A 121,896-nucleotide genomic window follows, 5' to 3' on the forward strand; every position below is an offset into this window, starting at 1 on the left:
CAGGGGCCAGGCAGGTAAGATCAGCAAGTGAAACCAGAGAATAAAGATGGGTGGAGACTATGGCAAACTGGAGAGCCCACCTGTTGCCTGAAAACATTGAAATTTAACTGTTTAAAACGCACGAGCAGGTACAATAAATCATGACTTCAGGCTGGGTTTGGCTGGTGGACTGCCAATAACAGCCTGATAACAGGTATGTGTGTGGTCATGAGTGTGTGTGCTTGTGTGCGTGTGCATGCAGAAAACGGGCTTGGAATGGAGACAATGTGAGGGATTATGATAGAAAGGGAGGCAAAATTACAAGGGCTATATGAGGTTGAGATCTGAGTTACAGAAGTGAGGATATGAAATCTATAGATTCCAGGCTTCCCTTCCCATGTGTTATTCAAACCAAAATTAATGAAAGCCGGGCCAGGGTCAAAGAGCCTTTGGAGTTTCTGGAAGAGATTGAGAGGGCTGTAAAGTTGGAGAAGAGAGTAGATTCTACACCTGAATAATCAGTTAATGCCTTTTTAATGATTGTGAAGGAGATATGTACAAGTTCCAAGTCAATCTCAAGGATTAATTAACCAAGGCAACAGGGCCTGTGTCTCAGCAGATAAGCCAGCAGAGAGTGGCTTGCAGACAAGCCCATTTTACCGTCAAACAGGAAGACACAGATTCACGTCTTACCTCCTCTCACGTGGCATCTGCGGAAAGGACTCAGCATTTTCCTGTCAAAGTGTATGAGTTTGAGGAGCAGGGAGAGGAGAAATGATATGCAAGAACACTGAAAAGAAAGGAAGGTTTGTTCCTCATCCAATGAGCCAAATCTAATAAAGAAAGCTCCAGGGAGAAGAAAATCAAGATTCAGGCAGCTGAGAAAACCTGGTTAGCGGAATCTTTTCTAAGCGCTATTGAAGATTTCCTGAAATTTGTAGTTCCACTACCACAGTTTTTTGTTTCTCAGAAGCCACTAATATTTTTTCCATTGTTTATGAAAATGTCCAGGTACCCTAGCAATAAATTTTGTACATCACAGCCTCGGCTGACATGTCCCTGTTGGGAAGACAAGCTGAAGAGCATGAGACAGTTAAATGGCATTTCGAGGCTTGAAATAGTACATTATAATTTTGCCCTTGTCTCTACCCCTGCGCTCCAGGAGGTATAGAGGCCGGGCCACATTCTTTATATTCCCCGTGCCTGTTCAAGGGCCAGGAACCTGGCAGGTGTTTGATCAATGCTTGTTGAATAAATAAATTTATTAAATAAGAAATTCACGGTAAAAGCCCAAGTGTGTTTGGAGAGGTCGCAAACAAAGAGACCAGATCTTAGATTGGAGCTATTGTTAAAACGTGCAGTTCAGCAGAGTGGTCGGGGGCAAGGTCATCGAGAGCCAACTGCCCAGTTCCTATTCCTAGTTTTACCACTTAAAAGCTGTGTGAATTTGGGCAATTCACTTAAGACACTTGCCTCAGTTTCCTCATCTATCAAAATGGTGAAGAGAACGTTATCTCCCTCAGGAGGTTGTTGTGAGCATCACATACATTAGTTGATATTAAATCTATGGGAAGCACACAATAGAATCCAATCAGTATTATTCCTGGGGTGTTTTCTGGTAACATTCGACACACATTTATGCAGATTCACCTAAAAGATCCTTGAATTTTCATTTAAGTGCCAGGTATTGAGTTCATTAATTTTGTAGGCTTAATTTTCTTTAATCCTTGATGACTGTGTTTTTCTGTACTTCAAATATGCCAAACTTGTTCCTACCTCAGGACCTTTGCACAAATGATTCTCCTCAGGTGTTCTCGAAGGGCTCTGTTGAAAAGAACACCCACTCCTATTGTCACTTTCTCTTCCCTTACCTGCTTCATTTCCTTGGTGGCGCTTTTCATCATCTGAAGTTGTTCATTTGTGGTCCATCTCTCCTACTGGAATGTGAACTCCCTGAGGGCAGGGACCTCGTGTTGTTCGCTGCTGTACCCTGGGGGCCAGTTCAGTGCCTGGCACATGGTGGGCACTCCCTGAATACTTAGTGAATGGACGAATGAAAGTTCTGTCATCACCATTTTACACATGAGGACAGCATGTCTCAAAAAGGTCAAGTCACTTGCCCACTATATATAAGCAAAGGGACAGAATTAGGATTTATAGTCATGATTCCGAGGTCCAGGCTATTTCCACCACACCTATGTGACTTAATGTGTTGGAAACTACTCCTGGCTGTTACAGTGAGCTAAAGCTCTGGAACACAGCCCTTCCCCCAAAGGAGCTATGCTGAGCCACCAGAGAAAAGATTTTTAAGACAAAATTAATAAAATTGATGGTTAAAAATAGATGACCCTATTACACCTGTACTTGGAGTTAGCCAAACGGGAGGTTAAGGATATAGTCTTCTAGATGCCCAGTCTGCCCAAGATTTCTGACTCCAGCCACAAGTTCAGGGATCCTCAGGGCCACTCTCACTTCAGACCAGCTGGTTACAAATTTTGGGGTTCCCACAACTACCCTCGGGTGCAATATTTCAGTAGAATGACTCTCAGAGCTCAGGAAAGTGCTATACTTATGATTGTGCTTTATTAAAGCAAAAAGATACACATCAGAACCAGCCAAAGGAAGAGGCGTATAGGGCAGAATCAGGCAGGCAGTTCCAAATGCAGAGCTTCTGTCTTCCTCAGAGATGCCTCATCCTCCGGACATCAAGTGTGGCCATTCGCATGTGGTATTGCCAAGGCAGGACGTTCCTCCAAGCTTTGTTGTCCAGAGTTTTCATTGAGGCTCCATGACTTCGGCATGACTGATTGAGTGATTGCCCATGTGGTTGAGCTCCATCTCCAGCCCTCCTCCCCTCCACCCACGTCAGGCTGCTGCTGTGAAGCTCAAAGCCTCTGAGCACAGGGTTGGTCTTTGTGGTCCGGGCAGGGCCAGCCCCCTCTCAGGCAGTTGGGTAACAGTTTATAAACTATCTCTGGGCCCCCTTTGAGGAACTTCATTAGCATAAACTATTCGGGTGCGGCCCCTCATGAATAACAGAGACATTCCAGTCACTCAGGAAATTCTCCCAAGAGCGAGGACAAAGGTCAGACCTCTCTCTAGAGGCCAAATTCCTTACTCCTCAAGCTGCCTCTCCAATTTTTTGGATTTAAGTTAAACCAACATTTCTCAGCTAAGAGTTCTTGGAATCCCACCCAGGGACATTGCCAGGTAGGAGAGACATTTTTGGTTGTCACAACTGTGGTGGGAGGTGGTGCGACTGTTACCAAAATATGAGCAGACCGATTTTGCCCTCTCACATGCTGTCTTGCTCCTGCAAACACAGCAACTCTGATGAGGCTGTCCTTATAGGTAAGGATATAGGAATCTGCCTACAAATGTGGCGGTCAGACCAGGCCCCAAATATCTGATTCTGTTCACCCAGACATGCTTTAGGTCAGAGTAGCTCACAGGTGTGAGTACGGCTGGTATATACTACATCATTCTAGAAGCTACGTGGACAGGGCGTTAAATAACACCGAGTCACATAATTAGGACGTTACTCACATTTTACTTCTCTTTCTGTCTGATTTTGCCAAGGAGAGTGTCTGAGTTTGGGGCTAGTGTATCTTTAACACCTCTCTATCGTTAGCTTCCCTCCTTGTTTTTTATAAAGAAAGAGTGGTTTTCGACTTGGACCCTTTATCGACAATATCTACGTAAAATTGTAAAGTGTACTTCGTTTCTGTTTCTGATATATTTGTGCTTACCATCTATTTTTGGCAAATGATACCAGTTATGTTAAGTTTCCTTATACATATAATTTCTCTCAAGAAGTACAAGTTCTAATTTAAATGAGAGCTTTTTATGTAAAAGTCATTCAATTGAAAGACAATATTAAGTAAATGTGGTAGAAACTTGTGGTGCTCACTCATATCTGGTCCTCCCTTTGGGCATCCAAGGGGACTCTGTCCCGTTTTCCTGCAGGTAGACAGGGCCAGGACATTAGTCCTGGCTCAGAGGCAGGCTGAGGCAGGGAGTAGCCCGCATGATCTCCCCACTGTCACTCAGCCACCATCCACCCAGAAGCCATGTGCTGAGAGGACCGTAAGCACTTTCTGGTGGAGCCTCCCTGAGGTGGGGGCAGAGCACATCTCCTGCCAGCCAACACTGGGCACGTGGCATGAGCAAGAAGTAGGCATTGTCTGCATTAGACAATTGACACCTCAGGATTCGTTTGTTATTACAACATAGCCTAGCTCTGTTTGCAACACAGAAATTAGTACCAGGAGTGGGGTGATTTTATAACAACAACTGAAAATATGCAGCATTAGCTTAGCAGTTGGAAGATGAGGCGCCTGGAAACTGCTGTCAGAGGCCACTAGCATGGTTCTCCCTAGTGGGCAGCAGCAAACATTTGGTCACACTGTCCCTTGTGATAACTTGGGAGGCAGACCATGTATGTGATTGACTGATGGCTCTAAGAAAGAATTGGAAAATAAGATACTAGGAGTGTGTGTTGGCTGCATGTGGCAGTATATTGTGTGAAAGCAATGAGCTGGGAAAAAATTGGTCAGTTTGTAGTCAGAAATAAAAAATAAATGAATAAAGAGATTCCAGCAATTGTTTGCATAATCATAGTCATAGAACAGGAGATATGTAGTTCTGGCAAAAACGGAAACCCTTTATGGCAGCGCTGTCCGGAGCTGACTCTTTCTGTTGAGGAGTTACTGTTTAAATGAAGTCCCCTGTGTCAGGAGGGCACGTCTCCAGGATCAGTCATCAGCAGAATCATGGAGTTCATGTGAAATCAGAACTAGGGTTCTTCAAGTTGGAAAGAGTCTTCAAGGAACTCCCTTGATGAATAAGGCTAAGATATAGGTTTAGGATATTTAATGCTGAAGGGCTGAGGGGGGCAAGAGCCTTGAGAAGAAAACACAATTTGGAAGGAAAGGCAGGCTCCATGGATGGTACCCGAGGGAGATTGGGACAGCCAGGATTATGCTGAGAAGAACTGTCAGGAGGGAGCAGAGAGGGACTTCTGACATGAATTTTCAGAAGTCAGGGAGCAGCACCAGGATTCTCGAATGTGTTTTCTAAGGTAGGATTATGGGTGAGTTAGACAGCTGAGTCAAAAAGATATGCCAAAATGGCTCCTTGCACACATCTCCACTAGAGAGTTGATCACATGGCATTCCTCTTCCAGGCTCACCTATTATTCGATCTCTCTAGTTTGGGTGCTGCTTGAGAGCAGAGCTAAGGTCGTTGTCTCTATGCCCAGTGCCCAGCACGGGACCTAACCTAGGAGAGTGGGACTACGTTAAGATTTCATAGATGAATGACTAAATGAGTGAAAGTGGATAAAGGGAAATATAAATTGAGCAAGCAGCAGAGTTGGGGACCAGGGTTTATGTCTTGGTCAACAGGACGAGGAGTTGCAGAGAGAAGACTGGTCAGAACTGACAGTAAGGAACCAGAAGACTGGATGTTAGGACCCTCACTCATTCTTTCATTTATTCAGTCATTCAACAAACATTTTCTGTGCACTAGCTATGCTCCCGGCATGTTGCTGTGCTCTGGGGGGATCATGGTGAGCAAAAGAGACATAATAATTGCCCTCAAAGTGCTTACAGCCTAGAAGACTCTATTTTACAAATGAGGAAACTGAGTCCTAGAGAGGGAAGGGTAATACAGCCAGCTGTTGACAAGGTCAGGAAAGGACACAATATCCTGACCTCTGCTTTTAAGTATTAGAAACTACACCAAAGACCACAACTAGTGCATCAGGAGCCATATCTGGTCCTCAAAAACATTGTATTTGGCTCACATAGTGTTTGGAAAATTGGGAAATTCAGACAAACATCAAGTTTTCAAGTTTCTCTTGAAAATCAGAAGATCTGGCAACGCTGGGCCCATGCTTCCTCGTGGCAAAAAACTGACAGGAGCTGAATAGCAAGCAGGTGTTTACTTTCAACACAGTCACCCCATCTCCATTCCCTTTGTGGCACCACCTGTCTCCCGTAGTCATGTGACTTTGCAACCCCTAGCAAAGGATGGCAAACATCACATTCTTATCCTGCAAGTGGAAGCTGCCAGCTACTCAACTTTTCTTTCTCATCCGATCTCCCCTCCATCTTGCCTCTCAAGCCTGACTTCTACTCGAGCATAGGAGCAAAACGGCAGGGTGAGCTGACCCGGGATTCTCTCCCCTCCAAAATACAACAAAAGATCGGAAGAACTGAATTTCAGAGAATAAACATAATGCCAGCTTGTTAGAGACCTACAATACCAAGAAGGCGGAGATCATAACCTTGCTTACACCTTCGGAGGCGCTGGAACGGTAGAGAGAACATCGCTCCCTCCCCTAGAGTCTGCGATCGCTGCGGCGCGGGTCGGGAAGAAGCAGGGGAGGGGTTGCGCGACCGGGGGACCATCCAGGACTCCTGCCGCTGATTCAGTGGAGACCCGCTGACGGGGGGAAAGCTTCCGTCCACGGGGACCCCATAAATCAAGGGCATTGGGAGACCAGAGAACAGAACTGATCTGAACCCAGACTGGTGCGTGTGAGTAACAGCACCCCCCCCCCCCCCCCGCCCCGGCAAAACCACTGGGCGCAGCCATCTTGTCCCAAGGTGGAGAGCTCATAACACGCGGCTCTTGACCCCCATCTAGTGGCGACAGGCTGTAACTGCAACTGAATTCTACTACCATGCGAAAAAAACGCTGCTCTACCATCCAGCAATTTATAAAAGCCCCAGACCAGAAGGAAAACAATAAAAACACAGAATTAAGTCCTGAGGACTTGGAATTAGGTAAACTAAGTGATAATGAATTCAGAGCAGCTATAATCAAAAAACTCAATGAGGTAGAGAGAAAGATAGAGAAACAAGCTGAGTTCTGGAGTTACTTTACAAAAGAGAATGAAATCATAAAGAAGAAGCAAACAGAATTACTTGAGATGAAAAACACAATGGACCAGATAAAACAGAATACGGATGCCCTGAATTCCTGTGTAGGCAACATAGAGGAGCAAATTAGCATAATCGAGGACAGACAGGCTGAATGGCGCCAGACAGAGGAAGAAAGAGAGCTAAGAATTATAAAAATGAGGAAAATATCCGAGAAATAATGGATTCAATGAGGAGTAAGAACATAAGGATCATAGGAATTCCCGAGAATATGGAAAAGGAAAATGGAACAGAAAGTGTGCTTAACGAAATTATTAAAGAGAACTTCCCAAATCTAGGGATCAATGGAGAAATGTGTGTAGAGGAGGGTTTTAGATCTCCTAGATTTGTCAATGTAAAAAGACCTACTGCAAGGCACATAGTAGTAAAGTTGGCAAATAGGAAAGATAAGGAGAGAATACTCAGGGAAGTAAGGGAAAAAAAGAGAATAACCTATAAAGGAGCCCCTATCAGACTGTCAGCAGATTTCTCTACAGAAACCCTACAAGCTAGGAGAGAATGGAGTGATATATTCAAAGCTTTAAAGGATAAAAATCTTCAGCCAAGAATACTCTATCCAGCAAGAATTTCCTTCAGATATGAGGGAGAAATTAAATCTTTTCCAGACAAACAAAAGTTAAGGGAATTTGTAACTAAAAGCCCTCCATTATAAGAAATCCTCAAGAAGGCGCTCATACCTGAAAAAAGAAAAAAGGGAGAAAGGGGACACAATCCACAGACTAGGGAGACCGATGGATAGGACCAGAACAGGATAGCAAATATTCAATTATAGCATTAGGGTAAAGGTAAGGAAACTACCAAAGCAAGGACGATCTTAGCACTCTAACTACAAATTAGTAAGACGAGTTGGAATAAAAAATGAAAATAATTATTTAGGAGGGGAAGAGCAAAGGGTCTAAATCAGTATTGGTCAAGTAAGTAAGAGACCACCAGAGAATAGACTATATTATACACGAGATTCTAAATACAAACTTCAAGGTAGACACTAAAATAAAGGACAGGACAGAGTCACAAATCATAAATAAGGAAAAATCTAAGAAACCCAGCATAAGAAATTGCAGTATTAAATGGGTAGTCTAAAGCAAACAGGAAAAGAAACACAGGAAAACAAGATAATGAGCGACAGATTAACAGCATTAAGTTCACATGCATCAATAATCACTCTCAATGTAAACGGATTGAACTCTCCAATAAAAAGACACAGAGTGGCAAAATGGATTAAAGAACACGATCCAACAATTTGTTGCCTCCAGGAAACACACCTCAGCCCCAAGGACAAACACAGACTCAGGGTGAAGGGGTGGAGGACGATACTTCAAGCAAATAGCAAGGAAAAAAAGGCAGGTGTTGCAATTCTCATATCAGACCAAGTGGATTTCAAAATAAGACAGGTAAAGAGAGACACAGAGGGACAATATATAATGATCAAAGGGACACTTCATCAAGAAGAAATAATGCTTATAAATATCTATGCACCCAAGACAGGAGCACCAAGATTCATAAAGCAACTATTAACAGACCTAAAGGAAGATGTTAAAAGCAACGCAATAATAGTAGGGGACCTCAATACCCCACTCACATCAATGGACAGATCATCCAGACAGAAAATCAACAAGGAAATAGTGGAGCTAAATGAAAAACTAAAACAATTGGACTTAATAGACATATATAGATCACTCCACCCTGAAAGAGCTGAATACACATTCTTCTCAAGTGCACATGGAACATTCTCTAGGATAGACCATACGTTGGGAAACAAGGCAAGCCTCTACAGATTTAAAAAAATTGAAATAATAACAAGCATCTTCTCAGATCATAGTGCTATAAGGCTAGAAATTAATTACAAGAAAAAAGCTGAGAAAGGCACAAAGATTTGGAGACTAAACAACACACTACTGAACAAGCAATGGATCATTGAAGAAAAATTAAAGAAGAAATAAAAAAATACCTGGAAACAAGTGAAAATGATAGCATGCCATACCAACTCATATGGGATACAGGAAAAGCTGTGTTAAGAGGAAAATTCATCACAATACAGGCACATCTTAACAAACAAGAAAAATCCCAAATAAGCAACCTTAAAGCACACCTAAGTGAACTAGAGAAAAAAGAACAAATGAAGCCCAAAGTCAGCAGAAGGAGAGAAATAATAAAAATCAGAACAGAAATAAACACTATTGAAACGACAAAGGCAGTAGGAAGGATCAATGAGACAAAGAGCTGGTTTTTTGAGAAGATAAATAAAATTGACAAACCACTAGCCAGACTTACAAAGAAAAAAAGGGAGAAAGCTCAAATAAACAAAATCAGAAATGAGCGAGGAGAAATAACAACAGACTCTGCAGAAATACAACAGATTATAAGAGAATACTACAGAAAACTCTATGCCAACAGAATGGATAACCTAGAGGAAATGGATAAATTCTTGGACTCCTACAATCTCCCAAAGCTCACTCAAGAAGAGGCAGACAATTTGAACAGACCAATCACAAGGAAAGAGATTGAAACAGCAATCAAAAACATCCCAAAGAATAAAACCCCAGGACCAGATGGCTTTCCTGGGGAATTCTACCAAACTTTCAGAGAGGATTTAATACCTATCCTTTTCAAGCTATTCCAAAAAATTAGGGAAGATGGAACACTTCCTAACACATTCTATGAGGCCAACATCACGCTGATACCAAAACCTGACAAGGACGCCACGACAAAAGAGAACTACAGGCCAATATCACTGATGAACATAGATGCAAAAATTCTAAACAAAATTTTGGCAACCAGAATTCAGCAATTCATCAAAAGGATCATACATCAGGATCAGGTGGGATTCATACCAGGGACACAGGGATGGTTCAACATCCGCAAATCAATCAACGTGATAAACCACACCAACAAACTGAGGAATAAAAACCACATGATCATCTCAATAGATGCAGAGAAGGCATTTGACAAGATCCAACAGCCATTTATGATAAAAACTCTGAACAAAATGGGCATAGAAGGAAACTACCTCAACATAATAAAGGCCATATACGACAAACCCATAGCCAACATCATACTCAATGGGCAAAAACTGAACCCCATCCCTCTGAAAACAGGAACAAGACAAGGATGCCCTCTATCACCACTCTTATTTAACATAGTACTGGAGGTCCTGGCCAGAGCAGTCAGGCAAGAAAAAGGAATAAAAGGAATCCAAATAGGGAGCGAAGAAGTGAAACTCTCGCTGTTTGCAGACGACATGATCTTATATATAGAAAATCCCAAAGAATCCATTGGAAAACTGTTAGAAGTAATCAACAACTACAGCAAAGTTGCAGGGTATAAAATCAATTTGCATAAATCAGTAGCATTTCTATACTCCAGTAATGAACCAACAGAAAAAGAACTCAAGAATACAATACCATTCACAATCGCAACAAAAAGAATAAAAATAGATTGGGGTAAATTTAACTACGGAAGTGAAGGACCTATATAATGAAAATTACAAGGCCTTTCCAGGACCAATTCTTTGATTTCAAAAGCCGCTATATTAGAGCTTCATCAGAAAGCGTGCTTTTAGCCACACGTAACAAAGAGCTTTGATTCTTTCAGGTTACACAATAAGAATAGTTCGTTACTGCACATAAGGAGAAGTTTGGAAGGTAGGGTGGCGCCAAGGTTGGATAATTCAGCAGCTCAATGATGTCACTGGTGATCTGGTTATTCTTGGCTTTCTCCTCTCCTGTTGTGATAGGTCAGTTTTCTGTACAAGCTAGCTTTTCTTCATGGTCGTGAAGTAGATTCAGCAATATTAGGCATCACACCCAGAATCAACACCATCCAAAAGAACAAGAACGTGAAAAACAAGATATGACACCACATTTCTGGTGCCGTTTTTTTTTTTTTTTTTTTATCAGAGAGGAAACCTTTCTCGGAAGCCGCCCAGCTGATTTCTGCTCAAGTCTGTTCTCCAGAATTGGGTCACATAGCTCCCCTGCATGAATCACTGGCAAGAGAAATGGGATCATCATAATTGTTTTGGATTAATCAGATGTGTCCTCTAAGGCAGATGGGGAAATGGACACTGGTGCTCAAGCCATCAAAGAAGGAGCCACGAGAACCTGCTGCCACAGGGCAAAGGGGAGAGTGGATGTCGTTATGGGTCACTTAAATGATAAATGACAAACCTTTTTATGTGCATACATCTGTGGGCTAAGCGTTTAGAAAATATCCTGCGACACATGATAGAATCCTTAGTCCTAAGTCATTGTCTTCCCTCCTCGTTCAAAGGGCCCCTGTTCATAAATTTCTACTGCCCGAGTCCCAACTATACACCTTTGGAATATGAAAAAATACTCTTTTTAATTTCAGAAGTAAAATCTGTTTTACCTTTTCAAAAGTGAAAGTCAAACTCTGAGCTGGAGAATATCTGCATGCAGCCATGCCATCGGGGAACTATAGAGAGGTCCATTCTTAAGAGGTAGTGTGGCTTTCGTTGGCCGGTAATTGAAACACTACCTACTGAGTTCTTACTGTTCAGTCTAACAGCCCAGCTTAATATTTCCTCTTCCAAGAAGACTTCCTTAGTTCACCCAGTCTGAGGTCCTGTTTCCAGTTCTCCATGAACATTGTCTTCTCTGTAGTCTAGTTATTTAGGTCCACATTTACCTCCTCCTTGCTGACTAGTCTGTGAGCTCCTCTGGATCTGGGCCTCAATCTCATTCTGTTTCTCCAAACTGTGGTGCAGAGCTGGACATAGGAAGTATGCAGCAATATTTCTATATGTTGATAAATGAATGAATACGTGACTGAACCAGCAGAGGAGTTAGCTGAGAACAACTTAATAACATTACTGCCAATCACGCCGCTACTAATGGTTAACACCCATGAAGCACGTTACCAATGTGCTGGGCGCTTAAGAGTCGCAACCTTATGAACTGGGCATTCCTTTATTACACAATGAAGAAACTGAGGAGAGGTTTGATACTTGCTCAAGTTGACACATCTGGTACCACGAGGGGCTGGGCCTAAACTCAGTTATGCCCGACTCCAGGGTCTTAAGCACTTTGCACATCTCAGGATGTGGTTGGATTATGTTCCATCACACGGGAAAGAAACAACCTGGATAACAGAGTCTTCTTAATTTTGGTCTAAATGGACTAAATAGGGTAAAAGAGTGAGTGGGTGTGAACTTGGGGTTCTGTTTTTAAACCTCCTTAAAATTTGTGATAATTGAATAGAAAACTCTGTTGCCTTGAATGGATGTGTTTGGTTATCAAGGAGAGAAGCTTCTCGATCTGCTTGTTGAGTGCAGCGTGGAGGCCTGGTCCCTGGGATAGCCCAGGGATGAGGTGGCCTCGGCAGCAACAACAGTTTGTTAAGAAGTTCAGGCTACCCGGCGTCTCCACTTGGATTTCCTCTCTAGGCTTTGGGAAGATGTTCATGGCACTGGATGGTTGTTGACATGTGTTGATTCCATCTCTTGGCAAAGCCTAACTGGTCCAGGCCCTTTTTACAATCCAGGCACAAAACCGTCTGAAGTCAGGATTAGACACAGAAGCCCTGAGCTGTGGGCAGGAGGCATAGTAGCAGACTGTGTTAGAACATGGGCTTTGGCGTCAGAGGATTTCAGCTTTGAGCCCCGGGACTCCACAAATGTTATGCATTAGTTGTCATTTCATTATTATTCTGATCTTGACATGGTTACTAATTCCGAGAACTTGATCAAGTCATTCTTGGCCTTACAGATTTAGTTTCCTCAGCTGGAACTTGGGCGTGACAATACTCAGTTCCCAGAATTGTCATGAAGAAAAAATGAGATAAGGGAGGTGACATTGTAGCTCAGGGAGACCAGGGGCAGGCCTGGCTTTGTGGGCATGTGGCCTGTGCAGTTGCACAGGGCCCTGTGCTTAGGAGAGCTCCACGCTTGGTTTAATGATCTACTGTCGCCATCTTGAAATTCTTAATAATTTCTGAACAGGGGTCCTCACGTTTTCATTTTGCACTGGGCCCCACAAAGTCTGTAGCTGCTCTGCCTGGAGATCCCCTGGACATGTTACAGCACCAGTCCCAGGAGGAGAAAGATGCTCCCCGGAAGGAGCTGGCCAGGGAGGGGCTCTTCCTGGTTGGGAGAGCACCGTTTCCACATCTGGTGTCAAAAGGAGTGAGTGATCATCTGGACCATTTTTTGGGGAACCAGGATGTGCTCTTCCTTACCCCTGGACCTTTGCACAGCCTTTCCTCTTGCCAGTAACACTTTTCCCCTGCATGCCTGTCAAGACTGAACTCCTAGTCCTCCACATCTTTTGCTCTTTATGAGAAAAGACCTTTCAAACTTGCGAGCAAGTGGCATGATAGTATAGCCCTGGAGACGTTTGGGAATCTAGGCTTCCTTTAATGCAAGATCAATTTGTATCTCATCTTTGAGGAGTGAGTAGACATAGTGGGGAGGAATTGGACCCGGCACCAGCCAGCCTGGGTTCACATCCCAGCTCTGCCCCTTCCTAGCTCCATGACTTTGGGGGAGTTTCATAAACACTCAATCCTTTAGTCTCCTCATCTGTAAGAAGGAAATAATACTAAAATTACCTACATTCACAGGTCAGCTAGGAGGAGCAGATGAACCCATGCAGACACAGCAGCTGGAGCCATGCCTTTGCAGAGTGGGTACTCTTGTCCATAAGCTAGAATTATGATGCTTTTCCACGCTCTGTGACCTGATTAACTGAAAGACCTTTAGAATCAGTAAGGACCAGTTTGCAACTGCCCCCGGGAACTTGCTAGCTGTGCGAACCCAGGCACAAGCTGTTATATCTTGATCTTAGCCCTTCAATCCTAAGAATTCTGGGAGTAAGACCTGCGATCAGCTGCAAGAGGTAGGATGTAAGGGAAGGAGCATAGGTTCGGGTCTTAGAAGCCAGCGCTTACATTTCATCTCTTCTCTTTACCAGCTGTGTGAAATTCCAAGTTATGAAAACTCCCAGAACCTTATTTTTCTCTTTAAAAATGGGGGTAGCAGTATCATTTAGAGAGGTGCTCCTCCACAAAAGAACATAAGTTCCACAAGGAGAGGGGTTTGCTTGCTTTGGTTCTTTGCTGCATCCCTCGGACAGTGCCTAGCACTCAGGAAGTGCAAAATAAATATTTGAAGGAAGGGATTGTTGAGAGAATTAAATAGCATGATTTATGTAAAGTACCTAGCATGGAGACAGGCCCCTACATAGCAGACGCTCAGGAAAGCAACGGCTGTGGATATTTTCAAGTCAGGTGGGTGGGAACACTGTGGGTCTAGCCAAGGGCTCCATTGGGAGCGGGACTGCCTGTCCCTGCTCCTGCCCAGGCGTGCTGCTGGGATTGAGAAGAGGGATCTGCCACAGCAAGGATGAGCAGAGTTGCTGAAGTGAAAACCAGGTGCGTGGATCTCTCCAGCAGAACGAGGGGAAGGAGATGGCTGTAGGTCACGTGGCAGTTTCCACTTACGCAGCAGCAGGAAGAATGCCCCCCGACTCCCTCAGGCAGAGATGAGGCTCTCATCTCACTCTTTTCTATCAGAGTAAGCTTAGAATCGTGGTAGAGCTTAGCTTACCTGAGGAAGGTGTTTGTATTCCAGCCAGGGAGGGGCTGGGGAAGGCTGGCACCCACTGCAACACGCTGCACAAAAGCAAGCTCTGATTATCACTCCATTTGTTTTGACTAGGCAAGTGTTAGATCCTTATCAAGCAGAGAGGAGCAAATTGGTTCCAAATTTAAAAAATGAAAGAGAAGAATGATCATTTAGACAGCGTGTCAACAAGGGGCGCTGGCCTGATTCACCGGCAGCATGGCCCAGCGGAGAGTAAGGTGTGGTTTGAGTTCTGATTTCTACTCTAAGCCAGAGTATCCTCATAATACATTAGGAGAAAGTGGCTCTAGCTCAGGTGTTCTCTTTACACTCACTGAAGAGTGTGTATGAGGTGAGACCCCCTCATCAAGACCTTGAAGAGAGGCTGTGAAGTTGAGTGGAATGAACACAGTCTGTGGAATTGGGCTGGTCTCGATTTGATGCATGCTCCACTGCTTGCAGGCTGGACAATCTCAGCCTCTCTGAGCCTCAGTTCCCTAAGCAAAAGTAATAAGAACGCCAGTGTGCAGTGAGAATTAAGTGGACATTACATATAGTCTTGCTTAATAAATGTTCCCTGGGTCCATACCCCCGCAATCCAGAATCCAAGGTTCCACAATCAGATTTCAGCTCTGGCTGATTCTAGGAAAGCCAATGAGAGCTGCAATAAATGATTGAGAGAGTCTCACCCCTGATCACCTCTTCTCTAGGACCTTCCTGGAGTCTCTGGCGTCTGACTGAATTCCACAGGTTCTTGGGCGGAGGGTAGGGTGAGGGAGGGACGGCGGGAGGCAGGCCCATGGATATCTTGATATCAGGGGCAAGACTCTGCTGGGTTCTAAGTGCAGATGCCCAACCACCGAGGCAGCACTTAAGGGTAATATATGCCAGGATGTCTGAATGACATCTTCAGCATCCTCAGCCAGGCCTCATCACTGCTCCGTATATTCATCATCTGCAGAGTTATTAACACACATTTATTGAAGCCCGCTTTGTAACAGGCCTGTCCTGGCCCAAGAACACAAGAGGCGTAAGTCATGGATCCTGCCCTTATTCTTGGGACCACATGGAATAAGTCAGATAATATCCCCAAGTTACCTTGCTCCCCATCCTGCATGGCTTCCAGCCTGCTCTCTGTGCTGGACCCTTGTCCACAGGACATAAACTAGTTCATCCATTCCTGTCCTAATGTATAATCTCCCAAACTGGAGATGCTTCATGAAGTATGGAATAGGAGGTCTGGATGCATAGAGTACAGGGTTTCAGATTCCAGATGCCTGGTGTCTCCATTTCAAGAACCAATAAAAGACAAAGTAGAATTAGCCTCATCGTTTGCCCACATCTCTTTTGCCATCTCTGTGCAAGGCATTGCTATGATTCTGCCATGAAAAATATTTAACAAAGTCAAAATACCATCTGCAGAAATTAGCAGGGGGGGATATTGGGTTTAAGTAGGAACAAGTCATGTGTGCGTGCATTTTGAGAGGTAGAAAAACCAAGAGCATAAATGTAAGATGGAAAGAGAGTGTTGTCGGAGGGAACACAGAGGGGGCAGTTATGAGGTTGGTCTCTGGCTCGCTCTTCTCCTCTCACTGATATAATGCACGTCTTTGGCTTTCTACGTGGACTGGCAAGTTAATATCTCCAACTCAGATACATCCTCAGTGTTCCATATTTGTATATCCAATTGCCTCTTAACACTTTCTCTTAGGTGTTTCAAAATACTCCGAACTGAAGCCATGCTCTTCATGACTCCCTTCCTCAAGTCTGCTTCTCTTTCTGATTTCCCTCTATCGGTGAAGTCACCGTGATCCATTCACTTGCACAAAGCGCAAACTTAGGAATCATTTGTGACATCTCTTTCTCCCTCCATCCCCCATCTCCAATTCATCACCAGCCTGTTGACTTTAATTCCTAAAAGTCACTCGAGTCGATCTACTTCTCTTCCACCTCCTGCCAATATGCTAGTCCAAACTGCCATTTCTTTCCTCAAAACTCCCCACAGTCTTCCAGCTGGTCTTCTTGCATGCAGTTTCTTCCTCACCCTGCACCCAGAGGGATTCTCCCCAGATGCGTCTCTGATCACACCATCCTGCCATTGACTCTGTCCTCATAGGGACATACTAAAACTCTTCAGTGGCGGCTCCTTGCTCATATGATAAAGATATGCTCTAGAGCTGGAGACAAAGTGAGCTCCCCCGAGCTGAGCACGGAAGTGGGAGTGGAGGAAGGATCCTTTATCAAGGCCAGGTACGAAGCTGTTACAGCACAAGGAGAAGTGGATGCTGGTCATGGAGAGACAGCAGACATCCACTACAAGGACAGTCTCTCAAGGGAGAGTTTTGTCAAGGAAGAACTTTGCAAGAGATTAACAGGATTTCAAGACCCTGTACAGGTGGGCTGAGATAATGGTTTCAGCAAGAGACTAAGAGACCTTAGAGGCTTAGGGAAAAGCTGACTGAGTGGAATCAGGGCACGTATATCAAGTTTAGGGCAGCGTTAGTAAGACCACACTAGTGGTGAGGCCAAGGCACCTAATATGCATCTGACTGCTGAAGACTTCCAGTTCATGGAGCTATACAGGAGCAGGCTGGGGCTGACAGGAGTCTGGCATGACTTGGTCATACTGAACCTCCGTTGGCTTCTCCCTGCTCAGAAACCATCTGTTCTATAATGTCTTCTAGAATTGAACTGGGATATGATGTTGTACTACCCGATCTCTAATTCCTGGGAGTCAGCCTTGAATCTTTGTTCTTGCCTGAAAATGAGCTCAATTGCTCATCGCCAGTCTCCTGGTGTCTCTCTCACCTACCTACCCTGAAGATTTCTTCTTTCTTTCTTGAAGTTGAACTTATATTTCATAATAGGTGCCTCTGTTTAATCCACCGTTTGAAGTGCTGGAGGAGCAAGGAAGGCCAGATGAGTTTCTTCCCTCTCAGCCCATCTTCTGTGTCTCTCTAGAGACATTAAAAAAAAAAAAAGCCAGCTCTCTGTTTAAAAGCCTCCAATTTTCTGCAGACTAAAGTTCAGCCGCTCTAATGTGGCACATGGAATTCTTTGTAACACAGCCTGCATCTTGTAGGGTTTCTTGGTTACAGGCACAGTAACTATCTCTGAATGGTGCAAGCCTTAGAAAGCTCATGGAATGGAAGGCATAGCTGATCAAAGAAGCCTAAGAAAGGACTGGAACCAGCAGACCTCCAATAATCCAGAGAATAGGACTTAAGCGACACTCTCTTCAAGACGCTGTGGCTGGTACAAACCAGCTCCAAGACATTTCCCTCAGCCCCTCCGTTCATGATTTAAATTCCTAAGAACCACCTCCCACCACCATTGTGTGGCTTCTTAGAGGAAATCCCAACCAAGGTGTCCCACGTCCCTTGGGTAAGGAGCAGTGACCTAAGCTCAGCCGGCTTGATTGCGGAGGGCAGCGCCATTCTTAAGCCCATGCAGAAAACATCCCTGCACTGAGTCATCCGCCCTAGAAGTCTCCACTCTAGTCCTTCTCCCATCACGTCTTCCCAGGGGATAAGGAGGCCACAGGCCAAGGGCACTTGCCCACCTCAACCTGCACCCTCTCTTCTGGACCATTCTCTTGGTCACAGAGACCCTGGACTTCCCTGCCCAAGTTGGCTCTTCCCTGGATCTGTCCTCCCGAGGGCACATGGCACATGAAAGCCAGAGGGGATGTAAAGACTGCTGTCCACCCATTTTCACTGTGCAGGTTATGATGTACTCACACACGTACAAAAAGCCACTACAGTGATGGGCAGAGCTGGGAGTAGGAAGAGAAGTGGGGAACAGGCTGAGGGTAGGGATCCGGGAGCCATAAGCCAGGAGCCAGCTCTCCCCATGCTGCTATATTCTGGCAAGAAAATCTGAGAAGCCAGAGGATTCCAAATTTGAACTTGGCCTTCCAGGTCATTATGAAGATAGGAGGATAGTACATATTTTAAATGACACTTTAATAGATTGCTTTATCACTTTCAAATCCCTGGGCATGTGGTATATGGCCCTTCATTTGTACGCTTCCTCTGGGTCCTGCAAGGGTATAGGCAGGTCGGTCAAAGAGCATCAGGATGCTGCTACCCGAGGAAGAGGCCAGTGATGTCCACGTGCTGTTGAGATCCCATGTTCCCACCCCTGTGTCTAGTGACCCAGCGCCCCGTGACTCAGCTGCCCAGGCCCTGAGCAGACCCTGCAAATGCCGGAGGCTCCCAACTGTCTCCCTGCCTCCACGTTAGCCCCCTGGAGTCCTCTCAGTCAAGCATCCAGAGGTATCTTTAAACATATAATGAATCAAGCCACTTCCCAGTTTAAAAGCCTACGGTGACCGCTCCCCACCCCCACCTACCCCGCCCAGAGGAAAAGTCAAAATCCTTTCCACATTTCGCAAAGCTTTGCACGACACCTCCCAGCCTCCATCCACCGTCTCTCTGTCCTCTTGCTGACCCACTCCAGCCATGCTGTCCTTCTGGTGGTCGCTGAGACACGTCAAGCTCAGCCCTGCATGGGGTCCTCTGCACCTGCTGTCCTTGTGGCTGGAACATTCTTCCCTTGGTTGTCCCCATGGCTAGCTCTTTCAGCTCCTTCAGCTCTCTGTTTATGCTACTTCCTAGCACAATCTTCTCTGGTGACCCCAACTAAAATAGGGGGCCCCGTTCCCACCGCAGCATCTCCCACCTCCTTTCCCTGCATTATTCTCCGCACAGCACTCCCCGTCACACTATGCGTCTTGATTGTTTCTTGCACGTTATCTATCTAGACAGACTAGAAGAGAAGCAACGTGCGGGCAGGGACCTTTGTCTGTCTGTTCCCTGCTGTCTCTCCAGCACCTGGAACACTCCTGAGCTCAGAGGTGACACTCCACAAATGTTTGTTGAGTGAATAATGGGATGAATGAATGAAAGCATACATGCCATGCCCCTGAGCCCCTGCATATGGTCCCCTCTCTGTCTGGGATGCCACCATCATCATCTCCTTCAAGGCCTAGCTCAGCATTACCCTATCTCTGCGGCACCTCCTCCTCTCCATCCCACCCCAGCAGCATTGTTTTTGGTTCCCCCATCATGCTTTACACATACTTCTCTGATAATACTCACTACATTCAATTATTGTCTGGTGTTTTTTTTTCTTTTAAAAGATGTACATAAGCAGTACATGAATACATTCACTTTATTAAATATTCAAACAATATAGTAAGCGAAAGATCTCCTCTAGGCTACTCTCAAAATCTACCTTTCCTTTCCAGAAGTAATCTTGTCTGGGAATTTACATACACATACATGGATAAAAAAGTAAAGTTTTGTTTTGAGTGTGCATGTGTGTGCTTTATTATACCTATGTTCTGGCATTTTCTATGATTTGCATCTTTGACACAGAGTACTTTGTGTGATTGTCTGTTTTGTACCTGTATGCATTTAAATCACTTTAAAAAATAATTTAGCATTGAATTAGATAGAATGAAGGCATGAAGATTTAGTTGGCCATTCCCCATCTTATGGGTATTTAGATGGTTCACATTGCTGCAGCCATGCCACAGTGAAAGTTCCTACACAGGTCTGTTAGAGCATATGTGTTTCTCCAGACTACATACCTAGAAGGGAAATAGAGGATTTGAAAAGTGTGCAGATTTTAACCTGTCAATTCACCCTTTAAAAAGCCTGTAAAAATTATGCTTCTGTGAAGGTGGGATATTTTTAATATTTGCCTATTTGCTGGGAGAAAATGTCTCATTCGAGTTTTGTTTTTCATTTCCCTGATTATTGCTGAAGTTTACATGTTTGTCTATATTTATTAGAATTTAGTTTCTCTTGTGACTCGTTTTTCCATCTTCTTGGCCCGTTTTTCTTTTCTCTTGCTGTCACTATCTTACGTGCCTGTTTGTTTTACTTGACTGTGAGCTCCTTCAGGTGGTCATCACATCTTATTTATCAAGGTTTCCCCTTCCAGAGCACACAGACAGTGCTTAATGAATGTATATCCAATTGCATTATTGAAGCCATAGGCATTACCCTTTATCATGGTTATCATCATTATCATCCTCCTCATCACCGCCAGTACCATTTATTTAGTCTCACAGGATGCTAAGCCCTGTCTCGGGAGGTGTGCGTATATAGTCTCTCATCTTCCTAATACCTCGCCCAACAAAGTGACTATTGGTAGCTCTGTTTTACAGATAAAGCAGTTGAGACTCATGCAAGTTACACGGGCTGCCCAAGGACACTCAGCCGGATTATGAAGGGAGGGGTTATGGAGCAGAGTCTTTTCAGCCTGGTTCCAAAGTATGTGCAGTCTCCCTTAGAGCAATTGGCCTCTTCCTGGCCACGCATTAGAATCACCTGAACAGGCTTTTAAATGATAGCTATATCCAGTCCTACCCCAGGCCAATTGATTCAGAAACTCTGGGACTAGGTCTGGGGAAGTGGTGTTATAAAAATCCCTACATGATTTTGATGTGCAGAAATGGTTGAAAACCTTTGGTCTACATTGGGAGTGAACCAGCTTTTTTTGTAAAGTGCCAGATAGTAAATATTTTAGACTTTGCCTGCCATACAGTCTCTGTGGCAACTATCCACCTTTGCTGTTGTAGGGTCAAAACAGCCAAAGACAAAAATGAACGAACATGACTGTGTTCCAATTGAAACCCATTTACAAAAACAAACGGCAGCCAAATTTGGTCCATGGGCTGTAGTTTGTGGACCCCTAGTCTATATCATAATACTTCGAAGATCTTGGAATTTCGGATTGTCCCAGTCAAACCAGGACATCTGGTCACATTAATTACCTTGCTAAGTCTCAAGGACAGTGGCATGAGAATCTTTGCCCCACCTCAACAGATTCTGCTTCAGTAGGTTGGGGCCTGGGCATCTGCATTTCAACAAGGGATGCAGCTGATTCTGATGTAAGCAGACTTCGTGGGTCCTTACTGCAAGAATCACTGGGCTACCAAAGCATAATGTTCTTGGCAAGTAGCGAAAGCTTGGCTGGAGAAGCAGAACTGGTTCTTATCCAACAATTCTTTAAGCTCATGGATAGACATTTTGTGCGTCCCTGCCTGCCTTATGTTCCAGCATCCTGCCTCCAAGGTTCTGGAACCTTGGGTGCCCCAGCATCACATCTTCCCAGTCTGCACGTTGGCAGAGAAGGAAGCCGTCCTGCCTCTTCATCTCTGAAATTAGTAGAAGACCAAAGTCCTTGTATATTTCAAAATATTGAAGAAGAAAGTGACTGTTTAACCACCTACGTGATAAAACTGATACTGGCATTTATCAGTCTGTGTGTGTGTGTGTGTGTGTGTGTGTGTTTTAATAGTTCAGTAGTTAGAAAATGGAGCCTCCATTTTCCCGTCATCCGCTTTGAAGCTATGTAGTGGGTGAATGCCATCATTTCTGTTTCCGACCTCTTTAGCATCCATTATTTCTCTGTTGTCCACATCTAATAGTCTGGATCCTTTTAGTTGTTGATGGCGCAGCGATTACTGGGGCTGCTGCTTTAGGATGACTTCCAAATGCATCTGAACAGTTGAATTTACTTACTGCTTCCCTCCTGAAAGCTTTTTAGCATGATCCAGCTGGGGTGGTTTCATCGGGAAAACCATTATTTGCGGCTCTCTTTTTTTGAGGGGTAGAAATAAATTTCCCAAAAGGTGAAAGTGGACGCTGTTCATTGTGGATCTGCAATCTTACTTTTTCTTCTCTCTCCTTCTTACATTCCATTTGCACAGTTTTTCTCAGGAATGACTTCTTTCTGGGGAAATGGAATGTTCTAAATGGCACGATTGAGTCAAATCAATGTTTAGAGTGGTTTGGACTTTTAAGCCTTTTGCTGGATTTTGGCAGTATCATTTTATACTGTAAAACCCCTTTTTCCCAGGTAACCTATAATATTCATATTGAACATTATTCACAGCTTTCTAACACCCCCTCATTTCACTTAGCTATCAGCTAAGCAAATAGTGCTCAAGAGTTAAAAATATGCTATTCTTCCTCTACAGCACATGCACTTTTATGTGAAAGGGGAACCGCTCTGTGTTCCTAATCTCTATATACATATCTATCTGTGCATGTAGTAGCTTTCAACACTGTAATTAGACACAGAAACCACACCGTGCCAACACAGTGCACACATGCAGGTTTATAGAGCAGCTGTGACAAGTATATAATATGGTAAGACACCTTTTCACCAGCTGGGACAAATTCTAGAGTATACAAGGAGAGTTTCAAATGAAAATTAGGTAGAAGAATCTGAACTATTTCATGCAGGAGGACTGCACAGATGAAAATATCTAGGACGCCTCTCTGGAAGAGTGTATTTGAGAGGCAATGTGCAATACTGGAAGGCTGATAGCTCAAGGAGTCCAATCCTCTTGGATTTAAATCCCAGCCAAGGTGCTGTGTGATCTTGGGCAGGTTGCTTTACCTCTCTGAGACTCAAGTACCCTGTTACGTCACAGAGATAATAGCAGCACGTTTACCTCATGGGGCTCGTGTGAGGATTAAGTGAGGTAACAAATGTCAGGCTGCAGACACACTTTCATCATCTGAGGATCGGAACCACAGTGTGGTGATGAAAATGAAAGGAGATACGTCATCATTACAACAGAACTCTCTGGAATATGCCCCTCCCTGCCACACACACAGCAAATATGAGTCTCTTTTGTGAACTGTCAATGTTAATAGCATCCACATTTACTCAGCTACCCTCATAAAAAAATTAGAAGCTACACTTAAATGGTTTCTCTCTCCTCCTACCTGTCCCCTTCTTCTGGTGCCTGATCCCCCATGGTCACTTGGTACCAAATTGTGCCATTCAGCCTCCGAAATAACTTTCTAATTCGGTCTCCTCAGCTTCATCCTCCCTGTCACTGCCTCAGTTCAGACCCTTATTGTCTTTTGTCTGGATTAATGCAAGAACCTCTTAACCAATTTCAGTATCTTCGGCTTGGATCCTCCATGATCCATTAGTAGCCCCATTTTACAGATTAGAAAATTGAGACAGAGAGAGGTTCAATCAAGAGCCCCAAATCACACAGCTGGTAAGTGGTATTATAGGGATTCCAACCTCAGCAGCCTGGCTCTAGGATCTCTGCCCTTTCCTGCCTTGGAGCTTGGTGCAGTGCATTATTTGGTTGTGGAAATCGGCAGTACCTCCTACGTCTGGTAATTGCCTGGAGTGAGTCCTGTTTCCCCCTCACCAGATGTTTCCTTAGAGCTGCTCTAAGTGATACATCGATCCTGCATGAGCTCCAAGGAGCAGCCAAGCCATTCTGCAGGAAGAGAGCGGGTGAAGGAGGAACAGGCAGAAATGTACAAATGAGTTCTGGTGGGAGACCATCAGTGCATCGTGGATGCTGTCCAGAGGCTGACGTGGGCCACGTATAAAAAGAAGAGGCTGAACTAGGGATGGAGAAAGTAGGGATTCAGGTCCATTTCAGCATTTCAGGAGTCTGGTCCAGTGGGTGGGGCCTGGCACGAAGAACTGCCAGCGGGGATGATGCTGGGATTCTGGCAGTATCAGAGGCTGCTGGTTTAGAGCAGGATCGCAGGCAGACGTGATGCTGTGGTACCACAGGGACAGATCATCCATGTTCCCGTGAAGCCACAGCCACTCTGAAGCCGGGGCCAGGGCTTTCCCACGCCCTGTGGTCGTAGGCACTAGAGTGGCAGGAAAAGTAAACTGAGAAACTACAAGTTTCTCCTTGTAGAAACCTTACTCATTCTTTAAAGCTCACTTAAAAATTAATATTTATCTAAGGAATCCATACTTGTGCCTTTAAAATCAAATAGTACTGAAGGCTTTATAAAGGACCGTGACAGGCCCTCCCCAACCTCACAACCCCAGTCCTTTCTATCCCCCCAGTTCCATTCCCCATGGAAACCACTTGAGCCATTTCTATCCTAGCTGTTCTTGTGTTTACCTCCATTTATATAACTAGTACGAATACTTGTATTTAAAAGTAATTTTAAAATATTAGACACTAACTTCTTGCCGTGGTAGATAAAATTTGAGTAGGTAAAATTGCAGGTGGATGAAATTTGGTCGACACCCCATTCCCCTCTTCACTCTTCTCAGTCTGTCCTCACTTAAATCTTTATTCATGCAAAGTTCATCTTGGCATGGAAGGTGACCCCTTTCCTGGAACGTGTTCAGAGACTGCTCCTCCCCTGCTCCCACAGAGCTGTGTATCTCTCTTAGTGCACTGTTCCCCTTGCCCTTCCACGTTGGGGTTATCTATAGAACAGGTCACACAGCTGTGGTCTTTACTGCTGTGTGCCCGATATTGGTAAACCCTGCTCTTCTTCCCTGTCCCTAGCCATCTCTATATCTCTCTGCTTTGCCAGTCTCTGGGTGGGGGGAAACCAAAGTGGGTACTTCCTGTGTGCCCTGAAAGGCTGGGACGCCGGTCGTTCACTCTGCTCTCTCTTTCCCTGAAAGGAGAGCTCTTTCTAGCTGAGGAGTTCCCTCTTAGCACTGAGTAATGCCAGCTTAAAGGACGGGGTGATGCAGGCAAAATGAAGCTGTTCTTCTTTCTCTTTATGTGTGGTTATTCTCACATTTTTTGTTCCGCTATGTTGCTAAAGTTTCTTAAGAGGGCTTTAGAGCTCTCCCAGAACTCTTTTTGATCATGGGTAGGTAGCAGTCTAATTGTTGATCTTTCTGGGAGGACAGAGGCTAACATCTCCTACTCCCCCATCTTGGTGACATCACTCACTAACACATCGTTAAGGATTTTTCATTTATATTCATGAGGGATAGTGGTCTTGTCTTTGCATGTGATGTCTTCACTTGCCATTGAAATTAAGGTGACTCTGGCCTAATAGAATGATGTGAGACCAGCTCTCTCCTTCTAATATTTTCTGAAATAGATGGTGGGAGATTGGGATTATTTTCTCCATTAATAGTCAATGGAATTCACCAGTTGAGTCATCTGAATCTGGGCTTTTCTTCCCTGAAAGGGTTTTAATTAGTAATTTAACTTTCTTGTTTGTTACAGATCTATGGAGATTTTCTATTTCTCTTTGAGTCAGTTTTGGAAATTTGGATCTAAGAATTTGCCAATATCTTATAAATTGTCTAATTTGTGGCATAAAGTTGTTCATAATATTCTCTTATAATCCTTTAATTTCTCTGTGGGTGTCCCTTTCTAATTTCTGATTTTGGTAAATTCTATCTTCTCTCTTCCTTGGGGATGCTAGCTAAGGGATTGTCAACTTTATGTGGTAAACAGCCAATTTCTGGTTTTATTGATGTTGGTGTTTTGTATTTCACAGACGTGTTCTAATCTTTTGTATTTCCTTTCTTTTGCTTGTTTTCAGTTTGGTTTATTTTCCTTTCTTTCCTTTCTTAGGGTAGGAACTTAAATTATTGATTTGAGACTTTCCTCTCTTCCACTATAGGTGTTTAATACTCTAAATTTCTCTCTAAGTACTGCTTTAGGCACATCCCATAGACTTTGATATTCTATTTTTTAAATTTTCATTCACTTCAAAGTACTTTCAAATTTTGTTCCCAATTTATTCTTTGACTCATATGTTATTCAGATGGGTGTCATTTAAGTTCCAAATGTTTGTGGATATCCCAGATATATTCCATTCTTGATAGCTCACATTCCATTGTGGTTGGAGAACATATTTTATATAATTTCATTCTTGCTAAATCTGTTGAATTTATTTTATGGCTGAGTACACGGTCTATCCTGGAGCATGTTCCATGTGGTATTGAAAAGAATGTGTGTTTTGTAGTCATTGAGTGCAGTGATCTATACACGTCACTTAATTTAATTTGGTTGATAGTGCTGTTCAAGTCTTGTATAACCTTGCTGATTGTCTTTCCTCTTTTTAATCCATTATGGACAGGAGGCAGTTGAAATTTCCAAGTATTGTTGAATTGTCTCTTTCTCCTTTCGTTTCCGTCAAATTTTACTTCACGTATCTTGAAGCTCTGTTGTTACATTTGTAAGCATTGATAATTTTTATATCTTTCTGATTTAATGACATTTTGTCATTTGGATATGTCCCTCTTTGCTTCTAATAATATTTCTTGTTTTAAAATCTACATTGTCCAGTATTAACACAACCCTCCAGCAATCTTTTGGTAACTATTTGTGTGATGTGTCTTTTCCATCCTTCTAGTTTCAACTTCTGTTTGTCTTTGAATCTAAGATGTGTCTTTTGTAGATCACGTATAGTTGGATCTTGCTTTATTATTCATTTTCCCAATCTCTGTCTTCTAATTGTTTTTTTTAGACCATTCACATTTAGTGCAGTTATTGATAGGATCAGAGTTACATTTGCCATTTTGCTATTTGTTTTCTTTGTCTTCAGGCTTTTTTCTTCTCTGTCCTTCCTTTATTAACTTCTTTTGTGCTAAATAAATCTTTCAGTATATCATTTTAATTCCTCTATTGAATATTTTTTACTGTTTTTGAGCTATTTTCCTAGTGTCTGTGGTAGGGATTCCAATATGCATTTTAACTGACTATGGTCTATTTCAAACGAATATTAACTTAATTCCTATGAAATATAGAATGTTTCCTCCAATGTAACTCTGTTACTTTCCCCTCTTGTGCTCTTGTTTTTATATATATTATATCTATATATGTTACAAAACCAATACTAGAATGTTACAGTTATTTCTTTGTACAATCTCATGTCTTTTAAAGAATTTAACAGAAGAAATGAGAAAATATATTTATAGATTCTTTTTTTTAAAACCCAGAAATTTATTACTTCTGGCTCTCTTAATTTCTTCCAGCTGATTCGAGGTACTGTCTGATGTCATTTTCTTCCAGCCCAAAGAATTTCCTTTAGTATTTCTCACAATTCAGTTCTGATATCAAGAAATTCTTCCAGTCCTTTTAAATTTAAGAATGTCCTTATTTCACCTTTATAATTAGTGGATAGTCTTGCTGGATAAAAAAATTCTTCGTTACCATTTTTTCTTTCAGTATTTTGAATATGCCATTTCACTGCCTTCTAGGGTCTATTTTCTCTGATGAGCAGTTAGATATTATTTATGTTGATGCTCTCCTGTACATGTTCAGTTGTTTTTCTCTTTCTTAAGATTTTCTCTTTGTGTGTGGCTTACAACAGTTTGACTATGATGTGTCTAGGTAAAACTATATCTTTGTATTTATCCTACTTGGAGTTCAGTAAGCTTCTTGGATGTGTAAATTAACATTGTTTCATCAACTTTGGGAAGTTTTGGACATTATTTCTTCAAACAATTACAATAACTATTAGATCCACAATTTGAGGAGGTGTATTACATGAGATTTGGGACATTTACTGGGAAAGTCTAGGAACCTGGAAATTGGAATGATTACATGTATTTGGATTCACATATAGCTGAACTCATTGGGCACAATGAGTCTCCCTTGATTTCATAAGCAGTTGTTTCTCCCTGTGTGAGGCTGTTCCTTCATTGCTGGTATTCAACTATAGGATGAATCTCAAAATCATTATCCTGAGTGAAAAAAAAGCCACACAAAAATACACTGTATGATTCCTTTTGCATGAAACCCTAAAAAGATAAAACTAATCTAATATTGACAGGTGTAGAGAGAAACAGTTCCCAGATGGAGGTGTCTGAACAGTTTGAAAAGTGATCCAATATACTGGGGCTCTCAATAGATTGCCTCAATTACTCACTCAGATAAGGTTTGAATACAAGAATATCTTCAAGAGGGACATTATGTTCCTCAATATTTTATAAAATGATCACTAGCCATATGAGGGTGAATGCCAGGTAAGTACACCTCCCCCAATTACTGCGAGGATGGATCAGTGTGAGGTCAAGATTAAGGTGAAGAAATTGTATTCCTTCACTTACATGGATTTACCGAGCATCTAGGAAGCCCAAAGTTATTATCAGAGGAGAAGGATATGGTCAAACATATACTACTACTTGGTCAGAACAGATGTTCTAAACTCTGTGCACTTTGCCTGGCAGGTGTACACTTGCCTCTGCACAGCTTTGAGGCTTATTAGACAGTTCAAGTTTGTTGTACCTGCCACACACTCTGCAATTTTAAGGCCTTTAAGGTATACTAAAAGTCACTGCTTTGAGGAGCTTAGAAAAAGAAGTGAAGAGTAACTGAATTCTGACAGTGTCTGTCTCACTTCTCTCTCTCTCTCCAAATCCTAAGGGGTGATCCTAGTATAAGTTACCCCTGAAGGAGATACACACTATCCTCAGGCCCTGTCCGAACTTCCTTACTGGCTCCAGGCCCATGATAGGAATAAAAAACCAGCTATGTTCAGAGTAAAATTGCAAGAAATCCAGAAATTAAAAAACCAAAAACACAAAAGGAACTCAAGATCTTGCCCAATAAAGCAGAAACTAGGTAGCACATAAGGGGGTGGATCCTTACCATATTAGATTAGGAAGGATGAATTATGTTTGGATAGGCTCAAATTAATCAATATGAGTATACTCCCTGTGGACTCAGGAGCAGCCCATGTTGCATTTCAAAGCAATGAAATATGTATTTTCTCTAATGGGATACTGACAAATGTTTTTTGAAACTCTTAGAGTGTTTCTCATGTGCAGCCATCTTTTGTGGTGATATGAAGGGATCAGTGGTGGTGGCTCTTTGATCATGAAGTTCATTGAAATGAAATAGATGGGTATTCTACTAAGATGCTTCTTGAGATATATATCTATATACATGTGAAATTCTGGATCTTGTGGGCAGAAAACGAACACAAATCACCACAACAGGGATTTAGATTCTCTTTCTAAATCCTTGATATATCCTACTTTATAGACAGGAGGCTTTGACTAAAGGGAAGGCTGGGTCCCTTTGACAAAATTCCTCATAACTTGGTCACAAGAATATACAATTAAACATTCCCCAAAAGTCCCCAAGGGAGACCTGTGGCCACATACCCATCAACTCTCCTTCAAACTGGGTTTACAGTGTATGGTGGCATCATTGGAAATTATGGCTGCTACGATTACAGTCTCACTTAGGGGTGGTTCTGAAATGTGTGGTGAAAAAAAAATCTTCCCAGTGGGTAGAGTTTAAGGAGGTATATTTAGTTCACTTTGTGAAGAACTGACATGTACTTGAGTTTCGATTTATACTGATTTATGTCCAGTAGCTCAGTGAGTTGACAGGTAGTAGGGGGCTAAACAAGAATAAGACTGGAAAATTGGTGACCAAAAGGTCTAGAAGAGACACATGCGGATGGAATTCTAAGAATAGGTATTGAATGGGGTTTATAAATGCTTAACGGAGGATAGGATATCAGAGGGAAGAGAACAAGTGAGGTGTTGGGTATTTATTCCTTTGGCTCTCCGTGCTGAGCCATGTAATGGGCATTCACAATGTTTCTCTTCCTAAGACCACAGCTCTCATAAGGGTGGCCTTTTGTGCTAAGTTCTGATAATGTCACCTACTCTCACTACAGCCCTGGGGGCGATAATAACTCTCTACCAACACTAGTTACAGGATGCTTCACTAACCCTACCCACATTTTTAGAGCCCTATTTATTAGACTCTCCTCAAGTGTCCCATGGTTTCTTGACAACTGACACCTGTTTCTTCAGGGGACCCTGACTAATAGGCCCCACAACAAGCCTGATCATAAACTCCATGGGGGTAGGGAATTTACTCTCTTTTATTTGATGTTGCTATCCCAGCACCTAGAATGATGTCGATTGTACAGTCAGTTTTCAATAAATGTTTGTTAAACGACATATGTGTGACCACTTTCTCTCCTTCGTGATCTTTATGTTAAAGTCTATTATGATTGATTTAATATAGTTTAACCAGCATTCTTGTGCTTTTGTCTGTAATTTGGTAAAGAATGACAAAGAATTATAAACGTCAGCAAAAAGCAAGCAAACTTGTCGTTATGTGCATGGAAATCCAAGATATTTAACATAAAAATTTCTGAAACAATAAGAGAATTCAGCAAGAATCAATGTTAATGTAGAAGACCCAACAGATTTCCTATAAACATCCACCCCTGGAGCACCTGTGCAGACCCTCAGTAGAATCTGCACACTGGGCCCCAGGCGCGCCAGGATGGGGCTCAGGGGTTGGTGGGTCCGGCGGCTGTAAAGGAACAGGGTGGAGGTCCCAGGTTGAAAAATTGTAAAATTATAATTTTACAGCTATATAATTTAACTACTTCAGTCGGCATGTCTTTTTCTTTTTACAAAGTCAATTTTCCTACCTAACTCCAAATTTTTTTCACACCATCTAAGTAATATTTTAATATTTTCCATATCCAATCCGTATTCAAATTTCCCCAATTACCTCCAAATGACTTATGAAAAAAATGCTATTTTAATCGGGAGCCAATAGCGGACTACCCTTTGCATTTGACAGCAGAGTTCAGGCTTAACCCTTAACCTCTTCGGGCTCGGAGGACCCTGGGCAGGAGAGATTTAAGAACACCGTCCTCCCGCTTTCGCGGAAAGGCCAAAAGTGACTTGAAATGTAGACGCGGAGGCCTATGGGAAATGTAGTTTTAAATAGGTGAGGTTCACCGCCTGGACTCCGGGAACGGGACGCCACGCTCCTTCTGCGCATGTGCAGCCGTAGCCTCCTCGTTTGTCTTCTCAGGACTCCAGAGAACCGTTGGGGAACTTTGGGGTGTGCTCGGAAAATGCAGGGTGCGCACCGAGGGCGAGGGACTAGCTGGGAAGGGTGTGCCTGTGCTTGGGGATGGGAGCAGGAAGTGTCTGGGACCTCGTCGCCCCCCGCGGCGGTGTATAAACCCGGGCGGGCCGTCAGAGCGGGTAAGGCCGATGGGGGAGACCCCGGCCCTCGGGCTGCCGGGGGGCGCAGGTGTTCGGGGCGGTCCGGGATGCCCGAGGATCGTGTGACCAGCCCGCCTGCAGCCCGACCGGAGAGAAGCCCATGTCGGCGGCGGTGGGTGCGGGAGGGAGGAGTGCGTTTATCAGGCGGACGGTGACCGTGGGTCTGCGGTGGAGCCCGAGCTCTGGAGCACTACAGGCCCGGTCAGTGCCAGCTCTGTCACCTGTTAGCAGGGGCGACAGAAGGAACCTGGGCGAGAGTCAGGGTTCTCATCTATAAATATTAATAATGATTGTTTCACGGCGACGTTTGGAAACATAGATCACTGTTTTAGACAAGTGCCAGGTAGGAAGCCTTAAGTAAGTGACAACTGCTGTTATAGTTAGAGGACGCTTTGTTTTTTTACTGGATAGTTTAATGTACCCTGACAACCACTTCACCAGAAACCGAGGCTCGGGTCGGTGGCCCGATGTGCTCGAGTCAGGAGCTCCCAGCCAGGGAATTTGGATTCGAGGGCAGGTGTGCTTGGCTTCAGTCTCAGGCTTTGTCTGATGTCACACCTGCCCAAGACTGGCATTACAGCCTTCACAGCACTTAGGAACATGGCCTGTCCCTGCGTCCCCAGGGATGTAAAGGAAAGGATGTGGATGGAATCCCACCATGTGTCACATGTATCCTGGGATTTCTAGTGTCTCTTCAGGTCCCTTGGGTCAGACAGAGGTGCCTGGCCCCCTCTGCATTGTCAGGCTTTCTGTCCTTGAAGTCTGACGTTATAATGAATTCTAAGAGTCAGCCTTTTTGCCCCTAAGATGAATTTATTTCTCAGATCCATGTCCCAGTTGCCTTGAAACAAACCAGCCCTTGTGAGGCAGGAAGCAGGGGGCCTCTGTGAGGGAGTCTTACCTGGAAGAGAGCGCCCCTCTGACCTTAGACCTCTCTCCAGAGCTTCAGAGCAGAGACAAGAGCCCAGAAAGGAGCAGATGCTAGATTTGCAAGATCAGAAGCAGGTCTTGATCCTCCTGCCCAGAATGAACCAGACTTGATGATGCCACCTTCAGGAGCCACCACACTGTGTGACAGTGGGGCATTTGGGCCGTCCCTGGGAAGTACAGGTGAGCTGGGGTGGCCCAGGGGCAGGCTGCTCAGGAAAGCCTGCTTTGTTGGAGAGCCGTGAGGGCAAGGTCTGGGGGTAAGGGACAACCAGGCAGAGGGAGGAAGTTCTGTCTCCGGTCCCCTTAAATGGCCCCCGCTATTTACAGATGCGCTGCTGTCACACATGTCCACCACCACATGTGACATTAGTGACGTTATCCTGATGTCACAGGATCCAAGAATGATGATCTGTGAAGAGTTTTCCAAGGTCACCTACTTCTAACTCTTTTGAAAGATTTAAAGACATTGGGCCTGAAAATTTCAGTGACTTGTCCAGGGAAACGCAGTTTGTGACAGTTCACTCTCTCACAGGTAAGTTACCAAAAGCATCTATCGAAAGGGCCTTTTGAGAAATACTTCCCAGCTGAAATGAACAATTACAAATTCCTGCCTTAAATCCTCCCATCTCTTTTACTAGGCTTTCCGTGGATTGTGTATACCAGGGGTTGAATAATATTACTGAGAAAAATAGATAAATGATGCATACTGAGCATTTTTCTGCTAAGTTAACTTTAATGAAGGAATAGTGTCTTGTCGTTTGGCGTCCTTTAATTCAACTGATCGGTTGTTTTTATTTCTTTCTGTTATCCAGAAGGACGCATGCGTTATTGTTAAATCAATCGAGTAAAGTTTATGTTCACTCAGTAAAAAACTGCAGATTTCAGCTCCATGGTCATTTCAGAATCACACAAAGACAGGTGTTGCTGCCTGTCCATGATCCTTCTTGTGCCTTTTCAAGGCCCAGAGGGCCCTGTGCCTATGGGGAGGATGATCCCCAACTGGGGTGCTGAGATTTGAGGAGGTGAATCTAAGAGCTGTAAGACAGCTAAATCTCAGGACCCCTGTCTTCTTTCTGTCCCCTCAGCTGAACCACAGTCCTCTGTACTCGCCCAGGAGCCACAGAGAGTGAACATCCCTCAGGTGAGCTCTTTATTCATTCCCCACTTTATATTGTAATGGATTTATAAGGTTTAGCAGGATCCATGCATTAAAGGAAAAGGAGAAGTTGAAATAGTAGAAATCAAGTCAGTCTTGAGGAAAAATATAGCGTGTTTTACTATTAATTGTGATGTTGGCTGTTAGCTTTGAGTGGGTAACCTTGTCAGGGTAAGTAGTTTCCCACTAAGCTACCTGTTTCAATCTCTTTACTTGTGATTGGGCTATTCAGATTCTCTGTTTCTTCTTGATTCAGTTTTGGGAAGTTGTATGAGTCTTAGAATTTATCTGTTTCTTCTGGATTGTCCAGTTTGTTGCTATATAGTTTTTCATAGTATTCTCTTATAATCCTTTATATTTCTGTGGTATCTGTTGTAATTTCTCCTCTTTCGTTTCTAATTTTATTTATTTGAGCCTTCTCTCTTTTTTTCTTAGAGAGTCAGGCTAAGGGTTTGTCAATTTTGCATATCTTCTCAAAGAACCAGCGCTTTGTTTCACTGATCTTTTCTACTGTTCTTTTTTCTTTTTTGGTTTCAATTTCATTTATTTCTGCTCTGATTTTTATTATTTCCCTCCTTCGGCTGACTTTGGGCTTTGTTGGTTCTCCATTTTCTAACTGTATTTTAAGATTGCTTATTTTAGATCTTTCTTGTTTTTTTAAGCTGGGCCTGTATTGCTATGAATTTCCCTCATAGGACAACTTTTTCTGCATCCCATATGAGTTGGTATGGTGTATTTTCATTTTCATTTGTCTCCAGATATTTTTTGATTTCTCTTTTAATTTCTTCAATGATCCATTGGTTGTTCAGTAGCATGTTGTTTAGTGTCCACATATTTGTCACTTTCCCAGCTTTTTTCCTGTAGCTGATTTCTAGTCTCATAGCATTTTGGTCAGAAAAGATGCTTGATGTGATTTCAATCTTCTTAAATTTATTGAGGCCTATCTTGTTTCGAAACATATGGTCTGTCCTTAGAATGCTCCATGTGCACTTGAGAAGAATGTGTATTCTGCTATTTTTGGACAGAATGTTCCATATATATCTATTATATAGTCCATCTCGTCTAGTTTTCCATTTAATTCCACTATTTCCTTGTTAACTTTCTGTCTGGATGATCTATCCATCGATGTAAGTAGACTGTTGGGGCCCCCTGCTATTATTATGTTGTTGTTAATATCTCTTTTTAGGTCTGTTAATAGTTGCTTTATGTACTTTGGTACTCCTTTGTTGGGTACACGTATATTTATAAGTGTTATGTCTTCTTGTTGGAGTGTCCCTTTTACCATTATATACTGCCCCTCTTTGTCTCTCATTGCCTTTTTTATCTTGAGGTCTACTGTGTCTGATATAAGTATTGCAATAACTGCTTTCTTTTGTTTGCCATTAGCTTAGAGTATCATCTTCCGTCCCTTCACTCTGAGCCTGTGTTTGTCTTTAGAGCTAAGAGTGTTTCCTGGAGGCAGCATATTGATGAGTCTTGTTTTTCAGTCCATCCCACCACTCTGTCTTTTGATTGGATAATTCAATCCATTTACATTTAGAGTGATTATTTATATATAAGGGCTTAACGCTGCCATTTTATCACTTGTTTTGCAGCTCTGTATTTCCCTTGTTTCTTGTCTTGTGTATTTTGGACTGCCAGTTCAGTTTGGTAGTTCTCTATGATGGTTTTCTCAGTTTTCTCTTTTTTGTGTGTGAGGAAGACTGGCCCTGAGCTAACACCTGTAAGCAATCTTCCTCTTTTTTAGCTTGAGGAAGATTGTTGCTGAGCTAACATCTGTGGCAATCTTCCTCTGTTTTTTGTATGTGGGATGCCAGCACAGCAGGGCTTGATGAGAGATGCATAGGTCTGTGCCTGGGACCTGAAGCTGCAAACCCTGGGTGGCTGAAGCAGAGCATGTGAACTTAACCATTATGCCACTGGGACAGCCCCTCAGTTTTCTTTTTTTCTGTATCATTTGTGTCTCTGTTCTGATTATTTGTTTAGTGGTTACCATCAGGTTTGTATAAAAAATCTCGTAGATGAGATATACCATTTTCTGATAGCCTCTTATTTCCTTGGTCTAAGCCAGTTCCATCCCTTTCCTCTTCCTCTGATTTGTTGGTCATAACACATTCTGTTTTGTGTTGTGATTTTGTGGTTAAAATCACAAGATTATAGTTATTTTTGATGTTTTCCTTCCCTTTATCTTTCATGTCATAATTAAGTTTTTGCTAACCTCTTCTGGTAGAGAGCTGCAATTTTCTGACTTTGGCTGCCTATTTATCTCCTTGCTCAAGGCTTTGTGAACTCTTTTTTTTCTTTTTCAGGTATGAAGGTCTTCTTGAGCATTTCCTGTTTGGGGTGTCTTGTGGCGATGAACTACCTCAGCTTTTGTTTATGTGGGAAAGTTTGTATTTCTCCACCATATCTGTAGGATATTTTTCCCTGGATAGAGTATTCTCAGCTGAAGGTTTTTGTCTTTCAGAATTTTGAATATCTCATTCTACCTTCTCGTAGCCTGTAAAGATTCTGCTGAGAAATCTCCTGAAAGTTTGATATGGTCTTTGTAAGTTATTTTCTTCTGCCTTGCTGCCTTTAAAAATATTTCTTCTTTGTCACTGACTTTTGCCAGTTTTACTACTCTATGCCTTGGAGTAGGTCTTTTTACATTGATGTAATCAGAAGTTCTGTTAGCGTCTTTTACTTGTAATTCCAGCTCCTTTCCCAGGTTTGAACAGACTTTCTGCTCCTTTCTCCCTCCCTTCTCCCTCTATAATACCCGTAGTTTTTATGTTGCATTTCCTAATTGAATCAGATATTTCTCAGAGAATTTCTTCGGTTCTTTTTAGTCTTAATTCTCTCTCCTCCTCCATCTGAAGCCTTTCTATATTTCGGTCCTCCAGATTGCTAATTCCGTCTTCCATAACGTCAGCTCTGTAATTCAGGGTATCCAGATTTTTCTTTATCTCATTGTGTTTTTCATCTCCAACATTTCTGATTGGTTTCTCTTTGTAGGGTCAATCTCTTTTGTGAAGTATTCCCTCTGTTTATTAATTTTATTCCTGATTTAATTGAACTATCTGAATTTTCTTGTAACTCGTTGAGTTTTTTAATGTTAGCTATTTTGAATTCTCTGTCGTTTACATTGTAAATTTGTGTGCCTTCAGGATTGATTTCTAGGTGCTTTTCATTTTCCTTCTGGTCTGGACTATTAATATATTTCTTCATACTATTTGATGGGGTTGGTTTGTGCCTTCACATAGATAGTATCTGGTTGCAGATTCCACCTGCCACCACTGGAGGAGGTTCAGGAGCTGTGTATTCTGAGCCTGCTGTGATCCCTGGTGTCTGTGCTTGTCCTTTGGAATCTATGCTGACAGGACCCATCTGCGATTGCCTGCTTGTAGCTGCTGCTTTGCTAATGTACGCACGGGCACTCTAGACGGGGTCCCTTGCCCTGGCTGACTGGCTGAGCTTGTGAGCCCAGCAGGGGGAGGGGCACTTCTTTTGCATGTGCCATCCCGTGGGTGTTCTCTGTTTGCCCTCGCTGTCTGTCCTCCTGGCGTGCTGGCTTCATGAAGACAACCCCACAATAGCTTAGCCTCCTCTGTGGAGCTTTCCTATGGGATGTGAGGGAACTTGGAGAGCGAAGGCATTCCTACAGAGTCTCCCCCCAGGCCCCTCTTTTCTCAGAGCTGTGCATGGTCCTGTGCCCTAGGTCATTGCTGGGGAGGGAGAGGAGATCCCCTTACTTCCTCCTCCTTCCTCCTGGGGGGTCCAGCACCTCCACCTTCAGGCATTTGGCTGCATGGGTCTCTCAGATGTCTTTTGTGTTGTGTGCCTGTCCTCTGTTGGTTTATGAATGTCCTTTTCATTCTTTCTTAGGGAGGAGAGTCTAAGGGAAGAGCTCACTCCGCCGTGATGCTGATGTCATGCCTGGTCATTCTATTTTTAAGTTTTTGAGGAATCTCTGTACTATTTTCCACAGTGGCTGCACCAATTTACATTCCCACCAGCAGTGTATGAGGGCTCCCTTTTCTCCACATCCTCTCCAACACTTCTGTTTTCTTTGTAAAGATTGGCACCTGAGCTAACATCTCTTGTCTATCTTTTTTTCCTTCTTGTTCTCCCAAAACCCTCCCAGTACATAGTTGTATATTCTAGTTGTATATCCTGGCTGTGCTGTGTGGGATGCCACCTCAGCATGGCTTGATGAGCGGTGCCGTGTCCAGGCCCAGGATCCAAACCGGCAAGACCCTGGGCTGCTGAAGTGAGTAGCGCACACGAACTTAACCACTCGGCCATGGCACTGGCCCCTCTCCAACACTTCTTATTTCTTGTCTTTTTAGTAATAGCCATTCTGATGGGCATGAGGTGATATCTCATTGTGGTTTTGATTTGTATTTATCTAATAATTAGTGACGTTGAACATCTTTTCATGTGCCTGTTGGCCATCTGTATATCTTTGGGAAAATGTCTGTTCAAATCCTCTGCCCGTTTCTTGACTAAGTTTGTTCTTTTGTTGTTGAGTTCTTTATATATTTTGGATAGCAACCCCTTATTGGATAAATGATTCGCAGATATCTTCTTCCAATTGCTAGGTTGTCTTTTCATTGTATTGATGTTTCCTTAGCCATACAGACGCTTTTTAGTTTGATGTAGTCCCATTAGCTTATTTTTTCTTTTGTTTCCCTTTCCTGAGGAGACATATTCAAAAGACACTGCTAAGAATGATAGCAAAGAGCTTACTGCCTATGTTTTCTTCTTTGGAGTTTTATGGTTTCAGGTATTACATTCAAGTCTTTAATCCATTTTGAGTTAATTTTTGTGCATGGTGTAAGATAATGGTCTACTTTCATTCTTTTGTGTGCGGCTGTCCGTTTTCCCAACAGTGTTTATTGAAGAGACTTTCCCTTCTCCATTGTATGTTCTTAGCTCCTTTGTTGAAAATTGGCTGTTCCTAAATGTATGGGTTTATTTCTTGGCTATCAATTCTGTTCCATTGATCTGTGTCTGCTTTTCTGCCAGTATCGTGCTGTTTTGATTAATACAGCTTTGTAGTATACTTTGAAATTAGGGAATGTGATGCCTCCACCTTTGTTCTTTTTTCTCTGGAGTGCTGTGGCTCTTTGGGGACTTTTGTTGTTTCCAGTAAATTTTAGAATTCTTCTTTCTATTTCTGTGAAAAATGTCATTGGGGTTTTGATAGGGATTACATTGAATCTGCAGATTGCTTTAAGTAACATGGACTTTTTCACTATGTTGATTCTTCTAATCCATGAGCACAGAATATCCTTCTATTTCTTTATGTCTTCTTTAATTTCTTTCAACAATGTCTTATAGTCTTCAGTGTATAGGTCTTTCACCTCATTGGTTAAACTTATTCCTACCCACTTAATTCTTTTTGTGATTGTAAATAGGATTGTATTCTTGATTTTTTATTTCTGCTCGTTTGTTTTTAGTTTTTTGATGGATTCTTTAGCGTTTTCTATATGTAAAATCTCATCATCCACAAGTAGTGACAGTTTTACTTCTTCCTTTCCAGTTTGAATATGTTTTATTTATTTTTCTTACTTGATTGCTCTGGCTAGGACTAAGAAGGCTGAGCGTGGGCATCCTTGTCTTGTTCCTGCTCTTAGAGGGATAGCTATCAGTTTACACCATTGAGTATAATGTTAGCTGTTGGTTTGTCATATATGGCCTTTATTATGTTGAGGTACTTTCCTTCTATAATTATTTTATTGAGAGTTATTATCATAAATATGTGGTGAATCTTGTCAAATTCTTTCTCTGCGTCTGTTGAGATGATCATGTGATTTTTATTCTTCATTTTGTTAATGTAGTTTATAACATTGATAAAGAATACTGTTGTAATCCTTTGTATTTCTGTTATATTGCTTGTGATTTCTTCTCTGATTTTATTTATTTGAGGCTTCTCTCTTTTTGTCTTATTCTACCTAAAGGTTTGTCAATTTTGTTTATATTTTCAAAGAACTAGCTCTTAGTTTCGCTGATCTTTTCTATTTTCTTTTTACTCTCCATGTCATTTATTTCAGCTCTGATTTCTAGTAGTTCCTTTGTTCTCCTGACTTTGGGCTCTTCATTTTTCTTCTTTTCTGATTCTGTTGGATGTATTGTTAGATTGTTTCTTTGAGATTTTTCCTGTCTCACAAGGTAGGCCTGTGTTGCTAGGAACTTCCCTCTTAGTACTGCTTTTGCTGTATCCAATAGATTTTGGTACACTGTATTTTCCTTTTCATTTGCCTCCAGATATTTTTCCATTTCTCCTTTAATTTTGTTGTTGTTCCAATAGTTAATGAATAGCACGTTGTTTAGGCTCCACATATTTGTGACTTTTCCAGCTTTCTCCTTGTGGTTGATTTCTAGTTTCATACCATTGTGGTTGGAAAAGATGCTTGATATCTTTTCAGTCTTCTTAAGTTTATTGGGAGTTGTTTTGTTTCCCAACAAACAGTGGATCTTTGAGAATGTTTCATGTGTACTTGAGAGAAAATGTATATCCTGCTGCTTTTGGGTTGAATATTATATATGTATCTGTTCAATTCATCTGGTCTAGTGTTTCATTGAAGATCAACGTTTCTTTGTTGATTTTTCTCTCTAGAAGACCTATCCATTGATGTAAGTGGGCTATTAAAGTTCCCTACTCTTATGGTGTTGCTGTCAGTTTCTCCCTTTAGATCTGTTAATAGTTGTTTTATAGACTTTGGTGCTTCTACGTTAGGTGCATATATATTAATAAATGTTATGTCTTCTTGATGGATTATCCCCTTTATCATTATATAATGCCCATCTTTGTCTCTTGTCTTTTTTGGCTTGCAGTCTATTTCGTCTGATAGAATTATGGCTACACTCACTTTCTTTTGGTTGTCATTTGGTCGGAGTATCATCTTCCACCCCTTCACTCTGAGCCTATGTTTTTCTTTAGAGCTGAGATGGGTCTCCTGGAGGCAGCACATTTTTGGGTCTTTTTCTTAACCTGTCCAGCCTCTCTGTCTTTTCATTGGTGCATTCAATCCATTTACATTTAGGATGATTATGGATATATAGGGACTTACTATTGCCATTTTATCTTTTGTTTTATGGTTGCTCTATATTTCCTTTGTTTCTTTTTCCTTGTGTTTCTCACTACAATTTCAGCTTGACGGTTTTTGGTGATGTGTTTTTCAGTTTCCTCTTTTTTTATGTTTCGTGACTCTGCCTTAATTTTTGTTTTGTGGTTACCATGAGGTTTGTATAAAAGGTCTCACAGATGAGATAGTTCTTTTTCTGCTGATAGCATTTTTGCTTCATTTGACTAGGCAAGTTCTGTCCTTTTCTTCTTCCCTTGCTATTTTTGTTGTCAAAATTCTTTCTTTCTGTATTGTGAATTTGTTACCAAATTGGAACGGTTAATGTTATTTTTAATGCTTTCTTTCCCTTTAACCTTTGCATCATAATTGTTTACTAACATGTTCTGATACAGAGTTGCAGTTTTCTGATTTTATCTATTTATCAACTTGTTTAATGCTTTGTATCCTTTGCCTTTTCATTTCAGACAGGAGAGCTCTTTTTGACATTTCTTATAAGGCAGGTCTAGTGGCGATGGACTCCCTCAGTTTTTGTTTCTTCCTCACACTTTATTTGTCAGCTGCAGCAGTGGACCCCCAGCTGTCGCAGCACCCAAGGACACAGAGCTGATTATTACAGTGTTGATTAATACAGTCCCTAACTAGCTCTCAAATACTTGTACTTTTCTGCATCCTTTCTGAAACCACCCTAGTCGAAGTAAGCAACTAAGTAACTGGATGACTTTAATGACCTCATGTCTCTGATCCTCAATTTCTTGGTTTGTGAAATGAGGCAGTTAGAAGGAACACCAAGTTTCTTCCTTCTCTATATTCTGTGATTATCAGAATCTACAACTATGGAGAGACTCAGGGAAAAATCAATTCCAATGTTTTGGGAAACCATCTCACTTTCTCCATTTAAATTAACTCTTGGGGTGACTGAGATTGTGCCTCGTATCCTCTCATAGCACTGCTCGTAAGGACAGTCTCAGAATCTTCAAGACAACTTAAAAGAAGGCCCTTTCTCTTAAATAGGAATCTGCCTTATGCCATGTTTTGAGCTGTAGAAAATATTTTAGAATGAGATTCTAGTGTTGGTAACAAATTTATCTACATTGCTAATTCATCTGAAAGCTCCTATTCTTGAAAATGTCCCATGTGGGGGTAAAGAAGTTCCATGTAAAGGTTTAGTCCATTTTTGTTGACAATCTCTTGAGTGGATGTTAAAAACCTGGATAACAGGATAATGTTCATGGAGATTGGGGGGAGGGACAGTGATGAATGAGTTTGGTTGACTTTCAGCAGTAGTAAGGTCAAAATGAAAGCATTATAAAAGAAGAGTAGAGATTTAGGTCAGGGCTTTCTATGAAAAACAAGTAAAAACCATAAGCAGATGGAAAAAGTTTAAGTGACACAGTATGGCAGATTCCACTGATGAGTTTAATAGGCAGCCATTTTAGTGGCACAGAGAGTAGACTGATTCAAGGGACAAGAACCAAAAAGCAAGGGGTCCCATCCTGCCCTGAGGATTATTTTGTTCTGAAGTGTGTTAGCCCAGCTGAGTGAAGACCTGGGGAGGATGTCGTAGATCCTCTAAAAGGGGCATCCATCAGCTGCAGGAAGATGTGCCATCTCTCCCCAAAGCTCATTAGCAGATTGGAAGTGGCATGCTGCATTACTCTGATTAGCATTAATTTTATAATTCTAGGCATAGAACTTTCCTCCACATGAGTCAGCCTTCACACAAAAACACAGACGCACATGGTGTGGATAAAACACAAGTAACCTTACTGCTGCTTCCCATCTTCCAAGGACCCAGTGGGAAGGAAAACGTGGTTCCCTAGCAAAGAGGGGAGTTAAGGGCTGGAGTTTTCCAGCTCTCCAAGCTGGGTGCAGGTCCCACAAATCGGGGAGAAGTGCAATGCCATCTTTCTGGCAGACCAAGACTTTGGGAAAACTGGGTCCTTCTGATCTGGTTAGGGAAGACGCAGTACTTCCAACAGCCACTGCAGCAAGGCAACAGCAGCATTACAAGTGAGATGAGGAACGTTACCTCAGAGCCTCCCAGGGAGAGAGCATTGAGGCCCCTACCGTTTATTGGGATAACTGGTTCCTGGCCCTTTGGAAAATACCCAGTCATCCCAGGGCTAGACTTCTCAGGAAAAGTAACTTGCCAATCCCTTTAAAATTTGCAGCTAAAACCTATCTACGCTTTTATTTGTTACATGTATTGTTGGGGCTTCATTTCAAACTGCTATATTACAAAACTGTGTTTCAGATAACTTTAAATCCATGGCAGTGACTTTCAAATTCTTTTGATGGCAACTCACAAAATAAATCTATAAATTATTTTTTATTGTAAATCAGTATATACGCACACACACCAAAGGAATATAAAAATTTTATGAAACTGTTCTTACCTTTTTACGTGTAATACACTCTAATATTATCTATTCCATTTTGTTTCATTGTTTTTTAAGTGCTTGTCACACTCTCTAGAATTATTTCATAATCCACTAGTTGGTCAGGACCTGCAGTTTGAAAAGCACTATTTTAAAATTATTGCTTCCAGGTACCCTAGCCGGTAGTCTGGTATCCAGATTTTTAAAAGGCTTATTAAAATGCATCATCAAAAAGCAATATTTGCTAAAGGACCCTCAGTCTCTATAAAGAGCACTCTCTTGGGGATTCCAACCACAAGTTACCAGATAAATAACCAGCTTTCCTTTGCAGAACTGAGATGTGAGCTCAACACCAAGTAAAAATGACATAAAATCAGAACAAAGTTGGAAAAGGAGGACCACCTCCAAATGCAATATGTGGTCCTTCTGGGAAACATGACGCAGCCTAGAGTGAGGTGAGGGGGACAAAACAGAAAAAAAACATTAATGGAGAAAAAATCAAGCTTGTAACTTCTGTCTCCAGGCTTCACAAGGTGCACTTGTACTTCCAACCCTAAGAGACAGAGTGATGTTCAGCATGACTCCATAATCCTGTGGCCTTGAGAACCTCAGCAGACATCAGTTAAGTCATTTAAGGATAACTGCAAATTAAATTAGTTCATCCTAACTCTATATGACTCCACTCATAGTTGGAAGTTAGTATATTGATAAGGAGATCTGATCGGTGGTTACCAGGGAAAACGGGGGGTGGGGGGAGGGCACAGAGGGGGAAGTGGTGTACCCACAACGTGACTAACAAAAATGTACAACTGAAATCTCACAAGGTTGTAATCTATCATAACATTAATAAAAAAAAATTAGTTCATCCTAATTACGCAAAAATGATAAATTCAAATAAGCAAGGTAATTCAATTCTGAATTAAAAATTTTTTCAATCACTTGACATCTCAAATCAAAGCAAATGGGTAATGTTACCAATTATATCAATTCGACTCTATATTTCAATACATAAACATATGATGAACAATTAAAATTCTTATGTGATATGCATTTAACTTGTTAACATTTATGCTACAGTAGGGAACCACACTCGAGAAACAGGGTCATGTCCTTGAAAACCAAAGAAGGTTATCACAAAAGAGTCTTTGTAAGAATCCAGCAACAGGATGAGTCCCCAAAATCTATTAAATAAACTATCCCACAGGAAAAGTGAGGCAGATCACACTAGTAAAGGCAACACTATGGAAGCTTATGCAATAGTTATCAAGGGAAACATTTGATACATAATAAAAATATTTAGTTTTAGGAAGCAGTATGATAGGCTCTGATATGGTTGCACTTATGAGTACAGGACTTTCATAGGAAGGAAAGAAATGGAAATTCACTGAATGTTTGTGTTTTGTCATGCATCACTAAATACCTTCGATTACATTATAGCATTGGAAACTAGGAAGCAGAAATGTGAAATAACTTGTTGTAGGCCACACAGTAATAAATGACAGAACTAGGACTTAAACTCCATCTTCTAATTACACATCCATTATTCTTGTCACATCAATACCACTTTATCCTGAACTAGTACTCAAAATATGATAGTGCTTAAAATATTTGCTTAAGCATTTCTAAGGATTTCTGATCAAGGTCAATTCAAATTCCAATTTCAAGGCTAATGAATAAGAAAGTGACCTTTAAAAGGAAAAAAATACGTAAAAAATATACATGCATTCCGGGTGGCATCATGAATCTTCAAACTTTCGATATTCTTTGTGTCTCGTGTAAGGATGAAAAAAGTTATCTATTGCTGTATAACAAACCACAACAAAGTAGAGTAGCTTGAAACAGTAACTTATTCTTGTCTCTTATTGTTCTGTGGATTGGCTGGGATTCGCTGGGCAGTTCTTGCTTGGGGTCTCCTAGGAAGTACAGTCAGATGTCAGCTTGGGCTGAAATCCTCTTTGCCTCTATTGTGCTGGATGTCAAGATGGTTCATTTCTGTGTTTGCTGAGGATGCTGGCTGTTATCTTATTCGGGGCTGCCAACTGGAGGGCCTGCATGTGGCCTCTTCGTGTGACTTGGGCATCTCTCAAAGTGGTGGCTGGGTTCCAAAAGAAAGCATCCCAAGAGGATATATTCCAAAAGACCAGGCTTCTTACAGCCTAGCCTCAGAAGTCCCAGAAAGTCACCTCCACAGCATCCTATTGGTTGAGCCAGTCACTGAGGCCTAGGGGGAGGGATGTAGACTCCATCTTTTGATATGAGAAGCAGCAGGCAATAAGGGAGGGAGGGAGACTGCCCATCTCACCTTAGTCTTTAGCCTCCCATCTGGCATCTCTACTTTACCCAACTGAGTTAGAAGGGGAAATAGATGATACAACTACAATAACACAAATTATTGTGTGGTGTTTTCTCTATCTCTTTGGCACTCTCTCTTTCTCTGGAAACACAGCACTTCTTGAATGAATGGATAAATGAGTCTCTCCCTTTTCCTCTCTACTCCTTTTTTGCCTCCTCACCTTTCTTTTCTTCTTTTTAACTGCAGATGAAAGGTTAAAAAAAAATGTGTTAAGCAGCAACATACTCTAATTAGTAAATCTTATAGTTAGTTTCTACTCAGATCTCCCATTTCGTGTCTACCTGCCCGATTCAGTCATCGTCCTATCAGGGAAGGTGATAAGAATGCAAGCAAAGGAGAGAAGAGAGGGAAAAATGGGAAAGCAAAAGTAGATTATCGAGGGAAGAAGGAAAATATAAATGGGAAGGGAAATAAATCAGGAGCACTGAACACCGTTAAGCCCAAATGGCTGAAAAGACAAAGGGAAAGAAGCAAATTTTTCCCTTATGATGCTGCATCCATCCTTCCTTCCTTTCCAATCCATGGCCGCCATCGCCAGCCTAGTCTAACCTTATTTCTTAATGCCTGAATTTCTGCTATATCATCTTACCTAATCTCCCTGCCTAGTTTTTACCCCTTAGAAATCATCAAAAATGGGGCCAGCCCGGTGGTGTAGTGGTTAAGTTTGTGTGCTCCTCTTTGGCGGCCTGGGGTTTGTAGGTTCCCATTCTGGCACAGACCTATACACTGCTGATCAGGCCATGCTGTGGCAGGCGAGCCACGGATGAAATGGAGGAAGATGGGCACGGATGTTAGCTCAGGGCCAATCTTCCTCCAAGAAAAGAGAAAGAAATAAAATAAAATAGATCATCAAAAACACTCCTTTCCTCATGGTGCTCTCAGTTACAAAAAAAGAAAAGAGAACACTAAATGACTTCTGAAGGATTAAGTCCAATAGAAACATTTTAAGAATTTTCATAATCTGACCTAACTTTCCTTGCCACTCTTGTTTCTCAAGTCTCCCATATGTGAAACTCTTTACTCAGCCAGAGCACTCTACTCAATGTATCCAAATACACAGAAAAATGAGACTAGATCTCACTATTACATCATGAAAAATACAAAACCTGAATCAAGGAAAATAACAGACAACAAAAATATTACATTACAGAAAGCAGTGTGGTGACATTATAAGCTTCTAATTATAGCGCTTATGGTCCAGCTCACTTCTCATGAATACAGCCTTCTCCTTTTGTCTTCTGTCCTTTGCTCTAAGGATCCTATCACCAGGAGCATTCCCCGCCGCTCTCTGCCTTCCTAAATCCTGTCTCATCAGGACCCACAACATTAACTGACTAATTTGGAAGACGTGTGATTAACAGAAGCATTCTGGACCTGAAGTCCCTTGTTAACACTACAGCATCAGATTTGATTCTCGATGGACACCAAGTCACTCAAATTCCATCTCAGTTTTTACTCTGTAGATTTGTTCAGTATACAGTTGATTAAAAGACCATTCACCCCAGTTTGGTAGATAATTCAACCAGCCTCCAATCCAAAGTTTGTACAACTTTGATTTGTAGTAATTACAAACGGTAATTACAGAAACAGTTAAAACATTCATTGCTAATATTGTAACTCTTTGGGAACCTGATATAAATGCAGTTTTAAAAAAACAGGATACTTGAAGATAGTAACGTACACCGTGATTAACAAGATTTTGTGGTGAGAGTAGTTTATTGTCAGGTATAATTAAAGCTGTAGATGCTATTCTGAAAGTACAGACTTTAGGGGGCAAGGGAAGAGAGTTTTTGAAGCAAAGTACAAATTAGGAATAATTACAGTGATGGTTATGGAATGTCAACATCCATTTCATCATGATGAGCTCAGTCTCCTTCAAAATTCACTTGAGTCCGGGAAAGCATTAGTGTAAGACAAAAGGCAGCTTTGGGAAAAATACCTTTGAAGTATTAAGGAGTAGAGTGATTGGCAGTCAGCAAACATAAAAATGGACGAAAGAGTAAATGTCTTGATCACCTACGGAAAGTGTACACTTGAAGTATCTTATTAAAAAACCAGTTTTCTTTTTCATGTCCAATGTTGAATGCACCTGCAATTGTTGTTTTTTAATCTATTTTGATCCCCAAACTGGATATAACTAAATGTTTTATGGGAGTCTATAAAGGTGATGAAATTATAAAGAAAAGTAAGTGAAAGATTATCAGACAGGAGAGTGGAGGCTTCTGGGGTGATATCAACATTGTATGATTTGACATGAGTGGTGGGTCTGTGGGTGCTCACTTCATTCTCCTTGTTTATGGTTTATGCGTGTTGCTGTTTACAAAGCAGTTATGTAGAAAATCCGCTGACACTACTACCTTCGACAGTTCATTAGCCCAAGGGTGTCTGTTATGCTTTAACCAGGGCTTTGCTCATGTTCCCTTTTGCCCACATGAAGCCAGTTGTGCATTAAGAGATGACACAAACATCTCTTGAAACAAGAGATTTCTTCTTGTTTTCTAGAAGAAGTAGCGAAGCTGGTCTAGCGCTTGGTGATGTTTCCAAACAGTCCTTTTGTGAATGGCCGTGAGAAGATGTCCTTCTTCAGCCAAGGATGAAGTCTTATACTTTGTATTATTTAAAGTACCTGATGCCATGCTACACAACTAGTGAGTGTGCATCCATCCATCTGACAGATATTTATTGACTCACCTACCAGCTGACTGCCTGGGAAGCCAGAGCAGTTTGCCAACTAATATGGTTAATTGGGATTTGATAAGTGCTATAAAGACACCAGAGATTCAGCAGTTTCTCCCAGCTATGGAACTTATTTTGGCTAATGGATATCACTCCCACTCCCATTTCAATCTTACAAAGGGATGCTAGAAGAGGATTGAGCAGTCAGAAGGTGGAAACTTAATAAAAATTGAAAGTCAGAGACGGGAGGGAATGAAAGCAGCAGAGGAAGAAGGAGGCAGAGACTGGACGGCCAGCAAGGCCTCAGTGCCCTGCACAGTTTAAGCTGAGCCAGGTATTCTTCCTGTTTCCTTGCTTGATCTTTGCTTGATCCTCCCTCTTGCCGACGCCCTCACCTGGAGGAGTCAAGCCCAGCACAGATGCCACTGAGACAGGTCAAAGCCAGGGAAAGGTCCTGGGATCAAAACTTGGCTAAGTATGATCCAAACTTCCAAGCAGTCAGAAGTAGAAAGAGCCAGAAGATAAACCTAACCCATTTTTGAAGGGGTGCCAAAGGTGAAAAGCAGGAAAACCAAAATTACTCATCAAGTCTAAAGGGGGAGCACAGAGCCAGAAGCTGAGAGGAGAAGAGGAGTCAAGCGAGTCAGTGCCAGGTAAAAACAGAAATAGAGAGTTGAAAAAAAAAAAAAAAAACAAAGCAAAGCGAAATGAAGGGTCCAAGACAATAATTGGGAGCATTCCTTGGGGTTTGATAATGGATTTTATGGGTTAGCTTAAGTTAAAAGCAAAAGATGTGAGCAGATACCTTCCTTCCTTCTGACATTATCTCCCACCTTATCAACAGTCCATTGTTACCAAGGCATTAACAACACTTACCAAACAAAGTCTAGAAGCCCTTTGGGCAGTCTTGCTAAGAACCATCTTAGTCTAGACTGATTTGGCCTTGAGGATGACCACATCTCCTCAGGACAGTTCTCCCTGGAGTCCTCCATTGGCTATTTTGGGAAATGACGCACTTGGACAAATGGTCTACCTAAATGAATGGTTCAGGTCTGAGCAGCATGAGACACTGGCAGATAGGAATGCCTCCCTTAGCAGCAGGAAATTCAGCACTTACCACGTCCCATGCGGCATGCTCTCCCAGAATACTTTTAATATGATATCCCAGTGTATTTAACATTTTAAAATTACTCCATTTGGTTAAAATCAATTAGATTTTTTTGAGGATCTTGGTCTTTCTCCAGCCCAGTTTAAACCATAATTTCCTGAAGACTAGGATTATCTCGCCATGTTCTTTTTCACGTCCCCGTCGTTTCTAGTCAAGCCTCAAAACGTGAAGTCTGCACTGTGGGTTCATAGCACCTCAGAGATCATCTCGATTCTCCCCATCCCACAGTGGGAAATTGACCTCAGTGAACGTGGAGTAGAGTGTTTAGTATCAGCCTTAAAATAAGTGTTTTCTTTTTTATTGTCTTTTCTTCCTGTCTGCTTTTCAGAGTAGAAGCAACAGTAATTTAAACTTTTCTACTATGTGACCTACACTCCACAGGTACCTTATAATAGCTGAGCCAGGGCTTAACAAAGGAATTGGGTGTGTGTGGTATTTGTGTGAGCATGTGCTTGTGTGTGTGTGTGTGTGTCACAATCTGATTGCCGATGTGGGATGGGAGATGGGAAAGAATGTTTAGGCACTTGTGTATTTATATCAAAGAGATGGTAGGACCCACAAAAAAGCATTTTTTGTGATGTTAATGTTATATTTTGGGGGGAGGTTTTGGGGGAGGAAGATTTGCTTCTAAGGGGTGGACTCATATCTCTGTGTGGGGAGGCTCAGTTATAACGACAACTGAAGTCTCTCCTGGCGTTGGGATATTTCATTCTCGTAGGGAGAAATGCAATGCTCATCCCTCCTCCCTCACACCCCCCACCACTTCCTTGGTGCCCTTCCAAGGTAGGGCCCTTGGTGCTGGCTGCTCATTCCTCCCCCAGGGGTGGCTTTCCAAGGCCAAGAGGGCCAGAGAGGGCTGCTGCCAGAGATGCTTCTGTTCTGGCTCCTTCTCACTCCCCTTCCTGTCTGCTGGGCCTTTTGGTGGCAGCACCTAGTCCTGACGGGGTTAGAGTACCACCCTGGAGCGGATGGTGTGTGCACCAGCAAGCATCCAGTCAATTCATGAGTTATCCTCTGCGTGAGCTGGGCTGTGATGTGCCGTTATCTTCCTGCTCCCATTGTACACTTCACACACCAGCTTTCTCTCCAGACAGTTGTTTGATCACTAACTACTTCGAATATCATGACCATAGGCTCATTTATTTTTTTCTGTTTTAAAGGATGGTGCTGGTGTGCACAGGGAGCAGCCACGTCAATTTACACATTTGCCAAGGTATCCGATTGTGAGCTGCCTATCAAGGTGCTGACTTTAATAAAAGCTTATTACCATGAGCATTATTTAGCATTTATGTGGCTCCTCACAATTGTTTACCCATTATTTCTCAGCGCTCCCCTGTCCAGGTGATCAGTGTTAGCAACCCGCATTGTAGAGGCAATAAATCCGGGGTCCTGGAGAGGTTTTAGTAATATCCCCAAAAGGACACAAAGTGAATAACCACAGAACAGTGACTTTCCTGGAACCCCTTGAAACTGGCCTGGACCCCTCTCCCTCTAGCATACTTGGCGAGTTCACTCATTCCATCATCTGGTTTGCAGACCTGCACAGGGTGGGCTCTTCTCACAGATTGCAGCTCCGATACCCTGAGGCCTTCCCTGGCAACCTTATCTACAACAGCATCCCCTCCCCAAGGCTCTATCACATTCCTGTGTTTATGGACTCCACAGAGCTTAGTGCCACCTGAAGTTATCTCGTTTATGTGAAGTTGTGTGTCTTTGTGTTTGTTGTCTGTCTGCACCATTCAGGAAGGTCATCACTATGAAAATAGCAGTCTTGCCTGGGTTGTTCATGCTGTGTCCATCCTCTTTGTTGAAAGCACCTGTCATTACAGTAGGCACTCAGTAATGCTTGTTGAGAGAATGACAAAGACAGACCCTGTAAATACTGTTACTCACACGTCATTTTCTTTGCCTTTTTATCTCTTTCTGGATTTTCTGGCCATAGTCACACATACAGTCAGTTATTCTCAATTACGCTGGAGCTAATGATCCAGGCTGTGGATGGCCCAGGTCCTTGGCTTCCTTCCCTCTCTGGCTTCCTCTCCTCTGGAGATTCCTCCAGATCTTTCGGTCTTTTCTGGCCTTAGTTGAGAGGGGTCGAGAGGAGAGTAGGGCAATGAAAGTCCTATTAGACAATTTTGCAAGTTCTAATAGCTTTTGACAGGTACAAAGTTGAAATTATTGATCTGAAGATTTATTTTTTACCTTATTTGTGGATTTAAAAAAATGCATCTGTTTTATATATGCAGTACAGTGAAAAGTGCTTTGAAGAAGTTAAAAACACTGGATAAATGTAAGAGAGAATTATGTATGTATGTAGTCCCATTAACCTTGGTAATTGAGACTTGGTTGTAGATTTAAAATATAATTAGTTTTGATAGAACAGTAGCTCACACTTTTCTAATGGGTAGAGCCAGACGAGGCTTAGAAAACGTACCTTTGGTAGATTTTATTTTTGAGCCATCAAATCAAGACAAAGCTTACAATTCCTTCAGAGGCTAAAAGGGTGGCAGTAGTCGTGATTTCTCATCAACAAGTAAGAATAGGCAAATGGTCTTAAACGATTGAGTTTTCTTGCTTCAAATTTCAGGACAATGAGAATACAGTTTCCTCCGAAAAAATCTTAGGCTGATCTTGGAAGAAAGACCCCCTGGATCATCTAAAAATAAAGTTTTCTATTTAAAGGTTGGTTTTAATGTTCATTATAGCCCTATGTGCTACCAGAAAATGGTTTGCCTTTTTGTTTTAAACATAAGGAATCAATGTAACGCCTTATACCTGATAACCTGTGCTGTTGTATTTGGTCCTCCCTACAACTCTGTCCATAGATATTATTGTTGCCACTTTATAGATGAAAAAACGGAAGCAAAACCATTAAGTGCCTTCCCCAAGGTCTTAAAAGAAGTCACCAAGAAGGTGGTGTGGCTCAAGTCTCCTGACTCCAGTTTACTATTTCCCACAATAATGTTGGAAAACCACATTGGAACGGGAAGACTCATTCCAAGTACTGCTGTCACACCAGCAAGCTTCAAAGGTCAGGCAGATATTTTACTTTACGGTTAAATTGGCCACGTTTGCTCAGTGTGTGCTATATCCCAGGCCCTGTGCTTTGCCCTGGGAGGATTCTGGGAAAGTAAAAGACGGATTAGACTTTTCTGGCTCTTACAAGCTGGTGGGAATGGGAGACACATACATACAAACGTGGAAGGGCAAGGGGGACAGTGCACTAAGAGAGATACACAGCTCTGTGGGAGCAGGGGAGGAGCAGTCTCTGAACACGTTCCAGGAAAGGAGTCACCTTCCATGCCAAGATGAACTTTGCATGAATAAAGATTTAAGTGAGGAAAGATTGAGAAGAGTGAAGAGGGGAATGGGGTGTCGACCAAATTTCATCCACCTGCAATTTTACTTACTCAAATTTTATCTACCACGGCAAGAAGTTAGTGTCTAATATTTTAAAATTACTTTTAAATACAAGTATTTGTGTATTAGTTATATAAATAGAGGTAAACACCAGAACAACTATGATAGAAACAGCTCAAGTGGTTTCCATGGGGAATGGAACTGGGGGGATAGGAAGGATTGGGGTTGTGAGGTGGGGGAGGGCCTGCCGTGGTTCTTTATAAAGCCTTCAGTACTATTTGGTTTTAAAGGCACAGGTATGGATTCCTTAGATAAATATTAATTTTTAAGTGAGCCTTAAAGAATGAGTAAGGTTTCTCCAAGGAGAGGGAGGAGGTGGGTATTTATAGCAGAGGACCCAACATTAACAGAGAGAGGCGGCAGGAGAGCAGAGGGAAGAGCAGGTGACCCATTAGGATGACTGTGGAACACACCTCCCTGCGTGGGGACACCTGAGCTGGTGCTTGATTGCAGAAGGCCTTGGATAGAAGGGCGCGCACAGAGACACACACACACACACACACACACACACACACACACTCTCATGTGGTTGTCGGCAGGAAAGCAATAAAGGGTATTGGGCAAAGGGGTGATATGCTCAGAACTGAGCTTTACGTACAGCAGTGGTTCTCACCTTGGAGATTACCTTGCTTGTTAAAATTGCTGGGCCCCACATCAAAGTTTCTTCTTGAGTAGGTCCAGAGTGAGGCCCGAGAATCTGCATTTCTAATAAGTTCCCAGGCAATGCTAATGCTGCTGGTCTGGGAACCACAATTTGAGAAGCAATAATAGAGTAATCTGGCAACAAGGAGAAGTCGAGACTAGAGTAGTGGGAGAATGAAGGTCAAGGGACTGTTCCACTAGGACAGAGCAGAAGGAATGGGGCCCTGATGGTTAGTGACGGTGAGAAAGTCCAGAACAGCAATCAAGAAAACAGACTGACGGCTTCAAAGGATAGAGGACCATTGGGCCATGTTCTGGGTCACACCAAATCACAAATCACTGTTAAATCTCCAGTGCTTGGGCCAAGTATGCCAAGAAGCACCTGAAATTCATTTTTAAAGCAGCAATCCTGTCTAGAAATTAAGCTGTGAGTTTTGCCTTACTTTCCCTTTCTTCCCCATCTCTAACCTCATTCTAGTGCAATTTAGGTTACAAAAGCATCTTCCAGGGAGAGCATTCATATCTGCACGTGGTCAGAAAGTGTATCTGTCTGTATATATAAAATCGTATTAAAGCTGGTTTCCTTATTATTTCATTTTAGAACATCCCTGTAGCTAAATGGTGTTCAAAGTAAACATGGAGAACAGAAAGCATCCATCTCTACCTAGTGGGGCAAAAAATGACTGAATTCCCATACCATATAAATACCCCATGAAAAGACAGAGGAATCCTTGATCCGCCCAACATTCACTGAGTATCTGCCTTGTGGCAAGCACTGCGGATGTGCTTGGATACAAAGATAAATAAAACGTGGGCTCCACTCCCAGCAGTTCAACATCTAGCCGTCTTTGTCCCATGCTCTTAAATCTTGCTAAGGCTTGGGTTTTGTTTGTAATAGAAATTCTAAAGCAGGGACAGAAGAAGTTATCTTTTCTAAATTGCCCACCTCTGTTGTCTAATTATTCCACTGAGGAAAACACTTGGTCCTGGATTACTTCGCTGAGCTCAGATATGTTTTGCTGACACACAGAGTCTGGGCAGCATCCAGCCCCCCGTTTACTCCCTGGTCTTTAAGTCTAGTAAGTATTTTATCATTTACACCTTTCGATGTCCAAAGAGAGTGCCGCTCGGGGTTTAACACATGTAATTTCCTTTACTACCTCCCCAAATAACAGGGTCATTTCAGGACCAGGACAGTTTGGCACTGGGACGTGTTTCCCAGAAGTACTAATAGTTCGAGAGAGGAGCAAGTGTCTTCACATCTGCAGGTCTGGGTGCCGAACTTTCTACTGTCGGTGAGAATCATGTCCCAGTGAAAATGTAGAAGTGAACCAACCCTCAAAGGGATAAGGTGACAGGGAGTGGTGTTTACTTGAGTCAGAGAGTAACTGAAAATGACTTCTGCAGCTGGAATAAAACAAAGGGTTGAAGGTCAACTTCCTCTTTGATTTTGGCTAGTCAGCAGTTCAAGCAGCCTTTTCAAATGTTTCGTGTCTGCTGACTTGTCCAACTCTATAAAAGACCCCACATCTTGCACCAACCTGTACCTCTTGGGCACTGGAGCGAAACAAAAGGAAAAATGTTCCGTCTTATTAGAATTAATGAAGTCATGCCACTCACATCCGTCCACGTTACTCCACTTTGGTCACCACCATTGTGGTCCATGCTGACATCATTTCTCTCGTAGATTACTGCAGTGGCCTTCTCACTGGTCTCTCACATCCTGTTTACCCCATCCAAAGCATTCTTCACATTAAATCACTGTAATTCATTAATTCACAGTATTAATTCACAGTAATCTTTTGGAAACTCAAATAATACAACTAAAATCTGAATACCCTACACATATAAAGAAATCCTAACTTAAAAATTTCCCCTGGCTCCCCATTGCTCCAAAGACTTAACTAGTTGATTTGGCCCAGAGAACTCTGCTTAATCGGTGCCTCCCACGCTTTTCCCTCTTCTTGCTGCATCACGTTCCTCCCTCCTCACTCTCCCTGCTCTCATCACCCAGATTCCTCTGCCTGGAACACTTCTCCCTCCCTGCTTTGCCAAGTTGTCTCCTACTCACCTTTTACCTCTTAAGCCTTATCAGCTCCTGAGGGGTGGGTGAGGAAGACCCTCTTCTCCTTGGTTAGGCCAAATCCCCATGTTTTAAACTCCCTTGGCACCGACAACCAGCTCATGAACCCTTCATAGAATGTAACATGGGACATTTACACAATCTCGTATGATTAATTTCTGCCTGATCTCCCCTCTAGACTGTAAGATCCATGAAGGCAGAGACTCTACCTTTTTGCTTACCATTGTATTCTAGACCCTGGCATAGTGTCTGGCACATGTTAGGTACTAAATAAATTCATTCTGAAGGAAGGAAGAATGAATGAGTGGTAAATTGATACTTCTAAAATAATAAAGAGGAGGCCTAGCATTTTAAATGAGTGATAATAATGGGGTAGCACATATTAAACTTCTAGTGTTAGGTAAACACTGTTCAAAACTCTTTACTCATTCATTCCAGTTCCGAGGACCAACCCTATGAGTACACATCAGTATCTGCACATAATAGATGAGATCTGAGACTCAGGCTACTTGTGCAAGGCCAGGCAGCCAGTGTAAGGTGAAGCCTTAACAGTTGTCAATATTGTTACTCTATTTATTACTATTCTCACCTTGGTGGAGTTCCTAAGAGTGCCATCGTCAAAGGGGGTGGTGTTGGGCAGGCACAGCCCGCCCCCAGGCCTCTGAGCGCCTTCTCAGGCTGGGCCTGGAGTGAGAGTTTGGGGGCCCAGGGGCTGTGAGGGCCTGCCCACCGTAATGGAAATGGCAGATGGAGGAAAGGATCCTTCAGGCTGGGCAGTGGGGAAGGTCACTCAGGCATCCAGAAACCTTCCTCAGAACCTGTCTTTGAATTAAATCTCAACTCATATCTTCCAGAAGCCTGAGGTGAGATGTCTGGCCGTGTTGCTAGTGCCGTCGCCCTCAAGAAGCCAAACAGGCTCTCGGAGTCTCTCAGGCCCTGCCCCCGGACGTGGCCCCGCCCCAGAGCATGCTGGGCAGGACCTCCCCATAGATCCCTCCCATTGCCAATGTATTCCTCCAGAGGATTCTGAGCTCTGCTTGGTGTTTCCAGCTGTGATGAGGTAAATGTAGTCTTGGTCCTCTGGAAAAGTAGATAATTAAGGCAGATAGTCCACACATGTGAAAGTGTTGTGACTTGGAAAGGGTGGGCAGATCCCAGGTTGGGAGGATTAAGGAAAGCATTGAGGGAAACCTTTCAGTATGGTGGGAAGGAAGGAGGAAAGAAGAGATGGAGGATCTCATTTTGGTTTTGGTTTTGTTTTGTTTTGAAGTTTTTATGAAGAAAAGTTCCCATCTGATGACTTCTCTGTTTCCCTCTGGTGGTCCAGCACATGTGATCAATGAGCGAGGAGTGTGGACAAGGTGTAGGAAAGTGGAATTGTTTTGAGAACTTAGGCAAGCGAGTTGACTGAGAAAACAATCACAGAAGCTCCCCCGAGACAGGGCCTCTGTTTGTTGCCTCCACTGGGTGTCCCAAGTGCTTGGAAGAGCGTCTGGCACATGGTAACACAGGAGGAATGACTGGATTCTGAGGCAGTGGTGGAGCTGAGCAACAGATGTAGAACAGAAGTTTATGGGGCACAAACACACTTGTGTGATTTTATCCAAGAGGAAGCAGGCCCTTATTTGAAGGCAGTTCTAAAACAGGCAGAGTTGGATTTTGCTAGACAGGACGAATGAAAGAAGGGGGTAGGCTGTTTAGAGCAGAGCAGTATATTTAGGTTTAGGATTAAGTGATGCCCCATGAAGTTTTCCTTGGAGAGGGAGGAAATGAAGACAAAGGTTGTCAGGTAAGCAGGGGAAAGTACGGAGTGGCTTGTAGTTCCTGAATAGGTTGAGGCATTAGCATGCTGAGGGCAGAAGCTGAGAGGATAAAGGGAGGAATGTCAGACTGTATTTTTTCAGAACACACAAGTGTTGCTGGTGATAAGTTCTAGGATATGGCCATAACTGAACTGGAATGAAGGTAAAGGACTCTAAGATGAGAAGGAGCAGACAGTGAGAGATCAGATCATTGGATGGTCTATCTGCATGGATGTTGGGGCCTCTGATTGATTCCTTCCCCTTTGAGTTCCTTTCCTGTCCACAGAATTGGCATTTCCTCTAACTCTAACCTTCAGTCCATGGCATGACTCTGGACAAGAAGGCAGAAATGGGGTGGTGAGAGAGAGGGTTGAAGTAGACATCCGTTTTGTTTTTGTTTTTATTTTGACACTCAGCATTCACTCACCTTCTAAAAATAGTCCTTCTTTTGCCCTCTGGGGATCTAACCCCGTTGTCAGTTTCAGTCCATGTGAAGTGGAGCTGTTTATCACTAACGCTCTTACTTTAAAGGAGGGCATTGAAGTCAGGCTTGGCCAAAAAGATTGGTCCATGCTTTTGGCAACAGTGATTGGTCAGGGATGGGCATGTGACCCAACAGGAAACAATAAGGCACAGTGGGACTTTTGAAGGGACTAGTGGGAGAAACAACCCATTTTTAGCTGCGCTTTTAGTTTGGAAGATGTAGCTACGAACTTGCCAGACAGACTTACAAGGTAGCCAGTCCAGAATCTAGAGCAGAGAAATGGATAGAAACTGAAACTTGATGACATCAGCTGAGCCCCAATATGAATCCTCCTGCGTGAGGGCAGCCTGACTCCCAGAGCTTTTTCAGGTGCCTGAGTCAACAGATCCTGTTTTTAAAGTCAGTTGAATTGCGCTTGCCATCATTTACATCCAAAGAATCCCTCACAGCCTAAGGGGGCTCTCCATCCCTGGCTCCCTCTTCTGTGCTAGCACTCTGAATATATATTACCTTCTCTGTCCTTCAGGTCGTGCCCTTCTATAAAAGAGGGTAAAGAAACCTACTTCAAAGCATTGTAAAGTTTAAATGGGATAATATACATAAAAAGCATAAATTTGTTTCACAACATTGAAGTACAATAAGCAGTACTTAATTTTTCTAAATTAAATTAAATCTGGCTCAAAGACCCCATTTTAAAGGGTAGGAAGATATACAATAGTAGTCATTAATGGGAGCTTTTTGCCTATTTAGTTAAGTATTCACCATCAAATATGTAGGTAAGAGCCTGTGATCTTGAGTCCATCTTGGTTGCCCCTGGGACTTTCATTGCCCAACCCCTTCAGGCCCATTGAAAGGCCAGTGGCTGCACAGCCTCTGTGCTAAGTGTGAGCAATGCCGTGTCTTGCGACAGCTCTCAAGATGATGGGGCTTGATGATTAGTCATCTCAGCATCATCACTTCATCCCTTAAAACATTGTGCTGTCTCCTAGAGGACTTCCACACAGAACCCGTCCACCTAAGGGACTCGTGTCTACATCCTGATTCTCAGGGTCTTGGAGCCACTGCTACCTTTAGGCAACTCTCCTTCTCTCACCCCAGCACTTGTGTCAACCCCTATCTCCTCTCTCCTTGGAGCAGCCAGCTAAAGTCTCCTCCCACATGAGGGTCTGGACAGGACTGTACAACAGGTATCTCACAACTTCTGCTTGGGTTCAGGAAACATGAAAGCCATTAATAACTCCTGAACCCAGAAGCCCAGAACTTCCTGTAAGACAAATGAGGAAAGGTAACTTTTATTCCTTCTGGAATCCCCTCAGGTCGAGGGTAGAAACAGCATTATCCTGCTTCAAATGAAGGTTGCCTCAAGCTGGGCAAGAATCCCTGCAAAGGAAAATTACCTACTCTTGTCAGCCCAACCCCCTCCCACAGTGAAGCATTGCTAAACTTGCATAATACTCAGTTCCTTCTCTACCTCCTGGCCCCCATAGAAGGAAGGAACAGACCCCGAGTCTCCTGGGAGAGATAGGGAGGCAGCCTCCACAAATCTCTGAGCTTCCACTTGGCCTCCCTAAGGAAGACCAAACGTGTCCTTGTGACCCCAGGAAAATAGCCTAAATTAGGCTCTGATCCAGGGCCAATGGAAGTTCCAGAGGAAAGGCCTCAAGAGGAGCCCCGGGGCCAGCCCCGTGGCCAAGTGGTTAAGTTCGCACGCTCCGCATTGGCGGCCCAGGGTTTCACTGGTTCGGATCCTGGGTGTGGACGTGGCACTGCTCCTCAGGCCACATTGAGGCGGCGTCCCACATGCCACAACTAGAGGGACCCACAACTGAAATATACAACTATGTACTGAGGGGATTTGTGGAGAAAAAAAGAAGGAGAAGATTGGTAACAGTTGTTAGCTCAGGTGCCAATCTTTTAAAAAAAAAAAAAGAGAGAGAAGAGCCCCTTCTCATAGCCTGGGCCCCTTCATTGTGGCTGCAGATTACGGCACAGTTCTGAGTGTTAATCCATGTGAAGGCTGCCTCAAGAAAGCTGATTCCCTTAGGCAGCACCTGGTACCAGAGAAATTCACAGTGCCTGAAGCTGAGATCTGGGGTTCCCATACCCAAGCCACATCAAGGTACCAGTCAATTCATGCATTTTATTCGCCCTGACATTAGGTTTGGAGTGTGGGCTTGAGGGTATGAAAATTCAGGTAACCCATTCCCATCACATTCTATGTCACTGAAAATTCTTCAGGTGCCACAGAGTACCATGTAAATGAGACCCCCACCCCCACCCCCCATGCCCCCCAAGCTGCACAGCACTGATCTCTGGGTATAAGCAGCAAGCCCATGAAATCTAGAGAAATTCCTCCTCATCTCTCCAGTCACTGTTCAGCTAATACGTTTTCCTTCTTTTGGTAAGAGTCCTGCTTTCCCATAGGAACTGGAATCTGGGAGAAAGGAAAACAGTACTAGAAGCAGAACAAGAGTGTGGGATCACTCCTGGGTGGTAGTGTCACCTCATTTGGACAGTTCACTGCCTAGATGTGCTGAGTGTGCAAATTCTGTCTCGTTGCCTCATCCAGTGTTTCTCTGAATAGAAGCAAATATCTGGGCACCAGGTATGACTTGTCTTGTGACCCCAGCCAGTAAGTCAGCCCTTTTGAGCCACCACCTCTCCCTTGGTTAGAAGCTCTTTGGCAATGGGTTCATGGAAAACATCCCAGAATGGGAGCTACATGCTGAATTCCCTAGTACTGGCTTTGCCATCGATTGTGTGATTCATTCTCTCTGATGTTCAAGCTGTGAGAAGCAAATTTGAAATGATGGATGTGCTATATTAAATATATCAATAAGAGCAGAAGTTAAACCTTGCAAGCTGTAGGGTTTGCTTCCTCGATAAGCCTGGCTATCTCTATGGGAACTGAAGGTTGCTTCTTTAGGCCTATAGTCAGGGAGCTAGAGCAGAGTGGAGATTTGGTGGCGGAGCGAGGATGAGCCGTCTTGCTCCTAATTTTTCCTCCCCTCTAAGTCTGAATACTGGCAGTGGTGAGGCAGGTGGTTCTAAGGGCTCCTTTCACTTTACCGTTCATGATGACCCCACACCGCCTTTACCTCCATGCCACCTTTCCCTGCTTCTTTGGATGCTTCAATCTCTTTGATGTTTTTCTTACCAGACGTTTCTCCGCTTAGCCATTAAACAGCTTTACCTTTGATGACGTGGATATGGATGAGCACAAGGATCCACTTGGTCCCTTTGGTCACTTTTGCTTCAGTGAACTCAGTGGGATGTCCAAGAAGAAACCCTTGTGTTAGGAAGAGTTCTAAGAAGGTTTCAAAGATCCCTTCTTTTGCTAGTCACACCCTTGTATAAACTGCTCCCCTTGAGTGTAAGCTGGACCTCGTGATTTGCTTCTGACTAATAGAATAAGGGAAAGGTGATGGGATATCATTTCCCTCGTTAGTTTACAAGATTGTGACTTCTGTCTTGCTAGCAGACTCTCTCCTGGCTTTGATGAAGCAAGCTGCCATGTTGGAGAGGCCTACATGACAAGGAACTGAAGGTTGCCTCCGGCCAACTCCAGCCAACAGCCATCCAGGAATTGAGGCTCTCAGTCCAACAGGCCTTGAGGAACTGCATCCAGCCAGCAGCTATAGAAGTGAGCAAAGAAGTGTGTATTTCCCCAGTCAAGCCTTCAGCTGAGACCCCAGCCCCAGCTGCCACCTTAATTGCAGCCTTGTGAGAGACCTTGGAGCAGAGAACCAGGTAGGCCTTGCCTAGATCCCTCACCAACAGAAACTATGAATTAATAAATACTTGGTTTTTTTAGCCACTAACTTTTGGGGTATTTGTTATATAGTAACTAACACACCCCTAAATTACTGTAACCTTGGTGTAAGATGTAGCATGGCTGGGAAGGCAGGCACCAAATGAGAGGACAACCTCCTTGACAGCATTCCTGGAGATACTGTCTTCAATCTCGAAGACTATCCCAAGTTCTCTTAGCTGCAGTGGTATCATTGTGCTCCCCCCAGCCCTGATTAGTCTCCAGGAGGTGAGGCCTAGGTAAGGTAGTGCTGGGTGGAGTGGATAGCCAGTATGTGGGGTGTTAATCTGTCTGGAAGGGACATTTTGAGCTCGAAGTGACCCTCAGGGATCATGAGGAGTGATGATAAGGTCATTCTTCCCCTCCTCATTTTTTCCTTCCTTTTCCACTCACTCCACCATTCCTTTTTCCCTACTTGTTGTCTCCTGTTGCCCCAAATTCTGGGTGGCTGCCCGACGACCATTCCTACAAATGATAGCCAGGTGATCTCTTGGTCTTGCAATAATTCTACCAAGCTGGGCATCCTGAGGAATTTTCCCTCGGGAGCGCCTCTTCCCATTCCTTGAGGTGTCCTCACATGCAGGGAGACCTCATTGTTGAGCTCAGAATGTGCCTTCCAGACAGATTAACACCCCACATATAACAGATTCTTCGGTGGGACCCACCCAGTTCCTGGACCCTGCCCTGGCCACTCCAGTGTCCACAATCGCAAAACCCATCCATACACACACCTGCACTGACTGCTCACCTGTGAGATACTCAGGAATCAGCAACTTTTTCTAAATGAAGGTAAGTTACCGTTTTCAGGAAAAGATTCATATCTCTGGTCCTTTTCAGAGCTGCAAGGTCTCTCCTCCCGTCTGCTCCAGGAAGGGTAGTGGAAGGGGAAGGGTGGACTGCTCCCCATTTTCGTTAGGGTCAGCTGAGGCGTGGGGACGCGGCCCACCACCCAGACCTCCTGAGGGAGAGAAAGGCTCTTAGGAGCAGGTGACATTCATTCCTCACCAAGAGATCCAAGAGCAACATTTCCCCCTGCCACTCACCTCAGGGCCTAAACACCCCCACACTTCCAATTCCAAAACTTTCTGAGGCAACAAGGGGAAATTCTGGCTGTATCCTTCCAGAGGAACGCATCCCACCCTGCAGCTGTGTATAGTTCAGGATAGTGAGGGAGCAGATGGAAAGACAAGTTGAGCCAACTTCTGGACTTGAAGGGTTCTTCTCATTTTGAAAAGGCCCGGAAGTTTTTAGAGTAAACTTTTTGTACTTTTTATGAAAAAGTAAAGTGTTTTAAGTACAGGACATCTGAGTAAGGTCAAATACAGGACCCAAGATAAAACTGAGACAGCCACTGTCAGGCCCCCTACAAGGGACTGGTCATCTTGCTGAAACCAAATGAGGAAATCAGTCAGAGCTGACTTCCCTCCTTCCTTTCCCTGAGCATAAGCGCTGGGAACCCCAAACCCACTCCCCCAAAGCACCACACAGAGAACACTACTCTCTCCTAGCAGAAACATTTATTGAGGACGATCAGTATCCTTGGTTGTGCTAACCATGGTTCTCATCAGAGGATGTGTTCTCGTGAAAACGGCAATGCTTTCTCCACAAGGAGTGAATGATTTCTTTGGGGACATTTTTCCTCCCTGGAAGTGTTGGAGAAGCATTTCCTGTTTGAATAGAAGAGTCAGATCTCTGAACACAGTGCTTTCATTAGAGGTGAGGGTGGCCGCAGGGACGTGGCATACATCATGCATGCAGGTGGGTCTTGGATGGGGCACAGACTCCCTGTAGGGTGGGGAAGGGGGTTGACTCTGGCATAAATGCTGGTCCTTGAAGGCCACAACTTTCCAGGGCTGTCTGATCCTGTCTCTTTTCTGTCTAACCCTTGTACGAAAACTCTTGTCAGGAGGGACAGCATCTTGGCTGCAGGATGTGGTCCTTGCCCATTCCCCTGGCTGTGGGTCAGAGAGAGCCCCGTGGTTGGAGGGATGTCCCTCGTCAGGCTCTACCTGGGCCTGCAGTTCCCCCTTCTGCTGACTTAACTCTGCAGCCTCAGGTTCATATCTCCATGCCAGTTTCTCCTCTAGGATCTTCCCGATGGCTGCCATGAGCTCATGAGCTTCAGGAGGCCCACAGCTCACGAGAGCTGCACTTTGAGCTGGGTCTCGGAGCGGTGCAAAGGTTGACGTGAACTTGGCTTTTTGCTGGGGACTTTCCTGCCCTGTGATTTTTTTCTTGGAATTAATCCACTGAAAAAACTGCCTCATTTTTTTTCTGAAGTAACTTTCAGGAGGAAACTGTTCATTCTGTGACAGATAGGGGGAAGTGCCCTCTAATTCTCTATCCTCAATAGAGTGGCTCTTCTTTCTGTCTTTAGACGTCCCAACTCCTGAATCCTCACTTCCACATTCTCCTGCTCTGGAGTCCAGAGGTCTCACTGTCTTTGCAGCTGGTGGGAAATTCCTATCCTGGCATTTCCATGAGACATGCTTAGAGGCCCAGGGTTCCCGCCAATCCCCATTGTCCTCCAAGTGGACTTGCAGCACCTGGGAAGCTCCCATGTCCCCACTGGAGATGCTCTGGGACTGAGTCAGTGAGGAGTCGAAGGCAAGCTATCTGAAGTAAGGGATATGTCAGCGGGAGAGCCTTTAGGCTGGCTATGTTCCCTGCTCTTCAATTGAAACTTCAACTCAGTAAGGAGCTGTTTTTTAATGTCTGATGGTTTGGAAACTTGAGGAACCGGTATTTTTGGTGAGGGACATTCACTGGTCAGGGTAGTTTCTACTTTGCTCACATTGATATTTATCATTTGGGAGCTTCCCAACTTGTTGGTTGTCAAGATGTCACAAGATTGTGATGTAAGAACGCACAGTTCCTCAGCCTTGAATATCTCCCTGAAGTTCATGGTGGACGTGGAAAAATGTTTTCAATTCTTCTGCACCGTCTTTTGGCCCTGAATCATGTCCTCTCTATCACTGGAACTCACATTCTCATCCCTTGGCACATGTCCAGCCCCAGCTTGCCTTGTGGGCACCTCTCGGCTGCATCTGTTATTGTCTAGTGCAGTCTTACTCTGACTCACTTTGTCTATAAAGCTGTGTGTGAGGATCTCTGAAGTCTGTCTGCCATGCTCGATTGCCTGGATGTCCTTGGCAAGCTCCTGGTCGATATCAGAGTGGGATGGTTTTAGGGCCCCCTGTCCTTCGTTGCCCACAGATGAGGTAGCAGGGAGTGGAAGATCCAGGATGGGGACTGAATTCGCTGTTTTCACCTTATTTCCCTGAAAACTTTTAGAGCTTCCCTCAAGGGGCTTGGAAACCTCAGCTTTTGGAATCTACCCCAGAAATATAGGTGGCTGAGGAGAGAAAGTCAAATTGGGGAAGAGGCCATGTTTTGGCTTCTCTCAACTTATAGGATTTTATGGATTCAAGAACTTTGAGGGGTAGGCCCCACCTCTGACTCACGTGAAACCTTATAATATGGGCTTCTAGCACCTGTCGGGTGTTGGGATCCAGAAAAGAAAGCTCTGGAGTGGTCATCTGGGGGTGGACCCCACCTACTGTTATGTTTTTCAAATTTCTGTTTTCTATATTGTTCTGGGAACTCCCAGAAGGAGGGGATGGGTTGTCCTCAGCCAGCCAAAAATGACACACCCCGAGGGGGATCCTCCCCACAGTGATCTGCCAAAACTACTGGCTTAGATGTAATCTAAGAATGGTTTTCACTTCATTCTGGTCTGTGTCCTTCCTTGAAACATTTAAGAGTTCATTCCCTGAGTAATTCCTTGAGTGACACACACAGCTACTTTTTGTCTCTGAGGCAGCCCTCAGACTCTTTAGTAGGTAGCATTCTGAGACCCTTGGAGGACTATCTTCTGGGCTCTTCTCTAGGATATATCCAAGATTGCTCTTCATGTCCTGCCTTAGTTGAAACTTTGTTGAGATCGTCTCATGGAAGCTTCCTGGGAAACTCACTTCAGTCTCTGCTAGATCCTTGCTACTCTGGCCCTGAAGCTGACGGAGCTGTGAGTGAGCGTGCCTGCCTTTTTGCTGAGATGTTTCTGTGCATTTACACAGAGACTCTAGATTCCTACTGGCATGGAGGCAGCAGTGTGAGAATAGCCTCCTTGGAATGTGGAGCTCCATTTTATCCTGGGGTTCACGGGTGATATGAAAATGGCCAGGAAGGACAGAGACTGGTACATAGGCATGGGAGGACTGGCTGACCAAAGGAGGGGTGAGAGCTTGAGGACAAGTGGCTTCTTGAGATTTTTGGAATGCAGGGACTAAACCCCACAGACTTTCTTGTTGCTTCTGCAACATATACCATTTCAGGTGTTGATTTTCAGTTGAGATATGAGAGTCTGACTCAATCTGGGATCTATGGAAAGAAACTCCATGGTCCCTAATCTGGGATGGAGAAGAAGATGGTAGGATTGAGAGTGGGGATTGAAGGTGGGCATGGGGCTGGACCTGAGTGAAAGGTAGGGGCTGGGATTGGGGGTTGGTCTGAGAGAAGGGTTGCGGATGTACATCGGAGAGGGGAGGAGGGTGAGAATGGGGAAGTGGTGGAGATTCTGGATCCCACATCTTGACTGCAGAAGCATTACAGATTCCATTGAATAAGACAAAATGAGACCCTAGTGGGGCACTACTACTAGAAACCAGGAGAGTGGCCACCAGGGACTCACTGTGCAGAGAGGGAAGACCCCAAAAGAGCTGGGTATATTTCTGCTGCAAGTTTTCTCCCAAAGTCTTGACATACAGTAGCTGCTGACGAATGCTCCGCTGCTCTGGTTTGCCTGTGATGTCCCAGCCAGCTTTGGGGGCTGTGGTGTCTTGTACGTCAAGTGGCTGCAATGAATTCCCTGAAGACATCCGTTGGTTTTCTCAGCACATTTGCTTTGAAAATAGTCCTTCCTCCTTTTCTTTCTTCTCTAAAATCTGGAAATCCATTCTCTTTTTTATTTGTCTTGCCAAGAATGCCTGACCGTTAAGGCCAAGGAAAGAATGGCTGCTGGCCTCCATGTGATTGGTAGCACAGTCTCCCCAGAGACAGGTCTCTGGTAGACAGAGGGAAACTTGCTCTCGTTGAAAATCAGAGTGTGATAATGTGGGGAGGAACATGTTCTTGGCAGGAGCCTGACAACAAGAGAATTCTGAAATTGACAGACTTGAATGGTCAGTGCCTCTGACTGTTGGGACATAAGTGGACAACCCACCAGGGCTATCTGGAGATGAGTTCTCTGGAAGAGACTTCAATAAGATGGAAACCGATTTAGATTGAGTCACAGTTAAAGGGTGGTCTGTCGGTGGTGAGACAGACAGGCTTGGTGGTGCGTGATGACAAGCTAGTGAATCAAGCTAGTGGATTCATTATCTGGGACAAATTTGGTAAGGGGTTAATATCTTGGGAAAGGGTGCGGTCAAGAGAGAAGATCGTATTCAGAGACAGAGTGGCCTCTGGTTGAAGAATAGGATCCATTGCCTGGGTGTCATGTGGTGGGAGAGGGGGAAGGGCAAGGGGTTGGGGTGGGGAATGGTCTGCTGGGAATTTGGACTCCAAGGGAGGAAAAGGCTCTGGTGGCATAGAGTGACCCAGTGGTGAGGGTGAAAGAAAGTCAGCTAAGGGTGTCATTGGGTTAGGTGAGAGAACGGAGGGGGGCGGTGGGGAAGGGTCAGGTGGAGGGGATGGTGTTAGGTCTCCTGGAGGGACTTCTGAGAAGGCAGAGGACAGAGTGAATGATGACTCAGTCCCAGAAGCTGTGGAAGCCATAGAGGACACAGAGGCAGTATCATCTTCCAGGTCCTCCAGGAACAGCAGCCAATTGACCTCCACGGTTGTGCTATTACACACCTCCCAGGAGGGGTCTGGACATAGCAGTTGATGAAAGCAGATGGTATCGCGATGCTGGCCCCGGGGACTGAAGGAGACAGGATATACATAGCTGCAGCCAGGACCAGAACAAATATATGGGGCCCTGGCAGGTCTGACAGAGGTAGGGGCACCCATTGCATACTGTCCTTTCACATCCCCCCACTTCCTTGAGCTCACAATCTATGTTGTTTCCTTCTCCCCAAGACTTTCACAATCTGGATTTCAAAATCTGAGGATTTTCCCTCCCTTATCAATCTCACGTTTCACTGAGGCCCTAGAAATTCTTAGACCCTGCTAAGAAGCGGGATACAGGAAAGAAGGATTGTGTTTAGTCACCTTTGCAGCAGAGAAAGCACCTTCCTCGCCTCCTGTGCTTCACTCTGGCAAGCTCTCCCACCTGGGAAACCAGGAAAGTGATGAAGACAGAAGCAAAGAGATCTTTTAGGAGGCAGAGTAGAATGTCCTTTATGGTACCCTTGGTAGATTGGACTTGGAGAGCTCCAAGAATTAGGATTCAAGATCGCACGGTTAATGATAATAATAAAGCTCACGTATGTATGTTGCTTTATCATTCACAAAGGGCTTTCATTCATATATGTATGTCATCCCATGTGAGGTTCAAAAACACCATGTGAGGAACATAGGTCACTGGTTACTTCAAGGAAGAATCTGATCATCCGGGAAGTCAAAGTACTTTCACAAGGTCAGGAGACAGAAGTTCTGACTCTTGACATCTCATATGGCCACTTATTGGGCAACGCCCATTGCCCAGGTCCATCACTGTTCATGCCCAGAGCTGGGCAGAGCAGGAATCTGAGAAATGTTTCAGGTTCTGACTGCTTTCCCATGAGCCTCTCCTCTGAGGGCTCTGTTTTCTGAGAGGGACTGTATCTAGTGACTGACATCCTCAGAGACCATGGACCTGGGACCTCATGGAAAGGACAGGAAGGGTCACCCTTGGAGAGCTCAGGTGGGATATGTAGAACCTTACCACTTGGTGTTCTACCTTTTCTTCTCCTCTTGGCTCTGTCCTGACACTGAGAACAATAAGAAAAGAATCAGGGGCTGGGACTCATTGGTCTCACTTCTCTGTTTAGGAAAGTCAGATATTTGTTATCCAAGAATAATATGACTCTCTATTTTAATTCCTATAATTTTGCGTTCCTTCCTTTTATTAATTTTTAAAGGTGATAAAATTCTTTCAGTTTTTCCTTCTTTGAAAAACTCGAAGGAGGATTTTTGGCTAGAGTCCGCACTTGATCTTCTCAGTCAGAAGTCCTCTGCTCAAGGAGGGCATAGACTCTGAGGCCCACAGTCACATCTGTGCTTCCTCAGATAGGCCCCTGTATCCTGGGACAGAGCTCTTGCTCCAGCATCTGCTCAGAGACTCAGCTCTGTTCTCCTGATCTGCCCAACATGAAGGAAGGCTTGGCAAGTGGCGCCTGACATGGCAAGATGACTCATGATCAAGTGCTGGGAACGGTGTTCTCCTACACAGATCTGAAACGCTAAATAACTGAATCAAGGACTACAGAATCACTGTTTGGGATTTTATTTGGGAACCTACCAGCACACCCAGATAGTCTGTGAGCTTTAAATGGAATCCTTAGTCCTCCCTGAAGCCCTAGTTCTGCCTGTTCTCTTCCCCTAAGAGAGCAATGGTCTGTCCTCTCCTCAGACTTCCCATTTTAGGTGTCTCTCTGGCCCAGCCAAACTCATTTAAAAATGTGAGAAAGGGAACAGGAAAATAAAGAATTATTCTTTGAGGAGTGACTTTTGATTCCAGCTCCAACAGTTAAAGAGCTTGGGAGTCTTTACTACAGTCTTTAGGAGAAGCAAAAGCTGAGCAAACTGAAAATCAATGGCTTTTCTTGAAGTCACCAGAGAACTGAGGTTGCAGGGCAAACTACTACTCAAAATCTTCAGAGAGGGTGAATGCAGAGAATCACAGTTAAGATCAGCTTACCTGGAGCAGAAGCCACTAGAGCCATAAACTGGTAGAAACACGTAAAAGACACTGACAAATTGCTGAGGATGCATGTGGGCTAGCATGAAAGTGAGAAACTCCTGGAGGACCAGTTAAGGGGAGGCCCCACCTACTCATGAGTTTTACTTCCAGGAACCCTACTAAGTTCTCACAGTGAAGAACCATGAAGAAACTCTGATGTTTCTGGCATGGGAGGGTGGGGGAGAAAGGTTACCATTTTGAAAGGATTTTGAAATATCCCCTGAGTGTGCTCCGTAGTAGAAGCCTCCTCAGCAGGGGAAAAGACTACCAAGCCTTATCCCACGTGGGTGAAGGGCAATTACCCAACTGCAGCCCCCTGTAGCCTTCCCGTCTCATCTAAAGAGTTCAAAGAAAAGAAAAAAAAAAGCTTAGAAACGCTTGTGAACGTCACAACCCAGGGACACAGGCCCACTAAAAGATTTAATTATATCCCCTCCCTTAACACCTTCCCACCACGTCCCCAGGGCTGCAGTATAGTGATGGCATCATAGCTGAAAGAGTTACAAGGCATAGGCTCTGTTTAAGGAGGAGATTTAGGGGAACCTAAAGACACAAGAAACACAAAAACAAGGGCACTAGAGGAAATGGAAGCCTCTGACATGCACAGCTACGGTAAATATTAAACACAGCCCAACACCTAGCCAGATGAGCATAAAACTTCACACTAAAGGTTTATTTATTTCAGTTCCTATTTTCTAATACAGCATGTCTGGCTTTCAACCAAAAATTACAAGGCATGCTAAAAGGCAAGAAAAAACAGTCTAAACAGACAAAGCAAGCATCAGATCCACAGTCACATTGACACAGGTTTTGGAATTATCACACATAGAATCCAAAATAACCATGATTAGTATGTTAAGGGCTCTGATGGAAAAAATAGATGGCGCACAAGAACAGATGAGGAATATCAACAGACAGAGGGAAATTCTAAGAAAGAATCAAAAGGGAATGTTAGAAACCAAAAACACTACAAGAAATGGAGAAGGCCTGTGATTGGCTCATCTGTAGATTGCATACGGCCAAGGAAGGAATATGTGAGTTTGAATATATGTCAATAGAAACTTTGCAAACTGAAATGCACAGAGAAAAAGAAAAAAAAATTTAAAGCCCAGAATATCCAAGAACTGTGAGACAGTTTCAAAATATGTAGCATGTGTAATTGGCATACCAGAAGGAGAAAAGAGAAAGAACAGAGTAGAAAAATATTTGAAGTAATAATGGCCAAGGATTTTCCAAAATTAATGACAGGTTAACCATAGATTGTAGAAGCTCAGAAAAGACCCCAACAAGATAAATACTAAAAAAGTCTATACTTGGACATATCGTCTTCAAACTGTAGGAAACCAAAAGATAAATCTTGAAAGAATCCAGAGGAAAATAAACACCGTACATCTAGAGGAACAAGGATGAGAATTGTGGGATTCTCATCATAAACCATGCAAGCAAGAAGAGAGTGGAGTGAAATATTTAAAGTGTTGAAAGAAGAAAAACCACCACCCACCTAGAATTTTATATCCAGTGAGATGATCATTCAAAAGTGAAGGAGAAATAAAACCTTTCTCAGACAAACAAAAACTGAGGGAATTCATCAGCAGCAGACCTGCTCTGCAATAAATATTTTTTAAAAGTTCCTCAGGGAGAAGGAAAATGATAACTTGGATCTTCATTAAAAAGAGGAAGAGAAGGAATAAATTAAGGTAAAATGAAACTTTTATTTTTCTTATTCTCAATTGAGCTAATAATAATAGTGACAATGTATTGGGTGATTATAGTATATGGATAAGTGAAAGGAATGAAAACAATGTTACAGAGGACTTACATTAGTTATAAACGTATATTACAAACTCTACAGAAACCACTGAAATTTTTTTTAAAGAACAATTGATATAGTAAGAGATGAGAGAAAATGGAATCATATAAAATGCTTGTCTAAAACCAGAAAACGCAGAAAAAGAGAAGAAAAAAGAATAGATATAATGAATAGTAAACAGTTATAGACATTGTAGATATGAGTCCTACCGTATTTTTTAAAAATCACTAAATATAAATGGTGTAAATTCACCAATTAAAAAACAGAGACTGTCAGTGGATAAAAAAACAAGACCCAATTAGATGTTGTATACAAAATGCCCACTTTAAAAATAAAGATACAGATAGATTACAAATAAAGACAGAGAAAACTGTACCATGCTGACACTAACCAAAAGAAAACAGGAGTAACTATATTAATTTCAGACAAAGCAGACTTCAGAACAAGGAAAACTATCAGGGATAAAGAGGGGTATTACATAACCATAAAGGGTCCATGCTCCAACAAGACACACAGTCCTCAACATGTATACATCGAACAACATAGTGTCAAAATATGAGGCAAAAACTGGTAGAACTGCAAAGAGAAATAGTTGAATCCATTGTTATGTTTGGAGATTTCACCCTCTCTCTCAGAAATGGACAGATTCAGCAGGCAGAAAATCAGTATAGATGCAGTTGACCTGAACAGCACCATCAGTCAACGTGATCTAATTGACATTTTGTAGAGTACTTCATCCGATAATACACATTCTTCTCAAACTCTCATGGAACATTCACCAAGATAGACCACGTTCTTGGCCACAAAACACACTTTAACAAAAATAAATAGAGATTGTACAAAGTATGTTTTCAGACCATAATGGAATTAAACTAGGAATCAATTACAGAAGGATAGCTGGAAATCCTAAAATGTTTGGAGATTAAACAACACGCTACTAAACACATTGGTCAAGGAAGAAGTCTCAAAGTATTTTAAACTAAATGAAAATTAAAATAGAACTTATTAAAATTTATAAGGTATAGCAAAAGCAGTACTTAGGGGGAAATTGATAGCATTGAATGCATCTATTTGAAAAGAAAGATTTGATATTTCTGAGGGACCTGATTTACTTACCTGATTGATGTCTCTCTCTTTCCGAAATATTGGGAAACATGGACTCCTCTTTAGGTAGCAGAGTGACAGAAGAAGGAGCCCCACGCCACACAGGAAGGCAGGGATGGGAATACCTAGGAACTCAAGCTGGAGCTCAGCCATGGTGCATTAACATTCCTCAGACAAAGAGGGTGATCTGCGTCACCAGAAGTGCACTGCCACCTCAGGCAGCTGGGCGTTAAGAGTGCACATTCTAGACTAGAGTTCCAGGCCCACATCACAGAGCTTTAGCATAGACACCAAAGGTTCTTGATGGTTGGGGAGGGGAAAACACGGAAGTGATGAACCCACAACCCTTCCCCCACCATCCAGGCCAGCAAATCAGTCCACCCCTCTGAGGCCCTTTAGATACTTCCAACTTACCTTCCAACTCCACATATTCACCATAGCGTATATTTCACCTTGGTGAAATTTTCTATTTATTCTGTTACCCAGCTATTACCTAAGAGCCTTTTATTGCTTGGCAATCTCCTTTTGGACCCCCACGTCATCTTTGAAAGTCGGTCCAGGGATTTACATCCCCAAGATCTACTCGGCCTTCAACTAAAACTTCCCCTCATACGTAATGTGTTTTTACCTGTATGAAACCAGAAATACACTCAGCAGCAGCCCCACCTCCCATTATCTCCTCAAAAGAATCCACTATCACCAAAAAGCATGAGAGAACAGAGTAGCCTGTATCAACCAACAGAAAGCATGAGAAAGAGGGCCACAAGGGCGTGGCACATCCGTGGACCCAGGGCAAACAACTTGAAAATGTTTGGTAGTTCTTCTTTTCCCCGAATCCCTCTTAGGCTAGTCAGCCTCTAAAGGTTCTCAAATCTGGCCCCCTCCACCCATACTGTGTCTCACCCTGCTGCTCCCTCTTTTTCTCTGCCAAATCCCCTCCTCCCAGCAAAATTTTAAACTTTTCCATTATTTTACAGAGCAATTGTGCTGGACCATGACCTGCAGGGTCAAACTCATCTTGATTTAGGGACTAGGCTTCTCTTTAGCATAACTTCTAATGAGCACAGTTGTAATCATATTTGACAGTACCTTTAGATTTTTTTTGAATCACACCTATGGTTACTTCTTCCATGAAAGGTTTTATGATTTTTTCCCCATCTACTTTCTATCTTTTCCCCCAAATTCCCATTGACATCTCTGTACCTTTTTAAACAATAATGTCATTTTTGTTGATGGTGTATATATATTTATTTCATCTCCCCCCACTCTAGCTAGTCATTTAATAGTTATAACTTTAACAGCTTCATTGTTTAGTGCTAAACTGCTGGAATGAAGCCCTGTGTCATGTCCTCCCTTTGCCTGCCCGCATTCCCTCGCTGAGTCTGATGAATCTATCTTGGCCGCAGACACCCAATCCTTTCCCTCCCATGTGAGAGGGTTTACCAGTAACGACAGCTCCTTTCTTTCCCTGTCTTCTCCCTCATCCACAGCTTCACCATCGTCTCTACCCAAAAGGAAGGTACACTTCAAGCCCACCCCTCTCATGTACCCTCCCTCGACTGCAGGAGGTCTCTGTTCAGACAAATCCCTCTATGTATCTTTGCTTCTCTGGCATTGTTTTTTTATAGCAAGTCTGGTCCTGACTGCCCCTAAGGTCCCCAGGACTCATGATTGTCAAATCATCCTTTAAAGTCTGAGCAAGATCAGCTCCACCAACAATAGTTTCAGGTGGGGCCGGCCCCATGGCCAAGTGGTTAAGTTTGTACACTCTGCTTTGGTGGCCCAGCATTTCGCCGGTTTGGATCCTGGGCGCGGACATGGCACATTCATGGACACTCGTGTGTGTGTGTGTGTGTGTGTGTGTGTGTGCTGATATAGAGAGAAAGGGGAGGGAGGGAGCGGAGACAGAGACAAAGTGGAGAGATATCGAAAATGGGTCAAAATACTAATGGGTACACCTGGATAAAGGGTATATGGTTGTTTACCATCCATGCAACTTTTCCACAAGTTTATCTTTAAATAAATACATTTTAAAAATGGACCGTTGGCTGTTGTCCCAAATTTTGCCTAACCTTTGAGATTTCTGGCTTTGATTCCCGCAGCTGCCATCACTAGCGTACCCAGACCCCAGAAGTGTGCAATGGTGACTTTAAAACAGTTGTCGCAGGTTCTGTCCCAGGCAAGAAACCCTGGATCCTCTTTGCACATTTAAAGTGTGCTAACATTCCAACAGGGTTTCACAAAATACTGGAAAAGAGCATCCCCCCCAAAATTTTTTTTAAAAAATTATACATAATATAAAACAAAAACCAAAGGAAAGAACAAAATATTCAACATGTGTACAGCATGAAACCCTTAATTTCTTCCTTATCTGGTGCCACTGGGTCGTCCGTCTTCTGGGGTTTTGTGGTGTGAGTTGGTTTGCCGGCACTTCCTCTGCTCTGCTAGTCAGTTACCACTCCTGCACCGGATTTCCGTCTTCAAAAATTGTGTTGACATCTTTTGTCATATCTTCTCCCCTTCTTGTCATCCTCAAGGGCCTTATTCTTTTTAAATCCTTTACTTGTTTTAGCAGCTTTATTGAAATATAGTTCACATACTATACATCTTACCCATTTAAAGTGTATAATTCCATGATTTTTAGTATATTCACAGATGGGTAACCATCACCACAGTCAATTTTAAAGCATTTTCATGACTTCAAAAAGAAACTTCATAACCTTTAGCTGTCATGCCCCTGTCCTCTCATCCCCCCAGCCCTAAGCAACCACTAGTCTACTTCCTCTCACTCTAGATTTCCCTGTTCTGGACATTTCGTATGAATGGAATCATATGAGGTTATTTGTGACTGGCCTCTTTCACTTCTGCGTAATGTTGTCAGGGTTTGTGCATATTGTAGCATGTATCAGTACTTTTTATTGCCAAAAAATATTACATTGTGTGGATATACCGTAGTTTATTTACCCATTCGTCAGTTGATGGACGTTTAGGTTGTTTCTGTCTTTTGACCGTTATGAATAATACTGCTATGGACATTTGTGTACAAGTTTTTGTGTGGACATATGTTTTCATTTCTCTTGAGTGTCTAGCTAGAAGTGGAATTTCTAGGTAATATGGTAATTCTGTGTTTAACTTTTGAGCAACTGCCAGACGGTTTTCCAAAACAGCTGCACCATTTTTCATACCCACCAGCAGCATAGAAGGGTTTCAGTTTCTTGGCCTTCTAACACTTGCTATTATCTAACTTTTTGATTCTAGCCATCCTGTGTGTGAAGTGCTATCTCACAGTGGTTTTGATTTGCATTTCCCTGGTGACTAATGATGTGGAGCATCTTTTCATGTAATATTTTGCTTTTGGGGAAGGAGAGGAGATAAAAAAGTGTTTGATCTCCTGTGTTTAACTCATCATACAGTAGCTAGTTTTAAATGTATTACAGGAAAAAAACTTTCTTCTAAATCTTTGAAAACACTTGCATGGTGTTGTGAAGTCCTTATCACATGTACAGTTTTCTCCTTCTGTGCTCTCTACGTGCTGCAGTCACTGTGTGACTGAGGGACTGCAACACCGTGCACTGCATTTGCTTAGGAAGATTCCTTTCTGCGTGGGGTGGAGGGAGGAGTTAACTCAGTGACTTTTCAGGCTTGACTACAGGGCTGAGCAGAACTGATGGCCAGAGCATCTAAAGCTCAGTGCGTTTCCTCCCCATGGCTCTGTCCATCTGTCTTGGGTCAGTGAGCTCCACAGGTAGTAAATGTCAAAGAAACATGAGAGCTGTGACATGGGCACAAAGCATACACCTGAGAGACGGACGGCAGGATGTTCCCATGGGCTTTTGCCCCTTAACCGTAGTGTAGGAGACGGGCCGTATCACACGTGCAAGATGATGACAGTGAAAGTGGGGTCAGGGGTGCATGGGAAGTTCCACGGCTCTTGTGCGTGTTTAAACATCTCTGTAATAGAAGCTTAAAATAATGAAAGAAGCTGGGTGCCTCCTAAAGAGAGGGAGGGGACGAGAGGATACCTGGCAAGGGGGCTCAGTCCGTCAAGACGAGGGTTCAGCTCTCTCAATAAGGACATTTCAGGAAGTGTAATCACTGAGGTTAGGAAGGAAACGTCTTTTCATATAACAGGAAAGAAGGAAAGGAGGAACGGGAAAAGGTTTTTGTGAAGCTTTATTGACGGAAAGTTCCTGTCTCCTGACTTCTAGTTCCTCTGTGATCAGTGGTCCAGCACATCTACTGAGCAAATGGAGACAGCCTAAATTTGAGGAAAGTGGAGGAGATTTGAAATAAATTTGAGTGTCCCTGGAGAGAGAATGGAGTAAGGAAACAGCGACCTAAGCTCCATTTGTTTTGTTCTCATGTTAGTAAGCATGGGATAATTCTTTGTGGAATGAGTGAGTGATTTCCAGCTAGTGCTGGGGCTGAATTTACTGTGGCATCGGTAGACTCCATTGTGAGATTTAATCCAATAGTGATCAATTAGATATAGGAAGGCATTTCTGGGAAAGGCAGAGAGATGGGATTTTGCCAGACAGGAAGGATTAAAAGGGATTGGATGGGGCCCATTAGTAGCGGAGCTGTTTAAATGTTGGTTACCTGACAGACCATCAAGTCTACCCCGGAGAGGGAGGAAATGTAAACAAGAGCTTGACGGACAGACAAGGAGTAAGTGGAAAAATGAATGGCCTGGAGTTGGAAAGTTAACAAGGGGCATGTGAATCAGAAGAATGAGAGACGAGGCCAAGGGGTGGAATGTCCGACTGTAATAATCTGGATGGCTGAAGTGTTCCTGGTGATAAGCTCTGGAGTGTGGCAGTAACTACACTGGAATGGAAGGAAAGGACCCTAAGATGAGATGATGCAGAAACTGAGAGGCTGGTCTTTGGCTGGTCTATCCACATCGATGGTAGAGCCCTCCATGGCCTCCTCACCTCTTCAAGTCTCCTGCCCTGGGCCCCATCCCCCTCCCAGGACCTCCACAGAATCTGCATTCTTTCTTTGACCTCAAGTTTCAGACATTGTGGGGTCAATGGCATAACTCTGGACAAGAAGATACAAGTGTGGAGTGAGAGAGGCTGTAGTGGACACCGGTTTTGTTTTTGGTTTTTGTTTTAACACCTAGCATTCACAAGTCTTTCTGGGAAAACTACCTCCAGTGCCCTCTGGGATACTCACCCCATTTGTGTAGAGTGTGTGTGTGTGTGTGTGTGTGTGTGTGTGTGCGCGCGCGCACGCGCATGCGTGTTCGGTTTTGTTACAATAGTTACCATTATACTTGTATCTTTTCTAATGTCCTCAAATTCCTTTCCCTTACTTGGAGTCTTATTTCGTTTGTCACCTATATCTTGACCCCCTCATATTACTTATAGAACAATCATTTTATTCTATTTTTCCCTTTTTCTCCTCCCTTCCATTTTTAAAATCATGTTTTTAGAAAACAAAATTGGTATTTTATTTTTCCACCCTTGTAACATCTTTATTTTACTTAGACATCTACAACTTAATGTATTTAACGCTCACCATCATAATGCTTTTTGAATTTGGCCCCAGTTGATACTCAGCCAATTTTTGAGTCCCAGTCTGTCTAAGTGGAGTTGCCTTTCCTCCAAACCCCTATTGTAAGGGTGGGTATGTGTGCAGTCCATGGTGAGACCCCCATATATCTGTAACCTGGTGCACAGTCTGGGACTCACCTCTGGTTCATGAGCTGCAGGTGTTCTGGGGGAGACCAACCATGGCTCCACCAAGGCCGTGAATATCAGAGGCGGCACTTCCATCCCGATAGGTGAACTGTACACACTAAGGGCAAGATCTTGTATATTCTTATTAAGCATAGATGGAAGGAAGGCAGAAAGATCACCTTCCCAAAGAGGGGGATGCCATGCCTGATGACCTCCCTGCAGATATTGTTTAGTATTCAAAGAACAGCCCAGTGCCTTTTTGGAATAAGGCATCAGTGTGCTGTGCAGTGCCTGGATCAGCTTCAAGGTGGTGATGCCTGGATCAGATTGAGGAGGGGGCGGGGGGAACAGGAAACAGGACAGGGTCACCATATGGATGATGAGGCATAAAGCTTTGTTCTACCAGCAAGGTCCTTCTTTCCCCTCTTCATTTTTTCTTCCCTCCTCGCTTACTCCATGTCATCTTTTCCTTACTCTCAGCTTTATTTTATCCTGGGAGGTAGGTGGCTACCTGATCAACATTGTTACTACTGGCAGCTGAGTGATGCTTTTGCTCTGCAACAAAATGTCATTGGGCAGTCTGAAGAAATACCTACAGAGGGGAACCACTTCCCCCAGGTGCCTTTCCAGTAGGGAAACCTCAATGTAAAGTTTAAAGTATTCTTCCCTAACACATTAATATGACTCACATGACAGATTCTTAAGGTGTGTCTGTGCTGTTCCTAGCCCCTCCCCCACCAGCCCAGGATCCACTGCAGCAATACCCTCCCCCACCCCCCAAATCCCATTTAGGGTTCACCCCCTGTGGGGTCCTCTGGTCACTGACCTTTAAATCATGATGAAGCCACTGTTTTTTCTTCATTGTTGTTTTATGAATTGCATACCTATTCTTGACCCTCTTCGGATAGAGAACACCTGTCTTCCCTACTCTCTGAAGGATGTAAAACATTCAGTGAGCGGAAGGTGTGGGCTGCTCTACACTTTCGTTAAGGCTAAGCGAAGAGGCAGGAGGCAGAACCCACCTCCTCAAACTTCATCAGGGAGGAAATGGGCTTTTGGGAGCACGTGATATCTCTTTGTCAACAAGAGCTCCAGAGCACTGGTGACCTTTAAGAAGCCAGAGGAAGCAATCAGTAAAAGCTGAACTCACTCCTCCTTTTCCCTAAGCACAAGCCTGAGTTACCTGAAACCCATGCCCCCAACACAGGACACAGAAAAGACATCACTATTATTAGAGAATCATTTATTGGGGAGAATTAATATTCTCCACAAGAAGGAATTATTTTGCGGTGGGAAATTTTCCGCTCTCGAAACGCTGGAAAAGCGTTTTCTGTTGACATAGAGACGGATCCCTAAACATAGTGCCTTTAGCAGTGGTGAGAACAGCTGGAGGCCCCTGGGCCGGCTTGACGCCTGCAGCTGGAGCTTGGATGGGGCACATGCTCCCTGCGGGGCACAGATAAGGGACGCTTCTGATCCAATAGCTGATCTTTAAACGCCACGACTTTCTGAGGGTGTCCTTTCTGGTCTCTGATCCATCTAGAACATGTAGGATAATTCCGGCCAGCAAAGACAACTTCTTGGTGGCAGGACTTGGTGTTTGGCACTTTACAGGAGGGAGCCCTGTAGTTGGAAGGATGCCCCTGGACGGGCTCTGCCTGGGCCTGCTCTTCTGCCTTCTGCTCAGTTTTCACAAACTTCCTCAGGGAAGGAAGGGGCTCTTGAGGGCGGGTGACCTCTGTTGCACACCGCTGCCCCAGTTTCTCCACTGGGAACTTCCCAGGGACCGTCCTGGTCTTCTGAGCCGTGGTGGTCCCAGTAACGGTAGCTCTCCCTTTAACCAGGCCTCTGCTCTGTGCAGATGATATGGGGTTGCCCTTTTCCTGGGGATGTTCTTGCTTTTTGCCTTTTGTCCCAGGATGAAGCCATTGAAAAATGTGGTTCATCTTTTTTCTGAACAGACTTTCAGGAGGAGGCTGTGCCTTCTGTGATGAGGTCTGGGAAGACTTGCTCCCAAGCGTCTCCTCTGATGCTGTGATCTGAGTAGGGAAACTCTTTCTTGTAGGTTGGGATGTCCCCAACCCTGCATCCCCTCCACCAAGCTCTTCTTTGTTGGGGCCCGGAGGGCTCACTCTCATTGTAGCTGGTGGGAATTTCTTATCCTCGGACCTCTTTAGGTCTTTCTTAGGGACCCAAGGCTCCTGCCGCTGCTGCCTGCTGATCCCACTGTCCTCCAGATGGACACGCAGCACCTGGGAAGCTCCCATGTCCCCACTGGAGACACCGTGGGCATGAGTCGCTGAGGCCTTGTAAGTCAAGCTCTCTGAGGCAGGGGACCTGTCAGTGTGTTGGCCTTGGACCTGGCTCTGATTCCTCTTCTCCAGTTTCGACTTTAATTCCCCAAACAGATGTTCCTTAAGATCCGATGACTTTGGGTCTTGGGGAACTTGTCTTTTTGGTGCAGGGCTTTCAATGGTCCCAGTAATTTCTATTTTACTGTGATTCTCACGTATCATTTGGGAGCTTCCTGGCTTGCTGGTTGTCAACACATTACCAGTTTTTGACTGCAGAGCGTTGAGCTCCTTGGCCCTGAATATGTCCCTGGCCGTGTTGTGCACGGAAAAGTGTTCCGACTTCATCTTTTTGTCCTGTCGCCCTTCTCTTCTATCACTGGAACTCACTCTCTCATCCTTTGTCTCATGTTTGGCACCAGCTTGCCTTGCAGGCAGCTCTGGGGGGCATCTGTTGCCTAGCTGAGTAAATTTCTGACTCGCTTTGCCTGTGATGCCCCATGTGACAGGCAGATGAGTCTGCCTGGCACCCTTACTCCTCTGAACAACCTCTGCAATCTCTTGGTTGATACCAGAGGGTGATTGTCTCGGCACCCCTTGTCCTTCCCTGCCCATAGGTGAAGTAGCAGGGCAAAGACGATCCAGGACCAGGGCTGAATTTGTTGTTTCTGCTTTTTCTTGAAGAACAGATTTAGAGCTTCCTCTATGGGGCTCGAAGCCCTCGGATTTGGAGTCGACTTCCAAAGTTGGGTTATTTGAGGGGGGACAGTAGAAATCGGGCAAGGACTGGGATGCAGCATCTTCCAATTTAAACGCCTGTATGGATTCAAGGACCCTGCAGGGCAGGCCCCACTCCATCCTCATACGGAAACTTTTAATATGGGTTTCCATCATCTGTTGTGCACTGGAATCAATGAAGCAAAGCTCCTGGAAGGTATTCAGGGAGGATTCCCCACCCACTGAAGGTGGCAAACTCCTCTGTGTTATTTGGGTGCGGGATTTGTCAGAAAGCAGCAATGTCTGCTTGCTAGCATGCCATGAACTGCACACAGTCCCAGGGAGCCGAGCCTCACTGATTTCCTCAAACTTCTTGCTCAAATGTGCTTTCAGGACATTTTCAAGTTGTTTCTGATCTAGACTTTCCTCCAAGGCCCTTGAAGTTTTCCCTGACAGACTTGCCATGTGACTATTTAGGTCTTTCTCAGAGTCATATGCCGGATCCTTATCTGAAGAGCTCTCTGGGTCACTCAACAGATGAGCTTTTGGGCCGTTCTCTGGGCTATGCCCCTGATCCTTCCCCATCTCCTTCTCTACCTGAAGCAGTTCTGAACCCCTCTCATGGAAGCTTTTGGATTGGCTCAATCCAACATTTAGATCTTTGTTCACCGAGATCCGTGAGAGTCCACGATTGCTTTCTGACTTAGCTATCTCTGAGAAATCTCTTGGAGGCATCATCAGTGACAGACACTCACAGATCCTGCGGGGCAGGCCCCACTGGTGTTGGATGAGCCTCTTTCGAAGGTGATGTTCCAGTTTCTTCCTCAGCTCATCACTGAGAGGAAACTCTACGGGAAGGGTGGAGATGGAGGCATGGGCCTGGGAGGCCTGATGGTAAGGAAAGTTGGGAGCTGAAGAACAAAATTCTTCCTGAGATCTTTGGACTACAGAGGGGGAACCCCACAAACTTTCCTGTTGCTTCTGCAACACTTTCCATTCCAGTTGTTGAATTTCAGATGAGGTGAGAGACTCTGATTCATCCTGGGGTCTATGGTAACACACTCCACAGATCCTTATCTGGGGTAGAGGACCAGATGGTAGGATTGGGAGTGGGGATTTAAGGTGGGCCTGGGACTTGACCTGAGTGAGAGGTAGGGGCTGGGATTGGGGCAGGGTTTGAGGCAAGGGTTGGGGCTGGATCTCAGGCAAGGATGGAGGTGGGCGATGGAGAGGTACTGGGGATTCTTGGCTCATGGAGGCATTTGAGATGGTATTGAAAAGGAAGACTGTGGTGCAGTCACTTGAGTCACGGATAGCAGAGGGCAAGGACTCGCTGTGCAGAGACGGGAGACCCCAGAAGAGCTGCATACATTTTTCCTGTAAATGGTCCTCCAAGATTTTAGGATATGGGGGCTGCTCACGCATGTGCAGCTCCTTTGGTTTGCCTGCACTGCTCCAGAAAGGAAGGGAGAATGCTGAGTCACACTCATCAGCATTTGACTCTGACATTTTCCCCGAAGGATCTAGTTGGTGGCCTGGCCTAAGATTTTTGGGAAAGAGCCCTTCTCCTTCTCCTTTTCCTTCCACATCAGGAAATCACTCCTCTTTCGGACTTGTCTCTCCAGGAGTGACAGGACATGAGGGCTGAGAAATGAGAGGTTACCAGGCTCTATAAGGTTAGCTGTAGGGTGTCTCTCCAGAGAGGACTCTGAAGAATGGAGGGCAAGAAACTCTCAATTAAAATCACGTGGTGCCAAGGTGGAAGGTGCTAAGAACAAGTCTTTGGCACAAGCTTGCCACCAGGATAATTCTGAAATTGACAGGCTTGAATGGTCAGTGCCTCTGATTGTTGGGACATAAGTGGACAACCCACCAGGGCTATCTGGAGATGAGTTCTCTGGAACAGACTTCAATAAAATGGAAACCGATTTAGATTGAGTCACAGTTAAAGGGTGGTCTGTCGGTGGTGAGACAGACAGGCTTGGTGGTCCGTGATGACAAGCCAGTGAGTCACTGGGATTCATTATCTGGGACAAATTTGGTAAGGGGTTAATATCTTGGGAAAGGGTGCGGTCAAGAGAGAAGATCGTATTCAGAGACAGAGTGGCCTCTGGTTGGAGAATAGGATCCATTGCCTGGGTGTCATGTGGTGGGAGAGGGGGAAGGGCAAGGGGTTGGGGTGGGGAATGGTCTGCTGGGAATTTGGACTCCAAGGGAGGAAAAGGCTCTGGTGGCATAGAGTGACCCGGTGGTGAGGGTGAAAGAAAGTCAGCTAAGGGTGTCATTGGGTTAGGTGAGAGGACGGAGGGGGGCGGTGGGGAAGGGTCAGGTGGAGGGGATGGTGTTAGGTCTCCTGGAGGGATTTCTGAGAAGGCAGAGGACAGAGTGAATGATGACTCAGTCCCAGAAGCTGTGGAAGCCATAGAGGACACAGAGGCAGTATCATCTTCCAGGTCCTCCAGGAACAGCAGCCGATTGATCTCAGCAGTTGTGCTATTACACACCTCACAGGAGGGGTCTGGGCATAATAGTTGACGAATGCGGGTGGTATCGAGAGGCCGGCCTAGGGGCCTGCGGGAGACAGGAAGTAGAAAACTGTAGCCAGGACCAGAACAAGGAAAGGAGGACCTGCTGGCCTGTCAGGGGAGGGGCCACCTGAAGCCTGCTGCCCCTTCACAATGCCCCACATCTATGACTTCACCATACACTCAGCAGCCCTCACCCCAAGGCCTTCATTCACATACCCGTTCCTATGGCAAACCCCTCCCATGACTACTGCAGGCTGTACTGAATCCCTGGAATTGCAGAGAACATGTTAAAGAAGGATCAGGAAAGAAAAGACTAGTCACCTTTTCAGAATAGAAATTAGCCTCCTTTTCTCCTCTGTTTCCCTCTGGTAGTTTCTCCAACCTGGGAAACCAGAAGAGTGAATTACATGTAATAAAGGTAGAAGCATAGGTGTTACACGGGAGTCCCTTTATGGGAGACCCTTGGGATATTAACGGGATATTAACTCTGAAAGCCCCAAGAATCAGTAGATGTGGTCAAACGGTCAATGATAATATTAATAAGGTTCACATGTGTTTGTTGCTTCATTTATAAAGTACTGTCACATACATTATCCCATGGGATGTTGAAAACCACCATGTGAGGAACATAGGTCAATGGTTACCTCAAAGAGGAGTCTGATCATCCAGGAAGTCAACGTAGTTTCACAAGGTCAGGAGACAGAAGTTCTGACTCTTGACATCTCCCACGGCAACCCACTGGGCAACACCCATTGTCCAGGCCCATCACTGCTTCATGCCCAGAGCTGGGCAGAGCAGGAATCTGAGAAATGTCTCGGGTTCTGACTACCTTCCCATGAGCCTTTCCTCTGAGGCCTCTATTTTCTGAGAGGGACTCTATCTAGTGACTGATCCTCAGAGACCATGGACCTGGGACCTCATGGAGAGGACAGGAAGGGTCACCCTTGGAGAGCTCAGGTGGGATAGGTGGAACCTTACCACTTGATGTTCCACCTTTTCTTCTCCTCTTGGCTCTGCCCTGACGCTGAGAACAAAAAGAAAAGAATGAGGAGTGAGGACTTAGTTGGCTTGCTCCTCTCTCTAGGAAACTCAGATATTCATCCAAGATTAATGTCACTCTCTATTTTTATTACTAGCACTTTGTGTTCTTTCCCTTTCTGAATTTCTAAAGGTGATAACATACTTTCAATTTTTCCTTCTTTGAAAAACTCGAAGGAGGATTTTTGGCTAGAGTCCACACTTGATCTTCTCAGTCAGAAGTCCTCTGCTCAAGGAGGGCATAGACTCTGAGGCCCACAGTCACATCTGTGCTTCCTCAGATAGGCCCCTGTATCCTGGGACAGAGCTCACACTCCAGTGTCTGCTCAGAGGCTCAGCCCTGCTCTCCTGATCTGCCCAATACAAAGGACGGTTTGGTCGAATGACGCCCGTCATGGGAATGTGACTCGTGATCCAGTGCTGGGAACAGTGTTCTCCTACACAGATCCCAAACTCTCTAAATAACCTAATGCAGGGCCGTGAAATCACTGATGGGATTTTATCCGGGAATCCTCCACCACACCCAGATGGTCTGTGAGTTTTAAATGGGAAACAGTCCCAGCTGAACCCCTAGTCCTGCCTGGCCTATTCCCCTAGGAGGATGATGTTCTATCCTCTATTCAGACTTGCCATCTTAGGAGTCTCTCTGGACCAACTCATTTAAAAATGTGGGACTAGAAATGGAAACAACAATAAAAAATCCCTGTTGGTGGCTTGCCCAGGGATCCTTACCTTTTGGTAGATTTTGGTTTTCCACAAGGTTGGTAAAGATGGAATCCCCACCAGGAAGCACAGGAACAGAAGAAGCAACCACAACCCACACACGATGGTGAGGTTGCGGTCACTATCTAAGAATGTTGAGCAGATGCTCAAAAACAACTCCATATGGCTATTCAGAAATGAGAGAACATTCCATTGACTGAACTCCATTTTCTGAATCGCAAGGCTGCCTGAGGCAACTGAGCTCTGAGAGTGTCCGCACTTGCTTATAATCCCAGGCCTGCATCACAGAGCACTGAAGAGTCACAAAGGGTTTCAGAGGGTGGGGGAGGGGACATGAAGAGGGTGTGCCCATGGCCCTTTCCCCCCACCAGCCCAGCTGATCTCTCCATCCATCCTGGGCCCTCCAGGTCCCTCTGCCCTACCCTGCCATCCTATTTTCCAACTCTGTCCGTTCATGAAATCATACAATTACATTAATGAAATTTTCTGCCTGTTCCACCTGTACTCCAGATATTACCTGGGCCCCCTTTACTGTTTGGAGAGCTTGACTTTGGTTTCACCAATTCCACTGCCTCGAAAGTCTGAAATGCTCCCTGGAATTTTTGCTTGTACCCAGACATTTACACTCAGAATCATATATGTCCTCAAATCCATCTTTCCTTTAGAATGTTTTTGCCTTACATGAACCCTGATATAGAACTTAAAGTTCTTCTTTACTCATTTGGTTTTGTGAATGTTGAATAACAAATTTTAGTTTTTTGCTTCAGTCAGCCTTTACCATTCTCAGCCAGTGGGGCTGACTCAAATAACTGAAATGAGTAATTCATTATTCAACATTCACTAGACTAAAATCAGTACAGGTGTACCTCACTTAATGAAAGGGAAATGTTTAGAGAAATGCATCATTAGGCAATTTCATTGCTGTGTGAACATCACACAGTGTACTTACACAAACCTAAGTGGTAGAGCCTACTACACACCTAGGCTATGTGGTGCTACCTGTATGGGACCACTGTCATATATGTGGTCCATCAGTGACCGAAACATCCTTAATATTGTTATGTGGTGTGTGACTGTGGTGGATGACAATGACAAAATGGAATACCATTTTCAAGGCTTCTAAAATGGAGCTGGGAGGCCATTAAGGAAGTGGGGCTTATGCTTGTACACCACATCCACCACCAGACGTTAACTGAACTTTTGAGCTTTACCTGACAGCAGAGGTCACATCTTGAAGTGTTTCCTCATTCCAAGAAGGGACAGTCTGCCTAGGACCAACTATGTTCTGGCAAGTCAGCTCACCCCATGCCAGAACCAGTCAGTAACTGTTCACTGTAGACCTTTGTAAGCCTGTGTCCTTTCCTTTTATCTACCCCTGCCTCCTTTGTCTTCCTAGGAGCACATTTGAGCTTCTACTCGAATCTACATCTCCTGAATTGCAATTCTTGAGACCCCAAATAAACTTTTTGGTTCTTTTGCAGTTTATGCCTCTTATTTGCTGACTTTATATGGTGACAGAAGTGGGATCCCTAGCTACTGACCTTCAATTCTGGTGCCACTTCACAGACACAAGCAAGGTGCCTGCAAAGAATCTTTTGTGCTCTGCTGTCTCCTCCTGGTGGCTCTGGTTCCTGGTGGTAAGTCCTCCTGGGCCTGGACCTCCCATTTTTGGTAGAGGTCCAGACTCTTTCTGTAGGCGTCCTTTGATACTGGTTCTGGCCATCCTTCCGTTGTCAGCTTTGTCAGAAACTTCTGTTTCTTTCACTCCTTTTTTGGGCCTTTGATCCTTTGGTAAGTTCATACAAATGAGAAATCCATTTTCTAAGAGGACCACCAAAGAACAGCCCCACTCTGGGACTCCTGCTGGTTTTGTCTTTAAAGAATACAGACCTTCTACATGTAGATTTTTGTCCCACTGGGCTCAGATTACTCAGGGTGATTTAAGGCTTCACTGGCCTAAATGGGGCTCCTTTGAAATTCCTAAATTGGTTTATCTGTGCACTCAATTGGAAAAAGCCTATCAAACCAAACAAATAAAATGGGAAACTTTTTAACATTGGTATCTTGAGGCCTCTAAATGAAACACTGAAAAGGACACTTCCTTGCAAGCCATAACAATGTCATAACTAAGAATTTCAAGTGATTAAATGTAAATGCCATCGATAAAAGAATATTAACTCCTCCTGTATTTGTCAGGGTTCTCTGGAGAACCAAGGAGATTATCTATATATATATAATATATATTAATAGTGATATATAATAGAATATATAATCCATTGTATCTATATTTAAATTCATTTATTTAGTTCTATAAATTACATATATACACATAAAATTTATATATAAAAGAAACTTTGGCCTCGCCCCTAACTGCCTAAAAGAATTTAAGACAGAAGGCCTGTTCCAGGAAGGAGCTGTCAACGTAGGGAACTCTAGATGTGGTAGAGAAGAAGGTACCTAGCCGGGCCCATTTTACACAAGTTCTCTCTCATTTGTTTAGAGATGGCCCAGCAAACATTTGGTTTTCTGTCTCCTTGTGAATTGGCTTCCTCCTCTTTGAAGTCCCAAACCATGACCCCCAACCCCGCGCCTTTGTAAAATATCTAAACCCTAACCATAGACCTGGCAGACACGCTGTAGACTGAGCAGCAGCATGAAGACCAGGGTCAACCTGATGACATTGTGGGTGGGACTACTGGCTGCTTGTCCACATCCTTGTCCTGGGTGCCCAGGAAGGCAGTCACCCAGCAACTTGCAGTGAGGTGTGGCGTGTGACTATGTTTCAGCCAATGCAATGGGAGTGGAAGTGGTGTGTGCCATTTCCAGGTTGGAACTTTTGAAAGCAGGTGTGTCTTCTCCGTGTTCCTTCTTTCTCCTTGTGCAGATTGGTTGCAGACGACGATACAGGCATCAGGATTGGCAGAGCCAAGAGACGGGAATTCACGGGTGACTGACACACCCTGTGGAAGAGAACCACCTGCCCAACGCGAAACCCACCTTGGCCTGTAAGGTAATCACACATAAATTTCTACTCTCTGGTTATTCTTTTTCGGGATCTGCTTGTTATTTTCTTAACTATTATGGAAATATTTCAAATATGCAGAAGAGTACATAGTATGACCTCTATCTCCGGCCCCAATACCCAGAAAGAACAGACGTTCAATTCTGCCCTATTTGCTTCCGATGTTGCATTCATTTGCTGGGGCTGCCATGACAAAATACCACACGTAGGGTGGCTTAAACAATAGAAATTTATTTTCTCACGGTTCTGGAGGCTGAAGTTCAAGATCAAGGCATTGGCCGGTATAGTCTCTTCTGAGGCCTCTCTCCCCGGCCGCTTCTCCCTGTGTCCTCACACGGTCTTCCCTCTGTGTGTGTCTGAGTTCTAATCTTCTCTTCTTATGTGAGTATCAGTCACATTGGATTGGAGCCTACCCATGTGACCTCACTTTACCTTAATTACCTCTTTAGAGGCCCTCTCTCCAAATACAGCCCTATTTTGAGGTCCTGGAGTTAGGACTTCAACATATGAATTTTCAGGGACATGATTCAGCCCACAACGATATCTCTGTTTTTAAGAAGCAAAATGTTGCTGTCACACCTAAAATTCACATTTCCATCCCGTTCTCCTCCCTCCCTCATCATAGGTATCAATATCCTAAAATTAATTACATTCTTTATGATTCCAAGAATATCCATGTGCATGGCTCCATTAACAAAAGATTACATTTTTATGCATAGTCAAGACATACATGTGTATGTCTCCGTTAACAAATTCTTACATTGTTATGCACTTAAAAAATGTACAGGAACAGCATCACACTGCACATGTCCTTCTTTGATTGGCTTTGGGCTATAAATGGGGAAGGAAAAACAGCAGCCGAGGGTAAGAGAATAAATAAACGGCTTATGCATAAAAACCCAAAAGGACAGATTTCCAAGAGCATCCAGGTTGGTGACCATGTGCAGGTTCTGGGAGAGTGGTTACCTGGAGAGGGCGTGGAAGCTCACTGCCCTTTCCCCATGCCTTGCCCTGTGCGTCTGTTCCATCGAGCTATTCCCGAGTAATATCCTTTTCTAATAAACAGGTAATCTAGTAAGTAAGAGGTTTCTCTGAGTTCTGTGAGCCGCCCTAGCAAATTCGTCGAACCGGAGTAGAGAGTCTTGAGAACCTCTTACTGACAGCCAGTTGCTCAGAAGCATAGGTGACAGCCTAGACTTGCTCTTGGCACCCGCAGTGGGGGCAGTCTTGTGGGGCTGAACCCTTAACCTGTGGGATGTGATGCTGTCTCTGGGTACATAGTGTCAGAATCGAGTTGAATTGTAGGACACCCAGCTGGTGTCCCAAGAATTGCTTGTTGGTGTGGGGGACTCCCCTGACCCCCAACCCCACACACATTGGAATTGGTACCAGAACCTAGGAACAAACTGTGAAAGATAAGCATCTTAGCTTGGGTTCCCATAACAAAATGCCATAGCGTGGGTGACTTAAACAACAGAAATTTATTTTCTCACCATTCTGGGGGCTGGAAGCCTGAGAGCAGGATGCCAGCATGGTCAGGTTCTGGCGAGGGCTCTCTCCTCAGCTTGCATAAGGTCCCCTTCTCACTGAGTCCTCAGATGGCGGGGTGTGTGTATGCGTGTGAAGAAACAGAAAGAGAGATCTCTTCCACTTCTGATGAGGCCACAGTCCTATCTGATTTAGGTTCCACCATTATGACTTCATTTTCACCATAATTACTTCCTAAAGACCTTGTGTCTGGACATGGTCACAAGGGGGGTCAGGGCTTCCATATATGAATGGTGGGGAGAGAGAATTCAGTCCATAGCAATAAATAAAGAGCAAATAAATAGAAACAAAGGTTTGGCATTTCTCTTTCTCATTTCCTTTCTTCCTGACTTTACTGTCTTGCTCTTTGTCTAGCTTCTTGAACAAGCAGCTCATTGGTTTCTAATTTTTCTTTTTAGATACGTATGTTGAAGGTATCTTTCTTCTAAGTATTGTTTAATTCCATCCACCAGATTTTGTCATGTAGTGCTTTCAGCTATAAATATTTCCTGAGTTCCATATGAGATCCCTTTCAATGCAAGGTTCTATAAGTTCCCAGCCATTAATATTATTTTCTCATCTGTCGCTCCTTTTACAAGTATGTAATGTTCCTCCTTGTCACCATGTTGGTTTTGTCTGGAGCTTTACCTCCAGATTTCTATAGATATACTTTTTTATTGACAGGTAAAGGACAAAATGAGGAAATATTTTTGCTAGATATAAGCATGGTATCTGTCTACACTCCTGGGACAGTGTAGACTTCTAATCTGTCACTTATCCACCTTTGTGAAAAGGAATTCTAATATTGGCTCACTGAAGTCATTTTGGTCAACAGCACAGGAAATCGGTAATATGTATGTGTGGGGACCTGGAAATGGCCACCCCAAGATATGTCTCTTTGGCATCAGGATTATTTGAGGCTGATTGCTTTTGATAAACTGGGACAGGGAAGGAGGAATGGAACTTGCCCTTTGTTAGGGCACATTTACATTTGTAAGGTAAATCTCTATCTGTAAAAGTTGCCTCCCTCTCTGTACCAGGAAGAAGAAAGGAGATGACCTTCTCTCTAAAAACTCTTAATCAATACCAAAGGCAAGGACTTAAATCTGCATTTTATTGTGCTAGTCTGGTAACCTCCTGTAACTGACTTTCCTCCCCCTCCCAACGTTGGCATTTCTTAAGGATTAAGCATCTTTCCTTAGGCTAGGAACTGATTGCTGAGCTCACCTGTGACTGCCCAGCTCCAGACAATCGACTTGAGTCCTGCCATGCCCACTGAGATAGCAGACCCACTACCTGCTGTGTCCATCAAGTGCCGACAGGGCAATCTTGTGACTATTGTGGGAGGGACATTTCAATCACATGTGAAACACCCCATTTGGCGGTATATAACCACTATGTGCACCCCACTTCTTTGGTGCCCTTTCTTCCTTTGGGAAGAAAGGCACCGGGCCACGGTTCCTCATAAAGCTTTGTTTAATTTTCTCTTGCTTTTCTGTCTCATGTGAATTTAATTCGTTCTCCAGCCAGACGAACCCACACTTGGGAAGAGGAAATGTCTTCCTCCCCTACATATGTTTTCATCAGTCAGATAGTCCATGTTGTGCTGTATTCACAACAAACTCCTAAGTCTCAGCTAAAAATGACCAAGGTTTATTTCTCGAACATGCTCCATGTCATCAGGGGCTGGCTCTGTATTATCCTTGCTCAGTCTGGAGGATTGAGTAGATGGCAGCTAAAAGATGCTCGATCCAACTTCTTGCACAACTGCCAGGCAGGAAAAACACACTCCTACTGTTTGCCAAAGGTTTTTCTGGAAGAGACAGCCTCATTTTTGCTCAAGTTTCATTTGCCAAAGGCTCACAAAGTCACATTTGACTTTAAGGGGCCAAGAAGATACATCCCTTCTGTGTGCCAGAGAAGAGCCGACACTATTTGGTGAACGGCAGTAATAATAACTATACGCTGTGCTCTATTGTGTCTTCCAAAGCTTATTTTTGCTTTTTGTTTGTTGATTTTTTCAAAAATTCCCTTCAGTTATGTGAGTTACCGTAAGTCCTTCTAGTCAATTTCTTTAATAAGAAAACTGAAGTTAGCCAGAGTTAGCTTCTTTTGCTTAAACAAAAAAACCGATCTAATGCATTAGACTTTGCGTTATAAATGTTACTGAGCAGCTTAGGAAAATGAACTTCAGTTTACACCTTGGGCTGGTTTTCAAGAAAGGGTACACACCGATTTTTGAAGGATAAGGTTTTAATAGGAAAAGAAGCAGGGCATGGCATGAGCCAATATTTAGATCCGAATAATTATTGGTGACTGCAGCATGTCAGGCAGGGAGCCAACTGTTTTTGCATATGCTCTCTAAGTCAATTTTAATTCTTTATAAGAACAATATGAGGTGAATCTTAATATTCATCACTTATATATGCAGAAACTGAGGGTCAGGGAGGTGAAATGACCTGTGCAAAAGTCACTTAACTAGCAAATGATGGCTTTGTTTCAAGTCCATCATCTGATCAGGCAGAGGTAAAAGAGAAGAATGCAATGTGTGTTTTTGGGTAGTGGGTACTGTTTGGTTTGGCAGGACTGTGGGATACATGAAAGGCGGAGGGGCCCTTGAGTGCTAAGGCAGAGAGTTGGAGTCTATCAGGTAGGCAGTGAGAGGAAGGTTTCCGCATCAGAGAGGGCACTGGTGGAGCCATGCCTCAGAAACATTGATCTGCTATTGTCCTCTACGATGAAGAGAAATGAGGCACGCTGGAGGCTTGGAGACCAGTTGGAGGAGCATTGTAAAAACTCACATAGGCCTGAATGGGCATGGGTGTTGGCAATGGAAAAAGAAAAAAGTATTCTATCGAGTCTCCAGACACCCAGGGAATTGCTGAACGAAGTCTGAGTTCTCCCTATGTAGATAGCTCATACTTTTCATTATAGGTTTCTCAAGAACTTGCTCCCAGAAAAACCTGGATGGAGAACAAAACAGGTAAGTGCCCAAGTGAGAAATCTACAAAGCTCCTCTCCCCCAAAATCACCTCTTCCCCATCTGGCATGTCTGGTTCTGGCATGTCTTGCAGGTGGTCAGTCATGTCCATCACCTGGTTTCGGTGTGTGCGACACCTGTATCTGGTGTATCCGGCAGGTGGTTCTCACAAGACTTGTAGGTGGTTCAGACGTGTCCAGAAGGTGGTTCTGGTGTGTCGGGCATCTGGTTACAGTGTGCCTGGCATGTGGTTCAGGATTCTCCATCTAGTGGTTCAGGCTGGTCTAACAGGTGGTTCAGGTGTGTCCAGCCGCTGTTTCAGCTGTTTCTGGAACCTGGTTCTGGCCTGTGCTGGACCTGTTTCTGGTGTATCCATCATATGGATCTGGCATGTCCAGCACAGTGTTTGGGCGTGTTCAGCAGGTGGCTTCAGCGTACTGGGCGCCTGGTTCCATCGTATCTGACCATTGGTTCTGTGGTGTCTGGCAGGTAGTTCCTGTGTGTCTGGCATATGGTTCCAGTATGTTCTGAAGGTGGTTCCGGCGTGTCCGACTGGTGGCTACCATGTGTCCGGAACCTGATTCCTTCGTGTGTGGTTGGTGCATTCAGTGTGTCCAGGTGTTGGTTCTGGCGTGTTTGACAGTTGGTTTCCGCATGCCTGGCGGGGGATTCCAGGCTGTCTGGCAGGTTGCTCTGGCCGTTTCTGGAAATTGGTTCTGGCGTATCCAGGACCTGGTTCCGGTTTATCCAGCAGGTGATTTTGGCATGTCCGGCAGGTTGTGCTGGCGTGTTAGGCTGGTGGTTCCGGCTTGTCTGGCAGGTGTTTGTGGCATGGCCAGCACCTGGTTCTGCCGTATTCGGGAGGTGGTTTCAGTGTATCTGGCACATGGTCTCGGCATATCCAACAGGTGGTTGCGAAGTGTGTGACAGGTGGTTCCTGTGTGTCTGGCATGTGGTTCTGGTACGTTCGGAAGATGGTTCCAGCATGTCCTTTGGGTGCTTCTGGCATGTCTGCAAGGTGGTTCTGGCGTGTCAGTGTCATGATTCCAGTGTGTCCGGCGGGTGGTTCCAGGTGGTTCTGGCGTGTCTGGTGGGTGCTTCTGGTGTGTATGGCGGGTCATTCAGGCATGTCTGTATGGTGGTTCCAGGTGTGCGGCAGGTGCTTCTGGCATGTCTGTTGGATTTTTCCGGTTTCTAAGGGGCCTGGTTCCAGGTTATCCGGCAGGTGATTTTGGCTTGTCCAGAAGGTGGTTCCGGCGAGTGAAGCAGGTGGTTCAGGCGTGTCCAGCAGGTGGTTCATGTCTGTCAGTGATGTGGTTCCGGCATTTCCAGCACATGGTTCTGGCACTCTGAGAGATGGTTCTTTCATGCCCGTCATGTGATTCTGGAGCGTCCATCAAGTGGTTCTTGTGTATCCGGCAGGTGATTTTGGCGTTAGAGTCAGATGGTTCTGGTGTGTCCTGCAGGTGCTTCTGGCACGTTGTGGACCTGATTCTCACATCTGCGGTGGGTGGTTCCACCGTTTCCAGATGATGCTTCTGAAGTGTCCAACAGTTGGTTCCAGCATTTAAGGCAGGTGGGTCACACAAGTCCCGCCCGAATCATTCGGCCGAGGCACGAAAGATTGTCCTTCCACATGCTTAGGAGGAGAGAGACAATAGGATTTTAACCAACCACTCTTTGGAAGTTAAGAAAAACTTGCTTCCCACAGTGCTCTTACAGCATACTGGCAACCTCTCATGCCGCCCTTGTGCATGGGTGGAGAGAGTGTTCACAAAGCAGCTATGGAAGAAAGGCCAAGTTTGCTCAGCAGAGTCCTACATTGCCCTAAAATTGCAAGGCACAAAACACTGCCTCCAACCCTCAAGGGGAGATGAGCAATAATCCATCTTGCTTCCAGCTCTTTGGGAAGCTGAGAAAGAACTCACTTGCCACACTGTTCTTATAGTGTACCTTGAACATCTCATACAAAGGCACCTGAAATGCTGTTTATTTGGAGCCCTTAACTCATTGCTTTAGAACTTCTGCTTTTGGGGCATTTCCATCTTGCCAGCCCGGCTCAGACAAAATGCCTACATCTTCTCCTTAAGCAAGGAGGCTGAGGCCCGAATGATTGTGCATCCACATGCTTAGGAGGAGAGAGACAATAGGCTTTTAACCACCGCTTTTGTGCACTGGAGGAGAGAGTGTCAGAAAGCACCTATGGAAGAAAGGCCCCTTTGCTCTCAGCCGTGCCCTACATTGCTCTAGAGGTGGAAGGCACAAAGCACTGCCTCCATCCCTCAAGGGGAGACAAGGCACAAACCATCTTGCTTCCAGCTCTTTAGGAAGCTGAGAAAGAAGTCACTTTCCACAGTGCTCTTACAGCATATTGGGAACCTCTCATACACAGGCAGCTGAACGCCATTTCCTCCCAGCCCTTAACTCGCTGCTTTAGAACTTCTGCTTCTGCCACATTTCCCTCTTGCCAAGCCGGCTCAGGGGTAATGGCTACATCTTCCCCTTAAGCAATTGGGCCAAGGCCCAAATGATTGTGATTCCACAAGCTTAGGAGGATAGAGACAAGAGGCTTTTAACCAACTGTCCTTGTGCATTCGTGGAGAGAGTGTCAGAAAACCCCTATGTCAGAAAGGCCCATTTGCTCTCAACCATGCCCTATATTGCTCGAGAGGTGGATGGCACAAAGCACTGCCTCCGTCCCTCAAGCGGAGACAAGCCACAAACTGTCTTGCTTCCAGCTCTTTAGGAAGCTGAGAAAGAACTCACCTGCTGGATATGCTTGAACCAGGCACCTTAGAGGCTGGAAAAACCCGACAGGCATGCCGAAAGCACCCGCCGAACACTCTGGAACCACCACACAGACATCCCATAACGACCCAGCAGACTCACCGGAAGCACCCACCGGACACACCAGATCCACCTGGAACCACCCACTGGACACACTGGAAACATGAGTCTGACACACCAGAACCAACTTCCAGACATGCTGGAAGCACCTAACGGAAAGGCTGGAACCGTCTTCTGAACCTACCAGAACCACATGCCACATACTTCGGAACCACCTGTTGGATATCCCAGAACCAAGTACCAGATACACTGAAACCACCTCCCAAATACGCCAGAACCAGGTGCCAGACACGCCACAAACACCTGCCACACAAGCTGGAACCACCATCCTAACACGCCAGAACAACCGGCTGGATACGCCAAAATCACCTGCCAGATACACCGGAACCAGGTCCTGGATACGCCAGTACCAATTTCTGGAAAAGGCTGGAAAATCTGCCAGACACGCCAGAATCACCCACCGGACATGTGGGAACTAATTGCAAGACAGGCCGGAACCAAAGCCAGGACACTCTGAAAGCATCAACCGGACAGGATGGAATCAGGTCCCAGACACACTGTTGCAACCTGCTGGACATGCCGGAACCACCTTTCGAATGTACCAGAACCATATGCCAGACACACAGGAACCACCTGCCAGACACCATGGAACCAACTGTCAGATACACCGGAACCAGGCTCCCAGTGTGCTGAAGCCACCTACCGAATATGCCAGAACCATGTGCCAGACACGCTGGAACCATGTGACGGATACACCAGAAACAGGTCCAGCACAGGCCAGAACCAGGTGCCGGACACACCTGAAACAGCTGCTGGACACACCTGAAACACCTGCTAGACCAGCTTGAACCACTTGACAGACAGTCTGGAACCACATGCTGGGCACACCAGAATCAGGTGCCCGACATGCCAGAACCACCTGCTGGACACGCCTGAAGCACCTGCCAGTCTTGTGAGAACCACCTGCCAAGAACTCCAGAAACAGGTGTTGCACACACCAAAACCAGGTGCTGGACATGAATGAACCACCTTAAAGAAATGCCAGAACCAAGTCCCAGACACGAGTGAGTCACCTGCAAGACATGCCAGAACCAGGTGCCTGACATGCTGGAACCACCTGCCACTCACGTCGAAATCACCTGCCGGATACGCCGGAACCATGTGCTGCACAGGCGGGAATCACATACCAGACATGCCGGGACCACCTGTTGGATATGCCAGAACCAGGTGCCTGATTCACTGAAACTACCTGCCAGGCACACAAGAACCAGGTGTCAGACAGGCCTCGACAACCGACTGGGCACGTTGAAATCACCTGCATGATACCCCGTAACCATGTGCCAGACAGAACGGGACCACCTGCCGGACACACCGGAGCCACCTCTCAGATATGCCAGAACCACATGTTGGACACGCCGGAACCATCTCCCGGACTGACCTGAACCACCTGCTGGACACGCCAAAATCACCTGCCTGATACGCTGGAACCAGGCACCTTGGATGCTGGAAAAACCTGGTAGACATGCCGTAACCACCCGCCACACACTCTGGAACCACCACACAGACATGCCAGAACGACCCGCCAGACACACTGGAAGCACCCACCAGACAAGCCAGAACCACCTGGAACCAAATGACGGACATGCTGGGACCATGACTCTGACACGCCAGAACCAACTCCCGCACATGCCTGAAGCACCCAACGGTCACGCCTGAGCCATCTTCCGAACGTACTAGAACCACATGCTAGACACTTCGGAACCACCTGCCAGACACTTCGGAACCATCTGTTGGATGTGCCGCACCCAGGTACCAGATACCCTGAGGCCACCTGCCGTATACGCCAGAATCAGGTGCCAGACATGCCACAAACACCTGCCACGGAGGCCGGAACCACCAGCGTAACACATTGGAACAACCTGCTGGACACGCCAAAATCACCTGCCGGATACACCAGAACCAGGTCCTGGGTACACCAGAAGCAATTTCTGGAAAAGGCCGGAACAACCTGCCGGACACACCGGAATCACCCCTGGACATGCGGGAACCAACGGCCAGACATGCTGGAACCAACACCTGGACACTCTGAAAGTACCAACCGCACACGATGGAATCAGGTCCTGGACACATGGTAGCCACCTGATGGACACGCTGGAACCACATTCAGAGCGTACCGGAACCACATGCCAGACACGCAGGAACCACCTGCCAGAAACCATGGAACCCACTGTCAGATACGCCGGAACCAGGCACCCAGTACGCTGAAGCCACCTGCCGAATATGCCAGAACCATGTGCCAGCCACGCTGGAACCATGTGATGGATACACCAGAAACAGGTACAGCAGAGGCCAGAACCAGGTGCCTGAAATGCCAGAACCACCTGCTTGACACAGCTGAACCACCTGTCAGTCTTGTGAGAACCACTTGCCGGATACACCAGACGCAGGTGTCGCACATGCCAAAACCAGGTGCCAGACACATGTGAACCACCTGCCAGTCTTGTGAGTACCACCTGCCAGATACACCAGACACAGGTGTCGCACATGCCAAAACCAGGTGCCGACATGACGGAACCACCTGCAAAACATGCCAGAACCAGGTGCTGGACATGCTGGAACCACCTGCCGGACACGTCGAAATCCCCTGCCGCATACGCCGGAACCACATGTCACATGTGCTGGAATCGCCTACCAGACATGCCGGGACCACCTGTTGGATACGCCGGAACCAGGTGCCTGATTCACTGAAACTACCAGCCGGACACGCCAGAATCAGGTGTCGGACACGCATGGAAAACACACAGGATATGTCGAAATCACCTGCATGACATCCCATAACAATGTGCCAGAAAATAAAGTACCTAGGATGTGTGAAATCCTATTGAGGCATATTCATATAATGCATTTATTATCGTCTTTCTCGCTTTTTCTGTTTTATTGTTATAATTTTTTTTTTTTTGAGGAAGATTAGCCCTGACTAACATCTACCACCAATCCTCCTCTTTTTGCTGAGGAAGACTGGCCCTGTGCTAACATCCATGCCCACCTTCCTCTACATTATATGTGGGACTCCTGCCACAAAATGTCTTCATGAGTGGTGCATAGGTCTGCACCCAGGATCTGAACCGGCAAACTCCAGGCCACTGAGGGAGAACATGTAAACCTAACCACTGTGCCACCAGGCCAGCCCCAAGTTTTCTGTCTTTTTAAAGCAATTTCAATTCTTGCATTTGTTTCACCAGCAGTGGTATCATCATCTTGGACAGTTCCTCCAGAGTCACAGTATCTAAAATTTGGAGCATTTCTGTTGCTTGTTTGGATAAGTGATGTCAGAATGTCTAGTAAATCTTCCCTAGGAGAACTGTCTAAAAGACGTCTCAATTTAGCAACTGCAGGGACATGTATATTCAACATTTCAATCGATAGTAGTTCATTTTTATAGAACTCTTCTGATAATTCTCCCAGCTTCTCTTTAGTTTTACAGGTGTTGAAAAATCCCTCAAGTCAGTCCAACAGTTCCACTTTAATAGCAGGATATGACTTCTCTTTTAAATCTGTACCATCTGCAAACAGCACAGGCATGTGGTCAACAAAAGTGAGTGGGAATTGGGCTGGGTACTGCCCACAATCTGAACCATCAGTGCCGCGGCCCCAATCCTGTGCAGTGGTGGCAGATCCTGAGTATTGCTGGCCAGGTAGGTCATGCTGGGGATGAGACTTAGGATGGTGCTCTGCAGCCCTCGAGCAGGCAGCTCCACACCAGCTGCCAGTTGCAAGTCCAGTCCACACTGAGTGCACATGGGGGAGCTTGGAAGCAGGAAGCCATCTGGGTGAGCAGCAGCAGGAAGTGGCTGAAGGAAAATTATGGGAAGATGAGGGGAGAAAATGTATAATAAATAAAGCTTGCCTTGTTATGCAGATAAATCTCTCAGTTAAAAAAATTCTCTAGGGGTTGGCCTGATGGTTCACTGGTTAAGTGTGCACGTTCCACTTTGGTGGCCTGGGGTTCGCCGGTTCTGATCCCAGGTGCAGACATGGCACTACTTGGCACGCCAGGCTGTGGCAGGTGTCCCACACATAAAGCAGAGGAAGATGGGCGTGGATGCTAGCTCAGGGCCAGTCTTCCTCAGCAAAAAGAGGAGGATTGGCAGCAGTTAGCTCAGGGCTAATCTTCCTCAAAAAAAAAAATTCTGTAGGGGCTGGCCTGGTGGCACACGGGTTAAATTCACACATTCTGCTTTGATGGCCTGGGGTTCACCAGTTCAGATCCCAGGTGCGGACCTACACAACACTTATCAAGCCATGCTGTGGCAGGCATCCCACGTATAAAGTAGAGGAGGATGAGCATGGATGTTAGCTCAGGGCCTCTCTTTTTAAGCAAAAAGAGGAGGGTTGGTGGGGAATGTTAGCTCAGGGCTAATCTTCCTCAAAAAAAAATTCTCTAAGAGTCATTCTCTTTCTGGTGCCGATGCTTTTACTAATGGAAATTTCCTTTAGAAACATAAATTTCCTTTCCAAAGAGGAAGTCTATCCTTCATTTAAAGCAGTCAAGGTGGAGATCAAGAGTTTTTCCTGCATCTGCTGGCTCTCGATTGCTTTTGGCTCCAAATAATTTGTATGTCAAAGTACCATACTTTGGGCATCTTCAGCATTCCTTCAAGAAGAAACAACTTGTTCTTGGAAGTCTCTGTCTCCTCCCCAACCCAGATGCACTCAAGCTGTTAGGGGCCAACAGCAAACAGGGTTCTGCCTCAAGAAGCTTTGGGGAAGCCTCTTCACCCTCAAAGGCCTGAGACACACTAGAGGGATAGATCACTGCAGGTTCTTCAGCCATTGAAAATAATATAAACAGCTCCATTCTCATAAATTTAACAACTTGAAAACAAGGAACAACTTACCAAAAATTTCAAACTAACAAAACTCAACCAAGATGATAGTATTTTCCTCAATCGGGCGCTGCTAGCCAAGCTTTTTGCCACAAAACTCAAGACTTGGATTCATGCGACACACCTGAAGAAAGCACAAACTCTGGGGGGAACTGCACATCATTTGGTGACTTAAAAATAAAGATTTCTCCAAATGGAAGCAGACAGTATCTGATGCGAAGGTTTCCAAGGTGTCTGGACCAGGTCTGTTGGAAGTTTGTCTGCCAAACCTTTGAGGATGACATGACACTTCAGATCATCTCCAATGCCTCTGATCTTGATAACATGCAAACTTCAGGTAAAAAGTGCCAGAGAGTTCTCCCTCCTCTCACTCCGTGTTCCTCAAATGTGGCCACAATAGGTTTCCAATCTGTGTGTTTTTCCTCCAACCTGGGACATGACTCCCAGAGAAGCTCCTTCCTGGCATCGAGGGACGAGAGGCTACTGAAACTGGAAAAATCTGACTGCAGATCAACAGTGCTTTCAGAGAAAGATCGCAATCAAAATGGGGACATGTGAAAGTTAATAAACGGAAACGTAGTTGAAATAGTGTTGGAAGGCTAATAGAGGGAGTTCTCATGCCCTATGTCAAAGGCGCAGTGCAACAGGAAGAATAAAGACTTTCTCTTCCTGACCAGTCAGAAACTAACCCAAGGAGAGACAGTCACAACTCTGCCGATGAAAAGCCACTGCCCTCAAGACTGTGTCCAATAGCCCCCACAGTTTTCCCCACTCTGAGATAAAAGAGCTTCTCCTCTCTTCCTTGCTGGGTGCTCCTGCATGGCTTGCCATGGTTGCACACTCCAAATGGCTATTCTTCGCTAATCCCAGATAAACCAATTTTTGCCAGAGAAATAACTGGCTGTCTATTTGTTTAAGGGCAAGACTTGTTAATAAGCAAGAGATGTAGAGAAAACATTTGATACAATCCAACTCTTGTTTGTCATAAAATTTTCTAGCAAGTTTGAAATAGATGGAAACTACTTTCACTTGTTGAAGGTCATCTACAGAAAATGCACAGTTGACTTCATGCTTAACAGGAAAACACTAAATGATTCTCCCCACAATAAGGAACAAGGAAAGGAATACCACTTTCACTACTCTTATTCAACAAAATACTGAAGCTTCTGGCAATAACAGAAGTAAAGGAAATAAAAGCCATAGAGTTTAGAAAGGAAAAAATGTAACCATTCCTAGTTTCATTGTTGTCTGTGTAAAAAAACTCTGGGAATCTCCAAAAAAAAAAAAAAAATCAGAACTAATACGTGAGTACAAAAAGTTCACCAAGTACAAAGTACAAGATCAACACACAAAAGACAATTTTATTTCTACAACTAATGATGAACCTGCAGATGATAAACTTGAAAATGCTGTATTATTTAAAACCACTCCGAAGAACATGAAATATTCAGGCATAAATTCAAGAACATGTGTACAGGATCTGATGCTGAAAATTATAAAATACCGATTACAGTGATTAAAGAAGATGCAAATAAATTGAGAGCCTTACTATTGTCAAAGACAAATGCAGCAGAAATTAGTTAAAGTGGTGAAAGCAGATTTTATTCAGTAACAGCTGACAAGCTGAGCTGCGCTCAGATTTGTACGGAGGTGAATCTAGAATTTTAAAGAGGGAATGAAGGAGCAGGGTTCAGGGGCTCAGTAGAGTCAAAGAAGTGAAAAAGTACAAAGGTTGGTCAGCGTAACTGTGATTAGACCCACTGTGTTCGTTACTTTGCAGTTATCAAAGTTAGGATTCTATCCTCACTCAGAAGTTGAGAGAAAGAGGCTCTATCTGTCTTAATGATCGTATTTCAAAGGAGTGGCTCTTAGGTCCTTTAGAGAATTGTGAGAGATACATATCTACAGTTGTAAGCCCTCTTTAGTAAATACTCTAAGAAGGGGGATCGGAGGCCTATAATTGGGTGTTGACTAAAATAAATAGCAAATTTTTCTGTCAGCTTTGAGCTCTCAGGAAGGCATTTTAATGGTGGGCTGGAGTCATTCCGGTTACACAGACTCATGCAGCTAGAAGCCACGCCAGAGTCTGGTTGAGTCTCCTCCTGGTGTGGGGGTTTGGAAGGAGTTGTTATGTGCTGAGAATTCTGCAGTCCTCACCATGTTACTGGATAGAATAATGAGTACAGGTCTCAATTATCCCCAAATTGATCTATAGGTCTAATATTATTCTAATAAAAATTCCACCACAGTTTGTAGACAGAGACACCTTTTTCTAAAATTTATATAGAAAGGCACATAGCTGAGAGTAGCTAAAACAATCATGACAGGAAGAATAATGCGGCAGTAAACACTTTAACAATATTTAGTATTGCCTTGTACATACTGTAATCACAGCATCATCATTTTCATTGTAGGACAGCTACATAAATCAATGGAACAGAGTAGAGAATCCAGAAATGGACCACAGAGTTATACCCTAGTGATCTCTGACACCAAGAGTGAACCTTAATGTAAATTATGGACTTTGAGTGATAATGATGTGCCTATGTATGTTCATCAATTGTGAAAAGTATACTACTCTGATGAGGGATATTGACAACAGAAAGGTTATGCACATGTGGGGGCAAGGACTATATGAGAACACTGTGTATTTCATTAAATTTTGCTGTAAATGTAAAACTGCTCTAAAAAATAACATCCATTGATTTTTTAATAGGCAATACAAGAATACCTTGTAGTGATAAAACTGATCATTATTTTAGCTGTGATGGATACACAAACTTGCACATCTGATAAAATTGTACAGAACTAAATACACAGGAACAAATTAGTACAAGTAAAACTGGAGAAATCTGAATAAGATAGTGGATTGCATCAATGCCAACAAGCTGGCTGTGGTATCGTCCTATAGTTTTGCAGAATGTTATCATTGTAAGGAACTGGGTAAAGTGTACACTGGAACTTTTGGAGTTATTCCTTACAGCAGTGTAGAATCTACAACGATCACACTATAAATTTCAATTAAAAATAGTTGGCAAATGGAAAGTCAGTCTATGTTTTAAGTTAGGAAGTTTCATTAAATGGTCAGTCCCATTACTTTATAAATTGAATACAATGCCAATAAAAATTTTAACGAGCTTTTATGTTGAGTTAGATAAATGATCCTACATGGAAAAAATAAACACATAAGCTAAGCTAGGAAAATATGGACCAGGAAGAACTCTGAGGGAGGAGCTGCTCTATCACACATTAAAAATATTGCAGAGACTGTAATGCGACAGGAGAGGATTGTTGCATGCACAAGAAGAGCAGAGAATGGAAAGGGAGGGGAGAGGGTGGCAGAGTTCAGGAGAGTGGGGGAGGGGTGGCCTGATTGGAAGTTGTTGACACGGGGAAGCCGGAGCTCACTAAGTAGAAGGCAGGCACCCTATGTGATGGTTTAGGGAGCATATGTGGCTTTCTCTGGCGGTCCTGTGTTGAAAGCAGAACGAGAGTTTTGGAAACTGGCAGTTACTGACCAAGTGCTGACTGTTCTGTGCTGAATGCTGCAGGGGCTGTGATTTGGCTTCTTGGGATGTTTGCTTCCCACGTTGGGAGTCAGAGTTATACTGTCATATATGATCTGGCCTTTGTCCATTTGTATATTCAGTCTCAAAAAAACAGTCGGTGCACAAATTCATCAGTTAGCTCGTCATTAAAAAATACTCTCTTGGAAAGTTAAACCTTCGAAAGTTAAAAAGATGAAAATGGTAAAAAGATGAAAGACGCCAAATAAGTTTTATAGATAAATATGAAGAAATTGAATAAGAATCTCAAAATAAAATATCCAGCAGTGAAGTAAATTTACTTGAGAATATATCATGCAAACTATGTTTAAGTAGAGTGTCATTTTTATTATCAGCATAGGAGAAAAGATGAGTTATGGAAGGGATTCTGCTCGTGCTCAGTTATTTCCTTTATTTAACATTAAATCTTGAATAAAGTATAATGTCAAGCTGACTCATTTACTCCTTCATTTTAAAAGCTGAAGACTATTTCCTTGGTTTTTAAATAATGAGGTGTAAAGAAGGGGGTGAGGTGTTGAAAATAACTTCCACTGAGATTGACAGTAGCAATTGCTCTTGATTTTTTTGAGAGTCGTGGGGTCGCCCATCAAAGCAGGAATGCTATTTATGTTCAGAAATTAAGAATCTGAATTTTATTAGAAATTTTGACTTTTATACACCCTCAAAAAGTAAACTTAGGAATTTATTTGAATTTTTAGCTCTGTTGAGGTATGAGTAATAGACAAAAAATGCACACGTTTTCTATATGTGTATTGATTAGTTTGGACATATGCATACACCCATCATATCATCCCCACAACCAAGTGCTGAACACATCCATGACCTCCAAAACTTTCCTTGTGATTTTTGTGTGTTTTTTTAAGCTTAGGAATTTCATGGATTTTAACCTAGTGCTCAGATAAAAGAGGGAGAAGATGAGGTGTACATTGTTTCATTATGGTACCTTAAGACATAGACTGTCAACATACACATGACTTCTGAAAAGCAACATTTATTACTTTCACAATGAAATATTTTCTCCTATTTCCTTCAAATATATGGCCTTCTTATTCTACCCCCCACCCACTTCCTTTTTGAGTAGGGACTCAGGAGAAATTTCCAATGGTACTAACAAACAGGGTCCAAGGGGTGGCTGCCCCTCAGCCCTGCAGGCTTTTCCCCTGTGAGAAGCGACCACTTTGCACGTGTGTGAGCCAGTGTGGAACAGGACAGAGTATGTCTGCAGAATGGTTCAGCCTGCCCAGCCCCTTTGCTGCTTCTAACCTATGGCCACGAAAAAGGCTAAATGGAGGGAAATTAAACTTTGATGTGTTGATGATTGAAAAGGAAAGTGCCTTGCTCTCTAAGGGATAAAGTCATTTGGAGGAAAATCAAATAACTATCATAGTTATTTTTTCCTATCTTATTTTTCCACTGAAGCCACTAGATATTTCAATCTTTCTGACTTCCTAACAGAATCCAGTAGTACTTTCCTTTTCTAAGGCCAATGAACTGTTATGTAAGGGGCTTCTCTTGCTTTTTCCAAACCCTCCTGGGATTCTGTTTATCTACTGTTCGTTTTCCACCCCCTGCTTTTCAGATTGCTTTGTTCACTGTCCTTGTAAAATAAATGTGGCTCATTAAAATAAGCAGCATTAATATGTATCTCTTTCACTGCATTTTATCTAATAAATATGCTGAAGATTTTCTGCATTCTGCATGTGAATCCTTTGTTGAATATTGGAAGTGGGACAATCTCTTCGCATCCTGTGACTTGCAAATTCCCTCTTGTAATGTGTCTTATGATGAACCGAAAGCCTAAATTTTAATGAATCCCAGTTTACTGATATTTCTTGTATGGAGAGTGTGTGTGTGTCTTCTTTGAGAAGTTTTTTCTACCCTGTGGTCCCGAGGATGTTCTCTTATGTTGTCTTCTAGAAGTTTCATTATTTTACCTTTCCCCTTTAGGTCAAAGTGTCCAGGAATTGAGCTTTGTGTGTTGTGAGGGTAGGGCTCAAGGTTTCCTTTACATCCATATGCCCGTCTCTACGAGTAATAACAGGCAGCATTGGGACAGGTGGACACAAGCCTGGGAGTTAGGGGTCCTGTATTCTCAGCCTTACCCTCCCTTTAAAGCACCCTCTGAACGTGGGCAGGTGATTTTCCCAGTTCTCCCTCCTCTCAGACTCCTTCCTTCCTCTCTTCCTCCTATCCTTCATTCCTCCCTCCCTCGCTCCCTCCATTCTTTCTTTCCTTCCTTCCTTCCATCTATCCACCCAAGCATCTGTCCAGGTATCAATCTGTCCAACTGTCCTCCTGCCTGTTCGCCTGTTTGTCCTTCTTCTCTCCTTCCATCCTCTTTCCTCCCATCTCTCAACTTCTCTTCCTTGTCTTTGTTCTTCCTGCTTTCCCTGTGACCCTCCATTTGTCCACTCTTCCTCTGTCCATCCAGGTATCCCCTCTATCTGTGCCTCTACCTGTCTCTTTGTTGTGTGTCTCTCTTCTTCAAGCACACTGTCTCTCTTGGGTTCATCTCACTCACAGGATCGAACATCCCTCTACTCACACAATCCCTCCTTCTGTCACTCACATTTATGGCTCACCTGTGAATGGTTGTCCTGGGACAGCCACTGTTGGAGTACAGAGGAGCCTGTGGGGCTTCACCCACTGTGTGGGGTCTCTGTGTCTCCCAGATGACAGCCCTTTCCACAGCTCCTGAGCTGGGCAGCATGTTCCTGCCTACTTCCTCATTGCTTGAGCAACCAGAAGACACCACAGGCCTAGGGGGCCCCTCTTCCTTCCCCAGAGGAGCTCTCCAGCCCCACACCTCAACTGACCAATTCTTACTGGGCAGCTGGGAAGCCGAGGTGTGCAATTCTGCTTTGAGGGCAAGCATGCTGATCACAAGGATTAGACCAATATTTCAATCTGATGCAGCCCTCAGAGAGCCCCTGGTCTTGTGAAAGTCACAGAAAATTCTAATACAAGGTGGGATGCTTTGAGGAGAAGCACCTGGCATCCTTTGGGTGGGAAGAGCTCTCTGGAGGGAGTTTTGCCCAATTGGGGTCTTTAAGAAGGAGTAGGAGTTATATAGGGAAATAAGGTGTGGAGCGTGTTCCTGGCAGAGGAAATTGCATGAGCAATGGCCCTGTAGGCAAAAACAGCATAGTGTACGGGAGAAGTGACAGGAATTTGGTTTGCCTGAAGCACAAAGCCTAACCCTGAGTGAATGCATCAATGAGGCTGAAGAGTCAGCAGGAGCCAGATGTGCAAGGGCTTTGAGTGCCAGGTCAAGAAGTTTGAACTTAACCCTGAAGGCCTTAGGGAGCCATGGGTGATGCTAGAGCAGGAGTGTTCTAGTGAGATCTTCATTTCAGAAAAATGCTTCTAATGTTCAAGGCAGAGAACATCCTTTAGACAATGCATCCAGTGAGCATGTTAGGGTGTTGGTTCCGGTGAGAAAAGATAAGACCTACCTGGGACGTGAATGAACAGAAGGAATGCATTGAGGAGCAATCTGTAGGTGCAATTGGTGTTACCGGCAGGGGAGGGAGGAGGAGCTGAGAGATATGCTGGCTTCAACTTGGATGAGCGCAGCATTGGGTGGTGGTTCCACTGGGAGCAAAGGCAACAGATGATACTGAGTTCAGGCTTCTGATCTGGTCTCAGCCCAGCTCTCAGTGATGGCCATCTCTCTCCCTCTCTTCTTGCAGCCAAGGGGCACGACCTGAAGGCCCTCACACTCAACTCCACCATCTCCAACATCCAGTATTTGACAGACATGAGCAAGAGCTCAGCCACATTGAACTCCACTGAGAGAGTCCTGCAGCACCTGATGAGACCCTGGTGCCAGCAGCTCCCGGCAGGATGTGTCCCAGCCAGCCGCACCCCACCTGCTGTCTCTCCTGCTCATCCTCCTCCTGCCTCCTCCCCTGCTTGGATCCTTGTTCAAGAAGAGCAGCCTGGGTCCCTTGTCTTGGGCTGTAGACTGATCTCCCTCAGGGAAGTCCCTTTTCTGAGCATATGAGAGTCATGAACACTTTCGGTGACCACCGCAGTTTTCACTCTTGCCACTGACTGCCAATTTGCTCCTCCCTCCCTCTGGCCCCCATTATCAGAGGATTCAGGACATCTCTCTAGAGTCCCCACATTCCTCTCTCCCCGGGCCTGCGGAGGAAGGGGCAGCCTCCAGCATGGAAGCTGTCTGCACCTACCACCCTGACCCCATGGCTCATGATGGAGAGTGTGACAGAGACCCCATGTGACAGAGAGCAGCATTCCTGGGTGCTGAACCAGCTGATCCACCATGTGACCCCGAGGGACCTCTACTCCCTGGTCAGCGACAGCCTTTTTGTCAGTTGTGAGTGTGCTGAGCTGGATTGACAGTGATTGTTACTTATGCCTGTTCTGCTTTATTTCCTCTCTAACAAGTCAGCCCAGGTTCTGAGTGGGGGACACAGAAACCACATATGTAAAAAGTTTCAGCTTACAAATGGAGACTATGTAAATGGATTTGTTGATCCCAATAAAAAAAAATGTGAACTATCTCACTATTAATTTTTATATAGATTGCCTGGACAGATGGTAATATCTTGGTTATAATGGGTTTAAATATACCATTAAAAATTAGTTTCACTTGTTTATTTTTACTTTTTTAAATGTCAGTATTTAAAAAAAGTTTAAATTTCATTAGATAGAGTGTGAAATTCTACTGTTGGACAGCACTGTTCAAGACGTGAAAATAAAGCCCAGAGAAAGTGGTTAGGGACAATTTTTCCAAGGAAAGGAGTCAATCTGACCCACGTGGCAATATGCAGAAAACAGTCTCATACACACATACATACACACACACACACTTAGTAAGCAAGACCAACATCATCATAGAGTTGAACCACTACTTCTCAAGTGGCAAGAGCTTGCAGTCCTACATTGCTCTAAGTGGACGAACCTCAGGAAAGGAGCCAGGAGTCAAGAAAATTTACCAACCAGGAAGATCTAAAACCAGAGAGTAAAGGTCAGGATCTTTGGTGAAGTTCCCAGCGGCGGATTCTGTTAGAGACTCAATACGTTAGTGAGAACTTTGCAAGAAGGGTTGTTACAGAACTCACCTATCCTTTCCTATGTAAAAGTACACAAGTTTTGTAAAGAATACTAGCTCCTGCCAATCAACGAAAAGATGGTAGAACACGAATATCGCCCTTGTAAATCACTCCTGGATTAGTGAGCCAGTCAGGGAACAGATGACAGTGGATTGAGCTGGACCTCGTTAGGCTGATTCTGACTTCATGACCATCCTGTGGATTGTCTCATGCCAGGAACTCTAAAACATGCTGTCCCCACCACTCTTTTGCCACCAAGGTCCACCAACCAGACCTTGCTGACAAATGCCCTGGCTGGGCCCCTTCTGACCACACCTGGAGGACTCTCCCCAAATCATACTCCGTCACGGCGCTCTTCCACCTGCCACTGGCCAGGGAGGCATTTCCTCCAAGGCTGACACTCTGTGTGCCCAGCTCTGGGAATGACACGTCTCCCTCAAGTGAAGAAAAGGATCTGAGTCAGAGCCTGTGGGCTGCAGCCATTAGGACAAGGCCTGGGGTTTGCTGCCAGAGAGAAGAGAACCTGTGGTGGGTGTGGGTCCCAGGGTTCAAGAAGCCCCCGTGATTCCTGGATAGAATCCCAGAAGACGATGCAGGACGGAGGAGGGATGCTTGGGTGTGATTGTCCTTGGGAATGTCCATAGGGAGGCGGATCTGCCATTGGTAATGCCTTCAACAGTGTTGCTCATTCATCGATTCATCCTGTCTCAGGGAGTGCTGTCTACATCCTTCCAGCCCCTAGTCTCCCGTCTGGAGCAAACAGACAGCGTCAGAAGAACATTTACATTTCATTTGTAATGTATGCGTACAGGGCATGCAATGTGCTGGATGTTGCAAGTGTTTTGAAACATTAACTCCTTTAGCACTCTCCATATCCTCACAAATTAGGTATGCTTATCCTTCTTGCCAACAACAGATGAAGAAACTGAGGCACCAATGAGGTAAGTACTTTGCCCTCTACCAATATCTAGGAAGTGATTGAGGTGGAATTTGAACATAAGTTGTGGCTCCATATTCTCTGCTCTTAACCATGTTCTTTGCTCCCTATGACTTCACACCATGAAGACGTTGGCTCAGTGTATCCATTTTCTTGTTACACCCGGTAGCCCCACTCTGATCTCTGTCTGAAAAAGATGCTATTCGCATCAAAACTGTTGCACATACACAACCAAAATGACTTCTCCCCATATCCCATGTCCTGGAAAATACATAGAGAACATTTCAAAACATTTCTTGCCCAGGCTGGGAGTGCTTCTGGGAAATCCCACTGTTCCTGTAAGAAGCCAAGGGCAGGCTGGGAGCTGTGTCTTAGGGGAAAGGTGAGATCAGGAGATGCTATGGGGTTACAAAATGGATGGGGGACCTCAGTAGGAATTGACTTCAGGATCTGGTGGTGTTTCAAGCTGGGTGCTAATTTTCTGGCTTTGGGTGTAGGGGCTGGTGCCGCATTCCAGGGAGAGGCCAGTCTCCCTGTGTTCTTGGGGAAACCAGACCCTTGAAAGCAAGGGAATGAGAATTTCCTTTCACAATGGACTTGGGAGGGGAAACATTCAGCCCAGAAGAGACAGTCATGATCCTGAGGAAACCAGAAGAAGCTGCCTCCTCGTCCACCAAGCAGAAAGCCCTCCTTCATGGACTCACTTTATCCAGATGAGACCAAGGAGGAGGACATCATGAGATGCCCTTGCAGGTGGGAGACCTGTGACAGTGGAGCCTGTGCCTGGGAGGCTCTGAAAGGCATCATAGGGGTGACATTTGCTGTCAGCAGGGTGCCAGATGAGAGGCACGCCTGCCTGTGTCTGGGAACAGTTTGAGTGTCAGGGAGAAGGCACCGCTGGCGCAGAGGCTCACAGGAAGAAGTGGGTCTGACCAGACAATGTCCGAAAGAGGGCAGTGTAGCTGGAAGGAGCCTGAGAAGGGAGAGGAGGGTAGATGGGGACAGGCAGGGCCAGAGGGCAGGAACTGGCAGACTGTGCTTTTCCCGTCGCTCTCTGATGACACTGCTCTAAGACATTGCACCTAGAAAATACAAATCCTTAACATCTCACAAATTCTGTGTGCCAGGAATGGGGCACAGCTTAGCTGGGTGCCTCCGCCTCAAGGTCTCCGTGAAGCAGGGGCTGCGGCTATATTGCGGCTCGACTCGTGGAGGGTTTGCTCCCAAGTTCACTCACATGCATGTTGACGGGGTTTGTTTGGACTGAAAGTCTGAGTTCCTGCCTGTCTGTTGGTCGATCATTCCCTCCGTTCTCTCCTATGGAACATCTTCATAGGACAACTGAAAACATGCACACTTGCTCCCCCAGTTCCAGAGATATAAGCTGCAGAGAGAGAGAGAGATGGAAACAGAAGGAGGGAAAGACGGAGGGGACTAAAGCCAATGAGTAAGAAGGAAGGGCCAGGCTTTTTGTTCTTAACCCTGGGTGGCAGGCCATCCCATCACCTTGGCTGCATTCTATTCACAAGGCAGTTCCTGACCACTTGTGGTTCCACAAGGACGTGCACAGCAGAAGACAGTGAGCACCAGGAGCCATAGTGGAGGCTGCCCACTACATAGGCCGACACGAGGCACTTGGGTCTGATTCTAAGTCAAACAGGAGACCTGGCAAGGTTTCATGCCAGTGAATGGAAGTATCTGAATTTCCCCTAATTTCCACCTCTTAAAGGTGCAGACCTGGAAATGAGGCCCAGAGGGGCAGTGACTTTCTCAAGGTCACAGAGCTGGAACCCAGTCCTGTTTTGAGGGGTACTCCACACTACATCCCACCCCTTCTTGTGATTCTTTCATCTCTAAGTGTGTGCATCAGACACATGGAAACCAGACCACAGGTGTTGTCGCTATTGTCTGTTCTACACTTGAGGATGTCCCAAGGGAGATATTTCTGGCCTCGTCCCCATCGTGCAGGTTGGGTGATTGAGGAGGCCCTGGGAGGCCCATTGGCATTTCCAGGACACAGAGCTTGTAGGAAAAAAGAGGTCGGAACTCAGCTGCATGTCCTCAAGCTGGAACCCTGGTTCCATCTCAAGGTCCTGTGTTGGGATCTGTGCTGGCTATTTGTGTACAGTTCTGGAGGTGACATGGGCAAGGAGGGTGAGCAGCCAAGATCCCAGAGAGGTTTTCGGTGGGTGTTATTGAAGAAGGCGCCCAGGTAAGGGAAACTTGAGGAAGTGACCTCACTTCCTTGGAGACAGACCCCAACAGAACTTAGCACACTGGTCTCCAGGCGTCCACATTCTAGACATAGCATCCTATTGAGCCCACTTGAGTGGCGACACTGAAGACAAGAGGATGTTCTCCTGCTGTCTCCCGAGTTGTGGAGGCTCTGGCTTCAGGAAAGCCAAGAAAAAGAGCCTTTTCAGTCACTATAGACACTGGCTTGGCCCTCACCTGCACCGCCTCTGTCCAACTGGCAGGAGGAGCACTCAGGTAACACAGGGAAAGCCAACCGGGTTAGGCCACAACTGGATGCCACCCGCACAACAATTTGAGCCTCCTTGTGTGTCGGAGGGGAGTGAGAGAGGGACGGCGGTGCTGAGTGGGGACCCACCCTGGGCAGGAGCCATTTGCTCGGTGTTGGAAGCCTGGCAGTGTGTCGTGTTCCCAGCCTAGCTGGTGGCTAGCAGGATGGGAGAGTAGGTGCTGGGAACCAAGCTCCTCTACCCATAGGTTAGTCCCGAGCCCTCCAGGTGTCATCTCATTCCCTCCCTGGCTAGAGGTCTATGCAGATGCTGCTCGGTACCTGATCTGTGCTGGGGTTTCCTCCTGTGGCCAAGTCGAGGCATGCCCCTCAGACCTCCCGGCCCGGCTCTCGGGCACTGTCTTTGCAGAGCTGCACGCAGGAGGTGGTGGAAGAGCTGACGGATGGCTTCGGGTACTCCATCTCCCTGGACAGGGACCAGCTGCACCGCGCCACCATCAATAACCAGGGCTGCTCTGAGGTGAGAGTGGGCACGGAGGGGTCTTCCCACCCAGGCCCCTGAGATGACCAGGGCAGGCCCAGAATCCAACCTCAAACTGCCGTTCTCCTGGGACCCTAACAGGGCTGTCCCCCATGAGTGTCCCACAGTCCCATTCCCAAAGGAATCTGGACTTCCGCTCCTCCCCACCAGCTGCATAGGAGGGTAGGAGGGCACTCTTTGCATTTTCCTAGGAAGATTAGAGAAAACGTTGATGTCGTTGTCACTTCCCAATAGGCCCTGAGTATCTTTGAATTTTGCCTTTTTTGGAAAATGAAAGCTCGATAACAAGGGTCTCCAAACTCCCTTTAATGTAAAAGAAATAACCGTCAGCGTGTTTGAAAGTCAAAGGGGTTCTCAGAACGTGTCACTGCCCTGTACACTGTTTCCAGACCTGGGAGGGGTGAGGTGGCCACATAACATTTCCCTCCAGGTCAGCGTCTGATGAAGCCTCAGGCAGTTAGAGGGGATGTCCCTCAGCCCTCACTTTGGGCGGTTCTCAGTTCTGAGCCACAGGACCTAGAGAAGCCACTTGGCATGCCTAAGCCTCTGTTCTCCTCTCTAGAGAGGGGTGTCTGTTGAGGATTCACTGGGCTGGTGCTCTGCACAGAGGGAGCTCTGTTGTCCCTCAGCGAGCAAATGGCCTTGAGGGAGCTCAGTGTGGAATCCTTCGCAGGACCAAAGTCAGATTGTACTTTGAGAGCCCAGAACTTTGCTGAGTTGGGACCCCTGTCTCTCCTGTCGCAGACGTCTGGGAGGGGCTAGGAGTTCCTGCGTCAGCTGCAGACCCCGATAACGCTGGTGGTTCGCAGTGGTGACCCTGACTCTGTGTCCCTGCTCGTCCCACCCAGAGTGAAGATGAGTCCACTCTGTCTGTCACTGAGGCCTGCAGGATGCGTGCCCTCCAGGCAGGCATGATGCAGAGGCTCTCAGAGACTGTGCTGCCAGCCTTCCCCAGCAGAGTCCTCTGCAGTGTCATCACCTCCCTCTGCAGCTACTCAGGCTCCAGCACAGCCCACCAGGTGCTGGACCAGCTGTTTCCCAGGTGACTGCCCACCTCCCCCTCAGCACAGTGGTGACTCTGCCCACTGCCAGCTGTGTGTCTTGCCTTGGGAATGTCACCGCATCTCTCTGAGCCTGAGTTGGCTCCTCTGAAACGTGGGGTGGGAGAGGATGAACTTGCTAGGCTTCTCCCAGGGATGAATGGGATCAGCCCTCCAGGTGCTGCCCTGGTGCCCGGCTCTGCAGAGAGGGTGGTGGGCCATGCTGTGGTTGCTGGTGGTGATTATTTCTCTGTCCCCCACGGAAAGTAGTCTTCCTCTCCCTTCACTGGCTTGTGGCTTTTTGAGTTTGGAAAAGCACCTGGAGAACACCCTGTCAAGGAGTTTGAGATGCCATCCAGCTGGCCCTGGTGCTTGTCCTTGGTGTAGCCACTTAGGGATCTCTAGGGCCACAGAGGGGCCACAGGCCCACTCAGACACCCAGGGTGGTTCTGCTTGGAGGTCATTCAACAATGTCTATGAAGGACCTACTCTGAGCAGGACTTCTGGACACACTAAGTGTCACTCAGTGACTGAAGCAGACAGCCTCCCTGGCCCTCCCCTCTAATCTGAGAGTCAGACAGTCACACTTGACATCATTCACAGGTCCCATCTACCCTCCATCCCGGGCGATGCCCTCATCCCCTTTGGGACACATGGAGGCAGCTTGGCCCATTGCGTGCGGGATGCTGGAGGACAGGACCACCTCCCAAAGTGAGTGGTCTTTGGGTCGAGAAGGACGGCCTCCTGTCTCTTGCAAACAGGGTGTGGGGAGAGGATGGAGGCTGTGGCCGGGTCAGGCCTGGGAGAACCCTGCATCTCACCCATCTTGTGATTCCCATGGGAGGGCTGAGTTCTGGTGGCTTCCACTCCGGCAGGACTGGACTCAAAGACAGCTGTGCATGGGTCCCAGGCCCCTTGAGAATTGGAAAGGAGACTGGGCTGCGTTGTCCCCTAGAGACCCACTCCCAGCAGAGTCCCAGCCCCTCCTGCCTCCCTTTCTCCACATCCACCCCTTGTGAGCACCACCGCCAGGTCCATAGTAGGAGGTGTGTGAGCAAGCTGCTCCCAAATCTGCTGGAGTCTTCATTCCAGTGGCCCACATTCATGCAGGGCTTGGGTGGGCTGTGTCCAGACCCTTGGGGAGGAGAGTATCGGTGGGAACAAGAGACTCTCACAGACTCTGTGTTCAGCCTGCTGGATGAGCAGGCCTGCCACAGCCAGGACAGCCAGCCGGGGCTCAGGGCTGGGATGGGGCCCTCCTCTGGAGGGGGAGGGTCTGGCAAAGGGGCGCAGATGCTAACAAGAGTGCCTTGGGAGGGCGGTGTTTAAGGAAAGGCCAGGCCACTGACTCTCTGGCCCATCTGCCTCCATGCAGTGCTATCTATTTCCTGCTGGGAACCTGGCTGGGCCAAGGGCAGGATTGCAGGGAGCCCCTGCGGTTTCCCACTTGGACCCTGCAGCTGGCCACTCTGCACGTCAGCTTTGGTGGCTCCCATGTGGAGGGCCATGCCTACCTTCTGCCAGGCCACCTGGAGCATCTCAAGGCCATTGAGGCCGAACGGAAAGGTGAGGGGACTGGAGTCTGGGAAGACTGTCTGTGTTGAGGTTCATGGGCTAGCGTTCCCTTAGAGGCAGTGGAGCCCTTCCTATCTTTGGAAAGGCACAGAAACTGTCAGGTGTGTGGGTGAAACTTTCTCTTTATCCTGCTCTAGAGCCAGCTCCAAAGCTCCTGCCACTTCCAGAGCCAGAGCCAGTGCCAGCCCCCGGGCTGGAGCCAGCTGCACCTCCAGTCTCACCACGTGTGGTAGAGCTGGAGCCAGCAGCCCCTGAGTCGGCCACTCCAGGACCAGAGCAAGGGCCACCATTAGAGGCAGCCCCAGAGCCCAACTGCCCCTGGGCCGTGACCACCGAGGACCAGCTGCGGGAGGAGAAGCTGAACATCTTGGACTTCCCTCCCCAGCTGGTGGCAGAGCAGCTGACGAGGATGGCTGCGGTGAGCAGAGGAGCTCGCGGGGCGGGTGGCCCCTGCCTTCCCGGTGCCATGAGCCACCCCACACCTGCCATTCCCTGCTCAGGATTCCGATGATCTGGGTCCAAATCCCTGCTTCCTTCCTTATCAACACTGTGACCTGGGCAGATTTCTTTCTCCCCAAGCCTTCGCTGTCCCCTAGCGAACACGGGACAGTAGAGACAGACACTCAGCACCTGCTGTATAGGGTGGCTGTGCCGATGAATGAGGTGGGAGAGAGTGGAAGGTGGGCAGAGTCTGGCCCTTTGGTGGGGGACAGGCACTCACTGAAGTGCTGCCAGGTCCTTGGGTGGATCCCCCACCTGCGCAGGTGGCACAGACAGCCTCAGCACTTAGCAGGAAGGTGATGTGTATTGACTCCAGTGGAGACAGTCAAACAAAGCTGGGGGTTGTCCCTGCCTCGGGGGAATGTGCATGGGAATGGGGTGTGGGACCCGAGGGGCACTGGGATGGGTGCATGATGGCCCTTCTGGTGGGCATGTGTGGGCTGCCTTCTGGAGCTTGGAGGAAGTGAGACGGGGCTGGGAGCAAATGTCCCCTCCCTTCCCCACAGTACTGTGTCCGGGGTCATCCTGGACTGGGTGCATTCAGTGGACACAGACAAAACCCAGGGACTCCCACAAGCCTCAGGCCACATGCTCTGCTTCCTGAGCTCCAGTTCTGATCTCACCCTGCCTGGGCCTATGGGGGACTGTGGACGCCGAGCTGGGGTGCGGCAGGACCGGGTGACACTCCGAATCTTCTGCAGGAGCTGTTCAAGACGTTGGTGCCCGCCCACTGCCTCGGCTCCATCTGGTCCGAGCGTGACAACAGGGAACGAGAGTACCTGGCACCCACCGTCCGTGACAGTGTGATGCACGACAACACCGTGGCCAATTGCATCCTCGTCACCTGCCTTGGGGACCCCAGCATGACAGCGCAGGACAGGGCCAGGGTGGTTGAGCTGTGGATCAGGGTGGCTGAGGTAAGCCTTGGCACGCCCTGTCTGGATGCGTGGGAATTGCCTCTTGTTTCTCAGCCCTCAGGATTGAAGTCTGGGGTCTTAGTCCCTGGACTGTCCCTTGACCCTCATGCCAGGGCCACATTGACCTTGACTTGAGGTCCCAGTGGGGACAAGCTCACTTCCTTCCTTGTGTTGAGCTACAAATCCTTGTGCCTGGCAGTGTTACTCGTCGGGTGGCAGGTGTGCCCTCCCTGGCTTCCCTGGGCATCTGTCTCCTCCAGGACAGGGGAAGTCCGTGAGGGGACAGAAACCAGAGGCAGCAGAACTTCAGCTCCCCATCACGGCTCCATCTCTTCCCTTCCCCAGGAGTGCCGAGGGCTCGGGAACTTCTGTTCCCTCCACACAATCCTTTCTGCCCTGCAGAGCCCTGCCATTGCCCGTCTCCAAGACACCTGGGGACAAGTTTCCAGGTGGGTAGTCTGCTCTCCAGCCAAGCACCATGAGGGTGAGGTGGCCCAGGCAGCCTGATTTGGGCCGGCATGTCCCCCAAAGTCAGCTGAGGCCACCTGGAAGACAGCGAACGCCGGGCACAGGAACTGAGCTGGGTGCTGGGTCTCTGAGTCTCTCAGCGCCCTTAGGCCAGCAGTTCTGTCCCAGGGATTCATTTCCTTCCAGACCAGATCCTGGCTTGAGCCCAGGTGGAGATTGTCAAGTGTTTCCTTTGCAGCAACAGAAGCCTCTATGCAGCTGAAACCAACACTGTTCCAAAGAGATCTGTTTGGGACATCTGGGAATGGAGGCCCCCGAGGACAAGAGGGGAGGCCCCTCCGCAGTCCCATGGGGACCTTAGAGCTCAGAGCACCCCAGTGAAATCCCTCATCCAGGCCCCAGGCGGTTTGGATCTGCTGGGTTCTCAAATAAATGGGATTTGCCTTCAAGCATCCCACAGTTTTTCTTGCTTTCTTTCTTTCTTTCTTTCCCCACCCCGCAGGGAGAGTTCTCGAACCTGGAAGAAGTGGGTCAGGAGAGAGAAACGCGTGAGCAGGGAGCTGCTGGTGCAGGTAACCTGGAGGCTGGAGATCTGGAAGGAGGCCAGAAGGAGAGGGGAGGGGAGCATCCCAAGGGGATCCTAGGAGGTGAGGCTATGGCAAGGCTCGGCCCAGGCTGGGGGTCAGAGAGCCCGGTGAGGGTGGGGCAGGCCGGGGCCACTCGGCCAGGCCCTGCAAGACACCCTGCCCTCCCCCTCCCTGTCTGTTCAGCTGGGGTCTGGACGCACCCCTGGAGTCCGGAGGTCGGGGCCTTGGTCAGATTTGGAGCCAGGGCTGGGGTGAAGGCAGCGGGGACAGGGCCTGTAGCTGGCACAGGGAGCAGCCTCTCCCAGTGGGTCTTTGAGCCAGTCACTGCCCCTCTGGGGGCCTCCGTCTCCTCCTCTGGGAAGTGGAGGGAAATGATCAGCGGTGCAGGCCTCCCAGCGGGGTGCTACCATCCAAGGGAGGACAGGAATGTGAGGAGATTTGTGCCGGCTCCTCCTCGAGAGGTGAGGGGAGAGCAGTGATGACACGCGGATGACTCTGTGTCCTCAGGAGACTCCTGGAAGCAGGTGACGTTCTCCTCACACTTTTCAGCTGAGGAAAGAGGGCCAGGGAGGCCTGGGCAGGCCCAAGGTCACACAGGACTGAGTCCTGGAGCTGGGACTGGTCTAGAATCAGAGCACCCTGGAGGTGGGAGCAGCAGAGGCAGCAGGGGACTGGAGCCGATGGCCAGGGTCTGAGATCAGGGGCCTTGGGGGACATGCGGAGGGGAGTATGGGCGCACTGACCCTGTCCTCGGTCCCGACAGGAGGCGACCTCCGTGTTAAAGACTGCAGAGAGGGCCCGCCAGGGAGCCCAGGAGAGGCAGCGGCAGCAGGTGAGGGTGACTGTCGGGGAGGGGCCTAGGAGTCAGAGGAGAGGGGGCTCCCCCTCCCAGCTGGAGACCTCCCTCAGGAGAGGGGCCTTCCTCCTCAGGCGAATCTGCTGTGGCTGCCAAGCATGACGGGCCTGCAGTGGCAGTGAGCGGGAGGAGGCCTGGAAGGGCTGGCAGCAGGGCAGATTTGGGGTGGGGAAGGGCAGGGGCCACTGCCCCTGGGAGGGGCCAACAGCCAGCCCTGGGACTTGACTGACGGAGTTTGGTGTTCCTGGAGGGGAGCGGGGGAGGGAATTGTGTGTGTTGGGGTGTCCCGAGGATCCTAGGCTGCTCTGTGTGGGAGCGTGGGGTGGGCAGGAGGCTGGGCTGAGGGGTTTCAGGGGAAGGTTCATGGGGGCACCTGAGAGCGGGAGCTCATCACCATGCCCATCCCGATGGCGGCACAGGGGGTCGTCCCCTCCCTGGTGACGTTTTTCCATTCCCTGGAGCTGCTGGACGCTACGATGGAGGATTATGTGGAGGTGAGTGAGCCCGGAGGTGGGTCCGGGGGCTCAGGCTCCTGAGGGTGGGGAGGAGAGAGTCCTGTCCTGAGCCCTGAGCTCTCTGCATTTGGCAAAGGTCCTCTCAGCAGGGCCTCCAGCCTCGTGTGGGAGTTGGGGTGTCAGGCCCATCTCCCCAGTGGGTGATGCAGGCTCTGCATAAGCCACCGTCCAGGTTCCCTGGGCTGCTGAGGCTCAGAGCTGCCTGACTGTGTGGCCGCAGGAGGTGGTGTCTGAGCTGGACTCAGCCTCTCCCTCTGGCCCTGCCAGTGAGGCAAGAGAAGTCGGGCCCCTCCCAGTCAGGAAGCACATCAGAGGCTGAGCTGTCCCTTCCTGCCTGAGGCCTGACTCTCCCCACGTGTCATCAGAGAGGGTTGGGTCACAAGGTCTGTTGCCTCAGTTGCTCTGCGCCCCCTGCTCTGGAGCCCAGAGACTGGCCCAGGTCCAAGTCCGGGCTCTGGATGGGCCTGCCCACTGGCAGTAGTGCATCATTGCAAGAGGTGTGGACGGGGGCTAGTGCTGGCCCCAGGGGGCTGTTTCTGATGGACTGCGGCTGTCTGCTTTCCAGGGCAATGTGCTCAACTGTCGGAAATGGAATGAGGTAAGCGGCTGTGGCCTCCCGGTGGGGAGGGTGGGGGTTGGAAATCAGAGACCCCCCCGCAGTGGGCAGGACCCCCTCTGACCCAATCCCCAGGGTGGAACATTTATTTGCACAGTTCGATATACAGAGCTAGGGATCCTATGGCATTGGTGGGTGGGGGAAGGGCTGGCATCAAAGACTCCTTCCTGGAGGAGGAGCTATTTTGGGCCAAGTGTGACAGCAGGCAAGCCCTGACTGGAATCGCAGGGAGGGAGGGTTCCCAAGTGGGCAAAGGCCCCAGACTGGCCCCTTGCCCCCTTCCTCACCCCCTCCACGAGCCCTGCAGGGTCCCCCACTCAGGCCCTGTGGGCATCCTGTGCTTGCTCTGTCCTAGCAATTCAAACTGATGGACGAGATCGAGCTGCTCCAGGAGGCTGCAAATCTGTACACCGTGCAGCCCGATGAGCACTTTGGGGCCTGGTTCCAGGCCGTGGAGCCCCTGAGCAAGGAGGAGAGGTGAGTCGGGTCAGGAGTTGGGGGAGGGCAGGGCAGCCTTTCTCTGCTGACCAGCTCCAGAGCCCATGGCCGTTGCTCCATGGTCAGCCCCTGATCTGATTGCATGGCGACCCCTGGGGCCCTTCGACTCCAGCTGCTGGCAGGCTCCAGGACGCACATGTGATGTGTGGCTCCTGAGAGCTCCCAGCTCCGCTCTGTCCTGTAGCTACAGCCTGTCCTGCCAGCTGGAGCCCCGATACCACTGGGTCAGAAAGATTCGACTCTTCTTCAAAGGCAAGAAGAACCGCTCAGGCCAGAGTGAGTGTCCAGACCGGCAGTGGCTGAAACCATGGGCTCAGGAAACATTCAGGCTGAGCGTGGGCCTGGGGAGGCAGACAGCTGGCCCTGGGTTCCAGCTCCACTGCTGAGCAGTCCCGTCCTGGGCGGTTGCACTCACGTTTCTGGGACTGGTTTCCTCCTCTGTGAAGTGGGTGACGCTAAATCAGATGGGGTTCTCTTGGCTGACTGAGCACAGAGCGCAGTGGGGGCCGGGATGGGGTGTGCACTGTGGTTCCAGGGCAGGCCGCTCAGGAAATGCCTCTCTTTCTCCAGACACCAGACCCCCAACCAAGGGCCCAGTGGTGGTGGTCAATGACCCTCCTGAGACCAGCTGAGCTACAGCGGGGACACAGCATTGACACTCAGGGTGCACAGGGCCACCTCCCCTGATTCTGATGAGGAGAACTTTGTGATCCGTTTCTTGGGGTCCCCTGTTGGCCACGAGGGAAGGCACCAACCCCTCTTCCCCCTCCCCCCTTTTGCCCAGCACCTATTTCCCTATTTGGCAGGGCCATATTTTGCTGTCAATGGTAAATGCTCCGTTTGAGTATTATATTAAATTGTTGCTTCTTTCTAATCCTGGGAGTGGAGGTGTGAGTCTTTCGCTCGCAGCACTCATGGAAACCAGATCCAGAAACTCACATTCCTCCTCGAATTTAGAAATCTCCCAGAGTGAGCGGCTCAGTTTATGTGGAGAAGGGAGAAGTGCCAGTCCCCTCCCTGGCTACTGAAGGACGTGCCCAAGTGCCCCTCCCGCCGAGGACAGGATCATTGCAGTGTGGTTCACCCTGTCCAGGAGCAGAGATGGCCCCTCCGACCTCTTGGGACTAAGCGGTTGGAGGCGTTTTCTCAGGCAGAGCCACAACCACTAAGCTGGGTGTGTCTGTCAAACTAGCACGTGCCTGTCCCTAACACACGTCCTGCCCAGGACAGTGGCTGCCTTTCGACACTCTGCTGGAAGAGGGAACATTTTCCCAGTTTCTCTTGCACACAGATTAGGACCTTGTTTTCTGATTCAGTCTCCGCAATGGATTCAGCTCTAAGTGGGGAAAATACCGTCAAAAGCTCAAAACGTGCACATAGAGAGGACGAGGCCAGAGGAAGGTCCTGTGGACATGGACCA

The 121,896-nt window shown here is 45.5% G+C and overlaps 2 protein-coding genes and 1 non-coding gene across 52 annotated transcripts; 1 reads left to right on the forward strand and 2 right to left on the reverse strand.

Moving 5' to 3' along the window:
* Positions 1-31,016: 31,016 nt before the first annotated feature.
* Positions 31,017-121,350, forward strand: LOC138923053 (ral guanine nucleotide dissociation stimulator-like). 50 transcript variants are annotated; one of them, XM_070259608.1, is made up of 27 exons: positions 31,026-31,134; positions 32,223-32,391; positions 32,539-32,743; positions 33,297-33,352; positions 51,603-51,697; positions 51,864-52,046; positions 54,087-54,156; positions 54,253-54,372; positions 56,015-56,220; positions 60,925-61,196; positions 86,519-86,674; positions 87,922-88,047; positions 107,558-109,884; positions 112,772-112,882; positions 113,752-113,945; positions 114,547-114,654; positions 115,319-115,509; positions 115,656-115,936; positions 116,721-116,936; positions 117,282-117,385; positions 117,907-117,976; positions 118,755-118,823; positions 119,267-119,341; positions 119,928-119,960; positions 120,334-120,455; positions 120,661-120,752; positions 121,047-121,350. In XM_070259608.1, the coding sequence occupies exons 15-27, from the start codon at positions 113,794-113,796 to the stop codon at positions 121,106-121,108; spliced, it is 1,575 nt and encodes a 524-aa protein (XP_070115709.1). In that variant the 5' UTR covers positions 31,026-31,134; positions 32,223-32,391; positions 32,539-32,743; positions 33,297-33,352; positions 51,603-51,697; positions 51,864-52,046; positions 54,087-54,156; positions 54,253-54,372; positions 56,015-56,220; positions 60,925-61,196; positions 86,519-86,674; positions 87,922-88,047; positions 107,558-109,884; positions 112,772-112,882; positions 113,752-113,793; the 3' UTR covers positions 121,109-121,350. The 50 variants fall into 50 exon arrangements, 45 of the variants coding, with proteins under 45 accessions (XP_070115727.1, XP_070115728.1, XP_070115729.1 ...); XM_070259638.1 differs by lacking the exon at positions 32,223-32,391 and adding an exon at positions 43,342-43,439 and having other exon boundaries at positions 31,036-31,134; positions 32,604-32,743; positions 51,841-52,046; positions 60,928-61,196; XM_070259601.1 differs by having other exon boundaries at positions 31,071-31,260.
* LOC138923042 (spermatogenesis-associated protein 31D3-like) lies at positions 82,313-85,284 on the reverse strand. Its single transcript, XM_070259553.1, has 4 exons — positions 85,047-85,284; positions 84,255-84,300; positions 83,598-83,658; positions 82,313-83,319 (listed from the first exon to the last, which is right to left on the reverse strand). The coding sequence occupies exons 1-4, from the start codon at positions 85,242-85,244 to the stop codon at positions 82,482-82,484; spliced, it is 1,143 nt and encodes a 380-aa protein (XP_070115654.1). The 5' UTR covers positions 85,245-85,284; the 3' UTR covers positions 82,313-82,481.
* Positions 113,775-113,910, reverse strand: MIR8941-2 (microRNA mir-8941-2). The gene has a single exon (NR_127942.2). It is a non-coding gene; the product is annotated as a microRNA mir-8941-2 (primary transcript).
* Positions 121,351-121,896: the final 546 nt, after the last annotated feature.

Source organism: Equus caballus, unplaced genomic scaffold (genome assembly GCF_041296265.1).
Source record: "Equus caballus isolate H_3958 breed thoroughbred unplaced genomic scaffold, TB-T2T haplotype2-0000440, whole genome shotgun sequence".
NCBI classification, from domain to species: Eukaryota; Metazoa; Chordata; class Mammalia; order Perissodactyla; family Equidae; genus Equus; species Equus caballus.

Excerpts from the sequence above, each read along its gene's own strand:
- LOC138923042 (XM_070259553.1), bottom strand. The coding sequence starts at position 85,244 with ATGGAGTTCAGTCAATGGAATGTTCTCTCATTTCTGAATAGCCATATG. Across the intron at positions 84,301-85,046 it reads AAACCAAAATCTACCAAAAG|CGTCAGGGCAGAGCCAAGAG; the intron begins GTAAGGATCCCT and ends TTTTGTTCTCAG. Across the intron at positions 83,659-84,254 it reads AAAAGGTGGAACATCAAGTG|GTTGGAGAAACTACCAGAGG; the intron begins GTAAGGTTCCAC and ends CTGGTTTCCCAG.
- LOC138923053 (XM_070259599.1), top strand. The coding sequence starts at position 112,233 with ATGTTCTCCTGCTGTCTCCCGAGTTGTGGAGGCTCTGGCTTCAGGAAA. Across the intron at positions 116,937-117,281 it reads TGTGGATCAGGGTGGCTGAG|GAGTGCCGAGGGCTCGGGAA; the intron begins GTAAGCCTTGGC and ends TCCCTTCCCCAG. Across the intron at positions 119,342-119,927 it reads CGATGGAGGATTATGTGGAG|GGCAATGTGCTCAACTGTCG; the intron begins GTGAGTGAGCCC and ends TCTGCTTTCCAG.